The 144,179-nt window shown below is 38.3% G+C and overlaps 1 long non-coding RNA gene across 1 annotated transcript; it reads left to right on the plus strand.

Moving 5' to 3' along the window:
- Positions 1-59,428: 59,428 nt before the first annotated feature.
- On the plus strand, positions 59,429-111,447 carry LOC311436117. Its single transcript, XR_014692610.1, has 4 exons — positions 59,429-59,453; positions 60,431-60,552; positions 109,134-109,192; positions 109,917-111,447. It is a non-coding gene; the product is annotated as an uncharacterized lncRNA (long non-coding RNA).
- Positions 111,448-144,179: the final 32,732 nt, after the last annotated feature.

The raw sequence follows: 144,179 nt of genomic DNA on the forward strand, positions 1-144,179 counted from the left end.
CTCGTCCATTTTATTCCTCATACTGTGTGCATTTGTGTAGAAGCACTTCAAATGCGCCTCCCTTCACACAGCACCTTGTGGAGTTGACCGAAGGATCTCACTGGCACACAGTCCCCCTGATTCTAGTGCACCATCCCTTAGCTCATCACTGGCATGCCTGGTTTTATCCCCTTCCTCCTTCGACAGTAGCTTAAAGCTCTGTCAGCCCTGCCAACTCTTCAGCAAAAATCCTTACCCCTCTCTGAGAGAGGCGCATCCCATCTGGTGCCAGCAGGCCTGGTGTCATGTAGACCTTCCCGTGATCAAAAAACCCAAAGTTCTGCTGGTTGTACCAGTCCCGAAGCCATGTGTTAATGTGGTGAGCCCGCTGGTCAGCATCTATCCCCCCTATCGGAGCACAGAGGCAAACACAACCTGCACCCCTGATCCTTTAAGTAGGTGCCCCAAAGCCTTGGAGTCCCTTTTGATCACTCTCAGACTTCTCATTGCTACCTCAATACCAGCCTGAAAGACCAGTAGTGGGTAGTAGAAAGAGCAGTAGCAGGTAGTAACCAGTAGTCGCTTCATTACTGAAATACCAATTGACTGTCATTTACGTTAAATTCACAATGACAGGACTAAAACCATATGGTTCAGGAATAAAGTATAAGAACATTCTGAGAAAATAACAATATGCCTTACAGGGAGGCATCTAAGAAGCTTAGTCTATTTAGGATACCAAAGAGCAGGCTTAGTGATATATATATTACTTTCCAGAGTGCTTATTTGTGAAGTGTTCTGATAAAGCAGCCTCAGTACTTGAAGAAAAAGGAGTACATTTAGCTAAAAGTGAGTAAATTAATGCTGGAAGTTCAATATAATGCTATAGCAAGGAGAGGAAACCTGCAATATGAAAACATATGCAGTAATATGAAAAACTGTTTTTAAGTTGATCTATTTAAATCAAGATGTTTAATGTTCGATTTAACTGTAGCTTAAACATTTTAGCGTGTTACATAGGTAGGGCCAGATCTTTCATATTCACAGTGTGATTTCCCCACAAATAAATTTGGAAATGATCATTGTACCTTACTAAACGATCGCAGATGAACTAGCTTTCACTGACTTAAGAAAAATACAAGCACTTCAAAAATAATGTATCTGTATGAGGCAAAGACCATCTAAGAAAAGGAGATCTTTTTTTCCCCCTGTATAAGCTACTAATGTTCCAGCACTTAACCTGGAGGCAATCTCTTTGAACAGAGCCTTAAGAATTTGAGGTAAGTTAAAATAAATCAGTACAGTTATCATATATTGTGCACAAAATTGTGACAGTAAGGGAAGATTCTTACCACCTACTTCACTGCTGTAAGTCTGAGTTCAAATAAAGTAGCTATCTAATAATGAAAAAAAATAAACAAAAACTAAAATGAAATACCTTAATGTGAATTACTCCAAAAAGTAGTATTTCACATTTTTATGTGGGTATGCTTTTTACTGTCTCAGAAATTCATCTTAAGGTCAATAATGTGTCTACTGATAATGTTCAGCTGAATTTTAACTGACCAAAAAAGATGGAAGCTTTTCAATTAAGCTATCAATTTCCTACATACACTAATCATCCAATGTGATGCTGTTCCCTTGAGCTATAATCATTTCTTAAAATAACAGGAGAGAGTACTGCCCTTGCTTTTATGATACAGACTTTTTCCATCCAGAAAATAACATCCTAGGTATGTAGTACAAACAGAGAAAGGGGAAATCTTTTCAGACAAAAGATAATAAAAACCTCCCTAAGTTCTAACATATCACAAACTATGTTTACTTGTAACAAATTTCCTAGCTATTCCTGTCTGCCCACCACGTGCTAGTTAAATGGTCTTCTGATACACTTTATTGCTTTCTTATGCAGTTGATTCCTCTGACCTTTGAAGGGTAGCAATAACATACATACCTCTGCATACGGAAATCCTGGGTTAGCCTCATATATCTCTTTTAATATCAAATTTAATTTATATTTTTTAAATCTCCTTTTTTTCCATGAGTTAGTGGATTGTCCTTTAGTGATTAATATGTGAGCAACTTCTCTTTGGGCTTTGAGAGCTCTTCTGTCAGCTCACTGCCAGACTTAAGAAGCATCTCCCAACTTGTGCCTTCAGAAGTGGGAAAGCAAAGAGAGGCCTTTGGTTGGGGGCTGAAGGAAGCGTGACTGGGGTAATGGTGCATCCAGTGAGCAAAAATATATGTATACATGCAGAAGCTTTGTAGAACTGTTTGTGTGTGTATGCATGTGCATGTACCCATAAATGTGTTCGCTCACAGCTATGTGTTTCTATGGATATGCATATATACACACTTGCACCTTCATAATACCTATTTTTCTAATGAAGTTGTGTTATCTTCCCCATGAAGTTCTGAAAACAGATTGTTTGTATTTGAAAAGCTGGGGGAATTTAGACTGCAAACTGATTTCTATTTTACTTTACTTCTTTGTGGGAGAAAGGAAAGGATTGTTGCTACCTAAAGCCCTTGAGGTCAAACTTAATCATTAAAACTTTCCCACAGTACATGTATTTTGTCTTAAATAAATTGTGATTAAGTAAAAACATGATGTGAGCATAGCTGGGACTCAAGCATTAATGTTTGCTCATTACTTATTGTTAATCACACTATGGCTGCTTCAGATATTAAGAACTAGCAATCAAAATTAGAAACAAAGATGAAAAACAGTACCATAGTTAAAAGAAGTTTATAACCATTTTGCTGCATCTTGAAAATGAAGCATGAAAAGCGGGGGGGAGATCAGAGGGGGGAGAAGAGTAAGAATAATACTTTTTCAATGGGCAGGGTTTTGGTTCTGTTTTTTGTTTGTTTGGTTGTTGTTGTTGTTTTTTCATGGAAACTTTGAAACAATTACATTATCAAGAACTCCAAGCAAAGAAAAGCAAATTATAAATGTTTGGTTTTACATATTCAAAAGTAATCTCTTAATACCACTGACATTAATGTGATGATATTGTTTAAACAAAGAAGTACTTGTAGAATTTTTAGACAAAGATTTACATTAAATTGGAAATCAAGGAATGCCCTCAAAAGAGGATTTTTTGCTGTCATAATCAGGAATGGGACAGGATTTCCTAGTAGCAACCACTGATGCAAAATGGATTTTCTTGTCATGCTGCTAAATTGTGCCTATTGCTGTCAATAGGATAAACTGGATGTTAAAAGCCTGAGGTGTTTACATTTGAATTACAAGATTTTTATTATTAATATTATTTTTAAGTAATTCCCACTTCATATAATGCAAAGGATAAGATAAAATTGGAGTTAATACTGTTCACTGTTTTAAAGTGGTGAAAAAGCACACACTAAACGATGAAATGAAGCAGAAACATCTGCTCAGCTGAGAAAGGAACAGAGAAGTGTACTTTCTGTTTTCTACCTGGATAAAACATTTCTTACGAACAAAAAGTGGCAGTGTACCTGAAGCCTTTACCTTTATTGCTATACAGTGTGTCATTTTGGATCAAGTCTGAGGGACCTGAGGCAGCTGTCAAAGTACCACCATTTCTCCTGTGCCTGCCTTAATAATAAGCCATGTAGCAGCATGGTCCTCAACTTGGACAGACAAAAGTAAAAGGAAAAAATACCTTCCAGTAGTAAATGGGAAAATATTTTTGATAATGCCTCAGCAGACATGGATGCAAACTAAAATAAATAAACATGTCAGAAGATGAGACACACTTTGAAACTATAACCTACATTGCTGAGCTATGGTGTGCTGAATTGTTTTACAATGAGGTACATTTTAAAAGGCAGTAAAATGTGCAAGTGTAGAGATATGGAGAAGGCTTCCTGGCATCTCACATTTTTTGTAAGAAGGTAAATTCTCTTCATGCTTCAAAGTTTTTTGACAAACAGAACAACAATTGTAGAAATTAGAAGAGGGAGGTAGTTCTGCAAAGTTAAGCACTTAAGCACTTCCCTGATACCTGCTGGAAACCAAGCTGGCAACAGATGAACATGCTTTACTATTTCCAGCTGGTAAAGACCTGGGAATTGAAGGGGAAAAATGCAGAAGGGATGTGACACTAATATTAGAATCTTGTGTTTCATTTCATTTGTGATTATGGAAAAAGAGCTGTATAAAAGTAGGTGATGATTCTTTATTTTGAATTACAGGTCAGAATTACAGACATAAAACCAGAACGTAAAAATAAATAAATAAATAAATAAATAAATAAAAATCTCTGTGCCAAGCTGATTATAGCACACAAGAGTTGAAAAACCAAGTGCAACCATCGTTAATCCTGCATAGTAGCAATAGCACCTCTGGGTGATTACACACAATGTACAGTTCAACTTCAATTGCCCCGAATTTGCTTAGTTTCTTCAAGTAATCCCTTGTTTTCTTACTGTAGTTTTTGTAATGTGGCTCTCAACATTCTTATTAAACCCACTCCTACCTCAGTTAAGTTTCTTTTCCAATATGGCATGTGTAGTTTGTATCAGCAAGGCATATGAGATAGCTGTAATGTTGTACAACACAATGAATAGTTGTCCAGAATCTCTTTCCCTGGGTTAGCAATTCTTGTTATTAAACTTTTGGCACTTGCTTATTTCTCCTTTAGTAGATAGCCTTTTTTTGATCCCTTTCCCTTCTACTCAGGGAGGGGTAGAATAGAAAGAGAGAAAGATAGGATCAGTAAGAGAAATAGTAGTCAGATGTCATGTCACACTCATGCTTTGCTGAGCAGCAGTTAGAATTCAACAATCACAAATTAAAAATGATGTCAAAGTAACATTACATTTTATCACGGTCTGATAATCAGCAACGACACTTACTTCCTTAAATTCTAATTCTGTCATAAAAATCTTAGATATGCATAACAGAAACCATATCACTATAGCAAAAATAACTTCAGTACAAACAATTAACGATCAGCTATTATCACTAATAGAAGGGGATTACTTGTACCAGCTGCTCTCATTGACTAAATACAGACTTATTAATGTTTCTTTTCAATTGTACCGTTTGAAAAGCCTGTCATAATTCTCATACCACATGATCACCTACCAGCAATGACAAGTCTGTGACACTGATTCCTAAATACCAAAATAAAATTAACATTTGACCTTTCAAAACTTAGCTCAGAATCAAAGTCCGTGTTCTAAAGCTCAGGTAGTTCATCTTTGCTTGGCTGAAAACAGCAAGAAGCCATATAGCAAGCCACTACACTAAGCACAATGAAAGAGCACAGAGGTATTCAGTTTACAGAATGCAATTTACTTCTATTAAAATGTTAAACATACTGCATGCACAGCACACTGTACCAAGGGAAAAAGAAAAAAAAAAAGTCTAATAACATTAGAATGGCATCTGAAATAATTAAACTTTGTTTTTCATAACTCTGAGAAGGAAATGAATTGAAAGAAAAATTTATCTTTCTAATTTTTAGAAAAAAATAAATAGCCTGTTGTTTCACTTCAGTTCTCATGAAATAATGTTTTAAATTTTGATGCCAGTTTCTTTTAATTCTTACATCGTTTTTACATTTTAAAAAATGGTACAGCTTAGAGAGTCTTCAAAAAACAAGTAACAGCACATGTAATTGCCCCATAAAAATTTTTTTCATTTTTTTCCCTTTACCCTATGTAACTGGAGGCTCATGCAACATTTGAATTCTGCTTTCCCTAGACTGCCTCTAAAGCCAGTGGAGAATAAAAGAATCTCTAGAGAGCACTGCAGCACAAATTCTGAATCATCTTTTTTAGATCTCCCTTTTCAATCACATCTTTTGAGCCTTTCTTGAAATTAAACAGAGCAATTAAATACCCGTTGTCCACAACAGTTAAATATTCTAAACAAATCATGCATGTGTGAATGGTCCATAATATTAAGACCCTAGTGAGGGAGTTCTCCCACTCACTAATTTACAGAGCAAATGTAAATTAGTGCACTAATTTACAGAGCAAATGGATGACATTTAAGTTTCTTATGTTGGTACACATTTTTATAAGAAACTTTGGAATTGTAAAAATTTAGAAGATAAAGGAAAACTTTACTAAAAACAGAGTAAATACCAGAGCTAGTATTTTAAAAGCACACAGAAGACTTCAGCAATCTAGTTGTAAGAATTAAAATGTTATTATTTATATTTCATACCAATATCTTTGCAAGAAGCTGTGCTTTAGGAAGTTTCTTTTTGTTTTAATAGCTTTGTTTATATTGGCATCAAGTGGTATGATGCACAAGTCTATTCTTATAATAGCATCCTGGTTTTATCTATTTTATTAAAGGATGCTCTAAAGCATTTTAGGGACTTAACAGAAATCAAGGCCAAAAATGCAATACTTATGAATTTGTAGTATGTTCTATTTTAGAGACAATGAAAATTCCTTTGTTGTAAAGTGATTATGGGTAGCACAACTCTAATTTTTATTGCTTGTCCATGCACATTATCTTTTCAAACAAAATCAATTTTCCATCTATTTGGACATACTCAAGGTTTCCTTTCCAAAAATATAATTTCTTTCACTTTCAGTGCAAAAGCATAGGACCTTGTTATGGCTTATCGAGATTTATCCTCAGGACATTCCAAATGCTTAATGGAAGTTATCAATATACACCAGTTCTGTTTCATTTTGAAAACAAACAGCCAGCTTACTAGGATAACAGGCATCTTAAATACTTTGTGCTACAACACTCAGCAGCATACTATGTAAGCAAAGCACAGTAAGCAAAATGAGACATGACACAAGCAAAGTAACTCTATTAAATGACAAAATATTTTCCCTGTTCTTGTACTCTGAAATTATTTTGAAAGACCGAAAGAATTCTATTTGCATTTTGTCTCCATAATACACGTCCTTTTATTGCAGCTGTCTAGATAACAAATGTATATTCTGCAAAAAAAAGAAAAATAATTCTGTACACAGTAGTTTATTCTGAATAACCAGGAGTCAAATGTTATGGTAGAAAGCATTTAGTAACACAGTGGAAGAGTAAAAATAACATCATCTTGAAGCAAGAAAATATAGCCCCAGCTATATTGCCTGGAAGAGTGGAACAGTTTTTAAAGGCAAGGTTTTTTTATTTCTTTTTTAAAAAATAATGATTAAAGGAATTCCAACATTATGCAAATATGATTAGCTTAGATTTACTACTTTATGCAACAAGCTGTGCTTTAGGAATCGTGTTTTTATTTTGGTAGCTGCTTTTCCAGTGGCAGAGAAATTATGATGTACAGCTACTGACATAATAACATCCTCATCTTAATAACTTTATTAAAAGTAGCTCCAAAATAGGACAGTGCATAAATACACAATTCAAATCAAGTCAACCAAACCATCTAACTTTATAAAAAGAACTTAATTTTTCAGTGTCAATTTAAGTTAACAATTCTTTTATTCTGTTCCAGATAAGATTATTTCTTCACTTGCTGAATAGTTGTTAAATTGGTGAAAGATACCCAATAAACTGAAGTCCCAAAGGGACTAGTGTTACTGTGTCAATGTTTTAGGACTTGAGGCAAAAAGGGATGCGTGATACTACATTCAACTCATTGCAGCCTTCAAAGAAATACTGATGCGATTTGTCTCCTCTCTTAATTTATGTAGACCATGTAATAGCATTAATTTCTATTTCTAGGCCTTCATAAGACCTGCTCTTTTGATTGGCCACTCCTTTTAAAATTTCTCTATTGGCTTTTCCTTTTTACTGCCTCAGAAACAGTTTATTTTCCCCACTTTCTGACTCTTTCCCATTCCAGCTCCACCTCCCACCCCTTCTTTAAAAACCTCTGAAATCACGTCTAGCCTCTTTTCCAGATAAGGCTGTACTCAGTTGTCCAGTTTCTTTAGCAGCTACCTCAAAGCAAGATGTTACATGTTCTGTAGAAACACCTTTATTTTTTTCTTCCCTTTAAAATGTCTTCTTTCTAAGGTAGCATCTAGAATTCAACGTGCCAAAAATCCTTCATGAACTAGCTATTGAAATATTTCCAAACTTCTGCTGCCCAAAATATAACATGTCTTTCAAGACATACTGAGAGAACATTTCATTTGAACTAACCATGGAATAAGGTCTTTTAACTCTGGTCACTCCACACCTCTATTACAGTCTCATTCATGCCATGGAACCCGCCTCAGGCTGTGCTGTTGTTCTTGGCTGGTGACTGGTAAGGCCCTGGGCCATTGCAAGGTGGCCAGGCTGACAGCAGGTGCAAACACCCAAACCCCCAAGGTATCAGTCAGCTCACAAGGGTGAGCGTTCTCTGTGTTCTCTGCTCAGCTTGCAGGTAAAAAGAAGCCACATTTAATTGAACTAATTTGGATCTCACAGACAGGCTACCATCTCGTGTCCATACATTAATTAACATGTAAATCAAAGTTTAAAATAACAGTGAAAGATTCAGCTTCTTGCCATGAGATGATGATACAAATATCTAAAAAGCAGTCAATTGCAGTTTATAGCAGCAGCTGTAAGAACAAAAATATTAAAAGGTATCCAGAAATCAAGTCTGCAGAAAAGACACTAGTCAAATCACAGCATGCTTGTGACACACACAATAGCTGCAGTATAGTTTCACAGTTCTCTAGGGCACTAATTAAAGGGTAACCTTGCTAAAAGACCTGATAGCAGGTAGCTTTCCAGATGTGGATTCTCCAGGCAGTAGTAAGGCAAACGTTAAGCCTAAACAGCAGAGAAAAAAGTGTGTGGGGTGGGGTGGGGGGTGGAGGGCAGGGTGGGCAGTCTGAATTTAAATGTGCTTCTCTATCATATAATTCTACCTTCTATGTATTTTAGCTGGTTTAAAGTATAAGGTAACTTAATTTACATTCTTTGTAATATGGAACTTGAAAAAACCCTGTAAGAGTTTAACTGAAGAGAACTATCTAAATTCATTTGGGGGGAGGGGGAGAGAGAATGACTTACACATAAAACTGAACTTGTCCTACCCAATATTTTGCAGAATATCACACACACGAAATTTACACTGAAAATACACCAAAACTTTGTGACCTTTTTTCCAGTGAAAGTATTTGTGCATGCAAGGTAGTGCAAGTGAAAAGTCTTCAAGAAAAGAAAAGAAAAGGATACAAGTTTGGAAAAAATCTGTGAAATGTCCAGTCTTTTAATGATCTTTCCTTAAATTTCATTCAGTTCCAGCATCACAATCAAAATAATATTCATCATTCAGGAGATGTTATTGTGGAGACATCTGTATTAACTCTGAAATATTGATCTGTTAATTGTTATATAAACTTCTTTTCCTGCCTGAAACAACCTAGGGGCTTGTTAAATAGAGATTAGAAAAGGAAGAATAATCTCGTAATATAGAATTTGGCTTTTCCTCTAAGATCTAACAGTTCTTTTCCTCAAACTCCCACTGGCTTCATTGTGCTCCTGGAAAAGTCAATCTTCATCACACTTGAAAATAATATTTTGTTCCTTCTATCTGGCTCAGAAATAACATCTATCTACAATTTAAATTTGTTGAGGTATAGAATGTCAATGATTACACAGAAACATGGGAGCTTCATTTTCCTTGGGATGCCTAGGCGCTATTATAGAGAAAATAATCACCATAAAAAGAGTTGGCACAAAGAAATACATTAGTGAATGACACAATTTCCAGAGCCCATGAAGTAGGCAGCCAGCCTCACTTGGCTGTCAGGTACCTGCAGTGACAACGGTTTTAAGACTTCCAATAGAAGAGGATTTCTCATTTTTCCTTTTCTGCCTATGATTTTGTGCATTGCAGATTAAAGTTCCTCGTGCATTTTCTAAATTTATACCCAGTTTAAGTATTAAAAGAAAGTAAATGGACATAGGTAGATTTTACAAAATGAGTGAAATTTCATTGTGAAACATCATTGTATTATTTAGCAGGCCAGCTACTCAACTGATATTAATTGGGGAGTTACAAGGATTTGTACAGAGTACTGACATATATATATGATGAGAATTTGACTCAATTTCTGCTCGCAAAACCAGATTAATCTGAAGACTAAAAACTTATTTTTAAACTCTTTTCACATTTACTCTCAACCTTCATTATGAGTTGCTGACTTGTTTGGCGTTTGTGGATCTGTGAGTCTCATTTGAATAAGTTCATTATTATACTGCCAGGAGAAACAAAATTAAACTTAATTAGAGGTCAAATCACCTCCAGCTCAAGTTAATTAAAAGCCTAATCAAACCTTTTGGGAAACAGTAGCCTGTCAGTGAAAATATGATAAGGAGAATAAAGCTCACTATACCCACACTAAGGACAGTAACGTGCCTGGTTACCTTTTATTTTATTTCAACTCATTTTGCACAAAAAGAAACATAAAGAATAGCATATATATTCTCATATAAAGCTCATATTAAATAAAACCATTTGTCAGTTTTCTATCAGTCTGGAAAACAACAGATACTGCAGAAAGAAAGGCATGCATGGATCACAACATGTGTCTTTATGCTTCCCAGCACATAGGTGCAAACTGAAAATAATTAGCAAGGTCAGATTTCCAACTTAACTGCAGTTGGGAGAAGTACGAAAAACAGCTGGAGGTCTAGCATAACTAAATCCCAGTTTAATAAAGATGAGCTGAGTAAAACTAGTGGCAGAGTGCGTAATATGACTGAGTCTGGAGACACATTGCGCTGACCTGCTGTGTGACCTAGGAAAGCCACTGCTTCTCCTGGGTGTTTACTTTGTCAATTTAAATTGTCCATTTTATGACCCATAGCCTGTCTCTTCTTCAAGTGAGTGTGTAGTCCTTGGAGGGCTGGTGCCTTGGTCTCAGTTTTGTTCTTTTGGTGCTATAATCATCAACATAAAGCTTCAGATTAATATCCATAGATATAAAGAAGACAAAGATTTGTGCAACTGAATGACTATTCCTGTAAAGGTAAAAAGCTCATATAAAATAATATTTACACAAATATAATTACCCTTTGTCATAAAATACATTAATTGAGACAATTGAGACAATCTTTCATTCTCAGTAAGATATTTGATTACTGCTATCTTATTAATTAATAGATGTTACTACTACTCATGTTGCTTCTGAACATATCCTGCAACTTTATTCACAGTAAGCAATACTTAAAGTTATTCTCTCTCTCCGTTATATTTTCTGTCATTTGAGAAGGTGGTAAGCCCTGCAGATCTAGACCAGCCTGTTTTCATTTGTACTGGTAAGGATTTTAGGGAACAAAGGGATTCCTTTTGTTATTTTAAAGCCATCATCTGACTAAAGCTCTAATATTAAAAGGCAACTACTACGTCTCTGTGAAGCCCCGCTCACTGCAGTGATTTAACGTACTCAGATCATCTCCTAAGGATCAGATCACAGCCTTGATTGAGTGCATGAAGAATATTTATGTGTCTCTGTGTTTCTGGAAGGAGGCAGTACACATTGTGAATTAGCCTGGCATAAGTTTCTCTAAAACAATGTCTCTAAAAAGAGTTATTGTGAATATACAGAACTAATACTGTGTTGGGACTGTGTTAAATAGATCTACAGCCAAATATAGTTTTTTTGTGATGCTAGAGTCTCTATCTTGTTTTGGCCTTAGTGGGACTAGTTATTAAGCATTTTATGTGCAAGATTACTTAATCAACATTTAAAATGAAAATACTACAGGTCATATGAATACTTCAAATAAAGATATTTGGTATTTTCTAGCAGTGATAGGAGAAGCTAGACAGCTTACAGAATCCTAATTAAATAACTAGATGAACTGCATTGTGTATCATTTTAACAGCAAAAGAAAGGGCAGAAGCTCAGATGCTTTGCTGCCTGGCACTGGAATAGAAACATACACGACAGAGACAACTCTTAGTTACCAGGTAAAGCTACCTCTTTTAGGTAGGAGACTTCAATTAACAGTCCAGGACACTACAGTAAGAGTTAATTCAAGTAACAATTCCAAGTCAAAGATTTGGCTGATACTTGTGTCTGTTTTCATTTATCAGTACTTGTATCATCAGTGTTTGCTTTCCTACTTATAATTAATAGGAAAGCAGAATATGTAGCCATGTGTGATATGATACTGCTTAGCACCATAAAACTATCAGATAACAGTACGAATTTATTTGTTCAGTCAGCCTCAGAATTAGTGGCTAACTATGTGCCAGTTTGCCTTTTGGAACTAGCAGAAGTGATAGAATAAGCCCTTGCAATTCTGAGTGATACTGTCAACTTCAACAGGTTTTAACCAGATTTATTCAGCTGTAACAGAGATCCTGTCTCATCAGATGAGGTTGAATTGTCTTTAAGGGCAGATCTCAATGGGTAAACTATTTGGCAAACATATTTAAGATATCAGCTGCCATGTACTAATATTGAACGATGAAATTGAGCTTATGTTCTAGCTCTAACTCTGTATCTAAATTTAAAAAAAAAATGGTTTAGTGAATGATTGTTTCTCCTCCAGTATAACTTACACTATTGAATACACTTCTGTTCAACTTCAGTTCCCTCACCAAATCTTTGAATTCAGCCTGCTTGTTTCTCTGTCCATGAGCAATGCAGAGAGCAAAATGCATCCTTTCTTGTCTTAGCTCAAGCTGTCTTCCAAAGGTTTGAAAGCACAGAAAAATTAAGTCATGGCATCATTAAATAATAATAGATAGCCTCTAGTATAAAACAATCCAGAAGATGTGAGAAGAACTTAGTAACAGCCATTACTGCTATAAGGAACCTACCAGGAAAGATACTTCTCATTTGGGAAGTCTAATGAGGAAAAGTTCTACTGACAGATATAGAAATTTTTTATGGCTGGTTTCATATCACTAACATCTCTCATATAACAGCTTGTCCCACCAGAAGCCCACAGCTGAAATTTATGATTTTTTTTTTTTTAATTTGACAATAAAAATAGTTTATTGAACTTGAAAAGAAGTCTGGAACAAAAAGCACCCAAAAGGAAATCTGGGATATTCAATGTATGTTAATTATCTGCATTACTTTGATACATATTTTCTGAGTAAACAAAGAGCCTTCATTTTTAGTCTGAAAACTTCCCTAGGCACTATAAATAATATTCAATGTTAAATAATAAAAACTAATAAAAACTCAGATTGTATCAAACAGTTTGGCATCATCCCTGTTCTGTACTGGATGAGCTAAAATTCCTGAAAATGTGAACCAAGCGAGTTGTTTTTGATATTTTGTGTGCTTGCCCTTACCTTTAGTGGTCTTTTCAGTGGTCTGTGGGTACAGGACAAGGAGCACTGGCCAAAAAATGGGGCACAGGAAGTTCTGCACCAACATGCAAAAGAACTTCGTCACAGTGAGGGTGGCAGAGCACTGGAGCAGGCTGCCCAGGGAGGTTGTGGAGTCTCCTTCTCTGGAGATATTCAAGACCCGTCTGGACGCCTACCTGGGCAGCCTGCTCTAGGGAACCTGCTTTGGCAGGGGGGTTGGACCCGAAGACCTCTTGAGGTCCCTTCCAACCCCTACAATTCTGTGATTCAGTATGATTTATTTCTTATTCCTGCAGGATGAGTATCTCTTTCAGCTGAGGCAAGCAGAAAATTTTCATCAAAACATTTTGTGACAAGCTTTCAGAAATCACATAAAATCATGTTGACTTAAAATGGAAATACAAGGAAAATTTTCATAATTACTGACTTTCAAATCAAAACGCAGAGATTTGAAGTTTCATTTTAAACTTTAGTATTAATAACAATATTTATATTTGTTTTGGTTTGCTCTTTACATAATTTCATGATATACAGAATATTGTTACTACTATTGAGATCTCCCATTTAACTCAAACTGAAATGCCTTATCTGCTTAGATGAAAACCTTTCCTATTTTTGGACCTAAGGAAACCACAAGTACAGATGCATTTCCTTGGATTGTCCCAGCGTAATCATTTTCCTTACTAATACATCTTGAGCATTCTGTTTTACCTAAACAGAGTAAAAATAGTATAACAGAAAATCAGAAAGCAAACCTTTCTGATTTTTTTCTTCAAATAAGTAGCTAATATGGGAAAATTCAACATTTGATTTTAGTATTGTTTTTCTCTCATTACATGTTTTCAGAGAGAAAATACTAAAAACACACACAAGTTTGTTCTTTAGCCTGCTATCATTTTTCCCCTAAATGTTATTTTCAATTTCAGAGCCAAGGGGAAGTATCAAAAGTGGCACACAGATGTTTACATCTGAACAAACACACAGGACATATGAACATCCCAGTTGCAAATCAGGGCTGAAATAAATGCATATTATGTCTGGCATTGTTGTCTTTGAAAGCATTTTCATACCTTTTTCTAACCATGTTAGTTCCCTGTGAGAACACGTTGCATGCTAATCAGTAAAAATTCATACATGTTTAGATTTGTGAAAACATGCACAAATTTCTTAATCATATGCAGGAATTCATGTGTGTTTTCCTCAGGGAAAATTAGAGGAAGTTCAGGAGAACATTGCTTCAATTAAAAAAAAAAAGCTGCTAAGAAAGTCTGCTCCAAACTGTGTCATGCTTTAAATGGCTTTTACACAATCAGGCAAGAATAATTGAGGAAACAGGAATTTCCCAAGGATTAACATTCACCTTGGAGAGTGCATTACGGACAACTGACAACAAAATCCACAGAAAACCACCACAAAGCATTACTTCTCAGACTTCGTGAATGTTTATCAACATTTATGAAACCATCTCTGACAAATAAATAATCATTTGATGCCTTTTATGAACAGTTTCATAGGTTGCAAATCATTTCTAGAATAATAAAGTCTTGCATGTCAGCAACATAGATCTATAGTGATAGAACATTTCTTGTTCTATCATTCTGTCTTTTTCTCATTCACAATATATGTATGGGCCAGCAAGAAAAGAATTGAAATGTACAGGTGAAGGCCAATATCCATACTATAAGGCACTGGAGCAAAAGTAGTAAGAAAATGCTGATATTGCCAAAGACTGTCGTGACTGTGAGAGCTAAGCTTCACTCAGACTGAATACTTTGACTAGTGAAAGAGAAATCCTAACTTACAAAATAAGCCTCCCTTAACATATATATTGGGAATCTGATTTTGTGTATGTGATTAATAAAAACTGGTAATGGCTTTTGTGATAGGAAAGAGAAACTGAATGATCCTTGTGGATCCCTTACAACTCTGGATATTCTATGGTTCTATGATAAGTGACTCTGTGACCAAGGGTCATAAACGTGGGGAAGCTAATATCTAGGAACATTAAAAGACAAAATAAAAGTAAAAAATCGCACTCAAAGTATACAGAAATGATGGATGCCAGGAAAGAAAGAATTTTGTCATAAGAGGAAAACAGGTATATGGAGATAAAAAGAAAATACATTGAAAAGAGAAAGATGTCTTCATCTTTCACAAAGTAAAAATCAATGAGAATAAAATATACATAAAGTGAGTCATAACAGGATGATCGTATTTTCTCAGATGGGTTCATCAATCTATAAAAAGAAATAAAAACATAAAGTGGTGGAATAAAGAACCAGCAAAGCTGGGCTGGAAATACACTGTAGCTTCCCTGGGGCAGCACATTGCCTGAGGCTTCCCTCAGCTGCGTTGTCACATGTCACAAATGAGTTCTGGTATGTGCCATGACCAAGCTCTCTTCCTAAAGTTATGGGTATATCTTGGGAAAGTTAGTACTCTCTGTCCACTACTTCCTTTCTGAAGTGAAGGCAATTATTTTGCTTCTAGGAACCACATTTAAAGTGTCCCACAAGATTACTGGCAATGACTCGCATTGGCATCAATTTGATGGATGATATTTATTTAACCTCTTTGAAAAGACAGAGATGCAATTCTCCTAGTAATAGTCTTCTGAGTTACAGTGGTGCTGCATATGGTCCAGGGACTTCCCGTATTGATGGGAAACCAGGAAGGGATGTGAAAGGATATGGAAAATGTATCTTTTCTTAGTGCTTGAAACTTAGAAACTTAATCAAAATAATGAACACCTTTTTGTTCCATAGCCGCTTAATAAAGTGGTTAATAAAAGCTTTTTGCCCCAGTTTCAACTTTGGTGAAAAGAAATCTTCTGAGTTGCATAGTAGGAGTTATTTTGATATTTAAGATCAAAATGCAGACTGGCAATTACCAGTTGCAAAGCATTGTGTACAGTCTTCCTGTCTGATACATTACAGAGCTTTACAGGTATCATAAACAGCTGTGGAAATGATAACCTCCTAACATGGGAGAAACACAGCAGTAAGGCAAGATAGCAGTACACAGAACCACCTTTGCAGCCTGTGTAGTTAGTGCCAACTGTTTGCCCAAGTGGAAGCTCATGCTGCACCCCTTGGTGGTTTTAGCACTGCTAGTTAGATTAAATCTAGTAGGAGTGTGTTTTTTTCCATATTTCACACCTTCATCCTGTCGGGTGAAAACAATTAGGCTTCAAGTGACTGCTTTTCTTCTGGAAGTCAGCCTCCAAAGTTTCAGCTAAGAAGAACTTTCCATTTTTGCTCTTTAAAAGTGAGAATTTTACTGAATGAAGAGAGAGAGCAAAGATCGATGTGAGGTTGTAGGACAGACAATGCGTCAGCCTCTCTATAGATCTAAAACCTTTGCAAACCTTCACATTTAAGGAAAAAAAAATGGGCCCTGCTGAAGTAAAACTGAATTCCAAGAAATTTGGGACCTAGGACTTGGTGCTAAATTACATTCTTTTTGAGAGATAATATAATATTCCCAATCCAAGCACTTTTAAATTTTGCTGTTAAAATGGGTTTTATCAGATGGAATACCAGGAATAACAGAAGGTCTTCAATGGTAGCTGTTTTATGAAACTTATCAGAGTGAAAAACTCAGAGAACAAAGGACAGAAGAACATTTACAGTGGATAATACTTGGTTTATATTTCCAGTGCAAATAAAACCTGGCAAGAGCAGAACTTGGATTATGAAGAAGAATTGTATTACAGGCATAATTTAGATTAAGTATCCTAAACTTTGTTCAAAATAACACTGATTTTAATAGGCTTGGCTGCTAGCTTCTTCTGTCATAATCCTAGTTTCAAGAAGTCTGGAAATATGAATGACTTTTCTCATTCATACCTCAATTTTTCTTTTTGATGCTCTCAGAACAACTTCAGTTTTGGATTACTAACATTACTGCACTTCCTAAAACTGGTATATATATTTTAGTTGCAAGCACTGCTAAAAACTTCAATGCATGCAGCTCTGTTTTTTCTTTTCAAGATTGTGTGCAAACAATTCCTCTTCTTTGGTACACAGAAACACAGTCTCTTTAGCACATTTTTCATGCTTTTCAGTTTGGGCTAGCCACACTAAAACCAAAAGCAGAGTGAGTTATTTCAAGGGCTACAGGGGATTAAGACAGAGGGTGAAGGTGGGTTGTAGGCAGATGATGGCAGGAGGTTTGATAAGCACAATAAGAACCTATATATATCAGCTTCTCTTTCACCCTAATGCATGCAGCTATGCATAGTGAAATATGTATATGTACATTACAGTTCTCAAAGCAGCACATACTGCTAGACAGTTGGAGGAAGTCTGGTATGGCTGTTTGTCAAATAGAAATAGTTGCAGTTAGTCTGCTTTTTAAAACTGATGTCTATTACAGTCAGAGTTGTGAAAATGAGAAATACATGCGAGAAAATGTTAAACTGAACAGTAATTTTATAGCTTGTATTGTATTTGTTTAGTCAATTGAGGTTGTAGGTAATAACATTATTTGAAGGCTAAAACAAAGAAAAAGAATAATCTCAGAGGAAGCTGGTAATTCAGGCCCAAATACAAGAATTTGTTCATTATGGAGGAAATAATCTGATATTTGGCATTCCATCAGCACAAAACAGCAAGAAATGTGTTATGAACTTCCTGAAAAAAGTAAAAGGCAATGACAATTCCCCAGAATCAGTACTCAGGTCATTTGTAGTTGATTGCTATGTTTTAGAAGGGGCTTCAGCATATTCTTGGTTGTGTTTAGAAATGGAAGTAGTAATAAATACATGACTTGGCAGAAACTGACATAGGAGCAAATGGTTTGGGGGAAAGAGCTTTTGAGATGTTACCTTATGAAACCCTCCTTCTCTAAGTAAGCTGTCGAATGAGGAAACACTCAGACTGTGTAAAAACAAAGGTGACTTAAGAAGCAGGCTAGGAGATAGTGATACTGCAAGATGGTTACGTAAACTGTTTTCTGAGTTCCTTCTATCTGATTCTACCAGGCAACAGATTGCCAAAACTTAAATGTTCATGTATAAATTTAGGATTCCTGTACAATTCAGCTGCTAATGCAGCAGTCTAAAAACTCAAATTCATACAGAATTTCTCCAAAGCAGCTACATGAAGATACAACCGAGCAATAGAAGAGTGGCACCTTCCCTACCATGTAGCTCCCTGTGCAGGTGAACAGATGGAACTAATTATCATTTGTGACCAGACTACATGCTAACTGCTCAAACCTTCTTATTTTTCAAACGTCTGCTTGCCAGTTCTTTAATTTTTTTCTTATAGCTAAGTTCTGATAACTATAATTAAAAATATAGTTCTTAAGAGTTGGAAGACAGTTTTTTCTAGTAGCATGGCCAGAGTATGTCTGTTTCTTTGCTGACCAAATGGAGACAGATTTGGGGCTCCTGAGATTAGAAGATTAGAAGTCTGAGGTTATAAAATTCATAAAAGTACATGCTTGCAAGAGGAGAGGGTTAAAACATTATTTACAATCATAAAGAGAGAGGAAAATCATCAAGAGGCTTCAAAAAAAAATCAACCAAGAACATTTAGATTAATAATTTAGTTCTAATAGTAAGATTGTAATGCACGGGAACAGACAACTCTGAAGCTGTAGATCTTTCACACTTTCCCTGTTCGAGCACCTGCCAGGAATGAGCTATGTAGTGCTCTTGCTTTGGAGCAGAATAAGTAAAATTGCTCCCCAAATCTATTTGTTATGGGTTCTACAAAATGGAAGTGGACAGCAGTTCTGCAAGTCCTACAAATGATTCTTCGGCACTTAGATGTGCACAAGTCGATGGGGCCAGATGGGATCCACCCAAGGGTACTGAGGGAACTGGCAGAGGAGCTGGCCAAGCCGCTGTCCATCATTTATCAACAGTCCTGGCTATCGGGGGAGGTCCCAATCGACTGGCGGCTAGCAAACGTGACGCCCATCTACAAGAAGGGCCGGAGGGCAGACCCAGGAAACTACAGGCCTGTCAGTTTGACCTCAGTGCCAGGAAAGCTCATGGAGCAGATCCTCCTGAGAGTCATCACGCAGCACTTGAAGGGGAAGCAGGCGATCAGGCCCAGTCAGCATGGCTTTATGAAAGGCAGGTCATGCCTGACGAACCTGATCTCCTTCTATGACAGAGTGACGCGCTGGGTGGATGAGGGAAAGGCTGTGGATGTGGTCTACCTTGACTTCAGCAAGGCTTTTGACACCGTCTCCCACAGCATTCTCCTCAAGAAACTGGCTGCTCTTGGCTTGGACTGGCGCACGCTTCGTTGGGTTAGAAACTGGCTGGATAGCCGGGCCCAAAGAGTCGTGGTGAATGGAGCCAAGTCCAGTTGGAGGCCAGTCACTAGTGGCGTCCCCCAGGGCTCGGTGCTGGGGCCGGTCCTCTTTAATATCTTCATCGATGATCTGGACGAGGGCATCGAGTGCACCCTCAGTAAGTTCGCAGATGACACCAAGTTAGGTGCGTGTGTCGATCTGCTTGAGGGTAGGAAAGCTCTGCAGGAGGATCTGGATAGGCTGGACCGATGGGCTGAGGTCAACTGCATGAAGTTTAACAAGGCCAAGTGCCGGGTCCTGCACCTGGGGCGCAATAACCCCAAGCAGAGCTACAGGCTGGGAGAGGAATGGTTGGAAAGCTGCCAGGCAGAGAAGGACCTGGGAGTGATGGTGGACAGTCGGCTGAATATGAGCCAGCAGTGTGCTCAGGTGGCCAAGAAGGCCAACGGCATCCTGGCTTGTATTAGGAACAGCGTGACCAGCAGGGCTAGGGAGGTGATCGTCCCCCTGTACTCAGCTCTGGTGAGGCCGCACCTCGAGTACTGTGTTCAGTTTTGGGCCCCTCGCTACAAGAAGGACATGGAGGTGCTTGAGCGGGTGCAGAGAAGGGCGACGAAGCTGGTGAGGGGCCTGGAGAACAAGTCCTACGAGGAGCGGCTGAGGGAGCTGGGCTTGTTCGGCCTGGAGAAGAGGAGGCTCAGGGGTGACCTTATCGCTCTTTTTAGGTACCTCAAGGGAGGCTGTAGCGAGGTGGGGGTTGGCCTGTTCTCCCACGTGCCTGGTGACAGGACGAGGGGGAATGGGCTTAAGTTGAGCCAGGGGAGTTTTAGGTTAGATGTTAGGAAGAACTTCTTTACAGAAAGGGTTGTGAGGCATTGGAACAGGCTGCCCAGGGAAGTGGTGGAGTCACCATCCCTGGAAGTCTTCAAAAGACGCTTAGATGTAGAGCTTAGGGATATGGTTTAGTGGAGGGCTGTTAGCGTTAGGTTGGAGGTTGGACTCGATGACCTTGAGGTCTCTTCCAACCTAGAAAATTCTGTGATTCTTGCCACCTTTCAGATTAAGGGCCTGCCCAGCTGTGTATTCAGTCCTTAAAATGTAAGGCATATGATTTAGCTTAGACAGAACAAACATTTTCTCTCTACTAGAAAAATCTTCTAGGCAGATTATTTTATAACAGTTACATAGGCGACAAATCCTTAATTGTTGTTACACTTGTATTTCTGTTCCTCACTGGCATACTGAAGTGGAAGCAAATTTTACTTCAGATACTTAAATAAATGTGTCATTCAGTTCATACATCTGGGATTCTAAGTATCAGGTGCTATTCAAGGAAAACAAGGTAACCGAATTATTTTTTTGATATTCCTTTTTTCATAATTACGGAAAAGTGGGCTGAGGATTCCCTGTTATCTTTCCTGTTCACCTCCCTTAAAGCTTGTTTCACTTTCTGCTTTAAGACCCCTTATTCAAGTTTCATTATTTTTGTTACTAAGCATGGTTTCACAAGGTCATTTCCCAAACCCCACAGCACATAGGGTACATATGAACTTCATGCTTGATTCTGTATGAGCTTTATTTAAGCTTTCTTTCTAAAACTTCTAAAAATCTCTTTAGGATGAAATTGCAAATAGACTTTCAGAATTACCTAATTTACAGCAGCAAATGGTTGGTAATCTTAAGAAATGGGCTTGATGCACTATTTAAGAAAGTTTAAAAGGCTATTTGAACCACTGCTTTAAAAAAACGCCGCCATGAGCTTAACAGAACAATAAAATAAATGGGCTGTGAAAGGTTTGCTAAGTTTAACAGAACTGCTCAATTGAAAATGAAGGAGTCTTAAATGTAAGAATTGGTTCCTTCTGTCACAGTGACATTTTTGATTTATAATTTAAACAAAAGTCATCCTCTTTTCAGATATTAATATCTGCCTCAATACAATAACATTGATTAAGCATCTATAGAACTTCCTTCCTCTCACTCATATTCTGCTACTCAGGATCAAAAGTACTCCTGATACACTCTACTGCTTTCCTTAGATAAGGAGGAATAAATTTTTGTACAAAAAGAATACAGAACGTTCAAAATAATTTAAAAGCAAATTCTGCATTTATTGTCATTCAAGATTTTCCCACTGTTTCTTTCTTCACAGTAGCTGTTCAGCTTTCTGCATTTTCCTGCACAGTTTTATTCAAGTATGTGGGTCTCTCTTTATTAAACATTATTGTATCTGAGTTAAACATCTGAAATTCCAATTTTCCAAACCTATTTTCAGTTATTTCTATCTGAATAGGTTACTGCTGCAGTGCAGATATGCTCACTCACCTACAGTTAACCCAATCCCTTTGCATTTGAGGCAGACTGCAGTGGTTCATAGGCACTGATGTAGCAGCAGAGCTCTGGTATGGGTGCAGATCTGCATGTGGCTCTTCCCAAGGAAAAGTGTGCTTTTCTTCTGTGAGGAAGATGCTGAAGGACCTTCAGCAGGCTACCTGCATGGCTGAGCTTCACAAATACCAAGTGTAGGCTTGGATTGCTTCCCCCCTACACCTCCCACCTTATTTTTTCAAATTGTTAGTTTCTTCAAACCTTCACTCTCTATCATCCAGTGTGAGGAAGTGTGACATATCTAGAAAACCTTACTGAAATGAGGTTTTTCAATAAGAATCTTGTTTTGCATGGGTACTTCCCCTGGATGTCACTTGGTCACATAAGCAGTTTGATTAACACCCTCTAGTAGAAAGCATGGGAACAATAAGCACTGGCAAAATTACACACCAGCAGTCATCTCAGACTTCTAGGGATAATGTTCTTGAGAATGATCCTTCTTTATGTTTATGACCTTCTGTATTATTCTGATTACCAAGCTAGAAATTATGTGAAATAAAATAACCTGTGGTTTCATTAATGTTGGGAAAATATTTATTTCACACACACACACCAAAAAAAAAAAACAAAAAAAAAAACAAAAAAAAAACCTGAGGTTATTAGGTAATTGCTACTAATTGTACCATTCTTATACTTGATATGAAGATATTCTAGAAAAATGGAAATATAAAGGGAATAAATTAGTTGCTGGAATCACACAGAATCACAGAATTTCTAGGTTGGAAGAGACCTCAAGATCATCGAGTCCAACCTCTGACCTAACACTAACAGTCCCCACTAAACCATATCCCTAAGAATGTTAAGATATATATTTTAAAATAATTTTTCAGTTTCCAACAGGCTTTCTGTGTTTCAAATTTCTGGAGTTTTCAAGTTCTACTCTCCTATGCTCTTAATGGTCCCTGGCTGAGATGCAAGAATGTAGATGTATAGATAGCGGGATATATAGAGCGGGGGATCGGGCCAGGCAGGGCTAATTTTTTCCGGCATCGAGCCTACTTGAGGGAGCCGCCAGGACCCGGCAGCCCTCGTGAGGGAGGCTGACGAGGCGAAGGCGGAGCCAGCAGCGTCAGCGGCGGGCTATTTAAATCGGGACCCACCGCCATTTCACTGCCATTTGCCGAGGCGATCGGCTTCGGGGCAGACGCGTTCTGCAGCGGAGCGGGGGATCGGGCCAGGCAGGGCTAATTTTTTCCGGCATCGAGCCTACTTGAGGGAGCCGCCAGGACCCGGCAGCCCTCGTGAGGGAGGCTGACGAGGCGAAGGCGGAGCCAGCAGCGCCCCCTCCCCAGCCATTCAAAAGCAGCCCTTAGGGAGCGCGAGCGACCAGGAGCGCGGCGACCAGGGCGGGCAAACAGGGCGTGGCGCGTCAGAAGGGAGTGGCGCGGCAGTTCGCGCAGGAAGGGCAGAGCGCTCCCCCTACACACAAACAACACCTCGTTAACAACAGCCGTAACTAGGCGATAATGGTCGCCACCAGGCACGGCGCGCTCTCCAGAAAGTCGGTACACACGCAGACCGACTACCCGTTAAAAAATGCCGCAGTTCAGGTCACCGGATGCATGGAGTGTCTGAGCCTGTTGCTGTCATCGGCGGGAGGCAGAGAAACTGCGTGCGTGAGGTGCGAGCAGGTGGATGATCTGGTCCGCATGGTGGCGGAGCTCAAGGAGGAGGTGGAGAGGTTGAGGGCCATCAGGGAGTGTGAGCGGGAGATAGACTTCTGGAGTAACTCCCTGCAGGGCCTCAAGGGGAGGTGCCGAGGTGAGACTCCCCAAATGGGGGCGGACCCCCTGCCCTGTCCCCGTCGGGCAGAGGGAGGGGATCTGGGAGCTGAGGAGGAATGGAAACAGGTCCCTGCTCGACATCGCAGGCGATGCTCTCCCCTTCCGGCCCCACCTTCCCAGGTGCCCTTACACAACAGGTTTGAGGCCCTAGAGATTGAGAGGCCGGTGTGTGAGGAAGAGGTAGCAAATGTTCCCAGGAGGATGCCTGGGGCGAGGAGGTCGACTCCGCGCCTCAGGACTGCCTCCACCAAGAAAGACAGGAGGGTTATTGTTGTTGGTGACTCGATTCTTAGGGGAACAGAGGGCCCTATTTGTCGGCCTGACCCTACCCGTAGGGAAGTCTGCTGTCTCCCTGGGGCCAGGGTCAGGGACGTTGCCAGGAAGCTTCCTAACCTGGTACGCCCCTCTGACTATTACCCCCTTTTGATAGTCCAGGCGGGCAGTGATAACATCGAAGAGAGAAGCCTCAAGGCTATCAAAAGGGACTTTAGGGGACTGGGTCGGTTAGTGGATGGAGCGGGAGTGCAGGTGGTGTTTTCATCCATCCCTATGGTGGCAGGGAGGGGTTCAGAGAGGACGCGGAAAGCCCACCTGTTAAACACGTGGCTCCGGGGCTGGTGCCAACGCAGAAATCTTGGGTTTTTTGATCATGGGGCACTTTACTCAGCACCTGGCCTGATGGCCGCAGACGGGTCCCTATCTTTTAGGGGAAAAAGGATCCTGGGCCAGGAACTGGCAGGGCTCATTGAGAGGGCTTTAAACTAGGTAGGAAGGGGGATGGGGCTGAGGCTAGGATTGTTGGGGCTGTGCCAGGGGGAACAATGGCAAGGCCGGAGGATAAGGCAATGGCCCAGCTGAAGTGCATCTACACCAATGCACGCAGCATGGGTAACAAACAGGAGGAGCTGGAAGCCATTGTGCGGCAGGCAGGCTACGACTTGGTTGCCATCACGGAGACGTGGTGGGACCAGTCTCATGACTGGAGTGCTGCAATGCCTGGCTATAAGCTCTATAGAAGGGACAGGCAGCATAGAAGGGGTGGTGGTGTGGCTCTCTATATTAGAGAGTCTTTCGAGGTTGTAGAACTCGAGGTTGGGAATGACAAGGTCGAGTCCCTTTGGGTTAGGATCGGCAGGGACAACAAGGCTAGTGTCCTGGTCGGGGTCTGCTATAGACCGCCGAACCAGGATGAGGAGACGGATGAGGAATTCTACAGGCAGCTGACAGAGGTTGCAAAATCATCAGCTCTTGTACTCGTGGGGGACTTCAACTTCCCTGACATATCCTGGAAGCACAACACAGCCCTGAGAAAGCAGTCTAGGAGGTTTCTGGAGAGCGTGGAAGATAGCTTCCTGACGCAGCTGGTTAGTGAACCTACCAGGGGTGGTGCCCCGCTAGACCTTCTCTTCACAAACAGAGAAGGACTGGTGGAGGACGTGATCGTCGGGAGCTGTCTCGGGCAGAGTGACCACGCAATGGTGGAGTTCACTATTCTTGGCGAGGCCGGGAAGGGGACCAGTAAAACCGCTGTATTGGACTTTCGGAGGGCTGACTTTGAGCTGCTCAGGACACTGGTTGGTGGAGTCCCTTGGGAGGCGGTTCTGAAGGGCAGAGGGGTCCAGGAAGGCTGGGCGCTCTTCAAGAGGGAAGTCTTCATGGCGCAGGAACGGTCTGTACCCACGTGCCCAAAGACGAGCTGGCGGGGAAGAAGACCGGCCTGGCTCAACAGAGAATTGTGGCTTGATCTTAGGAGGAAAAAGAGGGTTTATAAGCTTTGGAAAAGTGGGCAGGCCACTAAGGAGGACTTTAAAGAAGTAGCAAGGCTGTGCAGGGACAAAATTAGGAAGGCCAAAGCTCATCTGGAGCTCAATCTGGCTACTGCCGTTAAAGATAACAAAAAATGTTTCTATAAATACATCAACACAAAAAGGAGGACTAAGGAGAATCTCCATCCTTTACTGGATGCGGGGGGAAACTTAGTTACAAGAGATGAGGAAAAGGCGGAGGTGCTCAATGCCTTCTTTGCCTCAGTCTTTAGCGGCAATACCGGATGTTCTCTGGATACCCAGTACCCTGAGCTGGTGGAAGGGGATGGGGAACAGGATGTGGCCCTCATTATCCATGAAGATCTGGTTGGTGACCTGCTACGGCACTTAGATGTGCACAAGTCGATGGGGCCGGATGGGATCCACCCAAGGGTACTGAGGGAACTGGCAGAGGAGCTGGCCAAGCCACTGTCCATCATTTATCAACAGTCCTGGCTATCGGGGGAGGTCCCAATCGACTGGCGGCTAGCAAACGTGACGCCCATCTACAAGAAGGGCCGGAGGGCAGACCCGGGAAACTACAGGCCTGTCAGTTTGACCTCAGTGCCAGGAAAGCTCATGGAGCAGATCCTCCTGAGAGTCATCACGCAGCACTTGCAGGGCAAGCAGGCGATCAGGCCCAGTCAGCATGGCTTTATGAAAGGCAGGTCATGCCTGACGAACCTGATCTCCTTCTATGACAGAGTGACGCGCTGGGTGGATGAGGGAAAGGCTGTGGATGTGGTCTACCTTGACTTCAGCAAGGCTTTTGACACTGTTTCCCACAGCATTCTCCTCAAGAAACTGGCTGCTCTTGGCTTGGACTGGCGCACGCTTCGTTGGGTTAGAAACTGGCTGGATAGCCGGGCCCAAAGAGTCGTGGTGAATGGAGCCAAGTCCAGTTGGAGGCCGGTCACTAGTGGCGTCCCCCAGGGCTCGGTGCTGGGGCCGGTCCTCTTTAATATCTTCATCGATGATCTGGATGAGGGCATCGAGTGCACCCTCAGTAAGTTCGCAGATGACACCAAGTTAGGTGCGTGTGTCGATCTGCTTGAGGGTAGGAAAGCTCTGCAGGAGGATCTGGATAGGCTGGACCGATGGGCTGAGGTCAACTGCATGAAGTTCAACAAGGCCAAGTGCCGGGTCCTGCACCTGGGGCGCAATAACCCCAAGCAGAGCTACAGGCTGGGAGAGGAATGGTTGGTGAGCTGCCAGGCAGAGAAGGACCTGGGAGTGATGGTTGATAGTCGGCTGAATATGAGCCAGCAGTGTGCTCAGGTGGCCAAGAAGGCCAACAGCATCCTGGCTTGTATCAGAAACAGCGTGACCAGCAGGGCTAGGGAGGTGATCGTCCCCCTGTACTCAGCTCTGGTGAGGCCGCACCTCGAGTACTGTGTTCAGTTTTGGGCCCCTCGCTACAAGAAGGACATGGAGGTGCTTGAGCGGGTGCAGAGAAGGGCGACGAAGCTGGTGAGGGGCCTGGAGAACAAGTCCTACGAGGAGCGGCTGAGGGAGCTGGGCTTGTTCAGCCTGGAGAAGAGGAGGCTCAGGGGCGACCTTATCGCTCTTTTTAGGTACCTCAAGGGAGGCTGTAGCGAGGTGGGGGTTGGCCTGTTCTCCCACGTGCCTGGTGACAGGACGAGGGGGAATGGGTTTAAGCTGAGCCAGGGGAGTTTTAGGTTAGATGTTAGGAAGAACTTCTTCACTGAAAGGGTTGTGAGGCACTGGAACAGGCTGCCCAGGGAAGTGGTGGAGTCACCATCCCTGGAAGTCTTCAAAAGACGTTTAGATGTAGAGCTTAGGGATATGGTTTAGTGGAGGGCTGTTAGCGTTAGGTTGGAGGTTGGACTCAATGACCTTGAGGTCTCTTCCAACCTAGGAAATTCTGTGATTCTGTGATAGATAGCTAGATGGGTACGGATTATATATATAGAGAGATTTATATTTTCATCTCTCTTGTATAGATGTGATTAGATTAAATTGCATTTAGCTGAATAATCTAAAATGTATTATCCTCAAAGTAAACAGTTTCTAGTTTGATAAGAATCATAGAATCATTAATGTTGGAAAAGACCTTCAAGATCATAGGATACTACCAGGAGTGAGCTTTTCCTTACCATTTCATTCACAAGCTTGGTTACATGAAACACACTTTATTTCTAAACACGTGATCCTGTCTTCCCCCAACACCACCCCATGAAGCTGTCAAGATGCTGTTTGGAACACAGTCCTGTTAAGTCACCTACAGAAGTTATTTTCCTGTTGGATAATCATATGCACAATAACAGTATTTTACGTGTTGAATACAGTAATACAGCTTTTGGTTTTTTATTTTTTTAATTGCATGACTACTTGACTTCTTTACTCTGTCATGCTATATATTGCATGCCCTCTTACATTGTTGCGGCATTTTCCCATTTTTTATTACATTCAGGACACTACTATAGTAATAACAAAAACAACAACAAAAAAAGTCTATATACTTAATATAAGGAAATATGAATCAAACTGCTTTCAGTTTAGGTGGTCAGTTTTGAGGTGAACATTTATATGTTGCTTTTGGATGCAGATGTTTTGTACTGACAACCAGTTGTAAGTAGCTGAAGTAGCATGCAAGAGACTATGAAACTAGTTTATGACCCGTACACTGATTAAAAGTTTGCCACTAACTTTAAGATAAACATTATTTTCACTGCTTTATATGTTAGTAGAGCAATGTCCTATGGAGCTCATGTATTTTCTTTATTATTAATTATTCTGTGCTCTTTAACATTAATGTTACTATCTTTCTTAGAAACAGTAAAAAAAGTGCCTTCTGCACATAAGAATATCTCTAACAAATTCATTATTGAAAGCTAAGCAATACATCAAGCAGCTTATAAGCCGGTTTATTCTGAAAGTGTACGTGCTCACTGCCTTGATGCAGAAAATTGCTCAAATACAAACCAAAGAAAATAGAAATAATAGGTGAGATTTCCAGCCCTTTTGTTACTCTAATGAGAGTTGGCAAGGTATTAGAAGAATAATGATACTACTCTATATTAGTGGCATAATAGAAATAGAAAGTCCCTGGCTCCAGGAGAAGGGAGATGCCCAGATCCAGACAGTGCATCTGCCCTTTATTGATTATTTTATCTGTTCTTCTGTAATTGGCCATATGAACAAATAGAAATAGTAATTCCTGACACAAGCATTTGTCTACTGCAACAGAAATAGTGTGCTCCATCCACATGCACACTTGAAGGGCATGTAAACTTCATTGTCTGAATCTGCTGTAGGATATTTGATCAGAGCTTACAGAAAATAAAAGCTATCTTTTCTCAAATTAATATATTATGTGCAACTCTACATTAACATGCTTAAAGCACCATTTCTGAAGTTGTGAACTGAAACTGTTTTGAGGCTGGAAACCATTAAACACCTGCAACTGGCAATAGTTCAATTGCCCTGAGGTTGACAATGGAAAATTACTGACTCAATGTGTTTATTCTAGTCAGGAAACTGCTAATTACCTCTTAATTGCTAACAGGAGATTATTTCCTCCAGGATAAGTGAATAAGCATTTGTGACCAGTAATAATCAGGTCTCCCTTCCTTGTCTAAATGCATGCAAGCAATTCCCACCTCAAGGTCCTACATGAAAGTACAGAAGAAACTGGCCATAACTACTTCGGATAACTTCACACTTCAGTAATTTTAGTGGTTGCCAAGGCACTGCCTGACAATATTTTCATACCAAAACAGTCAGTGCATCTCCATATATTCAGAACTGGAAAGAATAAATAAGGAGTATTTCTTCTGAGAGGATAATAAAATCATAAACATGTAAAAGTTCTCCCTGAATTGAGGTTTCCATTTTATACTTCCCTGTTCCATTCTGCATCACAAGTGTTACACTCAAAGTCTTATGTGGAAGGGGGAGCAAGGCAAGAACATGGAGCCAAGAATTTATCATTAGCCCATTTAAAGTCTTTACAATCTAATCAAAATCCACCAAGATATTACTAGTTTAATTACAATAATATTAACTCTCAGCATAATTCAAAATAATATAGAAAAGACTCGTTAAATTCAAAAATTCACAGCAGGTTACCAACATTCCAGAGTCCCTACGGGACATACGCATGTGCCTTTTAATACAGCCTCAAATTGCAGTTTGCTCCCCTATCAGCTATGCCCAGTGAAGCTCAGGAGAGCCTCCCTCAGCCCCCATCTCCAAAAGCTGCTGTTGACTGCACTGCAGCTGCAGAAACATCTGGTCTTCCCAAAGTACAGCAGGTGAGCAATGAATGGCCTTCTAGCTGAGTGACAGCATGGCTCAGGCCACAACAAGGCCTGGCAAGTTCTTGAGACCCTGCATTGTCAGGGGCCTTTTTCTAGTACACACAAAAGTATTACTAGTTCAAAAAAAAAAAAAAAAAAAGCTATGGAGGGAAGGCTGATATACCTTGGTCTTAGATTTGGTCTTAGATTTCTTTCTGCAGACACCAGAATGAATCTACTATAATACGTGTGGGAATTCTTGTGTTGGCTTGTCTGGTTCATGAGAAACCGGGAGGTCAAAACATTGCCTTAATTACAATCTCTTCTTAATTCTTGTGATCTTAAAGTGAAAAGGATAGCATTATTTTACATAATGGTATGCAGCAAAATCTGTGCTTGAACAACAGCTGTAGCTAAATGCTGTAATGTTTCTCTAGATAACTATGGTGCTTTATTCTCTCTTTCACATATGTATTTATATATGCTTTCTCATTACATACCATTCATACTGTAAAAAAGTTAACTATTCTTTTTTTTTAATATAAAAATATTAGAATTGAATGAAGACAAAAAGGATATTTATAAAATGCAATTTGTTTTTGCATATCACCAGTAATCTCTCTATGAAACCTACTATGGCATCTATCTCTACTATTCAAAATTCACTTTAAAGAAAGTTAAAACACATTGTACCCTTATGTCTTCTGTGTACAGTGGGTGGTCCTGAACATGATTTGCTGAGCAGTTTGAATTCCTTCAATTTGAATTCCTTAATTTTGAATTCCTTTGAATTCCTTAAAATCAGAAAAGAAAAAAAAAATTCTTAAAAAGCTACATAATCCCTTTCCAATATTAAATTTTTTTTCTTGTCATAGTTTACTTATTGAATTAGACAAAGAAGTAGTGTGGCAAGTCTTGTACTTTGGATCTAGTTATGTGTCCAGTTTGTATTCAGTTTCTTTCTTCCCCTTTCATCTGGATGCCTTGACAAACAAGTGAAGGTTATTTTCCTTGTGAAGTGATGTAACTTGAGCAAAAATATCATAGTTGCTTGTGAGTGTTTGTATAATGCCTACATAAGAGGTAGGAGGTAGGAGGCTAAAATCTGATTAATGTTAGGAAATAATGAAGGCAACGTATCTCCAGATAAGCACTATTTGGGGTTTTATTTGTATACCTTGTAATATTTATACATGAAAGTCAATGATCTGTAAAATCCCTATGCTTGATGTTTTTAAGTATAGCTATTACACTGCCTTACACTGCCAGTAATCTGTTTCCATGCATAGTTGTAAAGCTATTTTGTAATGAGTGGTGATTTGAGGACTGTTGCATATACAACAGTTAAGATTAATCTACAGGAACATGGTAGGTTTAAAAAAAAGGGAAAGGAAGGGAAGGGAAGGGAAGGGAAGGGGAAGGGGAAGGGGAAGGGGAAGGGGAAGGGGAAGGGGAAGGGGAAGGGGAAGGGGAAGGGGAAGGGGAAGGGGAAGGGGAAGGGGAAGGGGAAGGGGAAGCAAGGGACCCAACAGTATCCTGTAGCACCAGCACAGATAGAGTGCCTTTAGAAATATCAATAATAAATTAGAATAAATTTGTATTGCAAATATAAATTTATATACAAGAACATTTTTTAAGCTGCAGAATTTTGTTCTGACATCTTGATCCAATAATTACCCTTAACTGTGGCATCTCTAAATTTTTATGCCATGACTACACGAGCTGCTGTAGATCAGTGAATTTTTGCTTACTAACTTCATCTCTAACGTACCAATGATTTTTTTCTATCCTACTGCTGAATACCTAATTTATTAGCATTTAATAATTTAAATTATCATAATACTCAAAAATTATGAGAATCTCAGACATATTAGTTCTGATGTCATTGAAATTTCATTCATGTTATCAACCCCTTACAAAATCCTTAAGGATTCCCTGAACACAAAATTCAGATATTGGTTAAAACCTCCATTAATGGACAAAAACTCCACCAAATACCTTATTCACTGTTAAAACCAAACAGCAGCAGAAGGGAAGAATGGATATGGCTTTAAAAGGTGTTTGTACACCTTTTAAATGACATGAAAGCTATCCTGAAATATGGGATTATGTCCATTAGGCAAAAATCTGTGAAGGCAAATATATATATACATATGTATATATATACACACACACTGGGGAAAAAAAAAAAAAAAAAAGTAGACAAAAAGCCATTAAGTGTTTATGTAACGGGGCTGAAAGAGCCTAAACTTGTTGGAATGGTGTGGAATCTAGAAAACAATCTTTTGCAATCTCAGTTTCTTCAAAAACAAACAAAGCCAAGTAGGTGAAAATATGGAAGGTTGCATGAAAAAGAAAAAAAAAAGTCTTTATATATATATATGCATCCTAAATACTAATAGATTAGCAGAGAGACTTGCAGTAATATGAATGTTTTCACATATTACAAACTGCTTTTATACATGCAGTTTGTGACTGCACAGTGCTGTGTCATCATGAGACAGCATATTGCCATTTAGGGACTGGGTTTGGATCTTAAAATCATTCTCTCATCAAAAGCATGTAATATTTTGGATGTAGCTCCAAAGTCTGAAGCTAAGTCAACAAGTGTCATGATCTAACAAACAGAATAGAGTTACCCTCAGAAACCCCAAGAGGGCATAAAGTTGCTATGTTGATTCTGATCTGAACCGAAACATCACAAAACCAACTCTAGTCTGTGCAGGCAAAGACTAAAAGTTATATATTCTATACACCAAGCATACCAAAAGCATGTACTAAGGGCTGTAAGGTAGTTATGTTTTAATTCATTCTCACAAAGTATGTCTTCTTATTTTTTGAATATTACAATATTACATGAAGATAATATAAACATGTCTGTTCAAAAGCCATTGGGAAAAATGAGTTGTCAGTTATGATATATTTTACTTAGCATTCATAACTTACATTTTAAAGCAATAATGCCTATGGATGTACAAATGCATAATGTATGCACACCAGATGGCAATTTGGAAATATATGCATGAGCTGAGGATATATGGAATACTTCGCTCACAGCATACCTTGAATTCAAAGAGCATATTGATTTTTTCTTTCCTTATAATGAAACACATTTTTTCTGTAAAGGTGTTTTCTGTTTAAGATTTATAAAGTGAGACTCCAGCAACACATCTCTCAAATGATGCCGTGATCTGGTTTGTTCTGTATTAAAGAATTAATATTAAAAACTAAATGGCTTGTAGTTTAGAGTAGTTATGAAAAATCAAAGATAAAATGTCTGAAATAGCTGTAAGAACATAAATATTTTATATTTTTTATCACTAATAGTGTTCTTCCATTATAAGACAAGCAAAAGATCCTTCCTTTGCATTTTAACTTTAAATAGCAGTCTAAACAATCTTTTTAAAAGCTGAAAAAAAAATGTAATTAACTGAAACCATCTTGATGAATAAAGCAAAACTGTCTACTATCAATCTTTTTCTACTAGTGGAGTTTTCTTCATTGCATTTCAGCCCCTAATTTCAAACTCTACTTCAGTAAACAGCAAGACAACCTTGCAAAAGGAATAGAAGCAGATTAATATTTCATTTTTTTTCTCTAAAGTATATCTGCTGCCATCTGTTGACTTCCGAACTACCTTCTAGTCTTAAATAAAATACAATCAGATTATCAGTGTTATACATACAATTGCACCTCTTAACAGCACTTGAAGATATTGCCAAAAAGCCATTTGAAACTGAGCCATATGTTTTCATTTTGTAATAAAAAAGACACGCAGAAAAGGCTAAAATCTGTGAAAATTCCCAACTGATTAGCATAACATGGTACAAAATCATTTGTACAGCTACTGAGGAAAATATTAGCAGTTAACTTAGTTTGAAAAGATGAAGTCTGTAGAATACTGTTTCCAGGCAGATACTGAGTATTTAGATGCAAAAATAATGCAATTGTGTAAGTCAACATGGGGTCAAAACATGCAGCTGGATTTAGTTTGGTTTTGGGAAGAGTGCTGGGATTGAGTTTGCTTTGGTAAATATACAGGACTCATTTACAAATTCAAATGAGAAAAATCTGCTTTGTGAGAGTGTAGAACAACAAAGTAACTGGCTATTCTGCTTTAATTCTATTCGTTAGCTGTGTTGCATGCAGAATTTATAGTTTTCTATGGACTCCTTCCAGTTTTCCTCCTTCTATACTTTATTTAGAAATCTGGAAGTCTTATTAAGGGAAAGAGGCATATTACTTTCTCTCATGTTTGCAGAAGCATCCAAAGGGGGAAATTATTTGCGCATTTTTAAGATGTCCTGTGTTTTGCGAATAATTTGAAATTTATTTATTAAATGCACTTCATTCTAAAATTTATTTTTTTTTTAGGAGAATGCCCTACAAGTAATTTTAAGTTATTTTTAAACCTTTTAACGTACCTTTTAAAACCTTTTAAAGTATAACCATGGGAGGTTGTGCAGTGTCTATGAACAGTAAGTTATATTTTGTATTATTTTTCCTTTCTTAAATTATATTATACTCATCTCTGACAAATTTCTTCACCCAACAAGCAATGATGTTTTTTCTCTGTCCTTTTCCTAATCAGTAAGAAGAAATATAAGCCTAAGTGTGATGCAATTCAACAATTCAAGTGCATTTTTCTGTCTGAAATGTGTTTTGTTTTTGTTTGTTTATTTGTTTTGTTTTGTTTTGTTCTGATTACTTCTGTTTTGAGCATCCTCGTGAGAATACTTTGATCTTTACTCCTCATACAGGAACTGAAACATCACTGTAGAAGAAGGGAATTGCAAAAGGAAGAAGGCTTCTAAAATGCAGTAATTAGAGTTTGAAAAAAATGTTTAGCAGCTCCAGATGTACTTTAAAGCACCTGTTGCTATATATATTGAATTGTGGTTGTCTAAGCAGCATCAGTCACTGCACCTATTTGCTGCCTTCTGAAGAGTGTTGAAAATTTTTAGCTCCCTGAAATTTATGAAAAGCCTGACACAGCCTAGCACTGTTGGTATCTTAATGCAAAAGTAGCATGGGTCCTCACAAAATGCAAGTACTACACAAAGTCCTTGGTGCTATCATAATGTTACCATTGCCCCATCTGTTCCACAATGCACCACATTTGTGAACAAACCAATTGTGCTAATGTGGAGAATAAGTGTCCTGGAATAGCATTTTATAAGAGATCATGTCCTATATTTTCTAGCAGATTCACCTCTTAGGGCTTCATGCTGTGTCCAAACTCTTTCTCTATAGTGACTGAAAGCAGGCTTTGAACACTATGCTCCCTAGTTATTGGCAATGTGTATGAGTATTTACAAAGCCAACAGGAAAAAGTCCCTTCTATAGCTTTAAATCTCTGTTCATACAGCAGACTGTATATTTTTATGTGTCAGTCTGATCAGCTGGAGTTATTTTGTTCCAACATTTATTTGTTGTCATGTTTTATGGAGAAGTAAATAGTATGTTTAAAGCAATTGCACATTTGTTTATCTGTCAGTTGCTTTGGCTCAGATTAATTCTAGTTACAAATCACAAGCAGAATCACAAATGTCATAGTAGTCTTAGTGCATAACGTCTACTGAGAAGTAGCTCCTGCTTTCCCCAGAGGAACAGACTCAAGTTGGCCTTAGGATTCCTGCTAGGAAATGAAAGTTGTGAACCTTCTACAAGAGGTTCTAGAGATATCACATTGGCACAGAAACTTGCAATCCCTACTTTATATTGCCTCTTTGCCCAGAAAAGTCTTTAGACCTTTTTAATGATATTCTGATTAATTCTCTGTGCTATTAAATTGAATTTTCTTTTTAAAATGTTTTCTCTTTGGGGCTCCCTGGCTACATCTTCTTTATTCACTAGCTGTTGAATATAAACTGGGGACCTAATAAGTACTATCAATAAAATTGGTAAAATTAAGTTTCAGACACAATTCCCTATTATTATAAGAAAGCTCAGTGGGATACAAGATAAAAGAGTAATAAAGCCCTGAAAATTGGGATTTAACAAGGAAATACCAACAAAGCTTGGAATGTTTTATTGTGATCTCAATGACATAATAAATATTGAATCATTTATTGATATTGATATCAATATTGATATTGATAAATTTAAGCAGTACAAAGACCTGAATAAAGCAGCAGCAGAGTTAAGTTTGGGCATAGATTATTTACAACAACTTTGCATGTCTATTAATTTTAATAAAAAAGAAAACAGAAGCCCTGATTTAGAGGTCTTCAAATAATGTAAGTGTTGTTATTAATTTATTAATTACTTAAATGTTAAGGGCTATTAAAATTGGTGCAAGCATAAACTGGCACCTCTCTGCCTATAGAATAAATAGAATTCAGATGATCCTTTTTCCTGTCATGATAGGTATCATCTTTTGAAGGAATTCCAAGCTATTAAATAGAGAATGCTAAGCCTTTAGATCATACAGTATTATAACATCAAAACATATTGGAGCAAAATGTTCTGACACTTCCTGAAATATTTATTTAAAAACTCAGTTAACACCTGAATAATGATGTAAATGACCATGGTGTTAGATTTTTCTCCCCTGCAGTCTTGGTAATAAACTGTAAGAATATTTTTTCGTTAATCCTTTATACTGATTACAGAGGAATCAATTTCCTGTATAATCAACCAAGAGCAAATCTGTAGCAATGAGTTCCAGAAAGTTATTGTGCACATATGAGCGATTGCCAACTTAACCTGATCAACCAAGACAGCAACTGAAATGAGGGCTGACAATTATGCTTACAAAATGACACATAGCAATTTAAAATAATTTTAGGGGTTATGGTTGGCTTTAAAACACTTTCAAGTGAAACTACATTACTTTATTTCATTAGATCTTGATTAATGTGTTACAAAGAAGTTATTAGTCCTGAATTCTATGTTCCACAGACATTTATCAACATGATGTGGCATAGCTTTGAATTTATAGTTAGGAAAATATTACAGGAAACATTCATCTGGAAACTAGGGAAAAATTTGTATCAATTGAGATGGAAAGTATATATATAGAAAGGCACTCCTCTCTATTTCCCGTCTTTCCCACTTTCCTCTCTCCACCTCTCCCTTTTTTTTTTTTTTTTAACTGAATGGTAGGCCCTCTACCAGTAGAAGGGCTACTTTTTCAAGGAATATTTATATTTCTCTCTCCTATACAACTTGGTTTCACCTTGTCAGAAGCTGCTGGACGAACAACGACGAACAACTGCTTTCTGTTTGGCACAAGTGTGAATTTGTTCTAATATAAAGCAGCAGAAAGTTAATGGGCAGAACAGCTTATGAATCTCTGTGGTCATCAAACAGATGCACAGAGAATGTATGTTATTAATGCTATCTTCTGGGTGAGAAGAAAACATAGCTCACTGATGTGAAGATTATTTTGTAGTATTTTTCTTAGCCTCAGTTTCTAAAATGAAACCCTGCAGTGTCTCATTTTGCTTTGTGGTGTTTTTTTTTAAAGCCATACAGAATTACAGCCAGCCATGGTGTTCCACTAATTCATACAACTACCAGGTGTGTAAAAGCAATTTATTGTTCTTGGTTGCTTTCCTTACCAGCAATGAAATGCAATCCTACAATATGCCGCCCAAGAGAACCCTTGGCTAAAATACTGCTTGATCAGTCTCAGGGAGCAGCATGAATGGGCTGCTCAGAGGGCAGCAAAGGGGAAGCTGATGGATGCGGTCCTTCAGCAACAAGCCATGCAGTCTCCCAGGACCAGAGCAAAGCAAGCAGCTCAGGTCTGGTGAGAGCAACCAGCAACCGCAGTTCTGTGATCACCAGGCAAGCCTGTAGTGATAAAACGGTTCAAGACTAAGTCAGGAAGTGAAGTGAGCAGGGCAGGGTCAAGATCAGCCAAGTACAAGGCAAGCACAGGCATAACTACAACATAGCCCATCCCAAGCTTCAATGCAACTCCTGAGACAGCAGATGGGGAAAGAAATATAGCTGCTGTTTTCATGGAGTCTGATGCAAGGTTATGTAGCTATACCACATCAGAGCAAACCCTGCTCACAAGCAGCTAAACCCCTGAAGCAGGGGGAGGAGGTTTCAGCATAAAATTACAGAGGGGTGGTATATGCTGGGTATAGCAAGTAGAACATGATGGTTCCTGCAGGGCAGGGCCCGGATGACTGGTATTTACTCTTTCTCATCATATGCTTCGGGAAAGTATTGAGACAAATTTTGGCTTTACTTCTGAAAGGCAGGGCTTCTGTGATACAAAATGATATTTGTATATGCATAGGGGATCCAGACCAGCAGGCACCTTTTTGAATTCTCCATGATTTACCACTGTTAGTAGCTATAAGTTTTCTGACCCCAGACATATACATAAATATACAATTTCTGAGGTTTAAGGAGCTTAAAAAGAAAAAAAAAAAAAAAAAAAGTGTATTTGTGCTTTAAGGTTTCTCATGCAGAGTGCATTATTGATCTTGTTTTGTGACACTTTTGTAAGTAACATTATCAACATGTTGCTTTCTCTTATGAAATAAGAACCAATATGCATGACCAAATTAAAGCAGCCTCATTCCAGGCAAAAAGCTGCAAACAGGCTTTTAGTGACTATATAAAATGGAGGAGGTAAAATCTGTTATCTGATAATGTTAGAGATCCAAAAAATCAGGAGGGTTACTTAATTATTTGCAGTGTTTTCTATTTCATCTGTTTTCATTAGATAGAAATTTCTTTAGTATAGCTGATTTTCTAAAAGATGATTATTAACTAGTCAGCTGTTTCTCTAGTTAATTCAGTGAAGAAACACAAAGAAGGAACAAAGCAAGGATGAAAACTGGTCATACTGTCAAACCACAACACTGAGTCAAGATCTGAGCTGTTTACATAGTTCTGTCATGTAGTATTTATAACCTCCAGGAAATTTGTGGAGCCATATCATAGGAAATATTTCATAGGTACTTATCCATTTGACAAAATTCCATTGAAATACACAGACAGAGCTTTAAAGAGATAGACAAAGGAAATAGTTTAGTTTCCTGCAGCATGCTGGCAGGTTGCTAGAGACCTTACAGTTCTCTGATTCCACTGTAGCTGCACTACAGTGACCAGCTTCATTTTCACAGTATATGCAGCAGCAGTTAGGTGAGAGAATATTTTACCTTTAAAAATTAAGCCTTTATAATTTAAAAATATATGTATACCTCATTGTTGTGAAAAACATCAAGACGTTTCAAAGCTTCAAAATGGAAACCAGTGAGCTTAACACCATCATTGGTATGTATTAATATGTATTAGCGTGACAGCATAATTGGTATATCATCAAATATAATGTGCAATAATTTAATTAGTATTCACATGGGGTAAATATGTGTGGGGAACAGTTCTTAAAATAGTTTATGGAAAGAGAAACCTTGCAGGGTTCTTTCAGGCAGCTGCCAAGCTTACACCAATAAGTACAGTCTGCTTGGATAACCAGAAAACATTCAGTCAAAATTCCTCAACAAAATGCCATTAGGAATTTAGACAGCCAAGGATAAGAGCTCCTTGTGTAGAAGAAAAACTGCCTTGGCTTGTCAGCTCAGCCCAACTGCACAAAAATGCCGTAAGCCTCCCTGACCAGCCTCATCTTGACTCCCATCCACCCACCCTCTGCATGCACTCTGGGACCTTCATGAAGACTCAGGCCTGGGCACCCAGAGATGCGCCCCTGTGCCCAGCCCTGTCTCCTGTAGCCCTTGCTTTCCATCTGATTTCCCCAGGTGGACTCTGCACATGCCCTTTTTCCAGCCCTGCCTCCAGACCAGTTTCGTACTCCACCCAAGCAGACTGCCTGGGGAGAACCAGGACATGACCCAGTGTGGCAGGGAATAGGACAGTGGAACTGTGCCCTGCCTCTACTGCTCCTCTCCCACCTGCAGCAGCCACATCCTTGCTGCTCCTGCATGGGAAAAAAAGTAGAGAGGAGAAAATGTTCCATTGTGCAGGGCAGTTGTCAGTAGAGTCCATCTTGCTGGATGCTGGGCTGGGTTTTGAGTTCCTCAAAATGTTCTATAGTGAATGACTAAAAGGAGTTTTCTTGTAGTAGCAAGTTTTTCACAGTATCAATGCCAAGAGCTCACTGGGAAGAAGTACAGAAGGCCTTTATGACACTGAGTGACTGGTTGAGGACATGGCAGATTACATTCAGCATAGATGTATTGAAAGTCATTCACACAGGGTGGAAAAAGAAAACCTAGTTCTCTGTAAAATAATAGAATCTGAGTGAAGGATTACCACGTGGGAATGAGATATTGCCATTACCGGAAAAAGAATAATGAACAAAATACAAAAAATCCTTATGTCATGTGCAAGCTGACTGTGTGCCCGGCTCCATCAATGTGGTGTGGAGCATTTCCCTCTCCCTCTCAGAAAGAATATAGAGTAAAAACTGGAAATGGTTCAGAGGGAGTCAACAAAACTTGCAGCTTTTCTACAAGGAGCAGTTAAGCAATCTCATTTTTTTCAGCCAGGAAAGGTGACTGAGATAGGTGATGAAACAGTTGTAAACAGAAGAGAAAGAGCTCATTCTCCATTCTCCATCTCTTCCAAAATTTTTCTTAAATGAAAACGTCAAAAACATGTTTGAAACAGAGGGAGACCAATCTACAGAGAACTTAGAAATGAGCTGGGATTGTCTGTCCTGTTTTTGCATGCTAAACATGCATATGACCAAAAAGAAACTGCCAAAATTCAAAGGGAAAAACCCACCAAAGGTTATAAAATGCAAAGACTTTTTTTTTTCTAATTTTTTTTAAGTACACTTTCTAGGAGTTCTTTCAAAATAATATCTTTCCATGATCTGAAGTATAATTTGACCTTTTCTGTTCATGACTTGGGGTGAGTGTATTTGTTATCCATTTTCACTTAACCATTTTTGTTCACTGACTATCTCACTTTAATACGAAATTAGTAATAAAATATAATTCCCTTCAGAAGTCACACAGTAGTTTCAAGATCTTTACTAAGAAACAAAAGGGAAACAAAATGGCAAGAAACACAATTCACAAACGCTATGCATGTGTTAAAGAAGTTCTTTCTTCCTGTCCATATCATTAATCATCCAGCTCTAATGTTTAGCCATAATTACCATATTAATTTGAGCATTTTTTCTCATAGGTGTTATTTATGGCTACTGGCTGTTATTTAAAAGAATAAAACAAAACAAAATATTGTGTTTGTGGACAATTAAAGGTCCACAAAGAAACAGTTTAATCAAAAATACTTGGTTTAGAAAGATAATGTTGGGTTTCCTCAGATTCAGTGAATGCAATTTAACTAAGTAGAGAGTTGTTCTTCACTGAATCAAGGTAATCTCCTTTATTTTTACACAATGTTTAGAAAAAAGCCTATTAGAAAGTGTACAAAAAGAAATGAAATAAGGCAAAAAAAGGTTTTTTTTTTTTTTTTTTTTTTTTCTTTTCCTCAAACATAAAGCAGGAACATTTTAATTGGTGTTTGTCTGCTATTTTTCAAAACCAGAAAGGGCAAAACGGTGTCTTACTGAAAGCACTTAACAAGGTAGCAGTGGTAGGGTTGTATAATTTAGCACAGAGATGATCAGCAGAGTAGACAGGGCAGGAAGATATTTTAACAAAACTAAAAAAAAAAAAAAAAAAAAAAAAAAAAAAAAATAGCTAAATAAATTGCATGGATGATGTCTTCTTTTTCTATGACTTTTAGATGCATTTGTTTTGTTTGTGTAGCTCCTCTTTCCTTTTCAGTTGTAGCTCATTTCAACTGAACTCTTGCCAGAAAACAGCACACTGAATTGTACATTGATGAGGAACGGTGAGGAAGGGGTAGAAGGGGTATTATTCTGTAACTGCAGATTAACATGCTGTGAATGAGAGTTAAAACGAGAATCTAAATGTGGTGACAATTAATTACCCACATGAGAATTTTCAACAAAAAGATATATGTAGAACAGAACAGAAGTGGGGTTAGCGTAGCTACAGGAGTGGTTCCCTGGTATACCAGTGTGGTGGTTAACATACGGGACATTGAATCTATGCTTGCAGTCTGGAATAGGCAATCTGCTTGGGACACACCAAATGCAACTCTAGTTACTTTCTAACAGCAGAGTGGAAGGCATCAAGTGACTGAAGCTGCCAAAATAAGACACCTTCACTTTTTCATAGTACCACACCAAACTCCGTTTCTGTGCTAAAGAATCAAGTTAACATAGAGTGTATGGAGAATAAACTCCAAAATATTTAACTGCAGGGCCCAATCTTCCACTTATTAGTCTTGTTCTTCATTGGTATGATTCAATTTGGGTTGATTGGACTACACTACACTAGTCTTCTGGTCTGTGTACATATTTACATTACCAGACTTCTGTTTTGAAGAAAACACTAAAACACAGTAATATCAGCGTATTACAAAGCTCATTGATACAAGGTGGTGATGGGGAACAATGGCAAGCATGGTGAATTTTTGTGTTCTCACAGTCTATATTGGGCTTTCTGAACATTTTCTTAACATTTCCTGAAGTGGGGAAGGGAATTTACCAAAATCATCAAATAATTTTTCAACATTATTTGTATATTTTTAAGAGGCATCAGAGTTGGGGCATGTCTTTGACTGTTCCAGCAATGGTTCAAAAAAATCCTCATTCAAAACAACTAATAACATTATAACAAGCTCCTTAACAGCAGGAAGTTTACTCTGGTTGTCCATTTGCTTTTAGTTCTGAGTGTCTGGAGGAACAGCACATTCAGCAGTTTTTCTAAAGGGGTATTTTAAACCAGTTCTGCAATTCTCCTGGTATAGTGTTAAACAGTTAAGCAATATTACACGGTATCTTATGCAAGTGTGTGCGCATACCGTATGTAGAGTTGCTTTGTTAGAAGCACTAGGGTGTTTTTACTACCCTTGAACAACACACGGTACATTCAGCATCAATTTTATTCCCCTTTTAATTTAGAAAGGAAAACTTATGTTCCCCAAGGTATGGCTCACTTTTCTTATGAAGTATTGTATTTCTGTGATTTATTGAGATATTAACATGGAAATGGTGATGTTAAACAATACTTGGAATAGCTCTAAAAGTGTAGTGGGAATCATGATTTCATAAGAAGAAAATTAGTTATGTAGGTAACATTATTGTATAATTTCCCATAGGATCTCTACATCAGGCAAGATTTTATTATATTCTAAAACAAAGTTGCTTGCACTCACTTTAAATATAAAGTACTGCTGAATACGGCAATATCATAAGACGGCTCACAGTACAAGCAAAGACATCTGTTAATAGTACCATGAATAGTTATGAACTGTGGTACTCAAATGGCTTTGCCAGCAAAGCATTGCCTCCTAATTTATTTTTATAGCAAATGGATGCCTCATTTTTCATGGTTTGGTAGTTTGCATTCAAATGTACCAATAACTTCCAAGGCAATCTCTTCTACACAGTGTGTTTTATTTGAGAACATAAGATGCAATAGCTAATGGTGTGTTGGTGGGTAGTCCTCTTCTCCATCAGCAGTTTTGTATGAATCCTTATGTTCTTTTTTTTTTTCTTAAAAAAAAAAAAAAAAAAAAAAAGCTCAGGAAAGAATGTACGATATAAAAGTATGTTTATTGTATGAAATATTTAACTTCTTATCATACAAATGAAACGGGGCAGAGGATGTGTAATAAATATACTGTTTTTTTTTAACCAATATGCAACAGCTGAACTGGGCATTTTACATTTTCTCTCATTCCTGGAGGCATCACCAAAAACTAAAAGGGAACAAGTGGTCTCAGCTGTCACAGAGCAGAGTTCAAAAGCCTGTAAAGGCTTCCATGGAAAGAAGAGGAGGGAGGCAGCAAACATTTATTAAGCTCTGCCTAAATTATTTTTTTGAATTTGCGGTAGTTATTAAATATTATAAATTAGAATAACTGGTTGTAGAAACAGTTTGTGACGATAACACAATTAGTAGTCAGTAGCTACTTTCAATGGTTTATCAGCTTCCTTGTGGTTTATTGTCATATAATCATTTTAAAACAGCATTGTGTGGCTGGATGGATGGGGATGCTACAGCTATTGGCTTGCTGGGCTGTTGGCACGCTCAGCTTTGGCTGTGGTAAAAGAGCCATAGTTCACTGATTCCAACATTGCAGATCCTCTTACATGTGCTTGGCACTGCTGTCAGCTCTGTTAGATTAAATCCAGTTTCCTTTAATATGATGCCGCTAACCTCCGTGGGGAGTATTTCTGGATAAATCTAAGTGATACTTTTTTCAGCAGTGACGAAATCTACTGAGTGAAGAGCAAATCATCCATGTTACTTGTTGTACTAGGTTGACATGTGGTCTCTACTGATCTGGTTTTCAAAGACCTTGGAAGAATAAAAATGCACTGGGAATCTCATGATGGAAAGTTAATGAAAATTAATTTCATCTGATAAAAAAGCAAGAATACAAATACAATTTTAGAAAAGACAGTTTAAATCTTTATAGGTGTACTGGTTGGTTTGGTTTGAAGATTTTTTTTTTCTCTGAGATTTCTTTAAATCTTTTCCAAGCATAGATTCAAATTTCTATATCCTGTCAGTCTCAGAAGGCAGTCTTGTGAGATTTATTCCCTGAAGTGTATGTAGATGTATGTGTCTTTGGGACTAAACACAAACTGGTATAATGCTGAGCTACACTATTGCTCTCCCCAAAGGGCCTCCTCCCTCTCCAGAGAGAGCTATTAAATAGAGCAGCTTCACTGACCAGTGAAGTTCCACTTCTCCTGTGTGCACAAGGCCCATGAATGCTCACCAGCACCCTGCAAAACTGTTTTTTTATTCCACTCTGCTGGCCTTGTATGGACACTAATTGAAAATTGCATTTAGTTTTACAATTTAATACTAATATTTTTTACAACTAGCCTATATGCTTATCTTGGATATTAGAAAGTTTTACTTTTTCTGCACTTTTTTTCCCTTTTATGATTTCACAGCATTTTGTATAGTCACTTCCACAGGAATCTTTACTCAAGACTTACCCATGACAGAGAAGCCTTACTGTTTTGAAAGAATTAGTTTCACCCACTCTTAGGGAATAAAAGAAATAATATTAATAAAAATAAAGCTAAAACCACCATACACATTCCCAACACAGTCTTTCTCAACTTGCTATGTCTCTGTGAAACATTCAGCTTTGGAACTGAATTTAATTGAAGGTATTTCAATTAACCCTCCAAAGGCCTTTATCAACAAAGCCCCCTTCAGCTGGAGCAGTGTCTCCATTATGATTCGAAGCAGCTTCAGGAAAACTGCTGTCTTCCCTGCCCTCACATTTTGTAAATCACAAAAACAATCACCTGAAGCCTCTGACTAGCACAGGCAAAGCAAAGCAGTGTCAAAATGCAGTTGTTGTATGAGTGGAATTCAGATAGCAGATCTAGTTTGAGACACCTCAGTTGAATACCAAGAAGAAGCTTGTCAGCTAAATGACTGTTTACTGTCCCAGTCTATTTTTGCGACTCCTGTCCCTTTTCACTAGCATCACCATTTCATACCTGTCTTACAATGCAGCCTGCTATCTAGCATTTAGATCTTCTTTGTCAGAAAATACAGTTCTGAAATACATGATGGTGATGTACTCTAGAAATAGGGCATTTTTTTTCATGTGGACATGACTACACCTTTGTGATACACTATAATTAACTGGCCTTATAATGACAATTATTTCAGACCAGTAAGAGTAACAAAAAGCTAGGCCTGCCATTCTTCAGTGCCTAAATAACATCCTCCTTGCATGCCCCTGCTGACAGAGGCCTTCTCTTTGTGCTAGAGCGAAATTGTGACAGGAGTCCATAAATAAAATCACTGTGAAAGTGTACCATTCAAGCCACTCTTACTAGACATGCTTTGTGTGGGTCACCACTCCAGCCATCACTGCTAAACTCTGCTGGCACTGATTTGTCACTTCTGAAGTCTGTCGCACGCTAAACATAGAAGCTGTTGTACTGTAGGGGATATTGATCAGATCTAGTTAGTGCTTGGTGACTGTATGCTGCTGAAACCAATTGGGCAGATTACTTCGTGCTCGCTGGCAAGTATAGCTCAAGATGTGATCAATCCACCAATCTATAGTGACAGAATAATACATTAAAACAGATTGATCCTTGAGCTCCACTAAATCAGGTAAAGTCCTTGTCCTTGAGTGCATGTGTTTTGCAGAAAATATGATTTATGTATAACTCTATGAGTTTCTGTTAATAGCCTTGAAACAGTACATTTTTTTGTTAACATCTTACTTGCCAGAAGTGCTTTTTATTTTTAAGATGACACTATGCTGTATGTTTCCCACACAAAAATATAAAAAAGTAATTTTGTGAGTAGTAAGTTGCCAGTTAATTATAACCACTCCTTATGAATTCTTCATTGAATTTAAGCCTGAAAGCTAAATCAAAACAACGCTTGCTCTCTGGTGATGCTAGAGATAGAAGGGTTATGTCAGTTCAGAAGAAATCATCTCATCTGTCTACACGTCTACCAAAGATTTCCTGTCTGCTAGGATATGTAGCCTAAGAGTGCCATACTTCATCCTTTTTTTCCCACATCTTACATTGTGGAAATACCACTATCTGTAGTGACTGTATAAAGCAGAGGAGAGAACTGTTGACTGCAGATGCAATGAGTAAAAGCTAACCTTTAAAATGGCAAAAAGTAGCATGATCTCCTATATACATCAGGATAGCAATTGTTAATGAGGCAATGGTTGGTGGTCACTTTTTCATGGCTTCCAAGAATTACTCTGTGTAACCCTCTAAGTTTCTAAATGGTATATGATCTTAGCAACCTCTTTGTTAAAGAGAGATACCTAGCACTAAGAATATTAACATATATAATTAATATTAATTAACATCAATTAGGGCATTAACACATAAAAACGCTGTAGGACAGTGAAACACCAGGAAAACCTGTTACAAAATTTCTGGAAGCTTAGTTGTTGGAAATGGCATTTGCTGGATGAGAAAATTTACTTTTTTTCAGCTTCCATGCGTCAGAGACCAGGGTGCTGCCCATTAGCAATGAAATGTATAAAAGAAATATTTTAAGTAATAAAGTAACACACCAACATAGAGTGAGAGGGTTGTACAGAAAATACACCTTTGGGGTATTTTCTTATTCTCCTCCTTTGGTTTTGTCCCCTAATAGTCCTCAATTGTCTTCTAGACTTGTGCTTCAGTGTACCCTTGGAATTTTCAGCATTGCTGGAAATTTCATGTGTCCTACAGTACTGTTTTACTGTATAACCAATGATGAACATGAATAACTCTTATATAAATCCTTATTTCAATGCCAATCATTAGTTTTTCTGATATTTGAAAGTAGCTCCTTATTTTTTAGAGAACTGCTTTATTTTCAGCATTTTATTGCATCATGGGAAAGCAACAGCTTGACCCGTATCACCATTCATTATCACTTTTCATGCTGAAGAAGATTGAGCCAATTAAAAATGCATATACTGAAACAGATGTGTCTGCACATCTCAAGATACTTGCAGATTTGGGTCTTGTAAATTTAGTCTGGTGAAAATAGATTAAGGCTCTGAAATTAAAGTGAGTCAGTATTTGAACTTTAATAGTGCCTGCATAACACAATTGTAATCTGTGGTTTGGAAAATAAGGTTTTCTTATATCTTGCAGATTCAGCATTGATGTACAATTCTCTTCTGGCCAAATGCTGTGCATTTTAAATGCATCAGCTTGCACATACATATGCATTCCATGCCTTCATTCAGATCAGTATTGCATTCCTATTGCTTTGTCTAGGGTAAGACTTTTCTGCAAGCCAAAAGTTTTCATGGTTGCTCCAGCTAATCTGTGATTCAGAAGTTCAGCACAAATCCATCTAATTCGCATGAATCAAGCAGTACATATCCCGACAAGCTAGTAAATTAAATCGCTGAAGGTGGTCCAGCCTAATTACATTATTCTTAACTGAGGGAGTTCAGCAAATGTGTTTAATAATCTACAACTTAAAGAGCACTCAATACAAATTGTTGTGGAAGGGTAGGATGGATCTCTAAGCCATCAAATTGAGAGGCAGAGGAGGAACAGATGGGAAAAAAAAAAAACACATGTAATGCGTTAAAACACTCAAATATACAGTGTTTAAAAGCCTAGTTTTGTAGTTCAGTGGTTTTGTAGTAGAGTGCTAGCATTCTAGGGGTGGAAAATAAATATTATTTACATTCACACCAATCTTTGGAAATACACAAAATAAAATTAAAATCCTCCCTCATCCCCAGTTCAAAGATGTTTGGCAGCTCTTTGGGTCATTAATCTGATTCTTTTCTCTTACTAGTGAGAAATTGTGAATGTCTTCTTGGCTGTACTTTTTTGCAGCACTAATGCCTTTTCCAGTGACCTTAAAAATCACTTATTAATGCTGTGATAATGCTAACTGTAACAAATCGTTCAGGTTCAACATATTTACACTGACAAGCTTTAACAACACCAGGGAGAAGTTCAAAGCAGGGGTTTGGTGTGTGGCACTGAGCACCCTTCCCAAACAGAGGTAGGGGCTGATGGCTCTGTTGCTTGTGACTCTGCGTCCGGCTCTCAGCTGAGCTGAAGTAACTGATTGTGCATGAGAGCTCTTGTCCAGAACCTATACAAGCCTGGCAATCTCATCAGTATTTTTACTGTGATCATTACTTTCTTCCTTATGAAGTACAAAAGAAGTACAAAAGGCCTGGATATTTCCCGTGGCTTTTAAGCAGTGTCTAGTCTCATGATAAATGAAACACTGTTTGTTCAATCTATGCTGTACATTATAGTTAGAGGCAAGCCTGCAGTGCTTAGGGTTATGGGTATAACTTCCATGAGTCAGCCTCTCAAGACTGCTTTTCTGACAGGTGAGGTTGCAATCAAAGTTTGAAAACAATTTTCCTAATTATATTTTAGGGGGGGGTTAAAATAGTAAAAGTAAAAAAAAAAAAAAAAAAAAATGCATATGAAAAGTAACTATATATATACATACATTTTTTATCCTAAATAAAATTTATAAATATGACAAGTCAAAAAATGTGTTTTTGTCTGTTCGGCTAGTTTTGTTGACATTTATCTATAACCATTTTGCAAGAAGAACCAGAAAGAATCAACATTTAATGTTATATTTTACTGTTTCTTCCAAAAGCCAAGAACTGGGAGGCAATTTTGCTTTTTTAAAGAGCAGAAGTAGAAAACAACAGCACTTGCTGATTATATATAAATATAGATAAGAAAAGGTAGTGCTTAAATAAAATAACTCCTTTTCCTTTTATTCATTTTTTTTAATGATGTTATCATATGTGCCATACATAGCTTAGTATTTCTTGTTTGGGGGCTTTTTACCTTTTCCAGTAATTGCATCCTGTGAACACTTATGTCTCATTTTCTTCTATTTGTTTTGTTGTTAAAATTGATATGATGTTTTAAAGTAGATTTTTCAAATTATTTTTAATTTATTGAGTAAATATCCTTTTTTTTTTTTTTTTTTTTTTTTTTGGTGAATGTTTGTTCTGTATTTGGCATGAAAATTTCCGTGGTCAGAATTTTTCAGAGGGCTGTTTCTTCCCATCTACAAAATGTTTGACACACTATTTATGTGTCCCAAGTTTCTCACAGTCCATAGCAAAATGGAAATTGAAAGTGAACTGAAGTGTCTCTTTTATGAAACATTGGATAATTCAGGTTGAAAGGGACCTGGGAGGTCTCTAGTCCAGCCTCCTGCTCACAGCAGAGGCAGCTGTGAGATCAGACTGGGTTGCTCTGGCCTTTATCCTAATGGGGCTGGAAAATCTCCAAAGGTGAAGTCTGCTCAACCTCTCTGGGCAGCCTCTTCCATCGCCCACCTCATGGGGAAAAATGCTGCTCCTCATGTTTGGTGTCAACTTCTTGTGCTTCAGCTCATGTCCATTGCCTCTGATCCTCATGCTATGCACTGTTCTATCTGGCACGGTCTTCTCACCCTGTACCTTCCCTTTCCCCCAACCCCTGCTCTACTTTACTGATGTTTTCTGTACCAGGGGATGGGGAAGGCAAAACTGGACATTATTCCTCATATGTGGTCTACTGAGAGCCAAATAGAAAGGGGCAATCCTCTCCTGTCTGCTGAATGCGTGGCTCTTGATGACACAGTCCAGGACGCAGAGGGCTTCTTTAGTTTATAGAAAATCTTTTTTTTTTTTACTATTACTGTTTTAAAGACACTGAGTGAGTCTCAGAACAGAAACAGAAGTTTGTAGGTTTTCTTTTTTCTTTTCTTTTCTTTTCTTTTTTTCTTTTCTTTTCTTTTCTTTTCTTTTCTTTTCTTTTCTTTTCTTTTCTTTTCTTTTCTTTTCTTTTCTTTTCTTTTCTTTTCTTTTCTTTTCTTTTCTTTTCTTTTCCTTTCTTTTCCTTTTCTTTCTTTTCTTTCTTTTCTTTTCTTTTCTTTTCTTTTCTTTTCTTTTCTTTTCTTTTCTTTTCTTTTCTTTTCTTTTCTTTTCTTTTCTTTTCTTTTCTTTTCTTTTCTTTTCTTTTCTTTTCTTTTCTTTTCTTTTCTTTTCTTTTCTTTTCTTTTCTCTTCCCTTCCCTTCCCTTCCCTTCCCTTCCCTTCCCTTCCCTTCCCTTCCCTTCCCTTCCCTTCCCTTCCCTTCCCTTCCCTTCCCTTCCCTTCCCTTCCCTTCCCTTCCCTTCCCTTCCCTTCCCTTCCCTTCCCTTCCCTTCCCTTCCCTTCCCTTCCCTTCTCTTCTCTTCTCTTCATAGATTTTTGTTTTTTTGCTAAGTATAAGCATTTCTGGAATGATACTATGTAAAAATTGTCACTTCAGGAAGACATGGCCCTCAATTATGCACTGACAATCATTGACATTCGTGTGACAGGCAAAGAAATGGATTGACATAAATAAGTATAGCACTAGAAATAAACTTAGGTTTGGTCCTTGTTGAAAGGATATACAGTAGGTAGAAATGACTGAAAAGAAGAGAAAGAGAGATCACACCTGTTTACATATTGTTAGGAAGATCTTAACCATTTATTTTCATTTTTGCAATTGGATCCAGCATATGCATTTGGTTTTCTACTGATTATCAGAAAGTTAATTTAATTTCACCTTTTCGTAGGCTGAGATTAGAGGCATTCTGCCTGCACTGCTTGAGGACAGAGGAAGGAGACTGTGTGTGGTTACCACTGTACCATGAAAGGGCAGGGAATATGTATCCTTTCCACAATTTTCAAGGAAACCTCAGAAAAGAAGATCATTTAAATGCTGGTGCTGACTTCTAATGGAAATGTTTGAGTTATTATTAAGCTTCCTATTCATGCATGTGTTGATCACATGCTGAGTCTTGCACCAGGTGTAATCTCATCTCATTACGTTCTTAGTGGTAACCCTTTGTCAGCATTCTGGCTTGCCATGGTACAGGCTCTTTAGCTCCTCTTGGCAGTCTTGCTGATATTACTGCTCTTATGTACATATTCATATCCAGATTCATACATGCAATGTGCATACTATATTCATATATATGTATACTCATAAACGTATTAAAGTATATTACTTTTTATATCTATATATTCACACATATATAATGAATAAATTTTCTTGGAAGAAACTGTGTTTCTAGCATGCTGGGTTAATGCAATAGTTTTTACTTGCTAATCCCAGATCTATCACTTTGTTCTGTTAGGTTTTTGGGTGGATAGGAGATGAATGTAACTTTCTAGGATGTCTCTGCAAAAGACGTCTTGCAGGAAATATATTGTCCTAGAGAGTATTAAACTTCAGAAGTGTTTTAAACTATTTGAAGTATTTAATGCTATAGTGATTACAAACTAGAAGTGCTGACATTCCATTAGTTGTAGTAAATACATAAATAAGTGACATAAAAGAAAAGAAAAAAAAAAAAAAAAAAAGTGATATATAATCCTATTTTAAAGAAGAAATAAGCAGAGCATGTTTTTTTTCTTGTTTGTTTTTTTTTTTTTTGGTTGTGGTTTTGTTGTTGTTGTGTCGTATTTTTTTGTGTCGTATTTTTTTATAATATAAATATACTTGAAATTATACACAGAACTGGGAAAGTTATCTTTTTGTAGGGGAGTTATCTTTTGCTAGTGTTTTATATGGAGTGGTAATTCGTGTCGACAAGATGGTTGATATTAATAAAGAAGGGGGAGATTTGAGAGTGTGGCCATGGGGGTTGGAATGCCCCGTAGTTGAGATAACATTGGAGTCTTAACGATGAGGCCATCAGGAATGTAAAAGAGCTTAGAGGGAACAAAGAAGTTACAAACAAAGAACAAAGAAAAAAAATCAGGAGACTCCATGCAGTCTCCGGTTTCTTGTTCTCCAGCCGTTAAGGCATGGAAGTCGCTGGGTGTTTGCTGTTGTTATTATATTCAAAGTTGACCAATGAAACGATGTTTTGAAAAGAACTGCTGTGGGGTGAAGGGTATAAGAGGGGATCCTGTCCTCAAGATAAAACAAAAAGAAGGCAACACGATGTGATGTAGTTATGTCATCAATAAAGAAACAGAAAGAAGGAATGAAAAGGAACAGGCTAGCAGAACGGAGACCAGGACGGGAACAAGCACATTGATCCCCTCATGAAGATCGGTTCGGCCAAACTCAGCAAACTGCTCAGAGAAGCTCATAGTGAAAGTTGCTGGAAATGGGCGCACCGGAGCTGGAGAGAAGCTCAAGCTGAGAGAAGCCGAGCCGTGCACACAGCTGCCCCTCGCTGGTAAGCAGTTGAGCATTATGGGGAATCATACGTCCTTAGAAACAAAGACTGTCCTGGTAACCTTATGGCTTATTCTCCTTCTTAACAATCAGACAGTTTATGAGCCTGAAACACGGGACCAAATTGATGTCAAGGTGTGGGACTCCGCTACTAAAAGCGACAAGGTTGCAGTGGGATTCCTCGGCTCCTGGCGAGCAGTCTCTGAGGCCTTAAAGAGCCATGTGGGACCACAATCACAAACGTGTGGCTTGCCAGACAGTGAGGGAGCTGCGGGCTCCTTTACTGATCCGACTGCTACGCCATCGCCATCGGCCCCCCAGCCGCTACTGCCATCGCAGGCCTTTGCTGTTCCGCCACCTGGTGACCTGGACGTGCCTTTCGACCCAGGCCCTATTGGCCTTGAAAAGGAGATGGATATGTTTTTCTTTGATGAGGGAAGCACGGGATACATAAGGCCCGAAGGCCGAGTTGCTTGACAACTTAAAGCGAGACATATTGTTCAAAAGGAATGGAAAATGGAGACTGTTAAGTCATGGAACTTAAAGGATTGTTTATTACCTTTCCTGATATATAGGCATACTCGGGTTTCATATGTAAAAGCCATGTTCTGTATATTTAGAATGTTTGATGTTTGTGTGTGCATGTTGGTGGAGAATAGACTCCCCGCACACCCAGCGCTGTTTACTTGCCTTTTATATCTTTTATAGCTTTTATACCTTTTATACCTTTTATAAGTATAAATATTACAAAATTCAGATTGAGTTGAGACTTCATTTATAACACTAGTAATAATGAAACTTAATTACATATATTTTAGTTAAATGTAAGCAAGTTCATTTCAAAAGGCAATTGCAAATGATTTATGGAGTTTGGTACTCTTAAATCAGAATAAAGCTACAAAAGATTGTTTTGTGAAAAACTTGGGATAAAGTGAAAGTGTTTTGTTTCCTAACTTTTCCAGCTGCCTTAACATTGAGGCTTTGATGAATACTGTACTAGTGTAGTGAAAGCCTTTTTGTTTGCGTGTGTTCGGCAAGTAATTGATTACTAGCTTATAATGTGGCCCTAAGAGCTGGAAGTGCCTTCCTTAATGCGGCCGTGTCACTTATAATGGAGCTGAAGTAGGACACTGGGTGAAACAGACTGTACTGGAATTTCCTGCTGTGCGGTATGCATCCAAATGAGCCTCTATCAACTGCCCATTTGTTTCACTTTCTGACACACTTATTAGCTACCTGTAGCTATGCAGGCGGCCTAGAAAGTGATGTTGTGGTCTGATGATTTTTTTTTTTCATTAGAAACAAGAACAGCACAGATCTTTAACAGCACTGCTTTACATTTATTTTTTTAATTGAGTCTTACCAACTGACACAGTTACAATAGCCTTCTACTTAATATACTCTCAGACATTTCAAATCAAAAACATTTCTGTTTGGGGAGTTTATTACTCATTATCAGGATGCAAAATAACCATTCAATGCTTTTTCTAACAGTCAGCCTTATTTTTCACATGACTAACTATGCCGACAAATGCAAATCACCTATGATAAGCTACTGAAAGACTATTCAAAACATGAATATTTTTAACCCTCTATTTTTCAACAGTCAAAAAAGCTATAGAAATCTGAAAGTTTTTATTTTTCTGAGAATATATAATTGCATAGTCCTAGCTTGTCCTTTATTGGAATCTAATGTTTACCATTACTATTTAGGTGGAAAATTTTTGGAGTTATTTTGAAGCTCTTGCTTGCACAGCTACTACCCCAGGTCTTCAGGGCAGTGAATAGAGATTGGGTGGGAAATGTCAGTAGCCCACAGACTTTTTGTTGTTTCTGCATGAGCAAGTGGGTAACAAAAGTGTGGCACAATCAGGTCTTCTGTTCTGCAATTGGAGATTACTTAGCTGTTTAAAATGGAAAGGTCTAGATTAAGGAGAGATTTAGGATTTATATATGCATTTAGGCTTTATAGTTTTTACCCCCCAAAACCAGTATAGAGTCTATGAAGTCATATGAGTTTTTAGGAGTTTTTCTTCAATATGAAGGTCATAAAATTATTACTGCCATTTGACCACGCTTGCATGTGTTTATGTATGTATAGATACAGCTGCATAAAACATAAATGAATGGCATGGATGTATGGGGGGGGGGGTAAGTTTTTGAAACATAGTAGATAATGAAGCTTAGGTGCTTGAAATGAAAATGTACATAATGTTTCATGTAAATGTTTATGCAAAAATGAAGGGAAGAAAAGGTAACGGTGTGCTTTGCTTTTTAACCCTGTTTGAACTTTAGGGCAAATCATGGGAAGGAACTGTGGAAAATCATTTACGTCAGGAAATAACCAAGGATTTCACTGCTGGAGATACTAAATGTGAGGTCTAGCTGGTCATTTTCTTTAGATTCTAAAATATCCTTCTGGCAGCTCACCTTGAAGTAAAGATATATATATTATATTATTTTTTTCTTTGTATTAAAAAATATTTTTCTTATTTTTTTATAAAATATGTAAAATTATATATTATATAATAACGTTGTATGTATATTATATATATTATATAATATGTATATATACTTTTAATTCAAAATAAATACTCAAATTAATAATATCATTTGGAAAGAATGAAGACTTAATATTCTAAATATATAGGCTGGCACTTCGTTTGGCAGCCCCTTTGTAGCCTCCCTCCAGCTGCAGGTCATGGTTTTGTGTTCCTCCTCAACCTATCCCTCTACCTTTTTCTTGCAACAGTCGTCAGCTTTTAGCACCTGGGGACAGAATATAGTAGGCTCTGTCAAACCAAAGTTATTCCTGCTGCGGTAGCTCTTTGGGCTTTGTGGAATTGCAGAGCTGAAGCTCTTAGCACGGCTTTACTTCTTTTTCTGTTTCCCTTTCTCTCCCATTAAAGCTACACCTGTGAATTTCTGCCAGCTGTGCTTAACATGACCACTTGAACAAAACAAGACTTCTTTTTCAAACAAAAGCTTGTTGAGGGATATAGTTCTGCATCCATTTTTAAATATTTTGTTGTTGTTGTTGTTTAAACAGAAAAGGGAAACAAAATATATTTTTTTAGAATAAGTATTAAGCTAGGATGAGAGATATCACTTTTCACAAAAAGCAGTATTGTCTAATTGTTCTGACATTCATTTATTCAGCAAATTTTAGATATTTTAAAGTTTCTGGAAGTTCTTTCTCAAGTAATGTAACGAAAATATTTAATACTTTTAGAACACTTTGCATCTGCTATGAGTTACAGAGTAACTATATAGTGATATTAACTCTTTATGCCTATGCACTGAGTGTTATTGAGTACTCCTTGGCTCAGTCATATGTTATATGTGCCCCATTTAACTTGTATTCTCTTTGTACATCTGAAAATATTCAGATGTACTTTCCATCACCTGTGCATTTGGAGACCTCTAATGTTCAGATAATTCAACTGATGAATGGACACTTACCTGACGTTTTCCTTTAAAATATATGAAGTGCGAAAACCTTACACCCTTTAAAGTGGAACTGTCAAATGTTCCTGAGTCTTCCAATTGGGGTGAAGATTTTTAAATGGGAAGGATTTACACGTTGCAGTGACCTTTATAGAATTTCTATGTGTAAGACATGACAATTGTCATCAGAAAAAAAAAAAAAAAAAAAGGAAGAAAAGAGCACTTGTCAACATTTTCAAATGTCAGACTTCAACTTACTTAAATCTTACAGATATACTCAGTCTTTTTGAAATAGCTGGAAAACAATCCTGTGAAGCACTGTTGTGCTTTGTATTGTATTTGATGTCTAGAAGACATCTGTATGTTTGTGGAGTCACAACTCTGATTTAAATCAGGATAGAAAAGTGTGTAAAACTATTTATTACTTTTACAAGATCAAACAATGGGAAATAGGACTTCCTTCTGATAATACCAAATACTGGAACTACAGCTAGCAGACTGTCTTTTTCACACAGTTCTACTCAACTACCATTTTAGATTTGCACTGAATACGCGTCATTTTATGAAGACATATAATCTAAAGCCAGAAAATTAAAATTATACACAAATCTATCCAACTAAATCTGAATGCATTTTAAATGGAAAAGATACGCAAAAGGTTTTACGAGGAATGTTACTTAATACCTGAGAGTTAAGTATCACAGAATCACAGGACAGAACATTTCATTCATGGGGGAAAAATGCACTTCTTTCATGAATAATTCATATTATCTTCTCTTGAATAATTGCTATTATTTAAAGAGCTTTGGGTTTCTTTGTTGTTGCTTTTTTGGCAGGGGCAGGAGAATTGTGTTTGTTTATACTGTGAATATGTCTGTCTTGAATTTTATGGGTCTCAAATTTCCAGGTGTTGACTTTCAAAAGGTACACACCATCAAATTAACAGTTTTTAATCTGTGTTCAATTACTTTTTTCCTGTTCAGTATGAATTAGCAAAACAGCTACCATTTCCAAATTGTAGAGTGGTGCAAATCTGATTTCATTTCTAGTTTCTAACTGATCTATTCCCTTCTTTAAGGGCTGCAGCAGCATATCTATTCCTTATGTGAGTGCGCAAGTTATTCATTTGACCTCTTTGCTCAGAACCTCCAATTTTTCTGAAATATTGACAGTAAAATACTTCTGTAATAAACTGCAGAGTTTAACATGAATGAATGCAACAGCATTTGTCTTATTGCCACATGGAGGAATAGGCTTACTTGAGAAAATAGAATGGAAGTCATGGAGAAGTGTTCTGCAGGTAGCAGAAGTGCTCAATGTAGAAGGCATTTCTGGAAGTTAGATTGCTTTATGTAGTTGTGAGCATTATTTCACCTTCTTCTATGCTTCCAAAACTTTTTTTTTTTTTTTTTTTAATTCCAAGAGAACGGATTAAAAAAAAAATACCAACGTGAAAATAGCTAAATAAATAAATAAATAAATAAATGATTCCGTACCAGAAATAACATGTCATAGAAACCAATGTTTTTATGTAAGGATATGAAATGCCTGTTAGGCAATTTTACTTAAAAATTACTAAGAAAAGGACATGGAGAACTATTCCTGTTTCTTGAGAGCTACTTAGAATCCAAAACCAAATATATTCTATACATATATAGAACAGTTATATAATACGAAGCAATTAGTACATGAATTAGAATAGAGTTTGAAAACACAGAACAATTGTAATACTTTTAGACAAATTTTATACAGAAAGAGCTTGTCAAGGAAATTTTTACTGGGTGCAGTTTATTTTATATAACTGTGTTGTACTAATGAGCACCTACCCACAGTACTGATAAGTTGGTAATGATTCTAGATTTCAAGAATTTTCCTCCAGAAAAGTTATTCCAGCACTTACTTTCCAAAACTTTATTTCATTTCAAGACACCAGTGAGGGAGGGTTGGAAGAATCTTGATGTGAGAAGTTACCCTTCCTGAAAACCGTTTCTAATGAAAAACCTTCCTTATTCAGGGGAATGAAAATTCCAAGAAAGGTGTTTGGAACAAGATGGCAAGTAAAATTGCTGCTAAGCATTTCAGAGAGGCATTCACAACTCACAGTAGAAATAGTACACAATCTGTGGTCTTTGTTCTTGTTCCAGACCTGTTGTGGTAAAAGTGGTTCAGGGACAGTTTTTGCTTATGGTAATGAGAGCTGCTGTGTTCTGTCAAGTGTTCTTTTTTTCCCCACTGGCTGCAAAATGGGATAACATTTAGAAAGCACTTACTCACTGAAGTGTTGCTTCATTCTCAAAAGTGACCTTACATTGCATTGACTTCAGAAGAGAAGTGGACTACTAAGAGTCAAAAATGCTTGAGCACTTTTGCAAATTTCAAACAAGACACCTACTAGTTCTATGTATACTCTCAGTAATTTAAAAACTAAAGACTCAAAATGCCACAGTCTGTCTGGAGTCCTGCCTGTCACTGTGCTGCCTCTGGTCTTCTTGGTAGTATAGGTTATTATCAAATCTGACTAAATAGAAAAAAATGTAGCATTAAGTGGAAATTTTACACACGGTTCTAAAATGACTTGCACCATATGCGGCAATACCAGCACACACACATGATAGGCCATATTACTAGATTAAAAAAAAAAATACTCCTTCCAGTCATGTCAACTTCAAAAAGTAAATGTGGCAAAGGGAGAACATCTGAAGATGTATGGTTACGTTCTGTGGTTTGGACTGGAGAGAAAAGTGGTGTGTATGGGGTAGGGAGTGTCAGGGTTTTCTGTCCTACTCACCTTCACTGACCCCTCCACAGCAGTGGAGGCTAGGCTAAAGCTTTCCTAATTAAAAATGGAATTAGGATTTTTAACTACTTTTTCTATGTCATGGGTGACATAGTTTGACTTCTTTGGTTGGAAATTGTAGGTTACTGATCAGGAACAAGGACAGTTGAATCACAGCAGATACCAGAATAAAATCTAAATAAAATATTTCTCAGACCAACTAGGATAATAGCAAATACTATGTGCTTGTTATAGCAGCATAGTCAATCAACAGAGCAGCCAGTCTTTATTTTCATCGCAGACAACAGTCTTCATTGTTAGTCTAATTCTAATAATTTGTATTCTACACAGAGTTCAGAATGTAAATGGCCTTAAATTTAAGCAGCAGTCAATAGCCAGTCCTGGTTGTTCTACCCAGCCTGGCCTTTTGAACTGAGCAGTTTCATAGGGGAAATCTAGCTGAGGTGTTAGATATCCTTTAATGGATAAAGTTTATTCTTTAAGTAAACAATATCCCTAAAAGTACAAATCACTTTCTCAGTGCGGGGAGACTGCTGTAGACATCAGAAAATAAATTGGGTCACTCCCATCTCCCTAGCAGCATGTCTAGCTGTCTTTATACATCTTCCACTCAATTTCCTTATAAGCCCTGAAAATGCATATTCAGTGCAGTAATTTATCCTCAATGCTTCAGTGCAGAACAGCCTTAATTTGCTAATTAACACTTCACCACCCTCCAGCAGAGCCACCATCAGTTTCTTTACAACTATTAAAGCAGCAGTGGGGTTGTGCTTGCTTACTTCAGAGCTTGGTGCTGCTAAGGAGGTTACCTACAGGTGAAAGTCGTTTTCTTTACAAAGTTCTTACTTCCAGAGCATGAGAGTTGAAATACTGTGGTATCAGCTCAAGTGGTGTTTCACAGTCTTTACGGTTATGCAGGCTGGTGTTTCTCTCCTCTGATTTCTTTGTGTGTGTGGGTTTTTTTTGTTTGTTTGTTTGTTTTTTTTTAAATAATGAAACAGCAAGGAGTAAGAAATGAATCTCTCAAGAAACCATGTAGTATAGCTCCTAAAGCGACCAGAACTGGAAGGAAGACGTAATTTGAAAACTCATGATTATACTTAAATATTTTGTCTTATAATCAGGCACTTAATGACTCTCCTGCACATTAAACAAGTTATCAATCAAGCTGGATACAGCTTATAATTTGAAGTGTTTCACGTCCTGGCTGTAGAAAGCACAGTCTAGCATTTGGTCAGGCTTTAGCTGCAGCTTGTCAGAGTTGTAACCCTCTCTGATTTACTGTGCTGGTGTACCTTCAAAATAGTAAAACTGCATGTAATAAATGTCTATCAATGTGCACCACTCTTTAAAGCAATCGTGGTAGTTCTAAGCAATCTTTTGTTACCTTATCAAATAGCTTACTTCAGTAGTCGAACTTAGAGAACAGGGGGAAAGCAATAAATGTGTCCCTTTCAGCTTTTAAGATGATAATTTGCTCCAAATCATGCTTTGGATGTTGTATTTCAACCAATTTGGTTTCACAGAATTTGTCTGTAAGATACCAGGGCTGAAGTGTGATTCTTAGTTACAATATCTCTTAAAAATGAATTCATTTTCAATTTTCCCTTGACACTTTTTTTATTTTAAGTTAGGAAATCTATTAACTTACTATCCAATATGTCCTGTCAAACAATGTGCGTTGAATTTTTATTATAAAGAAGAGCTATAATGTTCATAATTCTTAGTTTTATTGAGGGTAGATTTAATTCATCTTTTGAGTTTTCTGATACCTGCTTTTGTTTTCCGGCAGAATATGGGAAATGTTAGCTGTGAAGTCCTAACCAACTAATTGCTTTGGTCTTGCTAATTGCACTCAGCCTGATCTACAAAAGGAAGAGTCATTGGACTGTTTTCAATGTTTCCTCTGGACAGGTATGAAATTAACATTGATTCCAAGTTCTTTGTTATCCTTTATGCCCTGGCACTAGAAGCAGTTGTTCTTGGATATTGTAAAGCTAAAGTAATAGAAAAGGAGTTTTTGTGAAACTGTTGGGGATCAATTTCTAACAGTTCTTTGATGTTATGTAGTAACTCAACCTGGAACAGAAATAAAGTGCTAGAGCAGAGGCTTGATCAAAGTTAGAGGGATAGTTTAGGTTTATAAAGAAACCTGATAAAAATATTATCATATTTTTAAGTTAATATTATAAAATCTCATCTACAGCTTGAGAATCCATTTAAAATCAACACAAGTTTTGTTATTGACTGATTTGAATCAGGCACATACAGAAAATGCTGCAGGCTGGGGAAGGATCCCAGCTGTTAAGATTCCCTTAGAGTTAAACCTGTGTCATCACTGTGCCAGTCTGGGGTGAGCCCCATCTGGGGCCCTTAGGAGCTGTGAGGAAGTACTCATGCCACGCTGTTTTACAGAGAACCTGGAGACAAAAGTGGTCTAGGTTGATCCTGTGGTGGTTAGATCCATTTTTACCTAAACTGAAAGCCCAAAACCATCTGTGGAAACAGGGCAGGGTAAATGGGAAGTCTGTGGCTTTCTCATACGCAGCTAAAGTGCTTATGGGGAGAGTGCAAAAGCGGTTGGTGGTTTGTGTGCTCCTGGAGATGAACACATAACCCAAACCCTCTTATTTTAGTTTTGCTCAAAGGCATTCAGAAGAAAATAAATGTCTTTGTTTTGTTTTGTTTTGTTTTTCTGTAATAAATGAATAAATTGAATGTTGCTACGTAATATACCAGATGGTCATATTTGTTGAAGAGGAAGCTTTTTCCATTAAAATATTATGCATAAGTGATGTATTATGTAAATATGAGAAGCTACTTTATTCTTGCGCTGTGGATTTCTTCGTAACCTCATCTATGATGGGTAAAAGACTGTAAACAGATGGAAAGACCTCTGCCAGTTCTGTCAGACTATGAGGTTCAATTAGAGCCAATTGCGGGTTTTTTGCAAAGCACAGTACTTTTCATTGCAAGCCAGCTACGTCAGACTTCAGCTGAAATACATTTATGAGACAAATGCAAATCTGTCATTGTCCTCTGTGAGTGTTCATGTATACAGATGTTTGATTTCCAAATAACTTTAATTTTTGAAAACTACTTTATTTGAAACTATTGCAAATGTGTGTACAGGAATTAGTTGGAACTTCTATGCAGTGGAATAAAAAATAATCTTTAAAAATGAGCAGCACCTCTGTATTACACTTTCTTCTCTCCAGTTTTGGGCCATGTGTGTACTTAAGTAGATAATGCTTTACTTTAAGCTACTAGAATGTTATTAACTGATACTGTGAGAAACTTGCTGATGATCAGCTGTCATAAGAGACTGTAGGTCTACTCCTTAGTAATTGTTGGTGTTCAGTGAGTTTGTAATTTAAAAAAAAAAAAAAACAAAAAAAAACATTTATTCTTCATATGCAATTTTGAAATGGACGTTGCTTTTTTTTTTTTTTTTTGTAGTGTTATAAAATACGTCATTTTTCTCTGTAGCGATTAATGCTGCTTCTTTATGCTTATGGTTTTAAGACCCTAATGTAAATGAACTATTACAATGCACTTCACCACTTACCATGAAGTTTCACAGTAGTGCAGTTCTTGATCTGATTGGGAACTGTACTTTAAGGTCATTCACCTGTGTTTTTTACTCTGCTTTCCCATCATTACTATGCTTCACTTGATGATTATGATTTCACCTAGTTCAAAAGAGCACTTCACAAACAGGATAGCTTTATTTTATATGATAGAAGCCTGAAAAATACTAAGTATAACTAAAGTCTGAAACAAAACCCAGGCTTAGCAGCTTCAGCTGTGCTGAGAGAAAATTCATTCTTCCTGGAAGATTCTTGTTTGTATTTATTTTCATCTCTAAACCAGCTGCTGTATTCCTGCAATGGTGAGAAAGCTTAGGAATTCAAATGTACCTCTTCTATCAGTGGCACTGCTGGAAGAAAAATCAGCCAAATGGGCAGGAACAGTGAGGCATACGCCATGAGCATGCTGCTGAGCACAAGAGAGTAGGAAGAATATGAATAAGCAACAGTAAAGCTCTTAGTATCTTTCTGCCACCATCCATTACTTAACATTTCTCTGATATTCTGCTACTGTAAATGAGCCTTCTGTAAAAAGTTTCTTCAGCATACAGAAATGGAAGTTTCAGTATTAGAAAATATATTGACTTATTTTGTGACATTTCTTATAAACCTTCTTTTAGAAAGATGTTCTTATTCTATTAGACATTTTTTTCTTCTGTATCTGCCCTAAATGACTTGAAGACTGTGAGAAAGAGAGGGAGGGCTGGTAATTTTAGAAAGTCAGAAAAGTGGCTATGGAGTTGAAAAGGGCTGGCTATGGGGGAGGAGGGGTGGTGTCACTTCTTCCTTCAGGAAAAAGGTGTCATATTTGCTCATACTCCCATTTTCCTGGCAGGTAAAAGAATAGTAGTGGTGAAATTATACTTACATGGTCATCTCTGAATTCAAGCCTAAGCCAAACTGAAGCTACACTCAGTCTTCTCTTTGTTTAGCTCTTTTTCTTCTCTATTTGCATATATTCTTATTTTTTCTCATGAAACAATCTACACTAAACTATTGAATACAAAACTTTACAATATGCTTGAGTAATTAAAGACATATTGAAAATCATTTTACAGTAATCCAACATCTAAGTTTGCATTTAGAGGCTTAAACCTGATGTGTTTTGTTTGGTTATGGTTTGGACTATTTAAAAACTCTGCCTTCCTTTCAAAGGTTATTAGGAGGGTTTTTTGGCTACACCAGTATTTATTCTTCTGATTGCTCTTAATTTTTCTGTACTTCATGTTAATTTAAAAAACTGTCAATTGTTACTCAAAAAAGAATCATTTATTTTTGCTGGATAATCTTGATCTGTTCCAGAAGTAATGTTTCTTTTAGAATCAAATTTAACATGAAAAACAAAAGTTTAAAAGATTCAATAAAACGTACAGGAGCTTGACTCCTGGTTTCCTTCAACAGATTTTAAAAACTGAATTCCATTATAACTCAGCAATTGGATAAGTAAAGACATTGCTTTCTTTATTAGAAAAGTGTGTGCTTTTTATCTTTTCCTGTTTATTTTTTTTTAGTTATGAGTGGCAGAAACTTATTTTAATGGAAGCTTGAAATTCTTTATATAGCCTGCTAATGACAAAAACATGATTGTTTTTAGAGCAGTTGCATATTGTAAAACTTTTGAGGAAAAATCAACAGGATTGTTAATGCTACATGGTATTATCACAACATGAGAAAATGAATGTATTTGCTGAATTCTCAGAATTTTATTGCAGTCATATCATTAATCCTCAATGTAAAGTGTAACTTAACATGTGATGCACAAAATTGTTTTTTTATTGGAATAAAACATGCCCCATAAATTTCAAACTGGTTGCATTCCTGAACTGGCCTACAACATCTGCTCTTGACCAAATGGATTCAGCTGACAATCTAGTATAACCTGATATAGTCCGAATACAAATCTGTCATTATATTGTTTCACTTAAGTTTATTCATTGCAGGAGAAAACACATCTATCATTAGTGTATGTTTGTATGTACCTTTTTGCTGTTTTGATCTATATTGAAGACACATAAGAAAAGTTTGACTTTTCAGGAGAGCCAGAGTCTTCATTGTTCTTCAAAAAATTTTCAGTAAGCTGAAGATGTCTTGTTAAACCTGACATTTTTTTCCAATTGCTTAAACCAGAAGATTACAGCCTTTAATAATGACAGTATAGTTCATTTTTGTAATTATTACACCTATTTTTGTCTTCCTTCATCTGTGATGTTACATAAAGGTAACTCAAAACAGATAACCAGTAATTTTAATCAGAACATAGTTTTCAACCATACAAAGCAGTAATTTGGATAAGAATCCATTCTATCTCCCATTTCTTGTTCCCGTGCTTTTTTTTTTTCCAATAACAAATTCAATTTAAAGAAAAAAAAAAAAAGTTTGACCTGTATATAGAACATCTGAGTAATTTTTTTCTTCCTAAGAGTTCCTTACAGCCAACCGAATATGAATATCAAGTACAACCTGAAAATTATCACAGTGAGTTAGAGTAATGGTACTTCTTGTCTCCAAAAACATCCTGTAGCAGATGCCTACTGCAGAGTTAAAAAAAGGGCAGGCATGTATGATAATTCCTCTGATATCCTTTCCTTATATTTCCATCTATTCTCATGTTAGAAGATTTCACGAGTTAGAAGTTTTTCCTGTCTACTTAGTAACCCATAACTTTTCCAAATACTTGATGAGTCTCCCTTGTTGGCATCAAGGAGTACAGATATGCTGCCTGTGCTGTGAGAATTCTCTCTGCTACTAAAAGCACTGAAAACTAAAAAGTGTCACAAAACAGCAGCAAATTACTCTGATGCCAGCCTCATGGCATCAGAGTAGCCTTTTTCATTTCATTGAATATGCCAGTTCAACAGACATGTATGGCAGTAACAGTACTTTAAAACCCATGAAGAATGCTAGGTAGCTAAATTTTCTTTCATGCATCCAGATGCTCAGACAATCAAGTTGGGTGCTTGGGTTGCTTTTCTCCCTTTATGAGAGAGTCTTTTTCTATTAATTAGAAAGCTTTCATTATGAAATTAAAAACTGTGGTCTTCAAATGTCAGACTGCAAAGGTAAAAGTAACATTAAGCTAAAAACTCAGAGGGTTAAATCTTTTTCAGGAAGTGTGTGTGCATTTTCAGACAGATTGAAACAGACATTTCCATAACTGTAATTTATGCAATTCTGAATCAGAATTTAGATTAAAACTTTGAAGTGTCTGCTACAAAGAGCTGTGATGTTAAAAACTCCAGTTCTTATTCTGTGCTCTTGCACATCAGACAAGATTTTTGATTGTAATGGGGTTTTCCTTCTTTAAGATACAAGAAAAAAGTGAATTGTAAAGATTTATGTGCTATGTCACAGAATTCTTAAGCATTGCTGGTTTTGTAAGTGGTTCTTCTCTTAAAGCATTTTACTTCCACTCCCCATCAAAGTTGAATTTCTGGCTATAAAAGCAAGGCTTTTCCCAACTGTGGTGTTGGTGTTTTTTTTTTTTTTTTGTGTCAGTCACATTTTGGAAGTGTTATTCTTTTTAATATTACCTAGGTTTATGATGCTTCAGAATTATGATGTATGTTACTAGAGAATGAGAGAAACATATTAGAGAAACAGAGGAAAGGGGATGAATTTAGAAGAGTGAGAGCTGTCCAAGATAAAACACTTTTTTATTTTTTTCATGAAAGTCATGTCCTTATAAAATAAGGATCCTCTTAGAAACAGTAAAATATATTTGGCTGAACTACCTTGCTACAAAACTAAAATATAGAGATTTTCCTGAAATACTGAGATTAAAATGAAAATATGCTACCATCTCCCTGATACTTCCCTATTTTTGTTATTCATGTGAGAAGTGTGTGTTGGAGAACAGTATTTGAGGCAGTGGCAGCAAGTAACCTGATAGACCTCCTCCTTGTGAGGCTGCAGGGAGTTCTTCAGGAAGTTGCTCAGATGCTCATCTATCTTTGCCCTAAACAGAAAGAGGGAGACTCCAATAGGCTTTTCTCCTCTTGAAGGAATATACGAAAAGACCTCCTGTATCTTCCGCCTTCTACAGGGCCAGGTCTCTGAAGCAAGATTCAGCCAGACTAGATGACAGTATTTCTGGCAGCAGCAGTGTTTTACTCCTGGTTTTCCTCTATTTGTGATCGCCCAGCCCAAAAGTAAAGCCTGCAGGCCCATGACTGCAGGGTGGTATGGGAAGAATAAAGAGACTTACAGAGAGAATTTTCATGGATGGAGGCAGACAGAAAACCAAAAATGTTTCAGAGAAACATTCAGAGAAACATTTTTGGTTTTCTGTCTGCCTCCATCCATGAAAAAATGTTTCTCCAAAATATATGTGGCAAAAGAAGTGTAGGAATAGCAGTCAGCTCAACTGCTCCTGAGAATGGGAACTCCCCTCCACATTTGGTCCGTGATCATCTCAGGTCTGACTTAGCCAAAAAAAAAAAAAAAAAAGCAGGGTCTTGATCCAAAGTCACTTATTAGGTCCTAAGTTGAGCTTTGAGGTAAGCCTCCAAAAGCACATTAAATTGACCCTGCTCTTTAAGACTTATAAAGCTCAGCCTAAATGGCAGCCCATTTAGCTGCTCTTTAATGCTGTGCATTCTACAGCAGGGAGCTTATCAGCTCTTGGTACCATCTATTTTGAACCCTTTTTGTGCGTGGGCTTGCTTGTGAGTGGAAACAAAAACTAGCAGACTTTAATTATCTGGTACAGTTTTGAATCTGTGAACTTTTGAAGAGATGATATTTATGAGTATTATATTATTTTTGTTTTACTGAGCACTTTCCACAAACAATATTCATTACAATATTTTTTAATTTCCAGTGCAAAACGCTGTAAGCCATTCTATGTTATTTATTAGTTAATCACAAACTGCATATATATGCAATAAAATATTAATCTGTGTTTCCATATTAAAGTATTTCATTTGAATTTATAAGAAACCTCATCACAAGGAAGCTTAGGAATGTATAATAGTTTCACAGTTCTAAAGTTGTTATTTTTTCATACATGCAGAAGTTGCTGGTCTTTATTGTGATATAATGATCCTCAGAAGTTTGTTTTAGAAAGCAGAACAATGATATAACGATTATATGATAAAGTCTGTGAATATCAGTATCAAGCCTTGTTCATTGTTGTGACACAGGAAAAAATCACATAATCATCTGAATGGGCTTTTTTAGGTGTGTAAGTATTGTTTAAGAAGACCAAGTGTTAAACAGCACTGAATGGTATATTTTGAGTATCATGGCACAATCTTCATTTGAAATACACAGCACTTAAGGAGTGATATGTTTTAATCTGATGTGAATTGCCAGAAGCTTTATTGCATTAGAAGATATCTAAATAGGAAAATGAAGCAGCTTTGCAATTGTGCAGTGGTATTTGCTGTTGGTAAAATGGGAATTAAGCAGAACAAAAAGTTTTAATTGCACATTTCAGATCCAGTACTGGCTTGCTTCAATTCTGAAACATATTTCTAGGCAGTATTATCCCTTAAATTCATATACTGGAAGAAATAATTGCTAGAAAAATACTTTTTAAAGAAATTGCAGTATAAAATTTTATCTCCATACTCTGCCAATGTATTTGCTATACTGTAAGTCTTGTAATAACCTTCTAAAGACTGTTTGTATACCCGAAAAAAGATGACAACTAGCTAACGAGGGATTGAGACACAGCTCAGTGACATGTAAGATTGCAGGCCTCTAACTGTTTGAGAATTATACCTTTAGTATGCAAATACATCTCCTAGGGAAGTTCTGATTAAAGGCAAATTAAATAGATGTATGTGTCATTTAAAGTCAAACTGTGAAATTATATGGTAATTAGTATGCTGTGTCTGTCTATCAGGAATGATATTTCTTATTGAAATTATAAATTGATGAAAGAGTAGTTTTTTTTTTTCTGTAGGAATGAACTACAACTGGACTATACTTCCTGCCACATCGATAGCCCAGTAAATCTCTGACCACTTCCAGATTTATTTTTTTCAGCTACTTCTACTCTTGAACAGTATCCAGTTCATGGCTGTAGGAGAAATGTTGTTACCTGAGTCCAAGAGCAGATTTTCTAGAAGGAGGCAATTTTCAAACTGTCACTTTCTTCTTCTGTCTTTTGCCTTTCATTCCCACAAAACTTTCCATTCATTTTCTAGTTATTTTTATCCTCCAGACAAAAGCATTTTTTCCCTTATCCAATGTAGTTGGCAAAGAAGGATTTCTGTGTGTTTAATACAAGGACTGTGATACAGCTATTCATTTTTGGAAATCAGGATGCAACTTTGACATAATCTGAAAAGGTCCAATTGGTAATCAGAGTGTAGCTTTGAAAAAGAGCTTATCTTAACAGCCAGGCTGTGCTCTCAATTATATACTTTGCATAATAGAAAGATGGCCCAACACTGGAGTTGTTTGTTTAGCTCTTGTCTACTTTTTCCTTTCAATATTTTGTATGGTATTTGCAGCTTTTAAACCCTGTTGGGTAAGAATATTGTAGGTTGAGTTATTTCCATTTGTCTCTGGATGAGGTTAGCAGAGTGTGAAAGGGAAAAAAAATAGTTTCTGGAATAGGAGTTTTAGAAAAGTATTTCTAATCTCTTCAAAATGATGATTACTGTTTTTATATTGCAGATGGGGAGGGTTTACCTCTAGGCAGGGCAGGGAAGAGAAACTATAAAATAAGCTTTGTGAAACTGCTGAAGAAGGCTCTTAAGAGAGGAAAAAATGTAAGGACTGTTTGTCTAAGTGCTTCTTTAAAGCTGTCTATAGTTGGATACTTTCGCCAATTTGCAAACATATGTGTTGGGCACATTTAGGACCATTTCTATGTCTCAGGTGCACATGGCTATGCCTAATCATGATAATCAGGTTCTCAAACACAGATGAAAATGTATGTTAACTCCATTTCACCTTCCCACCCTCAAAAATATTGTGATCTAATATGTTTATTGCTGAACACTTTCAACTACATGTATATGCTCCATATATGTTATAAATGAAGTCTCAACTCAATCTGAATTTAGTGATATTTATTAAAGACAAGTAAACAGCGCTGGGTGCACGGGGAGTCTATGCTCCACCAACACGCACACATGAACATCGAACTTTCTAAATAGACATAACATTGCTTTTACATACTAAACCCGAGTATGCCTATACATACGTACAATCAGAAAAGGCAACAAACAGTCAAACAATCCTTTACGTCTATTATTATCAATGTCCATGACCAGGGGAGCATAGTTGGCCTGATTGAAGTGCTCCCTTATCTTCCATGACTTGTAACAGTCTCCATTTTCCATTCCTTTTCTTGATTACAAACACCGGAGAATTCCAGAGCTAGTCGTGGGAACAATATGTCTCGCTTTAAGTTGTCAAGCAACTCGGCCTTCGGGCCTTATGCATCCCGTTCCTCCCGGATCGAAGGAAAATATTTCCGTCTCCTTTTCAAGGCCAATAGGGCCTGGGTCGAAAGGCACGTCCAGGTCACCAGGGGGCAGAACAGCAAAGGCCTGCGATGGCTGTAGCAGCCGATCAGTAAAGGAGCCTGCAGCTCTCTCACTGTCTGGCAAACCGTGTCTGGCACACGTGTCTGACTGGTCCCACACAGCTCTGTAAGGCCTCAGAGACTGCTCGCCAGGTGCCGAGCAACCCCACTGCAACCTTGTCGTTTTTAGTTGCAGAGTCCCACACCTTGACCTCAGTTTGGTCCCATATTTCAGGCTCATAAACTGTCTGATTGTTAAGAAGGAGAATAAGCCATAAGGTTACCAGGACAGTCTTTGTTTCTAAGGACGTATGATTCCCCATAATGCTCAACTGCTTACCAGCGAGGGGCAGCTGTGTGCACGGCTCGGCTTCTCTCAGCTTGAGCTTCTCTCCAGCTCCGGTGCGCCCATTTCCAGTGACTTTCACTACGAGCTTCTCTGAGCAGTTTGCTGAGTTTGGCCGAACCGATCTTCATGAGGGGATCAATGTGCTTGTTCCTGTCCTGGTCTCCGTTCTGCTAGCCTGTTCCTTTTCATTCCTTCTTTCTGCTTCTTTATTGATGACATAACTTCATTGTGTTGCCTTTTTGTTTTGTTTTGTTTTTTTCTTTTTGTTTTGAGGACGGGCTTCCCTCTTATACCCTTCACCCCACAGCAGTCCTTTTCAAAAACAACTTTTCATTGGTCAAACAACTTCGCATATAACAGCAAACACCCAGCAACTTCCATACCTTAACGGCTGGAGAACAAGAAACCGGAGACTGCGTGGAGTCTCCTGAATCACCCTTCTTTGTTCCCTCTTGTACTGGGTCTGGCTGGAATGTTAACTTTCCCAGCAGCAGCCCATTCAGTGCTGTACTCTGCACTTGTAGCTGGAACAGCAGTGTTATCACACCAGTGTTGTGTCTACTGCTGAGCAGTGCTGGCACAGCATCAGGCCTCTCTCTAACCCTCCTAGGGGGTGGGCAAAAAGTGAGAAGAGAAACATCACTAGGGCAGCTGACCTAAACCAACCAAAGGGATATTCCATACCATGTGATGTCACACTCAGCAATAAAAGGTGGAAACAGGAAGAAGAGGGGAGGGGTGGGCTCTCATTGTGAAAACGTCGGTCCTCCTCTCGAACACCATCTACGTGCGTTGAGGTGCTGCTTCAAGGATCAAATGACCACAAATGGTCAATCATTGCTCATTTGTGGGAAGTAGAGAGTAATTTCTTTCCTCTGCACTTCCATATAGCTTTCATTTATTTTGTTTGTTTGTTTTCCTCCCTTTTTCCCCTTTTCCCTTTTACTTCCCCTTAGTTAAATTGTTTAGTTCATGGTAGTCTTTATTTAATTATTATAATTATTTCCCTTTAATTAAATTATCCTTATCTCAACCCTTGAGTTGTTCTTTGCTTTACTTCTCCCCCTCCTCATCTAAAGGAGGGGGAGTGAGAGAGCGGTTGTGGGGTTTAGCTGCCCAGCACAGTAAAACCACCACACCTCTAAGCTCTTTTACATTCCTGATGGCCTCATCGTTAAGTCTGATGTTATCTTCAGCCATGGGGCTTGCCAACTCCCATGGCCACACTCCCACATCTCCCCCTTTTTTATTAATATCAACCATTTTCTTGACATGAATTATTATGCCATATATCACAATATACAACTTGCACCAGTTTAGTTGGATGTCTGACGGAGGAAATGTTAGGTGTTTTTGAAATATTTCTCTCTTCTTCTCAATTTATAAATTACTGTTTTGCTGATTTTAAGGAAATGACTTAAACAAAAATTATAAGGAAGGAAAGGTAGTTGTGATGAAAATTTACATTTTAAACTCATTGGGCAAATAATTCTCTTTGCTCTGTATACTGCTCATACCTAGTATAGTCTGGGTTTGTAATATATTAATGTTTTCTAACTACTTAATTTCATGCAGTACGGTCTTTCTGTAGGCATGTTGTAATCTGTACAGAGAACATATACACTGGTATATGTTCCTATAATTAATACCTTCTCTATCTAGTAAAATTTCACTCGAGGCTGTAACTTCTCACAGCAAAGCTTGTGTCTGATTGTCTACGATGTTCCTTTGACTGCAGCAGTGGTTTGATACGGAATCTAAGTTTGTAGTGGTGCCTGCTATGGAGACAAATAAAAATGCATCTGGTATGATGAATGATAAATAGTAGATAAAGAAACTGGAGCTTCACCCTTCATAATATGTTGGCAGTATTTTTGTAATTATCCTGCTTGGACTCTGGGTACCAAAGCCAGGAGAAATAAAAGAAATACTTTGAGAGATTATTGGAAAATTATTAGTGGTAAAAGCAAGTGGAACTGTACTTCAGTACCTATTCGATGACCCTGTTTGTGGCCTGTTTGACTGACAGATAACAAAACCTGCATGGTATACCATGTAAAAATCACCTTTAATTTCCTGCTCAAAGAGCTTCACAACCTGGTTTGGTTCCTGCAAAGCTTGAATTCTGTTCATCTCTTACACAGCAAAAATGAACCAGGTCATATTCCCTAATCAAGCAATTATTTTGGTGAGCAGATGAAAGAGGAAAGTCAAGCTTATAAAGAAACACTTGTTTAGAAGGAGGTAGGCCTTGGAAGAAAGTAAAGGCAAGCAATTGGAGGAAGATGCTGGAATTCTTGAACAATGAAATGGATTAGACAATATGCATAGATAATTTAATAATCTTTAAGTACAGATGTCAGGGGTCTCAGAATAGCTGGAATAAAAGTTCTGCCCAATGTTCATAAACTTTAAATTATTTAAGATGGTTGTACAGACTTTAATATGGTAGATATTAGGTCAAAGATCGAGTATAGTGCTTCAGGTAATATAATTATTTTAGCTAGAATTAATGGCCCTTTAACTAAATAAGCTGAAAGAGCAGTAGCAAATATCCTAGTAGTAATTACTATACTCTGAACACTTTTAGTTGTTTTTTAAAATCAGTTAATGTGATACTGAGAGAAATGTCATCAAAGGATCAATAGATTAAATTGGACTACATTTCTATATTTAAAATTAAATTAATTAAAAACAAAAACTGAAAGTCTTCTCAATTTTCAGATAATATCTGTAGAACTGCTAGTCCTAATAGTTAAGAAAATGTGATGGTCCATTGACGTGCTACTCGCTATTAATACAGATAAGCTTTATTGATTTAGAGGCTTGTTGGAGACCTATTTGCTCATCAGAAAATGGTGCGGTAATGTTTGATTAAATATTATTGCTACATCTCTGAAAGAAATGGCACTCAGTGCTGGCTACCCTTTCATTTCTGTCATTCAAAACAATTGCTGGCTGCTCAGTTACACATTTGACTCATCACCCTCTAGAGAAAGCAATGATAAGAGTTTAAGTGCATGCAGATTTTTTTTTTTTAACTATATGACTTCTAGAAATAAAATCTCAAGATTCAAGACATCTTAAGCAGTGACAAAGTGTAAACAGATGAAAGTTGCATGGAGTTGCAATATGTCAGTGTGTAAGCAAAAGAATGACAAGTACAGATTTACCACATGAATTTTTCTCCCCAATAATGACAGTATAGGTTGTAACATCATAACCATAGATGTAATAATTACTAGATGTTGTTTCTAGATAAGCTTTAGTTTTGTCCATACATGACAAATATAATAAATTCTGAGGCATTGGAATGTGGTGAACCTCAAAAGATACTGGATTCATTGCTCTCGATCATGTGGAAGTCACTCAGTCATCTCTATGTGGCAGAATCAGAACTGTGTTTTTACCTTATTTCTAGTCAATCCGTGCCAGATTCCGGAAGATCAGGATGGACATGACATTTGATTCTCTGTGATGAAATGAGAAATAAAATAAACAAAAACAACAACAACAAAACTACCTGCAAATGCAAAAGATGCTTTCAGCTCTCTAAATAGGTGGCTGTAGGGAAAGCAAACTATTGTTCATTTCTATAGTAATTCTTTATTTGTCCTCCAAGTGACAATATGGCTAGGGGAAGGTTTGAATTTATATTTATGAAGAATAAATGCACTATTTGCTCTGAATTCAGTTTCAGAATATGTCCTCATTGGGAATCTTCAGCATTTTCAAGGGATGCATCCCTGCCAGGAAATGGGACTTACTGTTCAAAGTGTTGGAGTAAAGAAAAGCTTGGCCTAAGACAGATAGGAAATCTGGACTGTCCTTTAGGAAAAGGGCAATTCATACGAAATCTCCTGCTCTGAATTCCTACCTGAATTTAGCTGGATACTTTGGTTTGCAAAACGCAAGCAAAGAGCAGAAAAATCTCACTTGTTCTTTCTGTCTCTGTCTTTTCTTTTCCTTCTTTTTCTTCTGTCTTTCCTTTTTCTTGCTGGTGTTGTTTCCCCTCATTACCCCACTATGTCTGGTAAAGTCTTTATGACTTAGAACAGTGTGGAGAAAAACTGAATCGTTGAAAACTGACTGAAAGCTCTTTTATGAAAATGCCATTAGGAGCTATGAAATTTTAGTTTTATGGTAAGTCTTGGATACTTAGTCTTACTCTTGCAGAATTAGCTATAACCATTGCAATTTAAAAGATATATTCCTGAAAATATTTTGTCCACTCTTGTGTTGTTTGTCATTCAACAACTTCAGCAGATAGAGTGAACCAAAGGAAGATAAAAATTGTATGGTAACTGTATTTTCAGTATTTTTGATGGAAATAATGAACGATTCCCTGTAACCTCTAATGACTAAGATTTGGATAATAATGTTTTGCTGTTTGTGATCTGAAGTTGGTAGGTCAGGAAAACTTAATGTTGTAAAGAACTGTTTTGCTGCTTAGTTAATACCTGCTTCATATCAGTAGGATATTTATTGTTGCTCAGTTGAGACCGGAACAGAGTAGACCAATAAGCCTCCATTTCTGCCTTTGTGTTTGTATACTTGTTCAGTGGTAATGCGTGCAAATCGTTGATGATGCTCCTGGCAACTGAAATATTTTTTCTTTATATAGAAACTTGCTAGAAGCTTTTTTGTTGTTTTCGTTCCCTCTTGTACACAGAAGACTTAATTCAGTGGTGTTTACTTTAAAGGGAAACATATACTTATCTCCTTCAGAACTGTGGGGCCTTTATCTTTGTTAGAAAGCTGTGATTTTGGGAGGTAGAAGGCCCGTGTCGTGGTTTAACCCGACCGGCAGCTAAACACCACGCAGCCGTTCGCTCACCCTCCCCCCTCCCTCTCTGGGACGGGGGAGAGAAATGGAAAGTGAAGCCCGTGAGTTGAGATAAAGACAGTTTAATAAGACAGGAAAAAAAAAAAAAAATAATAATAATAATAATAATAATAATAACAATAATAATAATGATGATACAATGGTGATAATACGAAAGTAATAATAGTATGTACAAACAAGTGATGCACAATGCAATTGCTCACCACCCGCTGACCGATGCCCAGCCTAACCCCGAGCAGTCCGGCCCCCTCCCCCCGGCTAGCCACCCCTATATATTGTTTAGCATGACGTCAGGTGGTATGGAATACCCCTTTGGCTAGTTTGGGTCACCTGTCCTGGGTCTGTCCCCTCCCAGCTCTTACTGCACCCCCCAGCCTGCCCGTTGGCAGGACAGAGCAAAGGCTGAGATGTCCTTGGCTTAGTATAAGCACTGCTCTGCAACAATTAAAGCATCGGGGTGTTATCAGCACTCTTCTCATTCTAAGCCAAAACACAGCATTCCACCAGCTACTAGGAAGAAAATTAATTCTGTGCTAACTGAAACCAGGACAGCCCGAAAGAAAAACTCTAAAGCCTGGTCTCAAATCTTCCGATGTTCATTTATGCCCTCGCAATCCTTGTGGATGCTTGTTGAAATCCATTTAGATTCAAAGCAAGACTCTGGTATAAGGAAGAAATATGATGATGGTACCCTGTTAATGAAGTGTTTGGCCTGATCTGGCAATGTAATCTCAATCTCAAAAAACTGCATATCAGTTTTGTGGAGATCTATGTATATAATATGCATACAATACAGATTGCTGTTTCCGGAGGTTTTGAACATAATTTATGTAGCTAGATGCAACTGTGCATTACTCTGACATTAAATTATTATATTCTGTGTTATAAATGAAGTCTCAACTCAGTCTGAATTTTGTAATATTTATAATTATAAAAGGTATAAAAGGCAAGTGCTGGGTGTTGCGGGGAGTCTACGCTCCACCAACACGCACACACAAACATGAAACATTCTAAATATATAAAACATTGCTTTACATATTAAACGCGAGTATGCCTATACATATGTACAATCAGGAAAGGTAACAAACAATCCTTTGAGTTCCATGACTTAACAGTCTCCGTTTTCCATTCCTTTTCTTAATTACAAACAAGTCTCCATTTTCCATTCCTTTTGAACAATATGTCTCGCTTTAAGTTGTCAAGCAACTCGGCCTTCGGGCCTTATGTATCCCGTGCTTCCCGCATCGAAGAAAAACATGTCCATCTCCTTTTCAAGGCCAATAGGGCCTGGGTCAAGGTCGCCAGGGGGCAGAACACCAAAGGCCTGCGATGGCTGTAGCAGCAGAGGGGCCGATGGCGTAGCAGCAGGATCAGTAAAGGAGCCCGCAGCTCCCTCACTGTCTGGCAAACCCCACGTGTCTGACTGTGGTCCCACACGGCTCTTTAAGGCCTCAGAGACTGCTCGCCAGGTGCCGAGCAATCCCACTGCAACCTTGTCGCTTTTAGTAGCGGAGTCCCACACCTTGACATCAATTTGGTCCCATATTTCAGGCTCATAAACTGTCTGATTGTTAAGAAGGAGAATAAGCCATAAGGTTACCAGGACAGTCTTTGTTTCTAAGGACGTATGATTCCCCATAATGCTCAACTGCTTACCAGCGAGGGGCAGCTGTGTGCACGGCTCGGCTTCTCTCAGCGTGAGCTTCTTTGCAGCTCCGGTGCGCCCATTTCCAGCAACTTTCACTATGAGCTTCTCTGAGCAGTTTGCTGAGTTTGGCCGAACCGATCTTCATGAGGGGATCAATGTGCTTGTTCCTGTCCTGGTCTCCGTTCTGCTAGCCCGTTCCTTTTCATTCCTTCTTTCTGCTTCTTTATTGATGACATAACTTCATCGCATCGTGTTGCCTTTTTTTTTCTTTTTTTTTTCTTTTTTTTTTTTTTAATCTTGAGGGCAGAGCTCCTCTCTTATACCCTTCTCTCCACAGCAGTTCTTTTCAAAACAACTTTTCATTGGTCGAACAACTTCGCATATAACAGCAACAGCAAACACCCAACAACTTCCATGCCTTAACGGCTGGAGAACAAACAACCAGCTGGAGAACAAGAAACCGGAGACTGCATGGAGTCTCCTGAATCACCCTTCTTTGTTCCTTCTAAACTCTTTTATAATCCTGATGGCCTCATCGTTAAGTGTCTAATGTTATCATCAGCCACGGGGCTTGTCCACCCCCATGGCCACACTCCCACATCTCCCCCTTCTTTATTAATATCAACCATCTTGTCGACACGAATTACTACTCCATATATAACTTTATGTCTTCAGAAAATTCCAACCATCTTCTCTTCAGCCACATGAATTTTTGAAGGTAGAGAGATGAGGATAGAACAAACCAAGTGAAAATTACAAAAAACTAATACTCTGCTCATGAAGCAGTCTGCCTACACAATTTTCTGAAATGACTATAAAGTAAAAGCACTAAGAATAGTTTTAACCACAAAGTTCCATTTCATCAGTTTATTTCCATTGCAGGTGGGTCAATCCACTGTTCCTTTGCACCCAGCTGTAGCCTATCATCACCCAGTTTTCAAAGAGCAATCCCAGACAATGTTCTACCACAGCTTTCTCTGTCTCTGCTTCACTGAAACTTGGGAGATGTTTTATGCGTTAGCACGCATCCTCTCACATTCCTTGCTTACACTCTCCCTTAAACACTGAGACCTGTGAAGTGATTCAGCAGTTCTGAAACCAGCTTTCAGTGTAGTGGTTGTTGATGCTTTTTTTTTTTTTTTTCTTCTTTTTTTTTTTTTTTAAATGTATTAGAGCAATTCTAAGTTTGCTAATAGACCTTTACTGAGATCCTTGCTTTGAGTTTGGCTGTTTGACTTTCCTGTGTCAGATGCACATTGGGGGGTGTTGAGAGTTGAGAATTGTTGAGAATTACTTTCAAGTTATAATAAATTTTTAAAAGTCAAGTTCCTAAACGAAGTGTTAATTGGGCCACTCCCTTTTGGATAAGCACAAATAGTTTCTTTCCCACCTACTTGCCACTCATTTAGTAGATTTAATTACCACCTAGCCAGAAGGCAGAGACACTATTAAACCTAGCCAGAGGGGACAAGAGGGGATCATAGTCACTTTAATGAGCTGGAACAGAAGTAGGTCAATGAAAAATATATGTATAATTTACTATAGTACTTCTATGTGTGCATATATATTTAACTGGTGGACTAAAGGTGGTGTTGATTGTTGAAGCCTAAAACAGTAAACCTCAGTTGAATGATGTTTTGTTCTTCCTTTTTTTATAGTTTGCATTTACTCTGTTCCCACACTGAGTTAAGTCTTCTGCTTGACCTTATTTGTTAATTTTATTATTATAATGTCTTACTGAAGAAATGCTACAATATGTGGATTTCAATTTATTAGGTCTTTTTGCAACAAATGACTGTCATATGTATTTTTATTAAAATTATTGTTCTATACTAAAGTTGTTTCCTGGAGCTATAGGGTACCTGTCTTACTGCCTTTATTTCATAAACAAATAGCTGTTTAGGTTAAAATGACAAATTTCTTATTTTCTTTGAGTCCTTGGTGCTTTGTTCACATGACACAACTTGATACTTTTGGGATGCATGTGTGGAAAAACAATGGAAAAGACAAAATGGAAAGAAGAAATAATTAGCATAGAAGTTATGTTGATCCTGTTTACATGACGCACAGTATCTTAGTACTCTTACTACTGCCAATTCATGAGCCTTCTGCAGAATAACCAGAGAGATCTCTGCCTTAAGCTAAGTTGTTATGGTTGCGTTTTGAAGAACTTTTTTTTCTGTATCAACATCTTGCTTAATCACACACACGCACGCTTTTTTTTTTTTTTCCATGATTTGTTTTTATCTCTTTTCTAGCCACAGCATTGTATCACTGCAGCACTTTATTTGATAATATAATAAGCAAGATAGGAATTACCAAAAAAAAAAAGTTTCCACACTTCCCATACTGGGCATCTTTCTTTTAGCTGGTTTCTTTGTCCATTTTGTCAGCTAGTTCCACAATGAGCTACACCAGCAAAACTGAAGTAAATGCTGTGAGAGCAAGAGTTAAGTGGCAGAGAAAATAAAATGGAGATGGATGTGCATACAGTGTGCATGTTATCTGAGGGAGCTAATTCAAAATCTTCTGCTCAGGGGTCCGTTCCTGTTCCTGACACTTCAAAAATGTTCATGAGTTGTGCTTTTTGCTGCTTTTCCATGATGGGTGTGCACAGCTCTCAGAAACATGAATGGTGATGTTTCTTAGCAGGCTTCTTTTCAGAAGAGCAGAGATGGCAGAAACATATGGAAATTCAGTTTCATGTATCAGAATATCTCTCATGCTTTAAAAGCCAAAAAGCATTTCAGCCATTGCCTCACACATTTAAATACAAAATATACATTGTATTCCACCTCTGAATTTCATGAAGGATTATGTCAGCTGAACACAAACAGGGCAGCCACTCTGTATGTGTGAGGAAGTGAGGAATACCTCATCTAATAGAATAATCCTAAATTTTATACTGTATCCGTCATTTCATCATCATGAATCAGGAAGTAACCTTCTAGTAATTTTGAAAGAGTTCTGTGGTGCTTATGTGACATCTGGCTGTGGCCTTCTGTGATCTCTTCATCTATGACTGAACAGTGTTCCTAGGGAGGAAGGCCAAATTAAGTAGATCCTAACATCGTTTTCTTTTCTCTTAACCTACTGTTTCCATATTCATGTTTTACTCTATTTTTCCCAGCTGAAAACTGGACAGTATGACACTATCTACCATAATTCAATAAACTAATATTTAGAGTGAAAATAGATGTTCTTTCTCAAAAGTAATGTTAATGTATTTCTTTGGGTATGTTTCCTTAAGTAGGACCATGGTAGATCAACATTTCTATTGCTTAAAGGAAGGTCAAGTTGTGATAACAAGGACCTCATAATCATTTTGTGGTTGATAGTATCGGGACATGGCATGATAATTTCTGAAGTTGTTATTGCAAAGAAAATACAAGAGTAAAATAATGGGAGAACCTAAATGTTTTGATCCAAATACAGGCCATAAACTCCATGCAATAAATTGCCGGTCTGTGAGAGCCCCAAAGTATCTTCTCTTCATTACACTCCCTCTGCCCTTGCCAAAACACACTTTCTAGAAGCATAAACAATCTTGGGAGAAGTAAGCAAAAAGCATACATATAATATGCCACAAGATCAGAACAGGAAAAAACAAAACAGACACCAATGATATTACTATTCTGCAACACAAAATAAACAAAAATTAACCTGTGACCTGATCTGGAGTCAGGAAAAAGAGGGAAGGAAGAACGAGGCTTTCTTTTTGATCTGAGTGTCAGCAGCTGACAGTCATGAGCAAGGAATACAAATCCAACACAGGAGAAATTTTAATCCTGCCTTTAGGAGTGCCCAAATACTTCTTACTTCTCGAAGGTGTTAGATAAAGAAAATGTCTGAAGCTTCAGAGGTACTGACAATGCAAGTCCAGAAGGCAGGCTGAGCATCAGAGGGAGAATAACCTCTTAGGGTCTGACTGGTACCTGATAAAAGCTTTTAAGCCTGCTAGTGTAACAGCTTTTTGTCCTTACAGAACAAAAAGCCTTTCCCTTTCTCAAAAGCAGACCCAGCCTTCCTCAATGATACTAACAAGTTATATAAGGACTAAGACTTAGTTATCTAAGGACTGAAATCCTGTGTCTCTGATGTGCTAAGTGCCCCCTGCATAGTTTCTAAAATACTGCACTTATGCCAAGTCTAAATGTGATTTTATAGAAACCAGAAGCCTGAAGACTTCCTCTTTTGCATATACAAAATACCAGTATGCGATGTTTCTGTTGTACTAGATCAAAAGTGAGAACTAAAAGCACAATAGAAATTGCAGTTTGCAATTATGCCTTTCTTGGTGGAAATTCTAAATAATTCCTTCCAGATTACTACGTTGTACTTTTCTGTCCCTCACAGTCTCCTCCACATTTGAATGATCAATGTTGGCTTCTCATGCCCAGTATTAGTAATATGTTTCTCCTTGGTCTTAAAAATGTATTGCAACCTTTCATGAAGAACTGAAATTTCAGCTTAATTTTTCAAATACAAATAACTTGCACTAGCTGAGCTGCCAGCATTAGGTTGATATGTAGTACAGTTTAGGTTTTTTTGGGAAAAAAAATGTATTTAATTTACTTCTGGGGCTAGTGTCATTCAAACAAGTCTGTATTCTTGGCAACAATGCTGAGGAATCATCTTTGCTTTGTGTGTTGAGCTTTGCTTTGTGTGTTGAGCTTTGTGTGTTAAGCATGATGATAATAATGCTATGCAGTATTCATTTAGACTCCAAAACCTGAAGCGTTAAGGGCATAATCCTTTTTCCTGGAATTAAGACTTTTGCTCTTTTCTCTAAAGCAGAAGATAGAATATTGTATCTTTCCTGCTGTGTGATCTTAAAAGCCTTTAGGTATGTATTTCCTGTAAAATTTGCTTACTCTGTGTAATTTCTTCTTTAATAACATACTTTTCAGCACAAGCCAGTTACTTCAGCTCCTGGGTGACACCACTTTAAATGGGATTACAAGGAGCAGTATTGTTCTGTTCCAGTTTAATGATTCCTAATAACACACACACACACACACACACACACACACACACATATATATTCCCATTGCATGTTGATTGCTAACTTTCTTCATTCCCTAAAATTTGGTTTCTTGAGAACAAATACCTGTGTAATACCATATTGTATTGATTCATCCCCAGCAGTAATAAATCTAAGTGGTTCCCGATTTCTGGTCTTGATTTCTTACTTAAGTTCTCTAGTTGCTCTTAAATAAAAAGAATAATTTCTCCCCTAGCTTCAAAGGCTAACCAATATAAACTAGGAGAAAAATAAAGTGTTAGGTTACTAATAATTTCTAAATGAGATTTCATGTAACTTCAGCATTTTGTTGTTTTAACTGCATGAAAAAAAAAAAAAAAAAAAAGTAGTTGATTTTTTTTTCCCCCTGTATCTATCTCTATTGAAATCCAGTGGTTCCTCATGGTAGTTCTCCTCTATTCATTGCCAATTATAAAATCCATGTATGAGTTTTTCACATTAAACCCTTAGGCTTGAAAACTTCTGTCTTCAGAATTAGAAGACCCCTCACCACAACACCCCTTCTAAACACTGAAATATGTTCTGAAATTTTCATCTTCCAATCCATTTATAGCAGCAGTGGAAGTAGAACCATCAAAAAACAAACATTCTTGCTTGCAGTTTGGGAAGGGCTACTGTATCCACTTGTTCCTTTTCTGGAAGCCATTCTATATCTTTAATTATTCTCTCTGCGATGGAAGACCAAAACTGCATATAGTTTTACAGATGCAACAGAACAGTGGATTTGTACAATGAGATAATGATATTTTTGTTTGCTTTTCTGTTTATTTTTTCTGTTCCTTTTTCAGTAATTGCTAATGCTCACTTTTCTGTTTTTCCAGTCCCAAATACCAGATTTATGTTTTCACAGCATTATATACAGTGACCTTAACATCCTGCTCCTGTGTATTAGTGGTTGGCTTCTCACTGTGTAGGTAAAATTTTTTTTTTTTTCTATGTGCATCATTTCACAACTATCCTTTCTGAATTTCATCTGCCGTTATCTCACTCAGTTGCTCGGTTGCAAGGCTTTTCTGCAGTTCTTCACAGTCAATTCCTATTTTTACCACCATGAATAACAGTGGCAGCCTGAAAGTTTGTCATCACACTCTTCACTCCTTTTTTCAGATAACTTAAAAGCATGCTGAACACCAGGGTTTCTAATAAATCCTGTAAGACTCTGAGTATCTCTCTTCAGAGAGAGAAATGACTTTTGCACTAACCTTCAACATCTTTCTTTTTAGTCATCTGTTTTATTCATGTGAGGCCCTTCCTTCTCATGTCTGCTCAGCTTATTTGAAAAACTTGTTAAAAGATGTTGTAGAAGACCTTGTATGTATGTATGCTGTATTAACTTGATCTATCTCATCGATATTCTTATTGACTCTGTTATCATTGACTATAAAACTTTACAATGTATTTTTGATGTATGCCTTGCCTTTATATAAGCTTTCTTGATCCTTCTTGAACAGATCCTATTTATTGTGGTTTTGCTAATTCTGTTCTTCTATAGTTTCCAAAAATTTCTCTGAAGCAGATTTCAGAATTACTGGCTGGTAATTTGGAAGAAATTTTCCATTTAAACAAACAAACAAACAAAAAAGGAATTACCACCTTTCTTGTCAACTTCCAGTGTCCTACCAACAAGGTGTTTTTGAATGGCATTGCATACCCTGATTCTAAATAACTAATTTATTTTAGCTTTAATCCCTAAATGCAAGTCATCTGAATCTGGTGTCTTGTTGTCCTTGCTGCCAGAAACTTTCCCGATGACACATCAATTTGATACAGGTCCTCTGATGTGCTCTCTGTAGAAGTGCTTTATCTGCTGTGAGCGTTGCTTCTCTTACAGTTATCTAGAAGACTTTACTGAACATAAAATGAAGCATTCCAAGAATTTCTTACTAGTATAGGGAAAAAATTAGGAACACTGTTTCATTGCTACTTTAGAGTAGCAGTGACCTTGCTGGGTTTTGGATAGATCAGTAGCCACAGCGTTTGCAGTCATTTAAGTTGCTTTCACAACAGCTTTCCAGTGTATACAAGGTCATAGCCTTAGTATTCTCCCACTTTCTTATTTACCTTTTTCTGAGTTACTAACCAATACGTGAATATTGCCTAGTTACATGGCTCAGAGTAAATAACTGAGTCACCTCTTGGAAGTTAATTTCTGATTGAAGTTTGTTGCCCTACTTTACCTTGCCACACTTCTTGATAGCAGACCTTTTGGAGCAAGGTGTGCTCTTTGGTTCAGTTCCCACTGAACCACTTTGCACAGGTATTGCAAACCAACTATACTGAATTTGTATATTCTTTGTCATCTCCATCACTGGGGGTTGGGGAGGTTTTAAAAGGGTTTTAAATCTTCTAGTGAACAACTATGTAGGGAGTTGATGCATCATTAATCCTCAGGTCATGGGATTGCCCTGTTTTCTCTTTTCTGGAGTTCTGAAGGGAAACTACTAGTGTCACTGAATCTGTTGAACTTTATGATCCTCTGCAGTTGCTAAAATGATGCAGTATTGTACATGTATTATAAAATCTCATCTTGACTCTGTTTCTTGATTCACCTCATTCAATTTATTTGAGAAGTGTCCAAATGTCCATTTCTTTTTACATATATGTTTTTAAAAGGTAATAACACAGGAGTATTATCTCATTGAAGTGAGTTTTACTGCCCATCTTTCACAAAGGTAAGACACAGAAAGTAAGATGTGTATGGATGGGGTGATTCTAAGAAGATTGTATCAAAGGTGACAGAAAACATTTTCTTAGCAGAAACTTAAGATTCAAATAAGATTTTTTCTGTGCTTCCGTGGAGGAAAAACTCAAGTGCTTTGGATGATGCATTCTACTTTGAGAGCCTTATGATCTGTTGCAAATTGTGATTCCCAGGCATTTAAGTTTGTGCTGCTTTACCTTTTTATAAAGCATACGCAGCATGTAACTAAATCTGAGATGACATCTTTACTTGCAAATGCATCTTGTGAAAAGCAGAGCTGTGCAAGAGGAAATTAAGTAAACAGTCATTCCAGCCATATAGCTAAGTAATGGGAAATGTTTTTCCTGCTAATTTACACATGCAAATTAGATCAGGCTCTTTTATCAATAAATCAATATGGCCTAATGAATTCCTTGTGTGGAATTCAAATATGGCTAACTGCAATCCGCGTTTGTTAGGAAGGGGTGTACCTCACTTTTGATGGATGTTTCAAATTGTGTCCTGAAACAGGGTGTTGTCTTCAAGTGGATGACAGGGATATCCTTATAAAACTCATTTATTAATGCAGTAAACCCTTTATTTCTAGTAAGCCCTAAACATTCACCCACTAGTTAAAATGTTAAACGTCCTTATTTTTTCCTATTGCTTTCTTACCTAAATGATTCTTGGCAGTTTTCCCACAACATAACTGTCTCAGTCAACACCTGTGGCATTTTTTCTAGATGTCTGTGTATTATAATTGACTTTGCTACTTTATCTTTCCATTCCTTCAGTACATGCACACCACTGGATGGCTGGAAGCAATATGGAGCTGTCATTCATATACTTCCATTTTTTCTGCCTCTACTGAACTGTAGTTTACAAACATGAATAATCATTCCATTCAGAGAGTATTATAATGATATTGTAACTCATTAAACCATTATCATGGGACATATCTGATATATGAGAAAAATATTCACTCAAGTAGAAGTTATTGTCTAAGTAGAAGTTATTGTCTTAGCTAATACTTATCACTAAGGATGATGGCAGAAGGATATGCAAAAACTTAATATCTTGGGGTTAAATATAGGTATGTATGCCTAACATTTAAGTTCCTGCTTCAAAAAGTTGATTGATCACTCCAAATATAAAGCGGCGTATTCCTTGTTTTGTTAGAAAGTCATAGTACATATATAGTACTTAGACACAGTTGTCAAAGATGTGCCTTTTAGTGGATTACACAGTTTTCATTGTCCAACTGCTTTAAATGACACGTAACGAAGGTTTGGGTCATCTCAGTTAGTAACCTCACCCAATGATGCAGGATATATTGGTGCAATTGTATGTAAAAAGATTGTATACAAAGGTGTTTTAGATTACAGATGCTTTGAATTTTCTATGCAGTATTGAAAACAAAATGATTGTTCTTTTATCTGGATTAAGTTATAATATTTTTCCCTGAAGAAATTAAATTTAGTAAATGTTTTTGGTAAATTTTAGCCAAGTGAAATTACCCAAAATTACAAGCATATTGCTGTGTAGATATCATCCCCAACAAACATTTGTATGTTACCCTCATTGTTAATGTATCTGAAACAGTGTGAAGCCCATAGGCTGTGACCAATTAGTCTGTAGCCATTTAATTTCCTCATGACTACAAGTACTTTAAACTAGTCTGTAAACAGAACTTAGAGTGTATGTAACTCAATGGTGAATTTCTAGCATAAATAATAGGGAATAATAGGAAATAATTTTATTTTTGTATTTATTTTTTTTTAAATACAGACCTGACAATTAGGTTTACTTTCATCACATTGAATGTCTGCTTTTTCTGCTTTACATGAGGGAGAAATTTAAAGTTTGGGATGGCTGATATTAATATTACGAATGTAGTACTAGCAGACTCTCAAGAAAGCCATTCTTCAAAAGTTTATGTGAGTCTGTGTTTTTGTTGTTGTTTGTTTGTTTAGTAGTATTCATTGTGTTATCCATTTCACTTCTAAAATACTGGCCAAAAATTTACAAACACTGTAATGTTTATATGAAGATTAATGTCAATTCTTAGGCTGACTCCCTGTAAGAGAAAACTAGCACTATAACTATACTGAATTTTGTATTTATTGAAACAAGGAATGATTCAGCCCACTTTTACATGCAAAATGGGGACGGAGAGGGAGGAATCAGTCTAAGCTTTCTATCCTGTACTACAAGTTTCATGAGAGTTTTCATGGATATTATCTGCCTAGAATTCCAAATGCTGTTTATTTCATTCATATTAATATTTCTGCATGTTCATGTCACCTCCAACAATACAGATTTTTTTTTAGATCAATGCATTTGTGATATTCAATGCTCTGTGTGTAATGTACATAATTCCCACAATTACTTGAAATGCCCGTCTGTTTTTTCTTGTTTTCAGGTTAGAAATAATACTAAATACTAAAAATAATAGTATTTAAGTTAATTCAAACAGCACATGTTCACAACTTATCTTTATCCTGTATGGTGGTGTATGGACTACCTTTGAGCAGTAATTTCCTTGGGTTTTCATCTTTTGTTTTAATTCATCATTTTATGCTACTTATCAGTCTTGTTTTGGTTTTTAAATATGAAATCACCATTCACCCTTGAAGCCACCTTCACAGCTGTTGAAAGGTGCAAACTTCATCAGCATCACACTAAAATTGATTTTCCAGGCTGATATTCATGATTATTTTTTTTTAATTGCTTATGAAGAGAGCATTCTTTCACAGGCTGAAATATGAAGAATAACAGCACTTGGCCCACAAATAAAAACAGCAAGTAAAAATCACAATGATTTCCATAAAGGCTTGAAATAAAACTTAACTAGCAATTGACCTTGTGAAAAAACGTACAGTTTTATAATGTAATTTTTTAGTTCAAAGGAACAAGTCTCATTTGGTGATACTTGATCAGTTTGGTCAAGGACCCTGGTTGGATTGTTTTATTGTAGGTAGCTATTTACAGTCAACGTTTCTAAATCAACTCAAAACGAAAGGTTTGGGGGGGCAGAAATCCAGTCAGAAATGGTATAATAGAACATGCGAGCCTGAGGGCAGGAGGTAGGGGGATTTGAGTGACTAACCTTGCAGAAATATATTGTCTGTATAAGGTCACAAATTCTGTAGCTTGGAAAATCATGTATTTTGTTTATTTTAAAGTATTCTTGCAAGGCATTTTAGGGAAAATTTAGAGAAGTACTAGAAGATCACTTCCAAGGTCTTGACAAGAAACTGATTCCTGCCCTTTTGGATATATTCCCTTTTCCTTTATTGAGTAATTTGAAGGTGTACAACCCTCTTAAACAAACAAACCCATTCTCTTAAATACACGTATCATAGAGATAGCTGACATATTTTATTTATTTCTCTTTGGAAATATTAGTCTCAAAAGAAAATGGAAGCTGTTTAAAACAAACCATCTCTGAATCTCTGTCAGCTCTGAAGATGTTCGGCCTGTCATCAGATGCTTTCTGGGTTTAGCCCACTTCCACTTTTCTGGGAGATATTTTGAAAATTAAGAGGGATAATGTAGGAGTAGCAAGATGAACTGCACAAAGTGCAGGAAAAACAACAGTCCTAACATGAATAAACATTCATGTCCTAACATTGCACTTGTCAGCCATTTGAGTAAAGAACTAGGTCAAAGATCACAGAATCACAGAATTTCTAGGTTGGAAGAGACCTCAAGATCATCGAGTCCAACCTCTGACCTAACGCTAACAGTCCCCACTAAACCATATCCCTAAGCTCTACATCTAAACGTCTTTTGAAGACTTCCAGGGATGGTGACTCCACCACTTCCCTGGGCAGCCTGTTCCAATGCCTAACAACCCTTTCAGTGAAGAAGTTCTTCCTAACATCCAACCTAAAACTCCCCTGGTGCAACTTCAGCCCATTCCCCCTCATCCTGTCACTAGGCACGTGGGAGAACAGGCCAACCCCCACCTCACTACAGCCTCCTTTAAGGTATCTGTAAAGAGCAATAAGGTCACCCCTGAGCCTCCTTTTCTCCAGGCTGAACAAGCCCAGCTCCCTCAGCCGCTCCTCGTAGGACTTGTTCTCCAGACCCCTCACCAGCTTCGTCGCCCTTCTCTGGACCCGCTCAAGCACCTCCATGTCCTTCTTGTAGCAAGGGGCCCAAAACTGAACACAGTACTCGAGGTGCGGCCTCACCAGAGCCGAGTACAGGGGGACGATCACCTCCCTAGCCCTGCTGGTCACACTGTTTCTTATGCAAGCCAGGATGCTGTTGGCCTTCTTGGCCACCTGAGCACACTGCTGGCTCATATTCAGCCGACTATCCACCATCACTCCCAGGTCCTTCTCTGCCTGGCAGATATCTAAGTCATCATCCATGAGGCCCAGGGGCATAATAAATGTGTTTCATTGAATGTATTTACTGAAAGAAGTAGTATAGGAAAAAACTTCGCAAAAGCGCTGGTAAGTCAGGTACCCTGAATTTCTACCTGAGTCAGTTGCAAGTGCTACTGTGTTCTTAGGATTCCAGTTTACTCACTTCTAATAGACCTGAATTTGTATTAATATGAAAGAGCTATGAAAGGTTTTTCTTTTGTGTTGCGACTGACAAATCTAGTCCTTAAATCTTGGAGATAGGGAGAAGTAAGCTGACTTATATTTGTTGAATGGAAATTTGAGTTGTGTGTGAGGCTTTTATGGTCTGTGACAATCCTCTCATATTCTCTAAGTATTGTTGGACTATTAAAGAAATGATATATTGGTGCTTATCTTTCCTTAATATCAAACACATCAAATCTTTACCTCATGCAGTAGGGCACTGACATATTCTATATGGTTCATATAGCATCATGCATAAATTTTCTTTAATGGTAACAACCTTGAGAATATTTTGCAAAGAAATTGGTGAGCTATTTTCAGCTCTTCATTTTGTGCTTTAGAAGTTGGAAGGGCAGGTCTGAATGAGTATAATCTTGAACAGTAAAATCTCTGCTCGGAAATGTTATTTCCAAACCCCTGGAAGATGATGCAGTCAGTTTTCCATCAATTGTTATTGCCAAAATTACATAATCTGGAGTTCAGACCATTAAGGAAACATCTTACATCCTGGAAATATGGGCAACAGAAGTTGCAACCTCTGGAAACATCCAGCCAGATGCCACCTTGTACCACATTTGAAATATGCAGCTTCTATTAGGTTAGTGGATGAGTAGTGTGAGAGGCATCGATCAATTTCTGATTAATTACATTAATTAATTTAATTAAGGAAAAAAGTTGACAGAGAAAGGGGCGTCCAGCAAGCTCTATGAAGCATACTGGAGAAGTAGTGTGAAGCAGTGTGGTGTTTATGAGACTTGAAATTATTTTCTAAATGACTTTCAGCTCTGGGTTAATGTTAAGAGGCAAATTCTGGGAAGGGAAAATGATACTGGGGGCTGCACTGTATACATCTTCACTGTCTTGAATGAGACATATTTTTTTTTTCTTCTCGCTTCATGTGCATTCCCAGTTGCAAAGGCTGCTTGATTATAAAATCTTTATGATTAAATGACCAAGTCTTACTGTGAAGGCTATTTCGTGTTGTCTTTTTTTTTTTTTTTTTTTTTTTTTTTGTGGCTGTTTGCTGTTTGAGCATGGCAACAGCAAACAGTCTGTCCCCTGCAGTGGCACTGAAGACTGGAGTATTGTTTTAAATACGTAAGGATAGGTCCTGCAGTGCAGTTACATTGCACAGAGAGTAGAAGAGACATATAAACCCTGATACAGTGCATTAGAGCAACACAGGGACAGCTCTGAGTTATTCTTCCAAAGGGAAGAATACAGGAAACATGAACAAGTGTTAGTGCACTAACACACCTTTCTTTATCAGGATAAATATTTAGATATTTGTGTGGGCTTCAATAGGAGAAACTGTTGAAAAGATACGTTTATTAAATGACTCTTTTTGGGGGATATACACAAGCCCAACTTCAGCCCCTTTCTGTGACTGAAGAAATCTTAAATCCAATGTTTTCACCTGTTGTCATCACCAGCCTAAAAGTTACTTACTCTGGGGTGCTGAGGAACAAATATGAGACTTTCAGTTTCCTCTTGTTGTTGCCCTCCACTTTAAACATTCACTAGCAGAATGGATGGAAGCCTGGTATCTACATGTATCTTATTTCCTATCTAAGGACTTCTGTGTTCTCCTAGATAAATAGACAAAGATACTGAGAGAGGCTGTTGATACCCCTGTAACCTAGGTCTAGCTGCTTGTGACAAAGCAGCTAGACAAAGCTGAAATAGTTTGACAGCTGAGAACGTGCTGTGGAAAAGGAGAGAGGTTAGAAAATTCCTTATTATATTAGTGAGTAGGCAAGTGGCTAAAATTTTATGAGATTTCTTTGTGAATAACTGTGTTAAGGAAGTAGTCGATGAAGAGTGAAAAGCAATACGTGTTAACAGTAGTACGGAACAGTTAACTTGTTGGCTTAGGTACTTTGTCACATCAGAAGGCAGAGAACTGAAGAGCAAAAAGCTGTGTCCCCCACTTCCCTTGTTTTGGAGCCTCTGAGCTGGGAAAAGGAGTTTGGACCACTGAGGCATTTGCTTGCTGAAAAGTCCATGGTGCATGACTTGCTGCAACAGTGACAGCCACAAAGGTTTGATGTGAAGACATTGCCTTTCCTTCCAACGGAGCTCTAATTTTATTTATTTATTTTTTTTTCTGGAAAGGGCAATGCTTTGAAGTCTATACTTGGCCAGTGTGAAATCTATTTAGTGTGTGTGAGATAGAGGGAGGGGGAGAGAAAGAGGCTGTATTACCCATTATCTTAAGCAGTTCTTTTCCTATTTTGCTTAGCCTCCTGAAGTATTGGTAAACAGCAGCTGTATCTCATCTGTGTTTGTGAGGCTAAAGAAACAGTTTCTTCTTGTATCTTAGACACTTTGTTCTTCTGCCCATCACGGTATCCTTTCTTTGATCTTGTTACTGCCTCATCAGCTTCTGAGAAATCTTGTAACAATAGTTACAATCATAAAAATAGTTACAATTGTAAAAATCTTGTAACTATTGCTGTGACAAAAATCAAGGATAGGGAAAAACGAAAGTTGAAAGCTTTTGCTTCAAGCGCTTTCAATGTATGATTAATTTGGAGAGCTCTCCTTGTACTAGTTCTTTGTTATTCAGTCCTAAGCAATTATTTAAGCTGAGCTGAACTAACTACAAACATCTGTTTTAAAGAATCCAATGTACAAATGTACAATTTCCAAGTGTTTCTCTGTAGTAGACTAGTGGCTTATTTCTCTTGTATTCCTCTCTAGCCACCTGGCATTCTTTAAATGGTGACTGAAAACAACTGAGGCATAGTGTCAGAGGGATGCTTGTCTGTAGGTTTTCTTAATCGTTATTCATTTTTACTCTGTGAAACCCTAGGAGAACAGAAAATGATACCATAATCCCCTTGATTTACCTCATTTTCCAGAGCACTCAGTTTACCCATTTCATGGTAACTGGAATATTTCCAGTACGCATCTTAAATTGGTGTTCTTTTTGTATTTCAGTTTTGTCCTTATGCATGAATGCTACTTACATACCAATTTTCATGTTCCTTAGAAATGAAATTGTATTGCTGTGGTCTAGCAAAGCATACAGATTAATTTTGTAGATGCTGATGTTTAAAGTTTTTCTTTAAGTCTTATTTCCATTTCTGCTCCCAAGTAGAAGTAACACAAAAAGCCATTCTTAATGTGTTTCCTAACAGCAAGTTGTTCATTGATACACATACCTCCTTTTTCATTGCTCCATAGTCCTTCTGCAGTACTTTGGTAGCTTAGATACCCTGCAATGTGCCTCTCACCAAAAATATCTGATTAGGCAATAAGCTAAATGAATTATAGTTTGAATTAAATAAGTAACAGTAGCAAGGGCAAAGAAGAGACCAGCAGTTGATGAAAGAGGAGAGAGACAATGGAGGAGGGGTAGGGTGGGGAATTGCCTCTGATGGACCTCTCAGCAGCAAAGTCATGAGGGCAGATGCAACTGTGAGGAAGCAGAGTATGAATTGTATGAACTGTATGAATTGTAGAAGGGTGTATAAAATGTATTTCCTGTGAAGTAAATAATCATAACAGGAATAATAATAAAAACAATACAGCTAATATCAGGATTGAATTCTTCTCTGTTCTTTGTTACATTAAGTCAGGGGAATCGTGTTTGTTTTATGATTCCGTGGCTTTTTTATCAGTAACATTGACTGATTTATCTGAAAATTTTATGTTCTGTTGTGTTACTCTTTTTCGTGACTGTTATTTTAACACAAGTAAATTGGTGAATGAAAAAGACTTTCTGAGAACAGGAAAAACATTTAAAAATTGAAATATAAAAGGTTAAATATTAAAAATATAATAATAATAACAATAACAAGAATATCAAAATACTTTCAAAAAGATATTTTCAAATATATACAAGAAAAGGTATGCAGATGATATCTGTGAAAAATATTGGGGGAACTTAAATCTGAAGTTAGTGAATTTGAATGCAGATAGTATTTACTGTTTCATTGTATCAGCAAATATGGAATATTGTTTTTCTGTATTTTACCTAATTTTGTTTTGCTCTACTGCTGTCTCCTATTTTTTTCTTCATACTTCTTAAAACAAAGATGATGTTAAGCACTGTAGTCAGCCTGTTTAGTTAGTCTTTTGATTTACAAGTTTAATTTCCTTTATTGAAAGTGTGAGCTTTTCTTATAATGTGAGGATAAACACCTCATATGAGGTCTATCACCTTCTATGTACTGCTCAGATTCTCCTGCAAATAAAACAATTATAGGTACAGGTAATAATTTGCAATTTAAAAATGTAAACACAGAAGACAGTGATGCTCTGCTCTTGCTGCTGACAACGTAGAAAAAGCTGGGTTGAGTACAGTGTCCATGACATCCAAATATACTGGAGTGAACGAGATCAGCCAAGAAAAAAAAAATAGTTACCCTGAGGGAGAATAACATTGGATCTAGATAAAGGGGAGGAGAGAGAAGAAAAAGAAAAAACAAACAAACAAACAAACAACAACAACAACAACAAAAAAAAACAAACCTTAAGGTTAGTAATTTTATTTCCATCTATAAAATATAACCCCAAAATGTTTGTTTTTACCTCAGCATAACAGATTTTTATCTTTTCTCAACCTGCAGTAAAATACAGAGAGGTTAAAGTAAGTCTTGCTTTTGTCCTTGAAAATTTTCACATAAGGGTACAGATAATAGTTGCTTGTTTACATTGAACATAAACCTTACACTGCACCTTTCTCTGAATGCAGGATTTTTTTAAGTATGTATACACTGAATTCTAGTTTTGACCTTAAATTTTATTATTATCATGTGCTGAGGACAGGAAATGAGAGAAATACAAAGAGAATGTGAAAGAAGCAGACATAGAAAAGTAATTTAATAGCAGAAAGACATATTGCATTAAAAAAGCTATGCTATAATTATATGATTTGCATATTAAGTGCTGAAAAGTCATGAACTATGAAATACAACATTTCAGACAAAAAGAAGAAGGAATATGATTTATGTCTGTTTATAAATAAGAATTATGTCTATGTATTTATATACTTCAGCCACAGATTAATTTGGTTAACTGCACAAAACAGAACACACTGGAAGTATTAGCCTTAACCATTTTATGGAATTAAAGCCCAGCCCATCTATCTCCTTGTTCTGTTCTAATCATCATAACTTCTTTTCCTGAAATTTTCCCATTACTTTTATTAGTGTAGTGGTGGCTGTTTCTGTGTTCAGTGTGGGCTGCTTCCACTTTATCATTTGCATCTATGACCAATGACCTGTTTAAAACCTGTCCTCCAACCAGCTATTTGGAACTTCTTGTTTCTGATGCCCTTGCACTGTAGTCATGCCTGTTAATACAAAGGCTGAGAACAAGAGGTGAACATATCTCAACATTTTTTGGAATAAAAATATATTAGCGTTTTTCATGCAAGAAGGGTGGATGCACACCAGCCATGTCTGTTCATTGTAGTCTTTGTGTAGAACATCTGATCTCATAAGAATTTTCATAGCATTGCAGTGAACTTATTCTACAGAGTAGCTTTATTATATCAGAGGAGAATAGAGCCCTTGGACACTCTTACTTATTTTTCCTTAAATGTTCTGTGGGAGTTCAAAAGATCTCCTATGTCTGGCTTTGTTTTCATCTGAGCCATGCATTTCTGAACCTAAGAGCACTTGCCTGATATTCATTCAGAAAATAGTCACTGAATGCACAGTCCTCAGAGAAGAGACTCATATAAATGCCACCAAGAATGGGGTTATTCTTTCTTGCTGTGGTATCAGCAATTCTGTTTTTTATTGTAAAGTGGAGCAGCTTATTGGAGAAAAGCTGAAAGTAGAGCTATTTTACAGTGAAACATAGCACAGTGGTGCAAGCACTCTTCTGGAAAAGAGGTATGGTGATCCTGACCCTTGAGCAGAGCTGGGAACAGGAGCCAGGTCTGCCTGTGTGATGGGGCTACACATCAGCATGTTGTTGAGAAAAGGGGATGCAAGCAGGTAGAGGTGCAGAGATCCTCATCCTCTTCTGGCAGCTGTGCTCAAAAGAAAGTAGGCACTCCTCCATCCAGTAAATTTTCTGAAGCATTTTAGGCCAAAATAATTTATACTAATGACTAGTGGCAGCACTGTAGAAACCATCTAAGCCATCTCAAAATCCTGTACCTCTACTCTACTATGAGACAGGCCCAGGAGCTCCTTCAACAGACAGGGAAATACTAGAAATCCAGTAAGCACACTTCCAGATAGAACAATCACTGTTTGCAAGTGATACAGATTGGCTGTCAACCAAGGATTTTTTTAAATAGTGTCATGCTCTTCAGTGTTACCTGACTTGTGCCATCTCTAAGCAAATAGTCCTGGAACAGGGTCCATCGGCAGGTCATATATTAATTTCATGCGACACAACAAATCAATAGAATTCACTAGCACATTTGTTTATATTCTGTGTTTGACAAAATCCAAGTCGTGGATTTTCAGTTTCAGGTAACAGACAAGATCTCCACTCAGTTAGTGGCTTGTAAGAAAAGTGTTGCTTCAACTATGATTAGTCTACTCTTAGTTAATTGACCACTTACTTTTGATGACTGATGCTTGCCAATGTTAACATTCATACCTCAGCTGATGTGCAGCTGCTAAATATCTAAAAGAAAGCATCATCAGAATCAGACCTACAGAGGAGATCGTAGCCCAAAATGTCCTTTTTTTTTTTTTTTTTTTCTCCTCAATTATATCAGCTGATCTAGGAAAGTATATTACTTTTCCCTGCAAATCTTGTTTCATTTGAAAAAAAAGCTGTTTAACAAAAATAAATGGACGTACAGAGGGCATTTGCGGGACCCTTAATCATTGTAGACAGAATTCCTTCTGAAGTATTCTGCTGATTTGTTTTCAGCTATTGAACAATATATTTTGCCAATAAAAATATTGTGTGTAGGATTACATATTTATCTGCAAATTTAACAATATGTGAATATATATCTGTTGCTGCAGGCCAACATAAATTCCTGAGTTATTATGTGAGGTTTCTTTTGGTGTTTTTTGGTTTTTTTTTTTGAAAATGTTTTGTATTAACTACTAGGCAATTTTCTTCCTTCTCTTGGCTATTCAACATCATAATGGGAAAAAAAAAAACTCATAATGCAACATTAATAATACTACAACAAAGGAAACATATTTATGACTAGAGGAGAACACTGGCTAACTTCCTGACAGGTAACATTTTACAGCATATACTGACAAGTAAATCTTTATTTATGACTAGGATCATAGAACACCAGGAAGCTTGTCAATAAACGGTCCTATAATGCTGTGAAAGAAAAATTCTTTATAAACAACATCTTGCAAACTGAATTTAACTGGATGATGCCTTGTTAATTTTTGTTATAGATGGTGACATCGGTATGAATAAGATTTATTACATTAGTCAAATGAAAGTGCATGTGCTGAATGCACAAGTTTAACCACCAGTACCTGCACAACAAACCTAATTAAATGGTGTGTCATTGAAGATGATTTAAATGAAAAGATAATGAAGCAAATCACATGAAATGTGTTTAACAAAATTTATTCCGAAAGAATCGGAAAGGTTATTATAATTAGAGAAGTAGTCCTCCATGTTAATAATCTTTTTAAAGCTGTCTTATTAAAATCCAAAGCTTAAAAAAAAGTCATGGTAACTCAGCTTTTAGTTTGGGGCAAAAGACGTTTTTTTTCTGTCACTTTTTAAAGAAATGAACACATTCTTAAAACAGATATAAGTGCTGAATTTTGAGGAAAAGTTTCAGGTCTACATAAAAATTTATGGCTTTTGGCTCTCTTTGTTTTTCATAAGCTTCAATCAATGGCTTGCAGTTTAGCAAATGACTGAATGTGGGTGGACTAAATGTCTGTGTATGAATGTTATGGCTTAACACCATTCCTAGTTAGAATAACATTCATTTGCATAGGAACATTTTATACTTGTGAAAGAGGGAACCTGGGCAGTTGATAAAATTTCAGCATGCAGTATGAAGCTGAATTTAAGCTTAATGTGCTTACATTGTTTGTTCATTGTTTGCTGAACTGGGTGGGTCCAGTACATGAAATTAGGCTTGTATTCTACTGAGACATCATTAAATCATGCCACATAAAATCATGTCACAAAAAGTTTTAATCACGTATCTTACACCCAAAACAAAAATAGTAAGGTAAACAGTTCATGAAGGTATTTAGTAACATCACTTGGCTGTGAGCATGAAAATGATATTCAGCACTTTGCTAGATGAGAGACTAACTGTAAGAGTTTTCACTAGATGAATAACAATGTGTTTTTTTTTCTTTTTTTTTTTTTTTTTTTCCCAAATATATGGTCAGAGAAATAAAATTTTAAGGCATGGTTGTCATGGGAGTAATAACACTTACTTTAGGTCATATTAAAAATAAAGACTGCAGTGGTCAAAATGTTAAACTTTGATTAACAAGCAAATAGTTAGGCAAATGTATATTTTATTCTCATGGGTTCATAAAGAACATGCATATATTTCATTCTATTTAGAATTGATAGGCTCCATCAATGCTACTCCATATACAGCAATAGGAGTGAAGAGGAAAAATAGGAAAAATTTCAATTCCCTGTGAAAGCTATGCTTACAGCTGGTTACAAAATTGCAAGTATCCCTTTTGTGACAAAATGAGCACAGGTAGGAAAACAGCAGAACCTTGATTGCATCCTAGGAACACAGATAGGTGAAGAAATGAACAACTTTCCTCTACCAATCAAGGGTGTCTGAGTTCTGACTGAGAAAAAAACTTGAATCTATGGACTAAGATCAAGGACAGCCACGCATCTCTGAGCATCACAGCCAGGCTAGTGCTGAACAACCGGGGACCAGATTGATATTTACCCATGTTCCCATAGAATGTCTCATTTTCAGAAGACGTTCACGTTAGGCCTTCCTAATTCTTTTTCAGTCTTGTCTATCCCCCTTACTAGTCTAGAAGCATTTGTGTTCCTAGCTGAGAATTTTTGGATGCAATATGATTGTGTTGCCAGTAACCACCCAACCACGAATCTGTAGCACCACTCAGCCTACACCAAATCCCTCTGGAATTTCCTAGTGTTTCAGTGAGTGCTCACACATCATCTAGCACTAAGTTTCCAGACAATTACTCTGGATTGCATGCCACCTATGGAAAATTATTTTAGGGATGACACCATTGCTAGACCTCCCTACTCTCATTTTTAGTGCTGTTATCCTTGGTCTTTTTCTAGAGTTTATCTTCTGCAAGGAGAACATCATTTTCTCTTTCCTACGAAGGTTCCAGTGCAATTTAGAGCAAATATGTTGCAAATAAAAATGTAAAATAATTTGTACCACTGACAAGAAAACTGGCATTTTTATTGAGACACCTGTCAATACTTCATTCAGAGCATTAACAAGTTGTGAAAGAAAAGGTCATTAAGAAGAGCAGCTACAAAAAATAATAATTTAATCTTACACAAAAGATTGTAAACCACTTTGGAGCACAGAAGGACTTTTATTTTTCATTTTTCACTTTGTTGTTTGTTCAGTGAAAGAGGCATTTGTCAATGAAGTGACTCTCACCAGGCTCTGTATTGCAGGTGCTTAATTGTCCAGGACAATGTCTGTGAAATAAGGTTCTAAATAGCACTGGAGCTTCAGTCAGTTTCTCTAAATGCAGAATAAAATTTACTATTAGGCCGAAAGGTAGCTAGGAGTGCTTTCTGCAGGAAGTCTTAAGATGATCTTCTGATTAATGTCCTGTAATTGGAGGTTACCATATAACCTGTTTCTGTGGGAGGAGAAAAGAATAACAGCCAATTATCGGTCAGCTGTGTGAAACGCTAAGTGATAGACATGGTATTGAGCTGTGAATTTCGGACCTATGGTTTGAAGTCAACCCCCTCCACTCTTGAGGTGTGTGTATTTGGGATATTTCCAGTTTCTTCAGTCTGTACCTGAAATAGAACATTACACCTTTTGGATCAGAACTCATTTCCAGAACTAACTCTTCACAGCAAAGTCCCTGCATAGATGTTTTCAAAAACTGTTGCAATGCTAGTCTTAATTATTGCTGCTCTGCAGTGACTTACAGTGGATAGCAGTCATACACTACTTTAAAAGTATGATGTGCAAGTTGTGTTGTGTGGAGAAAGCATAGTAACTTCAGTATTTAAAGCCTCCTATATAAATACATTAAATATAATGAGGTAGGGTAAGGTAACAACTAATGCATGCAGGTAGCATGCAGAGTAGTGACTTGTAGTTAATATTGATAGATACTTGAAAAAAGTATCCAAGTAAAGTAATTCTGAAAAAAAAAAAAAAGCTTTTTTTTTTTTTTTTTTTTTTTAAAGCAGAGTTCTATCATGTTTATCCTTTCAGAGCTTCCCTGAATGCAATGAGACTGTACAGAGATGTTTAATGAGATCACAGCCATGTGTGAAGTGTGACCTGTTCGCTGGCAGAAGGCAGATATATAGGGATGAATCCCTGCAGGTGGCTAAGTTTTAAGGTTTAATCTCCACAAGGATTCTGAGATCTGTCAGCAAAGAAAGCCAGGAGAGAGAAATTGCAATGCACACATCTGAAATTTAATCAAGAAGTTAAACTTACTATAATAAGCACGAAAGCATAAGTTATAACAAAGGTACAGCTTTGTAGGTATTTGGTGAAAATTAATAGGATACAGGAAAACCTATATTCTAAGCAATTTTGTGTTGAACTTCTGTTGACATATCTAACTCAATACATTAATATTTAGCTGATGATCAGTCCATCAGAAGTGCTATAAACTATGATTATTTCCAGGCAGAACTTCAAATTGAATGCTAAATACATTTTTTTGTCTCGTTTCATAATCACAAACAATAAAGCAGAAAATGAAAAGGTTCTTTGCTCATAGAGCATTTGAAGTCACTCTAGCTTCTAGTTCTGATCTTTGCAGAAATACTGCCACTTTACATGAAAGACTCTCTCTGATCAGGGATGAACACTGAAAATTTTTAAACTTCGCTCTATTCTGAATATTTTTTCCCTTTAAAATGTTGCAATTTTTTTCTCTCTCTCTCTTTTTTTAAGAGCACTGTCTCCTCTGAGAGTTACACCAATTCCAAGTGCTATTTTCTGCCAGGACATACTGATTCAAAGATCGAAGCCGAAATTCCTTTAAGTGGTATATTCTTTATTGCAGCGCTGGATGCACTGGGGATCTCTCCACCTATCGTGCATACCCAAAGCGGAAAGCAGTCTTGAATTTATACAATCAATCTATCAATATTCTACAAGCGCCTATACATATTCATTACCTATCCCCGCCTTCCCTCACTTCTCATGCTAATTAGCCTTTTGGCACCTTGCGCCTGCGTAGAGCCTCCCAAGAATTGTTGGCAGGGGTCTTTAGGACATGGGCAGTGGTCTTTGGGAGGAAGACCCCGAGTCTTCCTCACAGTGTACTTTGCATCTTTGGCCAGGAATCTGCTGAGTTGGCAGGTTTCTTAATTGCAAGAGCTGGTTGTTGCTAATTCTTCCGTTTGTTGTATCTTTATAATGAATTCCAATGTCCAGTTTTGAGATTTATAGTCCTTACATTTGTTTCTCTGTCCGTCTGCCGCTTCCTTATCATGAGTTCCAGTGTCTTGTTTCGAGATATACAGTCCTTGTCTGGGGATTGTCCTTGCCTCCCCAATGCCTCCTTAATACCAGAAAGTTCCTGATGAAATCTGCCCGAGGTTCTAGTTTCTTAAATCTGTCCTTTTAACAGGTGATAGAGTAATAGCAGCGGAATCTGACACTAGTGACTCTGGATTGATCCAAACTGTTCAAAACATTTTCTGTTTGCTATTTCTGTTGCTTCTTCTCCATTTCACTTGCCTCGCTGGTCACTGGCTCAGAATCAGAAGATACACATACGGTGTCCCTCTGTTTCCTGAGGTGCCCTAATATTCCTGTAGCTTAAATGCTGACACAAAATTTTGAGCACAAAAAGCCACGTCCAGTGGCCTTGTGACTGTACCTAAAAAGTCAGGTCACTGTGTTATGGGTTTCCTGTGCCTTTGCTGAAATATTCTTTCAGTTCTTAGTGAACTGTGCAGGCTTCTGCCCTCTCTGTTGCATTCAGTTGTCTTGCATTTGTTATCTTTTTCTGAAATCCTGTCGGTCATCTGAAACATGGTGTTTGTACCTGTAGTACAAACACAGTTTTTAATAAAATTAACACATTCAATATGCTGTCAAATTAGAAATTTTTTGGGATGCCAGTTTTTGCTATGTCTTTTGGAAAAGGACATCACATACAAAACTATTGAATTTTTATAGATTACATGTGCCACCTCTTCTGCAGATAAATTTCTCTGCAGTAATGTGCTCTTATCAAAAGGAAATGTTGTTAGAATCCTTTGATACAACTTCTAGATTTATGGTTAGAAATCAGTATTTGTACTAAAAAAAAAAAAAAAAGAAAAAGATAATTTCCTATGACCGTGAAGAGTTGGACAAAGCTTTAACAAGAAGTTAAATGAGTGGGTCTTACTCTGTAAGGCTGTAAGGTCAATCTGTTAAAGAACACAACTTTTTAGTCTGTGGTTAAAGGGAAAATAAGTGGAATCCTAGTGGGAATGTGAATAACTTTGTAAGTTAAGTGACATGATTCCATCTGCCCAATTTGGGTGACTCCCAAGCTGGGGCAATCTTCCTCTTGGTTGTCTTTTACAAATAAAACATGGACATTTTCAAGGACACAAGTGGTTGGGACTGTTTGTCCTTGTGCAGGCTGTCTGAGATCTGGCAAGTCATACACCCCACATGCCCCAAACTGCAGGCTAGCAGCCTTGGTTCAGACCCCGACACAGGAGGAAAGGGGGCCATCTGCCTAAGTGCAGAGTCCAGTTTTCTTCCCCTTTTGATCTCTTATCCATATGCTCAGCAAGACTAACTGTCCCTGCAGCCCTTGAACTGGAAAGGTCAAAGCAGAACGTTGCAGAGCTACAGGAAAATGAGTAGCTCAGCCTGCACAAAAACCAGTCTTTCAGGCAGAAATGAACTATGTGTTTTTAGCATTTCTCCATTACTTTTTTGTTGTTGTTGTTCTCTTTAAGCTTATTAATGTTTTGTTTTGTCTATGCTTCAAGGAGTAGGTTAAAGCACTTTGTTACAGCACGTTCTGGTTTGTTCTTAATATATAGCAGATAAAGAGAAAATAATGCATCCATGCATAAAAATCACTTTATGCTAGGATTGCATTTGAGAGAATCTGGGAAACCTCAAAAGCTTTATTACAGAGTGGTGAAGTCCATTACTTGAAACACCAAGAATGTAGCCTAAATCACTTTCTCTTACTTAAACTGCCCAATACAACTTCACACCCTTCAAAGGAAAAAGTGAGTATATCTGTCCTTTTCCTTCAGTGCTAAGATTAATACTGTACTGTCAACATGTTGTCTGCCTCCCCAGGCTGGTCTAGCCATTCCAGCAACAGAGGAGTTTTGCCTTGATTTTTGTTTTGTTTTGTTTTGTTTGTTTGTTTTTGTTTTTGTTTTTCCCCAAAGCTTTCAAAAGGCAATTGATGTCATCTAGTACTCTGAGAGAAGAGCTGTGTTAGTACCATAGTTACAAGTCCCATTGCATCCATAAGAGCTGCAACTGCAGCCCTGTCTCACAGAAGAGTAGTTTCTTCCATCTAAAACTACTAGTGTACCTTCTAGCTAAATTGCTGATTAAAAACAACCCAAAATGCCTGTTGTTTGCTTCCTCTTTGTTTCACAGCAACCTCCTGAGGAAGAAAATAATCAGAATCTTTGGTCACTTAGATTAATTCCTAGCCTAATCACCACTTTTCTTCACAGGTCATGACGATAACTTTTTTTTTTTTAACCTCAGAGCAGCACTGCCTGTGTGCCCAATGGTCAGCGTGGCGGGGGAGGGGGATCTGTTGGTCAGCTGAGGCTGGTAAGCCACCAGTAAAGTGGTCACACCAGCATGGGGATGATTAAAATAAGATCTTGAAATTTATAAGAGGGCCGGACTAGATGGTCCTGGTTGGAAAGAGACATGAACTGACAGAAAGACCAGCATGTTCTTGAGGAGTGTTAGTCCTCACACCTGGACCATGATGAGAATGGCAACAGGGCACCTCTGGGTTGCTGTCTCCTTGAAAAAACAAAGCAAGTGACCCAGTGCAAAATGTTGGGATATGGCACAGAACAGGTGCATGCTTACACAGATAATGCTCCTGAGGGATGATCAAGAAAGGGGGCAAGAGACTTCAGAGGGAGAAGCAGCTGCTGGGGAGGACTCAAACAAGGCAATAAAGCGTGCCCTGGTGTTAGCACTATATTTTGCTGCTGAGAAAATGGAGCTACTTCTCCATTTCATGTGCTATGGGAGGACTGGTGCTGGTGGAGCTGGCTGTGGAGTGGGCTGATCCTGAACACTTTCCCACAGAGTGCTTGTGCCTGGAGGAGTGTAAAGGTAAAGAGAAACACTCAACATTAAGTGTACGGTCAAAGAAGTGTTTGTTGCCTCACATCAAAACAAAAAATAAAACAAAAATAAGTGCCAACTTTTTGATGTATGTGGTTACTTTTACAGTTCTGAATATTTACAACTGTTTAAAGTAAAGACAATCAGGAAACTCTTTCAGACATGTTGCCAGTTTATAAAAAGACAGAAAGTGGAAATGAGAAAAATATTTACCTGTAGAAACTTGTGAAACTTACCCTGCCAGGTTTGTTTTCACTGAAATTCCTTTTGTTTTGTTTTAGTTTTCCTTTGAACATCAGGTATTATATTTTGTGTAGTCTTGTTCTCTGTAGGCTTATAAAAGAAGAATAGCTTCTTTAGTAGTTCAATTTAGAATGAAAGAGTGTCAGGAATTGCTCTTTCTTTAAGAACAGCAACAACAAAAAACTTTTGTTCATATCTGCAGCATATAAGCTCTTTTAATTTTTAATACAGATTAAAACTAAATTCCAAACCAACCTCACTGTTGCTGTGTGGCAATACTGGAAGACTGCACTCCGATCCAAATATTTATTACAGCATAGCAGAAATATTTACTGTGAGCTAAGTGTTGTCCTTATTCAGACAAAATATTGGAAGAACATAAATGTGAAACATGTTTTAAAGAAAAGTAAAGTACATGATTTTTTTAATGGGATACTGTCTTTGTGAGTGTGATAATCTTTGCCAGGGTACAAGCTACTGGCATTTTGTTGGGCAACCCATGAAACACGCCACGTGCAGTCAACTACTAATTTTAATACTGAGAGATGCTATGAAGTTTTTCATCAGTATTCAGGTGAATAAGCATCGCATCTATAAATAACAGGACGGGGGGGGGGGAAGTGAATTAAAAAAAAAAAAAAGTAACAAATATTGGTCTAAAATTTCTAGGTAACTTTGGGAGGGGAGGGTGTTGAAGAACTAGGCATTGAGAATTATGAAAAGAGTTATACTGCATACTTCACAAGGAATTTTTAAGCTAATGGGAGGAAGTGGTTTGGTCATGCAAATAAAATGTAGAGTGGATGTGTGCCATATAACGAGGTTTTTTTTTAAAAAAAAAAGAGCAAGTAATTGTTTATGTTGATTGCTTATGCAGTTGTCTGTAAATTAAGAGGGTAACTGTATTTAATCCAGGCAACCCTGGCTAGCCATCGGTCCTGACAATGAAATTTAGCATTGGAAGACTATTTTTGAAAACCAAGTAATGTGCTGTAGAAATTGGGGAACTGATGGACTTGTTGAAGTTGGGATTACAAAATCCTTCATTGATTACTGGGTAGATTGTTACTCTACTTTGTAAACTCTATATATCTCTGTATATATCTCTGTAATGCCTGAATTACATTGTCAGAGAGCAGAAACAGGCTGCACTCATGCTGCGAGTCTCGGATACTTGGTTGGAAAGAACTTTGTTTCTGCTGCCCAAAAACTTCACATTTGTGGGTTGTGTGTTTGGTTGTGCATTTTTCTGTTTTTAATTTGGTCCAGTGCTGGTTAAGAAAACTTAATGTTGCAGGGTTTATTTCATGCCACTGGCATCACCTGTTGTGCAATAACAATCTTTTATATTTTAGCAGCTAAGCTCCTTCTTTAAAGGGTGATAGAGTCAAAAGTACAGTGTGCTGAGGAGTTAAGTCTTTCAACAATTCAGGGTTCCTTCTATTTCAGTGCAGTGGAGAAAAAAACAACTAACTGACTTTTTTCTCCCCAACTTAGAAGAAAAAAGGTTTTCTTTATTGAAAGCAGATCAGGGTAAATCCCTCTGCAGACTTGATCTTGAGTCATGCATACCCAAGTGCTGTTCTAAATGCTACTGCTGCAGCAAGCCATGGGTCAGAGGTTGTATGAGACCTGCAGCTATCAACAAAGTTCAGCTAGAAGGTATTTTGTGTACATTTTAACTCCGACTCTTGTACTACTGATGCCTCAAGCAGCAAAAACTTAAGACCTTTTTGAAATAGAAAAGGCTATTTATTTATTATTTATTTAATGTGGCAGTCATGGCTTATAATTTGGTATTTTGAAACAATCTGTAATTTTAAACCCTCATCACATATTCTGGAGTTTGGGATATAGCTTGTGTTCTGTGGGTTGAATTAGGATGATTTAAATTAATGAGGAGCACTCAAAGTGTTGCTTATGCTGAAAGGAAACCTACTCAATTTAAATGCTACTGAGAACTAGGAAATCAGAGCTGGATCTCATTGAATCCAAGTAACTTGCTTGGGCTATACAATGTTGTTTGATAGTTTGTGAACAGTGAGTAACTACTTCACGAGCATATATAGTACATTCTCAGTTAGATTCTTGAAGATAATCACTTAAAATACATAACTTGAGTCTTCTATTCCATTGCAAAAAGACTGAATAATAAATAAAATAATAAATAAAATAATTATAAAATATTTTATAAAATATTCATAAAATATAAAATAATAAATAAATAATAAATAAAATAAGGATTTCAGTTCCATTGAAATGTGTCTATAAACTGTTTCCCCATGACAGACTGAGCATATGGCTTCCAGATTACTGATGAAAAAATGCTTCATCTGTGAAAGTCAACCCTTGTTCTATAAACAAAGATAGATATTACCAAGGCTCAGGCTTCTGTTTTTGGAGATTAAAATCTGCATTAATATTCTTCTGTGTGCTAATTTAATTGTGGTTTCACACTGGAAAGTGGAAATGGCCGTTATGCAGTATTTCTGTGTTTGCTGCCTGGTCTCTTGATATATGTATTGCTGATGCCTTTGGCAAGCTAGTATTTGCTAAAATCAGTAAATCTTTAATGTCTCTCTTCCTTATTTATGTAATTAATGGTCAAACAGCATGACTTAGAGGACAGTTTAAAAATCCATTTTGTCACAAAAGTATTCATTTGAAAGCACTTTTATTTCTTAAGAAAACTGCTGTGTCATTTTTGTCAAAGTAATTGACAGTCATAGAGGAAGTAGGAGGGTGGAAAGACCTTTTACGTCTTGGTAAAGACGTAAGGCCAGACTGAAATGTTGGCCTTATTTTTATCAATTTGTAGTTTGGTGAGTTGTGCGCTATGATTTTGATTTTTAAACAAGGCATTCCCTTTACCCTGTATGACAGCATACTTGCTGTCTGACATGATTTTAGTGAGCAGTCACACATTTGAATGGGTTGTCCTTCAGCCCACGATCTGGGGGCAATACATAAGCAGCAGAGTTTCGTATTCCTCAGTGCACAGTAACATGCTTAGTGCAACAAGGGAAATGTATTGTAATGGAAGGAAGAAACCATTTTACAATGATAGTAGATGAAGTACTCTGTTTCCTCTGGTCAGGATGATAAATTTCACAGAATTTCTAGGTTGGAAGAGACCTCAAGGTCATCGAGTCCAACCTCTGACCTAACGCTAACAGTCCCCACTAAACCATTTCCCTAAGCTCTACATCTAAACGTCTTTGTGGTGAGAGAATTTGTCAGTTGTATCTAAGTGAGAGGCTGGGGGGAAATTCAGGAGAGGTTTAACCAAACACATGATATAAAATTGTGGGTTAACTAGAAAGTCCATTTCCTTTCTTTAGTCTGTTCTCATGGAATTTGGGCTACCATCTTTCATTTATAGCCGTTCTGAATTGTTGTTTTTCTGAAGGTTGTATATAGAAAACTTTTTTTTCTAACTAGAAGCCTAAGATTTCCTGTTGATACTCATGTTGAAATGAATGACTTCGTAACAACCTGTAAGAGTTTTAACTTTTATAAATAATATTTTATAGAAATTCAAGGACTGCATTGCATCACGGCTAATTTCTTAGACTACCAATTTAAGAGAAAATAAAATATATTTGGTGTTTCTGTACCAAACCTAATGGCAGAGGAATTTTATAGTACTATATTACAGGATATAAAATATGACTACCAAATGATTAGTGTTATACGTGGTATAGCTACTCGTATTGTTGGAATTAGAGATTTAAACATCTGGTAGGTACTAAAAACAGCTATGCTAAATGTTTGTACTTGTAGGATTTTTTTTTTTATTTGCCGTTTTTAATTAGTGTTAATGCCTCTGCAGTTACAAAGGTAGTAGCTTCTAGCTGCTTTTTGGAAATAGGTGTCTTGTCCAGGATAACAATTTACTCTAATTCTCTTAGCTGCATATGTATCTTTCTGTTACCTTTTTTTTTTTTTTTTTTTTTTTTTGGGGGGGGTGGGGTGTTATTTGAATTAAGTAAATGCACTACATGTTGTGTAGTTATTAGGTATTACTGGTATATATCTCTCTCCTTTTTCAGCTTCAGTCTAAAAATTTGCTAAGCTTAATTCCTGGAGTATGTGTCTACCCCACTGCTACAACACCATAAGTAAAATTTAGCGTGGTTCAGTGTTTTTCCTGAGAACAAGATCTTGTGAAATTAGTGAGTGATTTGCATGTGTAGATAGACCACAGTTGACTGTTAAGATTTTTTAACTATTTTGAACCTGCTTTAATAGAAGTTAAAAATCAAAGGTGTTTTATTTATAATTGAGATAGTATCAAAGTTTTTGTTTTAGAAACAGCATGTGGAATTACATTAGTGTTATGGATTGCATCACTAGATGGTAAGAATAATAATTAAAAAAATAATAATAAAATAGCTGAGAGATTTTTTTTTTTTTTTAAATCAGGGTATCATACATTCTTATAATATAGTTAATAATAAAATCTTGCAAAGCCTAAGAATGTCAAAAAGCTTTAGGGGTGCCAAAGTGATACCTTAAGGTAGAAGAACCTCAGCTAATAAGCTTTCTTCAAATAGCCGTAACCTTTGTGAAAGTTTTAAAATGCTAAAACATGTAATAAGGATGTATACGACAAGAATCTTAAACTGTGATTCAGAAACTTGATGCTCTGGACTTGTAAAGAACAATATAGCATTCATCATAAAAGTCTGTAGGTTATTCGTTTTCAGTTGCTGCAAGTCAAATTCCTAATTGTTTATTAGGATGTAGAAACAACAATTTCGAGACAGATTACAACTTTGCTTTTATTCTGCTATTTTGTCTATGGTAATGATAAAGGACTTAGGACAAGCAGAAGTAACTCATGAGGTTTGTTGAAGGGAGGAACACAAAGCAAGTATTCCTGCAGATCTACAAAAGTTATTTCCTTCCAGTTTGAGAACTACGTATCTATGTCTACTCTTTCCTTCTTTCTCCATTTTTGAAAATCACTTATTTATGTGAGGAGCCTTTTTCCCAATACGTGGCTGCCTGGTTTCTTCAAAAACCTTTTGGAAAAGACATTTTGTGCTTCTTTTAGGAAATCAGTTGGACCTTACTGAGCAGATCTTACATGCTCACCTATTTCAAAAGACTCTGTGAGAACAAAGTCTACAAGAGATGAATTCCCCTAATAAGAGTGGTGTTGATTCTTCCTCATTAGATTATTTGTTGTGCCTAGTGCTATAATGAGTGTTGGCATTAGGCTGTTGATGTGTAATTTCTTGGATTTTTCATAGATCCCTTCTTGAAAAATGTGTCCACTACCTTCTGTTTCTGAAATGCTGTGATAGTTTTGAAATGAGAGATTACATTCCACAATTAGCATCTCAATTACTTTAATTTTATATTCCTAGAGAGTACTTGGGTGATCTGTTACTGTTCATTTTGTCATTTTTTTCTAGGACGTCTACCAACCCACCATTTAAAGAAGAGGTCCAGCATGGGGAATTCCCCACACTCCTTCACAGTAAAATCATGTAAAAATTTCACAGGGTTTTTGAATTGTAGCCTTACTTTCTCAAAATGCTCATTTCTTGCCTTTATTTTCCACAGAGACTCCTTGGAAGTTTTCCCACCACAGATTTGTTCTTAGTTTTTATGCTGCTTGCAAGGTATTTTAATTTTATTTATTTATTTATGTATTTATTTATTGTGATGTTCAATCTAAGTTCATGATCCTTTCATTTTTTCATAGTGGGACATTTCTCAGCTTTTTTTGAGGAGGCTTCATGCCTTTTTTTTTTATTTTTCTTCCTTAGCAGCTTAGTCATGCTGCAGCTTTTCTTTCAGTTTTTCTCACATGGTTATTGATAAATGACACCTTTGATTTATCCCAGCTTGCTTCTTTGCTTTAATAGCTTGAATATTACTTATAAAACACTTTCTTTTTTTTGTTTGTTTTCTGCTCATATTCTTCTCTTAAGTATTTTCTCATGTTGCATAGCTCCCTTTAAAATGTCACATATTAGTAAATATAATTAAGTGATGATGAGGATACTATAGTTATTACACAAAATGGGGATTCTTAAATGGCTTGCCTATTTTGCTTATTCTGAAAAGGGTTTTTACCACCAAATCTGAAGATGGAGTGGCTTCTGGATTCTCAGTTCACTAGCTTAAATAATACTTTTCATATTAAATAATATTTTCATTTATGAAATGAAAATATGGAAAGGCTTTTTCAAAATTTGAATTTAATACTAGCTCATACTATCTAGTATTGAGTCAGTGCACTTGCTAAGTGGATTTATTTGCTAGGATCCAGATAGGATTTTACAGGATGGCTACAGAATAATTCTGCCATTTTGCATCCTTTTTTCTCTTGCTTGTTCCTAGGGAAACATCTGCAGATTCAAAAAGTATTCAGTTTCTATAAGAGGAGCAGAGGAAATTGAGTTAAATTTATATGTGTAACTACTACTGCAAATGTAGAAATTTAAATCTAGTTTTTCTGTGGTTGAAAGTATGGAAGAAGATTTCAAGGCTCTTCAGGATTTACAGTTGAAGAAACTCTGTGAGCAAGTGCTTGAATTTTAAGAGATGTTTGCTCCAAAGTTCCCTTTTCTTCTTTGTAGCACCACCAGTTTTTATGAATGGTACAAGGCTGAAGTGATGGAATTGATATCAGGATTCAGTCTCTCCTTGGACTTAATGGGAGCTCAGAATTGAGAGAAATCATTCTGTTAGTAAATGTAAAATTTGACTCTGACTTAAATCTGGAAGACTTCTCAAAACTTGGCCTAGTCCCTATTTGTAAATGCATCCTTTGATGGTTTATTTTGGTTGGTTGGGTCAGCCCATCTTAGCCTGCTTGATTGCAGGTGAGGAAAGCAAAGACATGGTCCTGTTTTTATTGAAACATTAGTATGCCAAAATAAAAATAAGAATAAAAATAGTGAAGATACAGTTTGGAAAGTTGTGGTCTCTCAAGAAAGGAAGGTAGAGAGAAGGAAAAGAGGAAGAGCATCAAGATTGTCATTGGTAATTTAGGGCAGATAGGAGCTACTAAGGTTTCTGAGAGAAATTCCCTAAAACCTTTACTAAAACTTCTCTCGTATAAATAACTTGAACGTAAGAATTGCTGTTTAAGAAATTGAATAATTGAAGTGATTTAGACATTTCTAAAATTCTGAAGACCTGATTTGAGACTTGGCTTTGGGAGGCTTAACCATTAAAAAGTTGTGTTGTGTTTATTTTGGTAAAGTTATATGAATTAGATTCATAACCAACAGACTCATAACACTCATGATCCTACCGTATCCTTACAGTCTTCTTTAGTAGGAAGATTTGTAAGTATTAACACTTAAGTAATCATTCTTTTTGTAGTTATAAATTTGAAAGCTTATAGTTTCTTTTTGATTTAATGCTTATATCAGTAGTCTACAAGTTGGTCTGGATATGAAATTTGTGGAGGTATATTTCATTTTCTCATACACTGTGCTAAAGAAGGCTGAGTCCTTGATCATTTGCATCAGTTCAGTTACATGAGATGTGACTGATTGAGGTGAAGCAGATTACTAAAGATTGTCCTGAATTCAGTAGGTTCTTTGCTACAATGATATGCTCAGTGGAAAATTTTGTTTCTGTTTTTGTTGTTTTGATTGTGTGTTTTTGTTTGTTTTGATTTTTTTTTCCAGGTAGTTTTAAGAATGAAATGCTTATTAACTTTAATTATTAAGAATTGATTTTTTTGTTTATACTTTCTTTTTCAGTAGCTGTTAATAAAAATTAATGTGTTTTTTTCAGTAAGCAGTGTGGGCTCTGGGCCTCTATTGGAAATAGTCTGTTCAGGTTCCTCAATGTTTTTCAGTATGACCAACTTAGAGATTCTTGATTTATTTATTTTTCTCAGTTTGTATCTGTAGTGACCAGATAAAAGCTATAAACAGATCATTTCAGCTACGGTGCATTTTCTATGTAATAAAACAACGGAAAGATAAAAAGATGGATGTCTAATATGTCATGCAGAACCTGGATCTGGTTTAAATCATCTTTGTACAGTGTACCAAAGACACACAGAAATCTGGCAACAGTGTTGAGAACAGAAATGGGGAAATCCACCAACTAAACTGCAACTAAAAACACAAACTATCTCAACTGCTTGAGGTCACCTACAGGTAACAGAATTGAAGAAGAATCTGTCCTTACTGTGATTTCAGGTATTTCTACTAGTGATAGTAATAGCCGATGTTGACTGAAATACTGTGAAAGAAATCTTATTTTCTCATCTTCTGAGAAGCATAGCAGAAATGGTTATTTTTCTGCTTTTTTTTTTTTTTTTTTTTTTTTTTTTCCACTGAAGTGGTAAATAGTTGAGAGAGGCACACAGACACTAGGGAACAATATTTGGCTTCAGCAGTTATGTCTGGAAGTTGTTTTATTTTCTTTCTTTTTTTTTTTTTAATATATATTTTGGTGTGTTTCTGTAGTATTTGAGAAAACTTTAAAATCTGTGTTTTTATATGAATTTACTAGTTCCTTATAATAAGAAGAATTGAAAATTTCAGCTTTTAATTTTTAAAAGACAAGTGATTGAAAATATTAAGGTTTTTCTTATGCCACTTAGGTTTATTATACAATAAATTGAATCCTGAAGAGCAGGTGAAACATTGCGCTAGAACTGTGGTAATATTCTTTTGAATATCATCAAACTATTCAAACCAGCCTTATAAATTTCTCTCCTTTTCAGTTCTATCATAAAATAGTAAGTGTTGGGGGAACACACAGCATCATCAACTTGTCGGATTCTTGAGACACAAAGCGGTTTAAAGGAGATTAAGAAAATATAACAAAATGCATGAAGTGCAGTGCTGGTCTTCCTACTTTTTTTTTTTTTAATCAAATAAAAACAGAGCTTTGCTAAATTCCTGTGGAACTTTAGCTGTGAGCAGCTGTTGCTGATTGGTAACAGACATCTTTTATCAATATTGTAGGACTTTCACTGTTTCTGCAGGTTAGAAGGACCAAGTCTGTCAGTCAAGAGAGCTGTCTTTTTGCTGCTTACTAGGATAAGAGGACATGGAACCACTGATATTTCTGGAAATTTTGTTCTAATGTTTTAAGCTTTATAAGCAGTGCAGTACTTAAATGAGTACATTGTTGCTGTGGCTAGAAGAAATACCAACTTTAATCTGACAGCCAAGTGGTATGTTATATATTTTGACATGTTTTCAAAACAGTGAGCAATGCCTCCTTTCCTTCGATGTCTAATTAGTGGCATCCCTGCTGCATTCTGTGGCCACTGAAGTGTCTAACCCAGTTCACTTGCAGTTGTTGATCATCCTTCTGCTACTGCATTCTGTCACCTGACTGTCATTGCTTGTGGATTGTGACCTAAAGTAATTGTGTAGGATACTGCCCCATGTATTTTTTTTTCCTAAAATCATGCTGCTTCTCCTTTCACTGAGCTGTGGTGCTTCTAATGATATTTGTATCAACTGCTCATCAAAAAGGAAAAAAAATACAAAAATAAAAAACCCTCACATCAGTACTGTCTTTGGTGCACAAAGCAGAGCAGGAAATAGGAACACACTTGTCTGTGTTTGCTTTCTGTGACTGATATTAAAGCAAAAGGGAGCCTTCAAGCAAAGTATTGGCAGGCTATCCTTTTACAAGATGTATCAGACAGCTGCTATGTATAGTACTAACCTTGCAGCATGATTAAATATCACACTTCCTCCTTTCACCAGCTGAGACTAAAACAGTGTTTTGGTATCTGCTTAATGCTCACTGCCTCCAACACTGTCCTTGCTTAAATATGTTCTCTCTAGATCATTATTCCTCCTTCACGTTCTCTCTAAATCATTATTCCTCCTTCTTGAAGCATCTGGTATTTCTTATGACCAGTACACACAAGGTGTGAGCTCCAAGCATATGCTCCTGCGTGAGCTGCAGAGAAAGTTCAGCAGGTATCACCCTTGGAAGGAGAGGAAAAGTTGGTCAGCAACCCCTCAGGCATGTTCCTTTGAACTGCGCAGCTGCCCTTGATCTGTGGAGCAGAGACCAGCCTGCACTTGGTATCACTTCTGTAGGCTCTATTTTTCACCTGATCTGAAACCAGTTGGGTGCTGTCTACAGTGCTGAAGGATTTAAAGGTTATTTGGAGATGCTTTGTCAGTAATTTAACTTCTTCTTTTTTAGGATAGGTTTGTGACATACAATAAGGGAAGCCTTGTTTAGTCACCAGGCATGAAGTTGACTGTGAAGCAGTATTGTCTCAACAGCTAGCGATTTGATTTTTCTCTTGTCTCTCAAGGGTCTTGCTATATGAAAATGTCACTTGCTCTGAAATGATTTTAGTTTAACTCCTGAAATTTTTTTCCATGTTAAATACTGAACTTCTCATTGGTGAGAGATATACAACCTGTAAAGCTGTTAAGAGATACCTGTAGGCTCATTTAGTTGCATACAGTATAGAGGAGAGGTCATACTGCTTTCTGTCATAGCTAAGTTAAAAAAGTTGCTGGAATTCATATGCATCTAATATTATGCTTCAAGAAAATTTTAAGTATTTCTACAGAAAGTATGTGTTGAAAGATTTATAGTGGTGACTGGGAAGAAAATTTTTTGGTAAAATGTCTTGTGCTGTTACTTCTTTGGCTGGATAATCCTAATATTTGATTTCTGTTTTGTTTTTGTTTTTGTTTCCCCCCCCCTCCCCCAGATGTAAGTGGGACTTTATTAGGTGCTAAATAACCCTGTATATCTCCCTGTTTTGAGTGATTGGAGTTCAAACAATTATTTTTTCTTTAGTATGTTGGCATCTTTTTTCTTTAATATCTAGATGAACACTGGAAAGGAAATATGTTTTTGCTTCTAATTGTATAGGAAGTATGTATGCTTATTATAAGGGTAGTAAAGAATGAAGAGTGATAGGAAAGTATGGTATCCCAATGCCTTTGGAAAACTTGGAAAGGTGCGATCTGTGTTTCTTCCAGACTCTGTGTCCCTACACCCTAACTCTGCGAAATCATCTAACTTGTTTTCATAAATTGTGAGGCTATCCAAATCTTCAACAGTGTAAAGCATATTAAGGTTCAGTTTTCCTTTGAAATGTAGTTTACCTGATGAGTTTCTCAGAAGAAACCAACCCCTCCAAATCTTAGATATTTAAGAGGTATGGCTAGTGTGGAACACCACAGAAAGAGTCATGGTTGTAAACTGTTGAATGCATTGATGTTTTTCCAGTGCACCATGATGACAAGAACATCTCTTTTGAGTAGTGATGTGCTGATCAACCGTGGAAATCCTGTGCTCAGTGGTTCTTGACATTTCTCATTTCTCCCATGTGGAGGAGTGATGGAGTGGCTAAAAATAGAGCTGCAACTTTAGAGTACAGATGGACTATGATTCAAAACCTTTGGGAAAAATATTGTAATGCTACCTGGGGTTGGGCATATCTGTCTGTTTTTATATATTGGGAGTTTTATTTGTAGCTCTGTATTTCTCTCACTCATTCAATGAGACGAAGAAGAATGATACTACTGCTAATGTGAAGCAGTGTAAGAGCAAAGAGACTGAATGAATGTTATGCTAAGATGGGTCCAACGCTAAAAAATGCAATGGAGTGATAGAAAGTTCTTAAAATCTAGCAACTGACAGAATATCACAGGTATTATTGTATGCCTGGTAAAGTCTAGCCAACTGTAAAATGAAGTTCAGTTATGTTTTCTACGTTGTGCTGTAAAACTTCCATGCTCTTTCTTTTACTCTTGTACTGTTAGGTGCAATCCTTTTAGCTTCAAAGGTTGAGCTGCAGAGTCCTGATGTCTGGAGCTCTGAGAAGTATATGCCATCTGGCTTGGCATATAGGTTGGCTGTGGAGAGGCCACACTTCAATTATAATATGATAAATTGAGGATGCTGTTGTGGAAGGACCATTTGTTGTCCATAATAAATCAGTTCTTGATTTATGCTGATGCACCTGTTACATGTTAGATCGTTGTCAAAAGTAGCTCCCGTACACGTGTACCCATACCCCTATCTACAGACTAATTTTGCCTCTGTGTGTGACTTGGTAGGGTTGTTTTATTTTTTTTTTTTTTAAATAAAAATAAATTACATCCGCTTTGAATTTTTTGTGCCTTTTCCAACAATCACTGTCACGAAATTGATAACTGTTCAGCAGGGAGCTGGCTTCTAACCTTTGTGTGCAACATCCTGGCTGTAGGTAGGCTGAAGTGGGTCACTGGTAATATGTTGCTTCTATCATGTGCCGGTCTTAAAGAAAAGAAGCATCTGCCTCTTACCTCTTATGGCAGATGATTTAGTGATGAAATGCCTAATGAAGGGAGCCAGAATCTAATGTGTTGCTAGGTACCTGTATTGCTCAGCATGAAAACAAAGGCTCATCAGTAAATCAAAAATGTGAACAAATAACAAATCTTAATCCAAATTGTTCCAACAAAGATACTTTCTGTAGTTAATCTAGTAGATGTGCGGTTTCACTGTGATGGGTACGATCAGACATTAAAGCTCAATGGAGAGCAAGTGGTAGTTAGCAGAATTAAATATGACTTAGCAATTCTATAGTTCTGTGGGTTGCCTTCAGTTCTCAGGACAATGAAGGCTCCTGATAAATTGAATGCAATTTCTTACCTGTTCAAAGCTGAGCACAAGATACGAAAATACTATGTGGGATAAGGAACAAGATGCTCAGTGCATTAGTGAGTGGATATACATATTTTAGTGTTGTGGCTGCTTGCTTCTTAGTTAGCTTTGGCGTCTCCGTTGATTTGGTTAGTCAGTGGAAATTCTTAAAACATGAACAAAATGTGAGTGTAGGGTTAGAAAGAAGATGCCTAACTTACCCAGGACTTTGAATTGGAATAAACAAATCCCTGTTTATTCTTGCAGGTTGTTTTTGTTTTGTTTTGTTTTGGGGGGGAGGGGTTGGTTGGTTGTTTCAACTCAAAGCATTCTAATCCCCTAATCAATTTAATAATGGTCAATCTTCACACAATTTATTTTCTTATGAGTTTACAAAAGAAATTCACATAAACACAAAGAGATTCCTTTGATTAAATACTGTGTTTTTTAAAACTTAATTCAGTGTTTGTGATATTTTGATTTCTCTCATTTTAAAAAGTTATTTTGGTATTAGAATGTATCTGGGCAAATACAAGCTGTGGCGAGGAGTAGTGGGGAAAAAAGACAAACCTTTGGCTCTTTTTACATTTCAGAGGAAAATGAACAGAAACTACAACAATTACAATGTGAGACTTAATCTTTTAACACTATGAACTCTTAAGTGGAAATATACTTGGACAACAGTATTATATCAAAAAAATATATTGGTTAAAAGATTAATCTAGAGGACAAGATATTTTTTTAGAGCTCTCTCTAGTGTTTTTGGCTTTTTCTTTTTCCCCCCTTCTTAATGAACAAGCACTGTGCTTTGAAGCTGGGCCAGATATGCCAGATTGGGTCTCTATGAAATCAAAATAAGGAGTTGTAAGACAGAGCAGTGTTAAGGACAAAACACAATGGATGAAACCATATCTTTATCGGTAACTATATTATTATGTCATCAGAGGAACAGGACAAAAGAATGTTACCTGATTTCCTTTTGGCAATGCAAATGTTCTTAATTGGTTATAGGTAGGTATGTTGTACCCTTAGAGGGGGCAGGTCTGAAATGCCATGCCTTTGAATCCCTTTGGTACTGTGCAGAGGCAGGCACAGTATTGATAACGGAAGTTATTCTTTTATTGTGCTGGCTGCCTTTCAACAGGCTAAATACCACGGAAAAGAAAGATGTCACTGATTTATGTATTGGCTACACATATGAAAGAGTTCTTGTTGTGCAGTGATCATCAATGAAAGCATGGGGAAGTTTAGCCCAGAGCATTTTCAGAATCTTCTCTGGTCTCTAATGCTATTTCAGTAATTTTTTGAGGGTGGAGGGTGGATCTAGTATAAATCTCCTCTGGTTAGACTGCTTATTATTTCATGTTTTGGCAGTACTTACCCAAATTGTCTTTAGATGCATTACTTATGTTCAACGTTTTATCTATGGGATAACATTTCCTCCTGAGTTCTGTTAGGAATAAGGCGAGTAGTATTTCTGACCTTATTACAGATCAAATTGTGTAAAGATTTTCTTGTACATTTCTTTTTGTACTTCACAGCATAAAAGGCTTTATCATATTTCTTTCGATTGTTTTCAGGGACTGCTAGGTGGCCTTCTAACCTTGCTGTGTCAATGTATTTAATGAGCCAGAATCCCCATCGGGTATCTTGGAATTTTGGCAGTCAGTTTTTTGGGTGCTTTGCACTTTCCCTTATTCTACATAACCTAGAAGTGCTTCACAGGATCCTGATGCAGCTGATGTGTATCAAAGTCCCTCAGGGATCTAAAGCTCATTTTAGAATGTGTGGTCATCTAGATCTATCTAAAGGATTTGTGCAAGTTCATTACAAGAATAGTCATTTGCATTCCTGTTGTCATTCTAATCAGTAGAATGTGGCCCAGTATGCTTATAGTATTTATTAACTTCTTAAAACGGGACGTACTTTCTTGTCTAATCCTACAGAATGGATACCCAGCCTCATTAGAATGAAACTTATTAATTGCAATCAACTGATAACACTTCCTATGCTTTTTTCCTTCATGATTTACAGTGATGCTCATCTTGAAGCTCCCTGTTTACTGCAGTTATTGCGTTTTTTTCTTAAAACATAGGATTTAATTGTACATACACTTTTAAGATTTACTGATGTTTTCTATCATTTCAAACCATCCAGCTGTAGTCATTAAGTCCCATAAGTCCTCTTCCCTTCATTCTCCAGTACAGCAATTCCTGTAGTCCTTTTTAAATCAGTAGGATTACTTGGAACTTTAAGGTGTTGCTTAAAGGCTTTGCTATTCAACTGTGATTGCACATTCTTCTAACCCCTTCAAATTATTTTCCCTTAACTTTTTCTTTCACGTTTCTTAAGTTATAAGTAAAGAATAGCTCTTCATATCTCGACTGGTGTTCCAGGAAATGTTTTCCTGTAACATTAAAGGAGAAAGGTTTGCTGTTGTTGGCATACATATGATAAAATAGATCATAAATACTGCTTCACTTGGGCTTGCCAAGATTAAAATATTTTGTGTATTTCTGATGCCTGGCATGGGCTATGCACATGCCACAAAAAAGCTTAGCTTTCAGGTAAAGGATTTTTTCTTTCTGTAAAAGTCATATACTATCTAAAATGGCTTTTATCTATTGTTATGTGTAGTGACCACATATCATTTGTATCTCAATGGCTGACTTGCACACATAGTCTCCGACTGTTTAAATTGTGCGCACACATTGTAGAATTTCTTTACTCCACAGTAATAAAATTCAACATTTCTAATTTGAGCAAGGAGCATTCTGTAGATATCAGTGGAAAAAGTGAAATTTCTACAAAGTATGAACTTGCAGTTGCACTTAGGATATTCTGTGATTCTGAGTTGGAAGGGACCCACAAGGGCCATCAAGTCCAACTCCTGGCTCCACGTAGGACCACCCAAAAATATATCCTATGTCTGAAAGCATTGTCCAAATGCTTCTGGAGCTCCAGCAGGCTCAATGCCATGACTACTGTCCTGCGGAGCCTGTCCCAGTGCACAACCACCCTCTGGGTGCTGAACCCCCAGCTTGACCCTCCCCTGTCCCAGCCCAATGCTGTGCCCTCGGGTCCTGTCGCTGTCCCCAGAGAGCAGAGCTCAGTGCCTGCCCCTACGCTCCCCTTCTGAGGGAGCTGCAGGCCACCATGAGGCCTCCCCTCAGCCTGCTCTGCTCTGGGCTGAAAAAAACGAGTCTCAGCCGCTACTCATGTCTTCCCCTCCAGGCCCTTCACCAGCTTTGTAGCCCTTCTCTGGAAATGTTCTAATAGTCGTATGTCCTTCTTGCATTGTGGTACCCAAAACCATATGCAGTGCTCGAGGTGAGCTGAGTAGAGCAGCACAATCACTTCCCTCAACGTTCTTGCATTTCTTTATTCAATAAGACCCTACTAAAAAGTCTGAATGTGTAATGGGTCCTATCTCTGATTTTATTTGTTTATATATGCAAACATGCAGACAGGAAACCTCCAGCTCTTGTGGATGAATGGAAAGCTGTCTGTGCAGGCTACTATTTTTATGAGTAGCAAGCCAAATATATTGTAGGATGAAGTTTCTCTGATATATTTTTTTCCAGTTCTAATTTTTCTCACCTCTAATTTTGTGCATGCATGCTCTGTGGTAGTTATAATATAACAGAAGTAGAGCTATATAAGCATATAATTAACAGGAATTATAAAGCATGCAAAACTAAAGCAGTACTTCAAAAGAAACATCTATAGATGAGATCTAGTGTTTATCCATGCAGTTGATTCAAACGAAAGGTACAAAATCCACCTCCCCCCCCCCCCCCCCCCCCCCCCCTCCCAGCTCAAAGTCTGGCAAAGAACAGGAAGTTTGGTGTAAATTTGCACAAATATGTTTGGCTACTTTTCATACAGGACCCTGAGTTTGGAGCCCTTCCTCACTTTGCCTTCTGTGTTGTTCTGTGTAGAAGTGGCTTTGCAGCAGCATGCCAGAACTCTGGAAACTTATGTTAGGGAGTTCCAGAAAGTAAAGATCTATCTTTGAATAGCATGTTCTTCAAAGTCACCAATACTCCCTCAGTGGTGGTTCCTTATGTCTCTAAGGAGAGGTTTAAATCTGTTCACAACTCATAGAGCCAACCAACTCATAGGGTGTTGTTGGTAGGGCTACTCAGAATGACTCTTAAAAGCACTGGAAGAGAAGAATAACTATTTGAATTGCATCCTGACACAAACCCTATTAATTCTGCTGTTTCCTTAGATACCTTGACTTTTGCTTTCTCTAATTTTATTATTTTTTGTTCCATATATTTTCTTTTGCGCTCAACAAAAATGCGTATCTGAAGTTTCTGGGTAACAAGGGCATACATGAGCAGAGTTCAAGGTCCCCCATCCAGGTTGTTAATACAGCAGGATCCAATTTCTGTACTTCTGATAGTTTGCTAGTGGACCTTACCATCCCTTCTGTAAATAGTGGATCATTAGTAGAACCAAAGACAAATATGTTGTTAGAACTTGATTTGTTTCCACCAGTACTGTTTTTTAGTGTTGCTTTTTTTTGTTGGTGGTGGTGGTTAGTTAGTTAGTTTGTTTGTTTTAGAACATAGCTCAGAATTCAGAAATATTCTAATATTAAAATATTCTAAGTTTGGTACAACTTATTGATCCATTTGTGTGCTTCCAAAGCGGTTTGAATGGTGTTTTTTGTGCTTTTGCACGTGTAAATAAATGTTTTCCTCTTATATGTTTGTGACCAAAGCTAGACTAGCATTACTTGTGTGATTTTTTCTTTGACTTGTATTTACCTACAGAGTGACGACAACTGCATTCTGTGAAGCCACTTTCCTAGGAGGAAAAAAAATAGTCTTCACTAATCCCAGTTTGTGCAATATACCTTGTGTATTTGTATGTACCCTGGAATGATCAGTGTGAGAATGACAATTTTAAATTATGAATGGCCAGCTGAGGAATCCTTTGCTTGAAGACGAATATGCTACCAAGGCTAATGTACCAGCTGTAGTGGGTTTACGTGGCAAGGTTTTGGTAGCAGGGAGCCATAGGGGTGGTTTCTGTGAGAAAGATCTAGAAGCTGCCCCATGTTTGGGAAGGGCCCCATTGTTTTCCAGATCCGAGCCAATAAGCGATGTTGTTTTGCGCCTCTGTGAGAGCATATTTAAGACAGGGAAAAAACGCTGCGCCACACAGCAGCCGGGAGAGTCAAGGGAGTGGGAGAACAGCCTTGCACCAAGGTCAGTGTGGAAGGAGGGGGAGAGGTGCTCCAGGCGCCGGAGCAGAAGTCCCCTGCGGCCTGTGGTGAGGACCATGGTGAAGCAGGATGTCCCCCTGCAGCCCATGGAGTACCACGGTGGAGCAGGGTTCCACGCTGCAGCCCGTGGAGGAGACCACGGTGGAGCAGGTGGCCCTGCACTGATGGAGGCTGCCGCCTGTGGAAGACCCCTGCCGGAGCAGATTCCGGGCCGGACCTGTAGCCCGTGGAGAGGAGCCCACGCAGGAGCAGGTGATCTGGCAGGAGCTGCTGCCCGTAGGGGAGCCAGGTTGGAGCAGTTTTCTCCTGAGGGATGGACCCCGTGGTACGGACCCATATCTGGAGCAGTTCTGGAAGAGCTGCTGCCTGTGGGAAGCCCACGCCGGATCAGTTCATCAAGGACTGCATCCCGTGGGTGGGACCCCACAGCACAGGGGACGAGAGTGACCGAGAAGGAGCGGCAGAGAAGAAGTGCTGTAGACTGACAATAACCCCCATTCCCCCGTTCCCCTGCGCCGCTCGGGGGGAGGAGGTGGAAGAGGGTGGATGGGGGGGGAAGGTGCTTTTGGTTTTTTTTTTTCCTTTGTTTTCTCACTTCTCTCGCTTGTTAGTTGTAGGCAATAAATCTTACTATCTCCTTATGCCGAGTCTGTTTTGCCCGTTACAATAATTATTGCGTGATTTTCTCGTCCTTATCTCAATCCTTGAGCCCTTTTCACATATTTTCTCCTCATTCCTCTTTGAGGAGGGGGAGTGAGAGAGCGGCTGTGGTGGAGCTCGGCTGCCCACTCGAGCGGAACCACGACAGTCTTTTTTGGCGCCCAACGTGGGGCTCGAGGAATTGAGATAAGGATGATAGTTAGTAGAAGTAACGGGCAAAAATATGTGCAGGATGATTGTTAGGAATGTACAAGTTGTGAAGAATTTAAGAAAGCAGTAACTGTGAGATGTTAGTGTGGTGAAGGGACGAGGGGTGGTGTGTGTGTAAAATGTCCACATTGTCGGTGCTGTGATGATGTTATGTTTATTTTGGTGTGGTGAATTCTTTTTCGTTTTGATTTAAGTGAATTTTGTGAAGGTTGTTGTGATAATTGTAAAGTGAGAGTATGTTGTGAGTAGTCTTAAATATGCTTTTAACAGAGGCGAGGGGTGGAATGTAGTGGGTTTACGTGGCAAGGTTTTGGTAGCAGGGAGCCATAGGGGTGGTTTCTGTGAGAAAGATCTAGAAGCTGCCCCATGTTTGGGAAGGGCCCCATTGTTTTCCAGATCCGAGCCAATAAGCGATGTTGTTTTGCGCCTCTGTGAGAGCATATTTAAGACAGGGAAAAAACGCTGCGCCACACAGCAGCCGGGAGAGTCAAGGGAGTGGGAGAACAGCCTTGCACCAAGGTCAGTGTGGAAGGAGGGGGAGAGGTGCTCCAGGCGCCGGAGCAGAAGTCCCCTGCGGCCTGTGGTGAGGACCATGGTGAAGCAGGATGTCCCCCTGCAGCCCATGGAGTACCACGGTGGAGCAGGGTTCCACGCTGCAGCCCGTGGAGGAGACCACGGTGGAGCAGGTGGCCCTGCACTGATGGAGGCTGCCGCCTGTGGAAGACCCCTGCCGGAGCAGATTCCGGGCCGGACCTGTAGCCCGTGGAGAGGAGCCCACGCAGGAGCAGGTGATCTGGCAGGAGCTGCTGCCCGTAGGGGAGCCAGGTTGGAGCAGTTTTCTCCTGAGGGATGGACCCCGTGGTACGGACCCATATCTGGAGCAGTTCTGGAAGAGCTGCTGCCTGTGGGAAGCCCACGCCGGATCAGTTCATCAAGGACTGCATCCCGTGGGTGGGACCCCACAGCACAGGGGACGAGAGTGACCGAGAAGGAGCGGCAGAGAAGAAGTGCTGTAGACTGACAATAACCCCCATTCCCCCGTTCCCCTGCGCCGCTCGGGGGGAGGAGGTGGAAGAGGGTGGATGGGGGGGGAAGGTGCTTTTGGTTTTTTTTTTTCCTTTGTTTTCTCACTTCTCTCGCTTGTTAGTTGTAGGCAATAAATCTTACTATCTCCTTATGCCGAGTCTGTTTTGCCCGTTACAATAATTATTGCGTGATTTTCTCGTCCTTATCTCAATCCTTGAGCCCTTTTCACATATTTTCTCCCCATTCCTCTTTGAGGAGGGGGAGTGAGAGAGCGGCTGTGGTGGAGCTCGGCTGCCCACTCGAGCGGAACCACGACACCAGCCAAGAAAAAGCTGGTGGGGAATATTGATCAGGCAGTGACCTCCTTGAGAAGAATTTTAATGATGGTTTTGGATCTAGGTGAGAATCACTTATTTTCCTGCTGTGTGTAGAGGAAATATAGTGTTATTTATTTAATTAAAATGGTTCCAAGGCATAGATTGAACTTAAATCCCCAATTTATCTTGCTATTTAATTTCAGTTTAAGGGTGAGAGGTACTAGTGGCTGCTAAGTCACTCACAGAAACATCTTTGTTGTTGCTGTATCTTAGTTTCTGTGTAGGAGACTAGAAGTGCAAAGCTGTATCTTTAAAGGTATCCAACTGTTAATCCCTAGATTTCACTAAAGCATGATGTAGGTGGGTGACTAAGTGCAGTACTTTATCCTCATTTCATAGGGATCTTCTATAGTGCATCCAGAGGAGGGCCACAATGATTAAGGGACTGAAGCATCTCCTGTACAAGGAAGGCTGAGAGACCCGTGTCTGTTCAGCCTGGAGAAGAGTGAGAGGTGATTTGATCAATGTTTATAAATATCTAAAGTGCAGGAGGCAAATGGATGGGGCTAGGCTTTTTTCAGTGGTGTGTAGTGACAGGACAAGAGGCAATAGCCAAAAACTGGAACACAGGAAGTTCCACACAAATGTGCGTAAGAACCTCTTTACAGTGAGGTTGACAGAGCACTGGAACAGGCTATGCAGAGAAGTTGTGGGGTCTCCTGTGCTAGAGATATCCAAGACCAACCTGGAGGCTTTACGGCTCAACCTAATGTAGGGAATCTGGGGGGGTTGGACTTGATGATCTCCAGAGGTCCCTTCCAACTCCTGTGATTCTGTGAGTTATGTGCTATTCCTTGAAGAAAGGAATTGTCAGTATGTAGCCATCCACAAAATAAATAAATAAATAAATAAAAATCTTTCACATAACATGATAAAAAGCCATCTTTAAGATACAGAATGTAGTCCAAAGAAAAGAATATGCCACCCAAGAAAGTGGAATACTTTATCTACCTCTAAATAAGATTATTTAATAGAGATTCTATTTTAAACTTCACTTGGTGACCAGATTTTTGCAGTTACAGTGCAGTCAGAAGACAAAGCATACTCTAAGAAGCAGACGCAACAACTGAATAGATGATAGCTGCATGTACATATTGTAAATAGGCTTGAAACTTTGTTAGATATATTAATGTAAATGTGCAGTTATGGAGACAAGAGAAAATAATACAGAAGTATGTGGAAAGCAGTGTGATAATTACATCATTTTTCTAATGGAGCATATATTCCAGTCCCCCCCCCCAAAAAAAAAAAGTCAGAAAGTTTAAGTTATCTGTGTTTATTCTGTTGTAATGTGGGCAACCTTGATAAGATCCAAAAGAAGACACTGGGGACCTTGAATAAAGTTGTTACAGTATTTTTAGAAATATTCATGCACAACAGCTCAACACTATACAGGAATGGCAGAGCTAGAACAGAACCAAGCTAGCCAGCATGTTGGAAGCAGTGTTGTATCGTTAATAGGAGTCTGCCTCTCAACTGATGTCCTATGCCTAGAGGTAGGGCCATTATAGCCCCAATAAAGAGCCTTCCCAAGCCACTGTGAGCATTTCTCAGAAATAATGAGAAGTGCCCCATTGCATGTGTTCACAGTGACATGTGACAAAACGGTCACCAGTGTGAAATATGTTCATCTGATTCGTGTCAATATGGAACAATGCTAGGGCCTCATAATGAAATGTGACCTTCTGTCTTATATTCCCTTGTATAAATAACCACAAGTCCAAGAGAAACAGAGTGGTTAGTGTATATAGTTCTTGTATCTTGCAAAAGAATGGTCTAGTAGTTTGTGTCGATAGAGGGTTTGAAGGGTAAACCTTGAGACTCGGGTCTGGGAGATAAGAGAATAGGGGGGAGTTTTTTGAGATAACTGCTGACTATTGATTGCATGAGACAACTTTCTGACATCTGGCTCAGAGACTACTAAATAAGGAGCGGGGGGGAAGCTGAAGAATGACCGAAGGACAAAGCCTGGGAGGAAGACTATGAGCCTTCAGTACAAGCGACCCCCAGAGGGACCACCGGAGACTGATACGCATGCATCCGTGGGATGGTTCGGGTCCCAGGAAACTAATTATAATAACCTTGCCTTTTCCAAAAGTGGTGATGAATATGTATTAGCCTAGGAGCATAAAAACCAGCCACCTGATGTAACTGGTGTGCATCTTGGTGGAGCAGAGACTCCCGGCGCACCCAGCGCTGTTTGCTTACCTCTATTCCTTTAATCAATTGTAAACTTTGATTGTAACCCTATTTGGGACTCAGTCATTTATAATACCAGCATCAGTCCAGCAATCCTGGATTGGCAGGAGATAAGACTAATCCTTTAAAATATATTTTTCTACTATAGAACTGGCTTCTTTAAGTACTCCATTGGATTTCTGTAGTACAACTTGCACAATATAGCAATTTTCATCTTCAAGTATGTCTTGCAATCCAATTTCATCTGCTGGACCAGATCTGAATCTTAAATGATATAAGAGGCTTTTGAGGACTAAATTGGGAATAAACTATGATTATTTAGTTTATTCTCTGGTTAGATTGAAGTGGTTCCTTTTTATTTTTGTCAATAGCTGTGTGAATTGCAGAGTTAGAATAAGAGTATCGGATAGTATCAGAATTGCATTTGCTTTAACTTTCTTAATGTATTCTGTGCTTGACCTGCATAGCAATAACTGGCCATGTGCCGAGAAATGGATATATTGCCCTTAGCAGTGCAATTTTGTAAGAATATTTTCTTAAATTGATTAGTATGTATCAAATACATTAATTTCACCAAATGGCATGTCTTTTATCTAGAGGTGAAGACTGGGACTGATACTTAAAATAGAGCGAGCTGCTCTCTAGAGTGGAGGAAGTGAATAGGAATTATATATCAGTGGAATTATATTGGATAATGAACATTTGCTCACTGCTGGGGTAACAAGTAATGAAAAATGCCAGTGTCCTGCAGTGAGATTCCTAGAGCTCTGAATTTAACTCATGAAAATGAATAGTGCAAAGTGGTTGTACAACTATGTCTATAGTGACTTCGCTCTGTGGAGCAAAATGTAACAAAAAATATCTTGAAATTGAACCCTGGCTAATAAAGATCAGATATTAAATGCAATTCATTACTAATGAGGGTTACTAGCAGTTAAAACTAAGCAGTTCTGAAAAAGTTGTTGAACTCGTGTTTACAATTTTACTTATATTTAGGTACTTGCCTCTGAGATAGTTGGGATGGTTATCTGCAGAAGAGAACCATTAGGATATTTATATAGTTATGGCATACTTGGGAGCTTTATGGATTGTCTTTGCCAAGCTTAATTATAAAAGTACACCAATGTTACTCATAAATTTCTTGTTACATGTCCTATCCAGCAACTCAGGGACTTGAGGGGTAAAGTTTTACAGCAGTAATAGAACTTTATTTCCTGCATTGATCTCTAATTCTGGCCTGTCTGAAAGCATTCATTATAGAGGGCTGGCAAGAGGACAGAGAACAAGGTGTCCTGTTCTTCCTGTTGTATAGTGAAGATATACGTGGCTATGTGTGAATTAAGATGGAAGAGAAAAAGTAATAAACTGCAGAGAAATAGAAATTCCTGTATTATTGGGGAAGTGTGGGGTCATATTGTGAATCACAACTAATATGTGGCAATAATGGCTATGCCATGCTTAAAATTTTGGAACGTATTGTATTTCCCATTTGGATTAAATTAAATACATACATCATTCTAACAAACCTCTCACAGCAGACTGTGAATTTTGAAAGTGGGGAAAGGACTTAATGGCAATGTATTTCACATTGGTGTTCCTCTGTCTAGTGATTCCATTATTTTCCCATAAAGAATTTACAGTTTCTACACAACTGATGTTGGTTAAGTTGTGAATAGACATTGCTGAAAGTGGAGTGAAAAATGACCTTCAAATACAATAAACTCAACAGCTATTATTTATCTCATGGTCTTAAGAGACAGACCTAATAACCTCTTTCAAAATAAAAGGGAAAGAGAACTAGGACACAGTTCAGTTGCAGTGCCAAAAGCCTATGATCAAAAGCTGATCTTGAATGCAAGAGGAGTCTGAGATACCAAATCATGGTAGTTCATCAGCCAGGTTTGTGACTGAGGGAAGCAGTGATGAAAGACAAGCTGTGCTTATAACAGTGTGTCTGATGCAATCAGGTACCCGAATATAGGAAGGTAGTCATGAAAATCTGGCCTTTTTTGATTTTTCAATTTGGAGTTAATTTCTGTAAAATGATCTACTTGAATGGTTTAGGAAATAGGCTTATAGAAGGGTCTTGTTTTAAATAATTGCAAGCTAAACCAGTTATGACATGTAAAGAGGATTTTTGTGCCAAGTAATATACGTTTGAGAAGAAGACACCAGCTAAGTAAGAATATGTTCACAGGCGATCAAATTTTTCTGTTTATAGTCATTTATGAGACAAAAGAAAAAATCCCTTTTGGGTAATTAAATTCAAAGATTAAAAAAGGGAGGGGGGGGGCGCTGTTTCAGAAATGTGCTATTGCTTTTTCATATATACAGAATATTAAGCAGGTTTGGGTTCATTTACACAAGGTGTTTTGGAGCAGGCAGGAGGGCTTTTGTTTTAATGTGCTAGAAGAATATTTTTCTGAAGTTCCATAAGAATTGTAGAGTAGTGATACAGGCTTCACGTCTGCCAAATCTGCAGAAGGCAGAGAGCCAAAATTAGTTTACTAAGGAATTCAACATCGAAATTTAAATTCTTGCATGCATGAACCTGTGCAAGGTATACATTAAATGCCTAAACAATGCATGCACATCCATAACTTTATATGTTTAGATGAAATCTGGGTGTACAGGTTGTACTTACTGAAGGAATTGACATCTGCCCTATTTAGTGGGGCAAGCAAAAGAAAACTAACTTGTTTTTTGCTGTGTCCTTGGGTGAAGCTGTTGTTAATCAGACGTTGCTGATGCTTATTGTATAATAAATGTAGGCCTGTATCAAAAGAATAGCAGGTGGGCAGTGATTCTTTAAATTTTATTTATTATGTTTTCACATAGTGTCTTTTAGTAAGTATTAAGCATTTTGGAAACTGCTTTTACCTTGCAAACTGTAGGGGAAAGGTAGTTTAGAAATTGCAGTTCTGTTTATCTCTAGGATATGCAGTGACTGTGTAGCACAGTTGGTAAGGAAGGGATTCCAGAACTAAATCAGACTGTGCATGTCAGACTGCAACCCACACTGCAGCCCTCAGGGAAGGAAGTGGTTCCTGTTGATAGTAGGTCTGTCACAAATGAGGAGCAAGGCTGTGTGCCACTTGGGTCCAATGTTAGATCAGAGCAGGTCTTTGAGCTCGGTGGAATTCAGAATGTAGCTCAAGATGTATGTTGAATATGCAGAGTTGGAGCAAGCACCTGGTCAGTGTTAGTTGAACAGACTGAGGCAGGGACGGGTGCAATAACCATATAATAACACCACGGGAATAGTAAAATACAAGTCCTCCTATGTTCACATACGGTTCTCTGCTTAAACCTCTACTTGCATGGATTTCTTATCATGGACTTATCCTCTTGCTTTTCTTTTGCAGATTAATGCACTTACAAGCAGGCAATGAAATAGTATACTGACTGAAAAGCAAAGCAGCAAATAGCTTTGGGTGTTCTGATGTTAAGAGCTACTGAAAGCCTATAAATTAACAGAGTTGAGAACAATTTTCACAAATAGGGAAAAAAATAAATATTAGCAATTATGCCAAATAATAGTGCGCATGATCTTAGGACTGGAACATGTGCAGCATTGCCAAAGACAGGGGCTTAAAATGTTCCAGCCTGTTGTGAAGTGAATAAAACTACCCGCCTATTTTTGCTACAGCAGAACTACCATGGGACCATGAGTGTGGCTGCATGTCAGCAGTAGCACGCTGAGCTCTGGTCATGTCCTGTCCTTCACAGATGTACTGGAAAATCCTTTCTTATATATGTTTAAATATTACCGCTTAGCTTTTCACTTTATTTACAGACCTAGTGGCTGTTATCTGTGTTTCCCATATGTATCACTTCATGCTGCAGCGATGTGCAAATACTTGTGTTGTGCCTGTCCCTTAATAAAATGCAGATACACTCTTTTTCATCTCTAATTCAAGTTCTCCAAATGTAAACTATCAAAATAAATTTCTTTGATCGCAATTTCAGAACTAGGCTCTTGTAATTTCTGAAGCTTTGTGTTCCTAAATTGAGCTAAGACTTGCTTTATATCTGTGGTAGTAGTATTTACTTCAAGGAAGTTTTTCTAACTTTTTTATTTGATTCAGCATCAGGTAGGGTCAAAGTATCAGATGTATTCTTCCAGACCTGCTCACAGTGAATAACTGTGTTTTCCCGTGTTTAAGCAGCACAGGAGAAGGGACTATAGTGATAAATTTAAGGGACTTTGATTTGTCACTCGCCTTCACAAGCTGTGAGTTCCTGTGATTATAGCATCTTTCTGAAGAACAATTAAAACGGGGAAGTTACCATTCAGAGTTTATTACACATTGGAGCAAAGCAATACTTACAAGTTCTTATTCTGTCAGGAAGAGAGCAAGGGTGACAGGATCAGGATTTGGTTCTCTACCTGGTATGATCTGTAGTTGCTGGGCCTCTGAATTGGTGAGAAGTGCTGTGTTTCCTGAGTGCCAACAGGTGAAGTTTGCAAGTAGAGAGGTGTATTTATTTTTGCAAAACAGTGTGCTAAGGTGTACTGAAAACACTTACTATGGAAACTTAATTAAGTTGGTCATGGATGGTAAAATTACTAGAAGCTAACTTAATTAAATATCAGCTACTGTATCTACTTTTCTTTCTCTATATAGCTTACAGTTCACTTCTTGTTGATGGGCCGGTCTTGTAATGTATGACCTGTGTTTGATTTTAAAATGTCTATATTTTTCATTCTTTCTGCCACTTGAAGCTTTCTTGCTCAGCTGTCATCGTGCACAATGAGAGGATGTAAGGACTGGAATGCCATTCCAGCCTGGAATGCAATGGAGAGGGAGGGAGATGACAACAGCACTTCCTCTTCTTGGATTGTTGTTTTTAAGGCTCCTTTGGATAGACTTGAATAGTAAGTTATGCATGTGTGAACACAGAATAACAATCCTTTCTACTTTAAGTGCTGTGGCTTTTTGTTTTCAAAGGAAATAATTACTCTCAGTTTAGAAAACTTATTTTTTCAACACATCATGAAAGTTTAACTCTTCTTGGCATTTTTTTCACATGGTAGTGATTTTCTTTGTTTCTGCCAAGTGATCCATTTATTTCCTACAGGTTAAGCCAATTTCCCCTTTCTGCTTCAGAGGGCAACCTCCAGATCTCATCAATGTCACCAGCAGGGGTTACTTGAAAAAGTCACATTTCTGTGAGAAATGTTTGTTTCACGTGAGCCCTTACACTAGGATAATCTAGAGGCTGAAGTATTGCATTAAGTTAGCAGTGTGCATCCTGATTAAGCAGTTCCCAGATGAGCAATATGAAAGTAATCCTTCTGTAAAGTTACTGTGAAACTCTCAAAATTCTTTAAGTACTTTTCTAGGTGGCGATTAAAATCCTGTTGACTGTGGCACTGAAATGTTTCTGAACATCCATATAAAATGCAGTTTATTTCAGTGGAAACAGTAAGAAAAATTAGTTTTGCAAGCTCTGAATTGCTCTATCTGATATCGGTGGTGATAGTGGCAGCAAACAATAAAATACATTAGAATGTAAACTATGTTATCTTAAACTGAAGAAAGGAGGCTGAGAGTGAATTTTAGTTGTAATTGAAGTTCCTTTGTTTTCATTCTTGAATTTACTTCTTACATGGAAGAATGTTTTCTTTACAGATAAGATTTTTCTAAATTTCCCATTCTTCTTATTTTTGTCTTCTGTGTAAACTAGGTTTGAATTTATAACAATAGTCTACTTCACTTTAAAATATCCTAATTATTTTCTGTAAATGCACTGTCTCCACCTGTGGTGCTTTCAGCCTGCCTGTCCATGTGTAATCAAAGTTATAGGACATAAGGTTTGAGATCTCTTCTTTCCTTATTTAATTTGGGTAATTGATATAGGAAATAAAGACATTAATTTGGAATTAGTTAAATTCAGTTCTTATTGCAGACAGTGCCATGATTTTCTTATGTAGCTGTAGTAAGTCATTTGGTATCTGTTTTTCTTCAGTTTCCCAAAAAAGATGATCATGGTGTCATATTTCTTTTATGAGCCAGTGGAAGAAATGGAGTCATACAAATACTTCTGGAGATGTAGTTTCAGTAAACACAAAAATGAAATGTTGTGTACTAAGTGCTGTAAGAAATAATCACAGCAAATAATTAATGAGAAGTCTTCTGGTAGCTCTTCTAAGTGTCACCAAATCAAACAGAAAAATAATAAATAAATAAATATATAAATTGTATGAAAGTGTTAGGGAAATTCTCCTTTATGTTTATTGAATCACTAAAAGTGGCTAATCCAGCCTGAAAACAGAGGCACTGCAGCCAAATGGATAGGCCTCAATCATCTGTCATCATGTTGGCAAGTGATACTGAGAGCGGTCTTGGGGTTGAGCTCAGGTGGCTGCTCTGGGTGAAGCTGCACTGCAGCAATATAACAACCAAGAGGGCTGACTACTACCACATCAGTGACACACAGTGATTAATGTCCCCTTGTCCTGGTTTCAGTTAGAACAGAAGTTTCAGATAGAACAGAATTAATTTTCTTCCTAGTAGCTGGTGGAATGCTGTGTTTTGGCTTAGGAGGAGAAGAGTGCTGATAACACCCCGATGTTTTAATTGTTGCAGAGCAGTGCTTATACCAAGCCAAGGACATCTCAGCCTTTTGCTCTGTCCTGCCAACAGGCAGGCTGGGGGTGCAGTAAGAGCTGGGAGGGGACAGACCCAGGACAGGTGACCCAAACTAGCCAAAGGGGTATTCCATACCATCTGACGTCATGCTAAACAATATATAGGGGTGGCTAGCCGGGGGGAGGGGGCCGGACTGCTCAGTTAGGCTGGGCATCGGTCAGCGGGTGGTGAGCAATTGCATTGTGCATCACTTGTTTGTACATATTATTTTTATTATTTTCCTATTATCACCATTGTATTATTATTATTATTATTATTATTATTGTTGTTATTGTTATTATTATTATTATTGTTATTATTACTTTTGTTATTATTACTTTTGTTATTATTATTTTCCTGTCTTATTAAACTGTCTTTATCTCAACTCACGGGCTTCACTTTCCATTTCTCTCCCCCATCCCAGAGAGGGAGGGGGAGGGTGAGCGAACGGCTGCATGGTGTTTAGCTGCCGGCCGGGTTAAACCACGACAGTCTTTTTGGCGCCCAACTTGGGGCCCGAAAGGTTGAGATAACGGCAGATCTGACCAGAGTGTGTTAAACTAAAATTGGTGTAAGTATTAGACCTGCTTAATAGTCACTTGTCATAATGCTGATTGCTTTAATCTCAACTCTGCTGCGCCTGTTTTCCAAATTAAGTATTATAGTACATTATTTTCCGTATTTGCTCTCTGTCATGTTATTTATCTTCTCCGGGCCCTGGTTTCAGATCATTATGGTACTGAGTGTTGTAGCAATGGCTTATGAGACGATGAGATATCTGGTCATGACTCTAACTTGGTATTTGTACTCAGTAACATCGTCAACTCTGTATTTTGGAAACTGTATCTTGGAAACTATTAGCAATTATACCTATTGTTTTTTTCATTAGGGAGTCAATCTGTGGAGGGGAAAGGGGAAGATATTTTTTCTTACTTGATTACTCTCCCTTTCTCCTTCACCACCCCTGTATCCTCCTTGATCACTCTCCCTTCCTCCTTCACCACCCTCTTACCCTCCGAGCTTGTTACAATAGCTCTCCAAGATATTGAATATCCTTGGGATACTCAGACCAGCATAGTCTTGTTGTTCTGCCTCCTGAATGCACTTCAGATTCTGCTTAAAGTTAAACAACTACTTAGGAAGCTCATCCGGAGATCTGCCCGGAGGCAGTATAGTTGTGGGTGGCAGGGAGTATGGGAGGATATGGGCAGGCATCTAGAGCAGTTGGCACCCCCAGTGTTTTGGAAATTCACCCCTGAACAACTGCAAAATCCTCAAAAACTGGCAGAATGCTTGAGAAAAAGGTGTCATGATTCTGGCAGTTCCAAAGTAACACAAATCATTGTAACATGCTGGGGCCAGGCTCATGCCTATCGAGCTGCCATTGATACTGCTATCAACTTAGTGACAGACCCTGCGGCCACTCCAAGCCCTGTGACAGATCCAACGGCCACTGTGACCCCTACGGTGGACTCTGCAGCCGCTCCAGCCCCAGCTCCTGCAGCCGCTCCAGCCCCAGCTCCTGTAGCCGCTCCAGTTCCAGCTCCTGCAGCCGCTCCAGCCCCAGCTCCTGCAGCCGCTCCAGTCCCAGCTCCTGCAACTGCTCCAGTCCCAGCTCCTGCAGCCGCTCCAGCCCCAGCTCCTGCAGCCACTTCAGTCCCAGCTCCTGCAGCCGCTCCAGTCCCAGCTCCTGCAGCCGCTCCAGTCCCAGCTCCTGCAACTGCTCCAATTCTAGTTCCTGCAGCCGCTCCAGCTCCGGTTCCTGCAGCTGCTCCAGCTCCTGCAGCCACTCCAGCTCCTGTGGCTGGGTCAGAGAAAAGAGCTGTAGCAGTGCAAGTTGACCCTGCAGAGGGTATTCCAACCTCTGTGGCAGACCCTGTAACAAGGTCAGAGAAACGAGCAGTAGCAGTGCAAGCTGCCCCTGTAGAGAAGGTGAAAAAATGGTATAGAGATTCAGGTCGTTTAGAACGCAGAGAGTCTTCTGCCAAATCTAGGTATAGAGACAACGGAGACGACGATGACGCTGGGCCATCAAGGGTTCAGGAGGAGGAAGATGAGGATGCTGAAAAATCAACAGTAACTACCCGAAGCCTAAACGAGCGTGAGTTACGAGATGTGCGGAAAGATTTTGGTCGCTGTATAGGTGAGCAGCTTATCACCTGGCTGCTCCGATGCTGGGACACTGGAGCCAATTGTGTGGAATTAGACGGCAGGGAAGCCAAGCGACTGGGATCCCTTGCTAGAGACGCAGGCATTGACAAAGCAATTGCAGATGGAGCACAATCTCACAGCCTCTGGAGGCGTCTCCTCTCAGCTGTGAGGGAAAGGTATCTTCAAGGAAGAACTTTTATGTCTACCAGGCAAGTGGACCACTATGGAGAAGGGAATCCAGTACCTGAGAGAATTAGCCATACGGGAAATGATTTATGAGGATCCAGACCTCAGACAAACATCCAAAGATCCAGATGAAGTCAGGTGTACACGACCCATGTGGCGGAAGTTTGTACGGAGTGCACCATCATCATATGCCAGCTCATTGGCAATAATGGCCTGGAAAGAGGATGAGGAACCCACAGTGGATGAAGTGGCTAAACAACTCCGGCAGTACGAAGAAAGTCTCTCCTCTTCCTTACAGGCCTGCGTCTCAGCTGTGGAGAAACTTTCTGAAGAGTTCCACCAACTTAAAGAGAATCTATCTTCTTCCCCACCTGAACCAACCAGTGTCCAACGACCGAAAGAGAACACCTGGGAGAAACTTTCTGAAAAGGTTCACCAACTTGAAGAGAGATTATTCTCTTCCGCACCTGTACAAAGCAGTGTCTCAGCTATCAGGGGTAGGCGTTTATCCACACAAGGAAGACGATATGGTGGGTACTCACCCCGTGCCACCCTGTGGTTTTACTTACGAGACCATGGAGAGGACATGAGAAAATGGGATGGAAAATCTACCGCGACCCTAGAGGCATGGGTACGTGAGTTGCAAAAGAAAACAATCAAGAAAAAGGGATTCTCTGAAAAATTTGCTGCTCCAACTTCCAGCAGACAGTCCTTCAAACACAGAAACGAAGAAGATTCTGACCAGGATTAGGGGAGCCCTGCCTCCAGCCAGGGGGAGGAAAGGGACAATCGAGTTTATTGGACTGTGTGGATTCGATGGCCTGGCACGTCAGACGCACAGAAGTATAAGGCTTTAGTAGACACCGGTGCACAATGTACTATAATGCCATCGAGCTATAAAGGAGCAGAGCCCATCTATATTTGTGGAGTGACCAGGGGATCTCAGCAGTTGACTGTATTGGAGCCTGAAGTGAGTCTGACTGGGAATGAGTGGGAAAAGCACCGCATTGTGACTGGCCCGGATGCTCCGTGTATCCTTGGCATAGACTATCTTAGAAGAGGATATTGCAAGGACCCAAAAGGGTTCCGGTGGGCTTTTGGTATAGCTGCCTTAGAGACAGAGGGCATTAAACAATTATCTACCTTGCCTGGTCTCTCAGAGGACCCCTCTGTTGTGGGGTTGCTGAGGGTCAAAGAACAGCAAGTGCCAATCGCTACCACAACTGTGCACCGGCGGCAATATCGCACCAACCGAGACTCCCTGATTCCCATCCATAAGCTAATTCGTCAATTGGAGAGCCAAGGAGTGATCAGCAAGACTCATTCACCTTTCAATAGTCCCATATGGCCAGTGCGAAAGTCTAATGGCAAGTGGAGACTAACAGTGGACTATCGTGGCCTGAACGAAGTGACGCCACCACTGAGTGCTGCAGTGCCGGACATGCTGGAACTTCAGTACGAACTTGAATCGAAGGCAGCCAAGTGGTACGCCACAATTGATATCGCTAATGCATTTTTCTCCATCCCTCTAGCAGCAGAGTGCAGGCCACAATTTGCCTTCACTTGGAGGGGAGTCCAATATACTTGGAATTGGCTGCCCCAGGGGTGGAAACACAGCCCTACCATTTGCCATGGGCTGATCCAGTCTGCGCTAGAGCAGGGGGAAGCTCCTGAACACCTGCAGTACATCGATGACATTATTGTGTGGGGTGATACAGCAGAGGAAGTTTTCGAGAAAGGGAAGAAAATAGTCCAAATCCTTCTGAAATCCGGTTTTGCCATAAAACAAAATAAAGTCAAAGGACCTGCACGAGAGATCCAGTTTTTAGGAATAAAATGGCAAGATGGACGTCGTCAAATCCCAATGGATGTGATCAACAAAATAACAGCTATGTCTCCACCAACTAACAAAAAAGAAACACAGACTTTCCTAGGTGTTGTGGGGTTTTGGAGAATGCACATCCCAAATTACAGTCTGATTGTAAACCCACTCTACCAAGTAACCCGTAAGAAGAATGAGTTTGAATGGGGCCCTGAACAACGACAAGCCTTTGAACAAATCAAGCAGGAAATAGTCCATGCAGTAGCCCTTGGGCCAGTTCGAACAGGACCAGATGTAAAGAATGTGCTCTACACTGCAGCCGGGGAGAACGGCCCCACCTGGAGCCTCTGGCAGAAAGAACCTGGGGAAACTCGAGGTCGGCCCCTGGGGTTTTGGAGCCGGGGATACAGAGGGTCTGAGGCCTGCTATACTCCAACTGAAAAGGAGATATTGGCAGCATATGAAGGAGTTCGATCTGCTTCGGAGGTGGTCGGTACTGAAGCGCAGCTCCTCCTAACACCCCGATTGCCGGTACTAGGCTGGATGTTCAAGGGAAGGGTCTCTTCTACACATCATGCAACTGATGCTACATGGAGCAAGTGGGTTGCACTGATTACTCAGCGGGCTCGAATAGGAAACCCCAGTCGCCCAGGAATATTGGAAGTGATTATGGACTGGCCAGAAGGCAAATACTTTGGGATATCATCAGAGGAGGAGGTGGGTCGTGCTGAAGAAGCCCCACTGTACAACCAGTTACCAGAGAATGAGAAGAAATATGCCCTGTTCACTGATGGGTCCTGTCGTATTGTGGGGAAGCATCGGAGATGGAAGGCTGCTGTATGGAGTCCTACACAACGAGTTGCAGAAGCTGCTGAGGGAGAAGGTGAATCGAGTCAGTTTGCAGAAGTGAAAGCCATTCAGCTGGCTTTAGACATTGCTGAACGAGAAAAATGGCCAGTTCTCTATCTCTACACCGATTCATGGATGGTAGCAAATGCCCTGTGGGGATGGTTACAGCAATGGAAGCAAAACAACTGGCGGCGTAGGGGCAAACCCATCTGGGCTGCTGCATTGTGGCAAGATATTGCTGCTCGGGTAGAGAACCTGGCTGTGAAAGTACGCCACGTAGATGTTCATGTGCCCAAGAATCGGGCTACTGAAGAACATCAAAACAACCAGCAGGTGGATCAGGCTGCTAAGATTGAAGTAGCTCAGGTGGACCTGGATTGGCAGCATAAAGGTGAATTATTTATAGCCCGATGGGCCCATGACACCTCAGGCCATCAAGGTAGAGATGCAACATACAGATGGGCTCGTGATCGAGGGGTGGACTTGACCATGGACGCTATAGCACAGGTTATTCATGACTGTGAAACATGTGCTGCAATCAAGCAAGCCAAACGGTCAAAGCCTCTTTGGTATGGAGGACGATGGCTGAAATATAAATATGGAGAGGCCTGGCAGATTGATTACATCACACTCCCTCAAACTCGCAATGGCAAGCGCCACGTACTTACAATGGTGGAAGCAACCACCGGATGGCTGGAAACATATCCTGTGCCTCATGCTACCGCCCGGAACACCATCCTGGGCCTTGAAAAGCAAGTCCTATGGCGACATGGCACCCCAGAAAGAATAGAATCAGACAATGGGACTCACTTCCGAAACAACCTTATAGACACTTGGGCCAAAGAACATGGTATTGAATGGGTGTATCACATCCCCTATCATGCACCAGCCTCCGGGAAAGTTGAACGATACAATGGCCTGTTAAAGACTACCTTGAAAGCAATGGGCGCTGGGACATTCAAAAATTGGGATACGCATTTGGCAAAGGCCACCTGGTTAGTCAACACTAGGGGATCTGCCAACCGAGCTGGACCTGCCCAATCAAACCTGTTACGTACTGTAGATGGGGATAAAGTTCCTGTAGTGCATGTAAGAAATATGCTGGGTAAAACAGTCTGGGCTACTCCTGCCTCAGGAAAAGGCAAACCTATTTGTGGAATTGTTTTTGCTCAGGGACCTGGATACACTTGGTGGGTGATGCAAAAGAACGGAGAGGTCCGGTGTGTACCTCAAGGAGATTTAATACTGGGTGAGAATAGCCCATGAACTGAATTGTACCATGTTAATTACTATATAATACTGTATGTTATCACTACCATGACTACTATAGGTAACTAATTAGAATGTCTGGAAAAGAGTGTAACCTGAGCATGACATAAATGGTATGGAATAAGGGGTGGATAGATGTCCTGGTTTCAGTTAGAACAGAAGTTTCAGATAGAACAGAATTAATTTTCTTCCTAGTAGCTGGTGGAATGCTGTGTTTTGGCTTAGGAGGAGAAGAGTGCTGATAACACCCCGATGTTTTAATTGTTGCAGAGCAGTGCTTATACCAAGCCAAGGACATCTCAGCCTTTTGCTCTGTCCTGCCAACAGGCAGGCTGGGGGTGCAGTAAGAGCTGGGAGGGGACAGACCCAGGACAGGTGACCCAAACTAGCCAAAGGGGTATTCCATACCATCTGACGTCATGCTAAACAATATATAGGGGTGGCTAGCCGGGGGGAGGGGGCCGGACTGCTTGGTTAGGCTGGGCATCGGTCAGCGGGTGGTGAGCAATTGCATTGTGCATCACTTGTTTGTACATATTATTATTATTATTTTCTTATTATCACCATTGTATTATTATTATTATTATTATTATTATTATTGTTATTATTATTGTTATTATTACTTTTGTTATTATTATTTTCCTGTCTTATTAAACTGTCTTTATCTCAACTCACGGGCTTCACTTTCCATTTCTCTCCCCCATCCCAGAGAGGGAGGGGGAGGGTGAGTGAACGGCTGCGTGGTGTTTACCTGCCGGCCGGGTTAAACCACGACACCCCTGTAGAAAGAAATTTGTGAGGAGGGTGGCATAGGGATGTTAAAGGCATTCTTCTTGTCACAAGTAAAGGCTGAGTGGTATTCTGTGCCCTTCTCAGTGTTTTGCAGACCCTTGCTCTAGATCAGACCAGTTGTCTTCTGTTTCACTACTGTAGGCCTATAAAGATGGAATTTGTTGTAATATTAAGCATGTAAGGAATAAGAAAAACTAGCATGAACCAAATTTCTTTGCTTTTTAAGTCCAAGGGGCAATAGTAAAATAGAAAAGAAAGTGGTATGGTCTTATTCAAGTTCAGCAAGCTAAAGATTTTACAGCAATTACCATTGATCTTGGTGTTTCATGAAGGGCATGACTAACTCTGGCTTTTGTGTGTTTTTTTTTTGTTTGTTTTTTTTTGTTTGTTTGTTTGTTTTTTTTAATTTTGCTCAGATTAAGAAAGACGGGGAAAAAGCGTTTCTGTTTGTTTGTTTTTTTGAGGAGAAGGAGAAGAAGGATGTTTTTTCCCCAGAATGAAGGCATTTAACAGATACCTCTTGTAAACTGCTCATTTTATACAGCACCATGATTGGATGGATGATTTCGGCAAGCAGGTCACTTTCTTTATCAGGTTCATATATATTTGCAAATGTTAATAGAAGCAGGTACTGCTTATGTTTTTATAATAGTACCATCTGCCTCAGAACAAAGAGTATGCTTACTTTACGTTTTCTATTTGTTTAACAGATGTCACTTAATTAATTTGATATTTATTGATAAGATAAGATAATACTGGGGAGAGGATGCTGTTCCAAAGTCCCAGACTGTAGTTTATGAAAACTAATTTAAATTGATGGCATTTCAGTAAATGCCACTGAGGGAGTAAAATGAATAGCTCAGCAATTAAAGCAGAGTATATTCTGTGTATTACAGTAAAATGACTTCATGGTTCTCAGCTAGTGAGAACACCGAGTGAGATCATTTTGTATCATTCTCTTAAAATCATTCTTCATTGCCACATCCTTCTGGATCGTACCGTTGACAGTTTGTCTTCTTCAAAAATTGTGTTTTGCAGTGTGTTGTCAGCTTTTCAAGGTCCTCACCAGGAGTAATGTTATGATCACGATGAAAGTCTGTTCCTCTTCTGTCTTAGGTCCACCTTTAAATTATTTTGTGTGCCTTTCTTTATCACAGTCTGCTTCCTTCTCAGCGGCTCCTACTTAAAGGCTGACCATAGCACTGCAGCTTCCCCGGCCTCAGGGCACCCAAAAGGCTGGTTTTCATTACAAATGGCTGACCTAGCTGTGTCAGGCCTTTCCCACCTACAGCACTGCCAGACCTAAGCTCTGCCTGGGAGGAAGTAGTCACTTGCCTGCTGTCCACTTAATATGAAACAAGCTAAAACTAGCTCAAGCCAAAACAAGCTCTTGACAATCCCGAGACCCTGAGCTGCCAGGTCAGCACAAAGCCTGTGGCCTTCTATAGTCCAACAAGCACAGCATTTGCCACTACAGGATGCTTACCAGAACACTCTGCTGCTATTCACAAGGGTGTGGTAAGGAAAAGAAATCTAGATGTCTTTCTGCGCAGCTACACTGATAGCTAAAATACAGTTCTTTTTGTGGTTTTCTGTACTTTTTTTTTTTTAACATTTTTTTGTGTGTGTGTTGAATAATTACAACTTTCTATCTTTTGAGAATTTTTGTTACTTATATATATATATTTTTTTTTGCAAACAACAATTAAATAGTAGCTTAATAATATATTTGTAAATAAGTGAGTTCAGAGGTGTTTAGGATGTCTAAATCAATCCTTTATAATGATTTAGGTCACTAATGAAAATGGTGGCAAGCATAGAAACAATTGTAGATCAGACCAGAGTTTTTTCTCACCCAGTAGCTAGCCACTTACGTGACAGGTAGAGAATGCTTAATGCTCATTCTAGTATGTTACTGACCTCTCAGTGATTTTCTCTTCCATTAATTTGTCCAGTCTGCCTTGGACTCATTTGAACTTGTGACATCCAGTGAAAGGAGCTGTAGGGTTTTGCTGCCCTTACATAAGGAGCTATCTCCTTGGCTTTGTCTTGGATCAGCCTTCTGATTTCACACATTTCTTTTACCTGGAGGGACTATGAACAATCAGTCCCCATGTGCCTTCTAGCTGTACTTTGAGATAGGCAACAGAAGTTTTAGTGAAGGCCTATCATGTCAGTTTCTCTGTGAAAAAAACATCCTTTCACATTCTAGACTTTTCTGAGTCTCTCACCCTTTTCTGACCATAACTCTTCCATTGGACTGTCTTTCTACAGTCTTGTTGAGGTTGAGCTCTTGCCCCCACCTAATTACCAATGTGTTTTTCTTAGTTCTGTCTTCAGTGTGTAAGTATCCTTCATCCTGAAGTAATTGCAGTAATTGCTAGTGATATTGTAAAAGGAATATTAAAAATATACATGCAGTTTGGAGTGCTTGTGTGCTATAACTAGCTCTTTTTAACATGAACTTCAAGATAAAACTGAGTTACCGTTACAGTACCCCTGAAGAGTTTCAAGTATGCTTTAACTCGTTTTTTTCTTAATTTCTACATACAGTACTAAAATCACAGAATTATAAAATTGATTCCAGTGATATCTTCTACATATCAGAAGCAGAAACTGAGAAACAAAACTGTGATAAAAGCACCCACCTGAGAATACTGTCAGTAGCCATTACCTGTGTGTAATCTTATATAGCTAGTTTGAGCACAAAGTAATATGCTATAAACCACCCATTGTTTTCTTTTTATTTATCCAAGATACTAGATGGTTAGTGGTCTGGAGTGTATTTCTTAGTTTTGCCTTTTAGTATATCCAGGCAGAAGTGATTACATCAGAGAGAAATATTTCCTTACTCGGACCTGCCTATTATTAGCGATACATTTATTCTCGGCAAATACAATTTCACCCAACTTGGCTTCTGTCAATTAGCTTTTGACAAATGTCTTTTGTGTGTGAATTTCTGCAAGCTGTAGCAAAAAAAAACCAAAAACAAACAAACAAACAAAAAAACAACTTCTGGGGACAGGTGTCAAAAATCTCAACCATGAGGTTCGGAGCACTGTGCTGGAGTTAACAGCCAATACGAATGGGGCCATAAGCTCACTCTTGTCCTGTACCTTGGTACACTTCTCACTCCAAATACAATAGCAGAGGACACTTGGTGCCAGCTTGCTTAGAACCAGAGCAAACCTTGTCTTTGGAAACTGCAAACCTACTGTGAAGTGTGTCTATCAGGCATTCTTTTTAGGGTTGGGAGGGTGAGCTCACTATGGATGGGGGGAAAAAAGCTTCCCAGTGTTACTGTAACCAGAATTCATATCCTGCTCTTTTTGCATCATGAATTCTGTTTGATTCCAAAATACGTGGATTTTGGAATTTACTTGGTACTGAGCATAATTTGTTTCAGAAACAAGGCCAACAAAAATAACTGTTTTGTAGCATGTAGCATTTTATTCTGCCAATAACTTACTATGAATAGATGATAATATACTGTAGAAAGGAAAGCTGACTGATACTGATCTTCAGTGTGCAGATGAGGCCTCCTGCGTAATCGTGGATGTCCTGTGACCAGAGCGAAGTCAGTACCCTTGATCTCTAAGCTGTTAAGCATCTTCAGTTCCTTCAGCTTCTTTGGGGCACATCATATCGTATCATAGAATCACAGAATGGTTTGGGTTGCAAGGGACCTTATAAAATTATCTAGTTCCTACCCCGCCGCCACGGGCAGGGAAGCAACATGATACCGGCTTCGACCATTTGTAAGTAACTATTCAGGTACAGCACAGAAGACATTTGGAAAAGTCTATGAGTCATCCACTCATTATTGCTACAATCATCTGTTTATTTAATTTTCCTGTGTTACTGGACAAAGCCATTACAGGAATTAATTTTGGAGAAGATGGTTGAAAGAGGTATCTCTTTCAATTCAGTTCTTATCCCTGCACTGTCATAATTGCCCTTCAGCAATGAAAGGCTTGTACCATTTTGTGTTTATATTCTTTTGCGGCTGACCAGTATCTCAGGTGAACAGAGGCTTCCAATTATACTGTATTATATTAAATTATTTCTGTGCAGCAGGATTGTTTTGTAACAGGGACTATTGTTCCTGAGAGAACAAAGTCAAGTAAACAGGCCTCTATTTCAGAGCTATTGCCTTCATCTGTTCACATTTGGATGGGTAAACAGAAAATAATGTCTAAGTTTCAACAGTAGAAAGTCTTTAAAATTGTGACAGGGTGGTACCCATGAGTCACAGAATCACAGAATTTTCTAGGTTGGAAGAGACCTCAAGGTCATCGAGTCCAACCTCCAACCTAACGCTAACAGCCCTCCACTAAACCATATCCCTAAGCTCTACATCTAAACGTCTTTTGAAGACTTCCAAGGATGGTGACTCCACCACTTCCCTGGGCAGCCTGTTCCAGTGCCTCACAACCCTTTCAGTGAAGAAGTTCTTCCTAACATCTAGCCTAAAACTCCCCTGGCTCAACTTAAACCCATTCCCCCTCGTCCTGTCACCAGGCACGTGGGAGAACAGGCCAACCCCCACCTCGCTACAGCCTCCCTTGAGGTACCTAAAAAGAGCGATAAGGTCGC

This window comes from Aythya ferina (assembly GCF_964211825.1).
Source record: "Aythya ferina genome assembly, chromosome: 4".
In the NCBI taxonomy this organism is placed as follows: domain Eukaryota; kingdom Metazoa; phylum Chordata; class Aves; order Anseriformes; family Anatidae; genus Aythya; species Aythya ferina.